The 115,937-nt window shown below is 38.5% G+C and overlaps 11 protein-coding genes and 1 pseudogene across 16 annotated transcripts; 7 read left to right on the top strand and 5 right to left on the bottom strand.

The window, feature by feature from the left end:
• Window positions 1-667: 667 nt before the first annotated feature.
• On the top strand, window positions 668-18,238 carry LOC116305686 (uncharacterized). 2 transcript variants are annotated; one of them, XM_089027422.1, is made up of 10 exons: window positions 668-768; window positions 5,369-9,027; window positions 10,057-10,245; window positions 10,698-10,832; window positions 11,192-11,377; window positions 12,235-12,337; window positions 13,560-13,694; window positions 14,096-14,182; window positions 14,745-14,843; window positions 16,744-18,238. In XM_089027422.1, the coding sequence occupies exons 2-10, from the start codon at window positions 5,418-5,420 to the stop codon at window positions 16,778-16,780; spliced, it is 4,581 nt and encodes a 1,526-aa protein (XP_088883548.1). In that variant the 5' UTR covers window positions 668-768; window positions 5,369-5,417; the 3' UTR covers window positions 16,781-18,238. The 2 variants fall into 2 exon arrangements, with proteins under 2 accessions (XP_088883548.1, XP_088883549.1); XM_089027423.1 differs by having other exon boundaries at window positions 16,567-18,238.
• Window positions 18,239-19,666: 1,428 nt separating this feature from the next.
• Window positions 19,667-32,524, bottom strand: LOC116305690 (uncharacterized). The gene is made up of 16 exons (XM_031715657.2): window positions 32,235-32,524; window positions 31,893-31,929; window positions 30,965-31,036; window positions 30,207-30,315; window positions 29,536-29,599; window positions 28,812-28,905; window positions 28,469-28,528; window positions 27,638-27,680; window positions 27,145-27,218; window positions 26,231-26,413; window positions 25,224-25,774; window positions 24,166-24,578; window positions 22,912-23,184; window positions 21,336-21,523; window positions 20,590-20,789; window positions 19,667-20,104 (listed from the first exon to the last, which is right to left on the bottom strand). The coding sequence occupies exons 1-16, from the start codon at window positions 32,363-32,365 to the stop codon at window positions 19,786-19,788; spliced, it is 2,811 nt and encodes a 936-aa protein (XP_031571517.1). The 5' UTR covers window positions 32,366-32,524; the 3' UTR covers window positions 19,667-19,785.
• Window positions 32,525-32,644: 120 nt separating this feature from the next.
• On the top strand, window positions 32,645-44,066 carry LOC116305683 (uncharacterized). 2 transcript variants are annotated; one of them, XM_089027394.1, is made up of 14 exons: window positions 32,645-32,812; window positions 32,918-32,991; window positions 33,797-34,034; window positions 34,495-34,587; window positions 35,051-35,098; window positions 35,888-36,073; window positions 36,614-36,661; window positions 37,542-37,711; window positions 38,965-39,227; window positions 39,937-40,007; window positions 40,592-40,693; window positions 41,845-41,935; window positions 42,882-43,130; window positions 43,804-44,066. In XM_089027394.1, the coding sequence occupies exons 1-14, from the start codon at window positions 32,747-32,749 to the stop codon at window positions 43,959-43,961; spliced, it is 1,857 nt and encodes a 618-aa protein (XP_088883520.1). In that variant the 5' UTR covers window positions 32,645-32,746; the 3' UTR covers window positions 43,962-44,066. The 2 variants fall into 2 exon arrangements, with proteins under 2 accessions (XP_088883520.1, XP_031571507.2); XM_031715647.2 differs by lacking the exon at window positions 36,614-36,661.
• Window positions 44,067-47,763: 3,697 nt separating this feature from the next.
• Window positions 47,764-52,984, top strand: LOC116305684 (transmembrane emp24 domain-containing protein 7). Its single transcript, XM_031715648.2, has 3 exons — window positions 47,764-48,059; window positions 48,884-49,171; window positions 50,083-52,984. The coding sequence occupies exons 1-3, from the start codon at window positions 47,901-47,903 to the stop codon at window positions 50,263-50,265; spliced, it is 630 nt and encodes a 209-aa protein (XP_031571508.1). The 5' UTR covers window positions 47,764-47,900; the 3' UTR covers window positions 50,266-52,984.
• Window positions 52,985-55,484: 2,500 nt separating this feature from the next.
• On the top strand, window positions 55,485-57,742 carry LOC116305687 (uncharacterized). Its single transcript, XM_089027305.1, has 4 exons — window positions 55,485-55,638; window positions 56,197-56,312; window positions 56,602-56,812; window positions 57,436-57,742. The coding sequence occupies exons 2-4, from the start codon at window positions 56,216-56,218 to the stop codon at window positions 57,608-57,610; spliced, it is 483 nt and encodes a 160-aa protein (XP_088883431.1). The 5' UTR covers window positions 55,485-55,638; window positions 56,197-56,215; the 3' UTR covers window positions 57,611-57,742.
• A 2,202-nt stretch (window positions 57,743-59,944) lies between these two features.
• On the bottom strand, window positions 59,945-67,542 carry LOC148912598 (uncharacterized). Its single transcript, XM_089027304.1, has 2 exons — window positions 61,779-67,542; window positions 59,945-61,561 (listed from the first exon to the last, which is right to left on the bottom strand). Exon 1 carries the CDS (start codon window positions 67,540-67,542, stop codon window positions 66,073-66,075), a length of 1,470 nt encoding a protein of 489 aa, XP_088883430.1. The 3' UTR covers window positions 59,945-61,561; window positions 61,779-66,072.
• A 10,874-nt stretch (window positions 67,543-78,416) lies between these two features.
• LOC116305688 (uncharacterized) lies at window positions 78,417-85,414 on the bottom strand. Its single transcript, XM_031715655.2, has 2 exons — window positions 85,167-85,414; window positions 78,417-82,326 (listed from the first exon to the last, which is right to left on the bottom strand). The coding sequence occupies exon 2, from the start codon at window positions 82,302-82,304 to the stop codon at window positions 78,432-78,434; it is 3,873 nt and encodes a 1,290-aa protein (XP_031571515.2). The 5' UTR covers window positions 82,305-82,326; window positions 85,167-85,414; the 3' UTR covers window positions 78,417-78,431.
• Window positions 85,415-85,750: 336 nt separating this feature from the next.
• On the top strand, window positions 85,751-88,879 carry LOC116305680 (uncharacterized). The gene is made up of 2 exons (XM_031715643.2): window positions 85,751-85,883; window positions 86,825-88,879. The coding sequence occupies exons 1-2, from the start codon at window positions 85,776-85,778 to the stop codon at window positions 87,725-87,727; spliced, it is 1,011 nt and encodes a 336-aa protein (XP_031571503.1). The 5' UTR covers window positions 85,751-85,775; the 3' UTR covers window positions 87,728-88,879.
• Window positions 88,880-89,173: 294 nt separating this feature from the next.
• On the top strand, window positions 89,174-90,922 carry LOC116305685 (uncharacterized). Its single transcript, XM_089027219.1, has 2 exons — window positions 89,174-89,769; window positions 90,010-90,922. Exons 1-2 carry the CDS (start codon window positions 89,174-89,176, stop codon window positions 90,920-90,922), a joined length of 1,509 nt encoding a protein of 502 aa, XP_088883345.1.
• A 795-nt stretch (window positions 90,923-91,717) lies between these two features.
• On the bottom strand, window positions 91,718-110,449 carry LOC116305679 (patched domain-containing protein 3). 3 transcript variants are annotated; one of them, XM_089027297.1, is made up of 7 exons: window positions 110,338-110,449; window positions 107,246-109,439; window positions 103,496-103,730; window positions 102,530-102,606; window positions 97,192-97,383; window positions 94,916-97,077; window positions 91,718-93,486 (listed from the first exon to the last, which is right to left on the bottom strand). In XM_089027297.1, exons 4-7 carry the CDS (start codon window positions 102,559-102,561, stop codon window positions 93,179-93,181), a joined length of 2,694 nt encoding a protein of 897 aa, XP_088883423.1. In that variant the 5' UTR covers window positions 102,562-102,606; window positions 103,496-103,730; window positions 107,246-109,439; window positions 110,338-110,449; the 3' UTR covers window positions 91,718-93,178. The 3 variants fall into 3 exon arrangements, with proteins under 3 accessions (XP_088883423.1, XP_031571502.2, XP_088883424.1); XM_031715642.2 differs by lacking the exon at window positions 103,496-103,730; XM_089027298.1 differs by lacking the exons at window positions 103,496-103,730; window positions 107,246-109,439; window positions 110,338-110,449 and adding an exon at window positions 106,168-106,648.
• LOC148912597 (uncharacterized) lies at window positions 98,491-100,979 on the top strand (annotated as a pseudogene). Its single transcript, XR_016119301.1, has 7 exons — window positions 98,491-98,718; window positions 99,041-99,143; window positions 99,213-99,437; window positions 99,556-99,605; window positions 99,815-99,896; window positions 100,283-100,452; window positions 100,686-100,979. The product of XR_016119301.1 is annotated as an uncharacterized LOC148912597 (transcript).
• Window positions 110,450-113,207: 2,758 nt separating the features above from the next.
• Window positions 113,208-115,783, bottom strand: LOC148912596 (uncharacterized). The gene is made up of 2 exons (XM_089027218.1): window positions 114,623-115,783; window positions 113,208-114,515 (listed from the first exon to the last, which is right to left on the bottom strand). The coding sequence occupies exons 1-2, from the start codon at window positions 115,781-115,783 to the stop codon at window positions 113,328-113,330; spliced, it is 2,349 nt and encodes a 782-aa protein (XP_088883344.1). The 3' UTR covers window positions 113,208-113,327.
• Between the last annotated feature and the right edge of the window lie 154 nt (window positions 115,784-115,937).

Raw genomic sequence — 115,937 nt, 5'->3', positions numbered from 1 at the left:
AAAAAAAAAGAATAGAAAAGGAAACTAAAGCTATCCAGAAAGCAAATACATCAAACAAACACTAAAACGACAACAACAAAAAACAATAACAAGAAACTTAAAAAAAACTAAAACAAACAAATATCAAATAAACAAACAAGACGAAAAATAACGAGGAGTAAAAAAAAATCAAAAACAAAAACAAAACAAAGCAAAAACAGCAAAATGATAAAGAGCATAAACTATTTGTGTCTCTTGAAGACAGTCAAAAACTAACTCTTATTTATGGGTTCCCTGTGGTAATAGGATTTTTAATAATAACTTTAGTGTTTTGATAAGTTAGGTTATGTTCTCTTCTTTTTAAAAGTTTACTGCCATAACTTAACAACTACTTTAACTCCCGAAAGCCATAGCGCACTACTAGTACATAGTCACCCACAGTAATCAGTTCCGCTAGCGTGACAATATCAGCTTCAACACCCTCCTCCTGGGGAATTAAAACTGAGTTTAAATTTTACTTACCCAAAAATATTTGACTGGGAAATTTTTCAGAATTTAAAAGAAAATAAAAAGATATTGAGAAGTTTGCTTATCTTTATCGTGCGAATAAGTCGAGACAATTTTTTTCTTTGCGTGAGGAAAGAAACCAAACCAATTTTTGACTGTGGGGGGAGGTGTAATAGCGACATGATGCTGCTTGTGTGTTTCCACGCTTTCACATGTAAATAATTTCTCTCCCAAGATTAACTGTTTTTACTGAAAGACCAACCTTGGAATTCATTTTTAGAGGTAAGATATGATTATTTAACTCATATTGATACAATCTATTATTTTTTTAAAGTCAATTTGACGTGATTTTAGTGTTTTATCGCAAATGTTCACCCCTTCGTCGCTTCTTAACATTTTCATTCATCGTTTGTTTTCATTAGTTTTTATCCTTTTTCGACACATAATTTACGATTAAGTGTTCTGACTCTTGCTATAGAGAAACAACTATCGTTTACTATCATTTTCCTGGTAAATGTGTTGTATTTTTGAGTTGTTTATGGTCAAAAATCGCCTCTCATTCTCTTGTTTTGATGGCAACCATTTTGGACAACTACTCGTATAGACTGACATTGATAAATCTCCTTTGTATTTCGCTTTTATAAATTTTTATTTTTATTAAATTGACATTTGTTCACTGTACTCGATACCATTTTAAATAACATTTCAGTATTTCTAAATGATTTTGAATTCTTATAAATTATCTAATATAAACAACACGATCTATATTAATTTTCAAAAACTATTCAACTTTCCACAAACAGAGGTTCTTAGTCGATTTTCTCTTGATGAAAATATTAAACACAGTTTTTGACTTCCTGGGAAGGCTGAGTCTTGTAGTCAACAACAAAGGACAAAAAATTCAATGGAAATTCTAAGGTTTTGGAGGTGGATCCGGATATATAGTCTTTCAAATTTATAAGCTAATTCTGAATCAAAATGTATCTGATCGTATGATAATTGTAGAGTGTGTTAACTGCCTCATTAACTTACAAGGGTGATCTCAATAACTTCTCTCCATGTAGCCTTAGCTTTGAATATCTTTACTAAATTAAAAAGCACTAGCTGATAGAGAGAGGGATTGAGGAAGTGTACAAGTTAAACTGATTTTAACCTGCCTTGAATGGAGCTGTCATCGCATGACAGCTAGGAAGATGGGTCTTAATTCTTTTGCATACAGATCTATGAATACAAATTTTGTCACAAGACATTTATGTGATACTACAATATGCCACATAAAAAATTATAAATTAACGCCTATACTTATTTATCATTGATCGATTTAATATCTTGATTATATATGATTGAGCTTATTCCCTCCCGATACATACAGCATTTATATCAATTGCTGGCTATGTAATGTAGGAATGCATTTACTTCCTCATGCATGCATGTTATGTACCCCATCAGTAAAGCTAACTGTCAGTGTTTTCATTGTCTTCAGAATTTGTTAGTTAGTTGGTTGTTAGTTACTTTAAAATAAATATAAAATAAATAAAATAAAATGTCTTTATTAGAAATTACTACCAAACGAACGTTTGAGTTTACATTGAAATTAAAAAAAAGTGAACTTAACTAAATAAAATTGTACAAGCATCTATTTATAAAACAGCATTTAAAATGCTTAGTTCTAATTCTTGGGAGAATAAAATCATGTCCTCTCTTGCATAGCTTAATGATATTTAGTTAGAATTACTTTGATGATCTAAATGTGATTGCTTGTAGGGGTGTTATAGTGATATCGAATACTATTTCATAAAAATCATAATATATTGTTGATTTGATTTCTAGTCTAGAAACTTCCAATCAGACTTGTAATTATTATAGAGCTATTAGGTATTGTATCTCACAGATCCACATAAAAGAGCTCCTGTTGAGCAGTGATCAGTGTGAAAATAAGTTATACACATTTATGCTCCATGCAATTATATGGTATATATTTAAGCTAGCTACCGAAGAATGCTATGTGGGTGGCTGATATGCAGATTACTGTACAAGAAACATTTGATACTACAGGAATTTTAATTTTTATACTATATTTATGTACAGTTATAACAATTTTATTATTATTTCTTAATTGCGTAAAACAAACTTAATTTATTCGCATCAGTGAGTGTGAAAGGAGATATTGAGGTTAGCACTATCATGAACATCTCCTAGGATCAAATTAGAATCTAGTAGTTAGTTTTTGTGGAGGGAGGAAAACCGGAGAACCCAGAGAAAAACCCTCAAAGCACAGGAGAGAACAAACAATCAAGTAACTCAAATCACATACAACATCGAGCTCGTCGGAAATCCAACCTGCTACACCACCCATGCTTGACCCTCAATAATATATGCATGATATATTTTTTAAAATTTATTATAATAACCTTTTTAAAAATTCTTACCACTTAACAAGCACGCGTGCTGTGTGCTGTTGTAAAGGTCGCTGGGATAGGTAGAACACGTTAAAAGTGTTTGCATAGTGGAGTGCTTCTCGGCAATTCTTGAATGTTCTGCCAGTCTCCAAGTGCTTAATAACTCCACACAGCACAGTAAGCATTTTATTCCTGTCATAAAATACAAGGCTACATGCCTACTGTGTGCTCTCATAAAGCAAGCACTCCCAACCAATAAGACTGCTAGATTTATAACAGTTATTTTATAAATTGCAATTCTTACATAGAAACCTCGTAATTTTGTTTTCTTTTTCCTCTGACCCGCACCCCCTGGGAATTACCGATTTCCTCCAATGGTTGGTATGGATAAATCTAAGTACTGTTTGAAATATTAAATCTTGCTTATTTATTATCATCAAATATATAAACTGCCAAAGGTGATATGGAAATGGTTTTGTTGAATACAAAGAACATTGAATCAGTGTTCTTGATGAGCTATTATTGAATGACCCATGCAAGGCTTATTGAATTAGGTCGTATGTGTAGTATAGCTGATATATTATACTGCCTGAGCATATATTCATGTCTACTCTCGCCTTGTGGACACCCTGATATTACGGACACCTTGCTATTGCGGACAGGACAAAAATCTCCAGCAAAAATACCTGAAAAAGAAATGACCTCTATTAGACACCAAGTGATGGTACCGAGGGTTCTGCTGTAGCGAGAGTTGACATAATATTTCAAGGCCTCCAAAACGGACTGGATGAGATTTCAAGGCCGCGCAATTATAAGTTCTAGTTTGAGGAGCAGCCGAGGACTGGAACTAATTGCAAGGACTTGAAATCCCGTCCAGTCCGATTTGGAGTCTTTGAAATGACTTCTCATACTCTTTAATAATTCGGGAAGTTGTTTCATGAACTGAATTAATTTTGATCCAGTCCAAGGACTTGAACAAAATTAATTCAGTCCTTTCACAGGACTTTGACTAGGTTTGAAGTAACATCATGTGACCCAAAAAATAGCCCATTGATTGGCTGGTTTCATCATCAGAATCTAATTTCAAATAAAACTGAGTAGGCAAACATAACACCCATGGATGTCAATATTGATTATCAAAATAATCCACAACAAATTAGGAGAAATTAATTATATTAATTGTATATATTGATTATTAATTAAGTGGATGACAATAGAAACAAATCGTGCAGAAAATTTATGTACAGACTACTTTAGCGTGAAATGATATTTGGTAAAATATTTATTTAGTTTATTTCGTTTTGAACTTATGAAATCATGGACCTCCTTAATACTTTACAAAACTATTTTGAATGTACTCAATTAACAGAAAAAACACGTAAGGAATATCATCTGAAAAAGAGTAAACTTTCAATAGGAAAATTCTGTGGTCACAGAAACCTGATAGTTCTGTAATTTATGTCTGAAAACTATTGTGTTATTGAAACATTTGAAAAGGAGTAATTTTTCAATAGGAAAATTAATTTAGGTCTTTTCAGAATTACTGTGGTCACAGAAACCTGATAGTTTTGTTATTTATCTCTGAAAATTATTCTGCTCGCTTTTCTTCCTTGATTTAAGAATATTTTGCAAAAGTTTTCCAATTTTGAATCAGTCTCAACACTAAGGTCCATGTTCTTGACAAGAATAAGAAGCAGAAATACAAGTCATTCCAGCTATTCGTAGATCTTGGAATGACCTATATCTTCTATCGCTTTTCGCTATTATCGTTTTTATCGTTCTATTGTCTATCGCCTTTGGCGATGACAACGTTTTTTTGGAATAGGTGTCTATCCACCTGGGTTAAATAAGAGGTTGTTTTGTTTCAGGCTTCAATGAAACTTTATTATAATTACCTGACGTAACGCAGATGCATCCATCTATCACACGCTGACAGTTTAATCACTTGAATTCATTATTTTTAATTATGGAGTTAACTATTTCATTAGAATTTGTGATAAAACGTTTCTGTTTCTACGGTAACTGTGAGTTGTATTCTCGATTTTTGATTTAATTTTTTTGATTTTGATCTTTTTCGAGCTAAATGTTGTCTTTGAATATTTTATTTTTTCCCCATATTTTTGTTTTTTGATTTTTTTTTCCATTTTTCTTTTTTCTTCCTTTTTTTTCAGTAACAGAGATAGCAGACTTGTAACTAAACTAACGCCAGAACAATAGAATGTTTTTGCATTGCAAGACGGATTTCATAAAAAAATAAATGAAAATATAAAAAATAAATAAATAAATGAACTTCGTTTCGCCTTGCAACACCTTTCTGTTTGCACCTGTAAAAATGGCTAAAAACATTCGTATATTTATATTGTTTTAAAGGAAAGATGATAGACTAAAGTATTCGACGTTTAGACGACCCCGGGTCACCATTCCTAACAACATTATTATCGATTCATAGGGTTTGAAAGCCATTATTCCTATTATTCCTGTAGATATACTTCAATTTGAGGGAATGCAGAAAGAAATGACAGAAGAACTGGCATGATGGAGCAAGAACAACCCGAAGCTAATGCTTCTAACTCATTAAGCGACTTACTTCATGAAGAACAAAGACCCCTTGGTTTTGACTCTGAGCTACTTGGTGGGGAAGTCGATGCTGGACCGCAAGTTTCTTCTCACGAACAAATGAATCAAGAGCTATTAATTCAATTTGATGAGGACAAAACAGACACTCGTGGCATTTTACAACCTCAAAGGGTTAGCACTGGTGCAGAAGGATACCCAGACGACGAACATCATCAAGTGAAAGGGAACAGTTATCTTGATCAAAAAAGTGGCACTGCTGCAGATAGTGAAGAAAGGAAGCCCCAGAGTGTCATAATTGATTATGACGATGGTTTTGGCGCATATACTGCTACTCCTGCGGCTGTCGTTAATGATGATGATGATGATGATAATGATGAACATAAGAATCGTTATGTTTTAGATCCTCAAGAGCTCAGCATCCATGTTGGTTCCGAAGCAGACGTCGGATTTGATGTACTTGGTAATCGCTACTTTCCTCAGTCACAAAATAATGAAGAAGAGTCTCAGCAAGAGCCACCTGAGCTGTTGTTTGGACCGGACGAAGGAACTGATTATATGCGTCACGCTGAACCCTCTCCGCCAGAGGCTGATTTAGATATTGAGGGAGAAGCTCCTGAACTACAGTTTGAACCAGACGTTGATGCAGCAGAGGCTGACTTAGAAACTGCAAAGGAATCTAATGAATTGCAGTTTGAACCAGACTTTGCAGGTCATGGTAGTGATGACGACTCAGATCTTTACAATCGTCAATCTCAACCTTTTGCACCAGAGGATGACTTAGAAACTGCTCAAGATTCTCCTGAATTGCAGTTTGAACCAGACGATGCTTCAGGTAACGATAGGGATGGCGATCAAAACCATCGCTACATTCCTCATTCGCAACCTTTTGCACCAGAGGATGAATTAGAAACAGGCCAGGATTCTCCTGAACTACAGTTTGAACCAGACGTTGCTGCACCAGAGGATGACTTAGAAACTGCCCAAGATTCTCCTGAATTGCAGTTTGAACCAGAGGACGATGAAAACCAATACATTCATCAGTCTCAACCGTCAGCACCGGAAGCCGACTTGGATGCTCAGTTTTTTGTACAGCATTCGGATGAACGTGATGATGATGTAAGTGCTGCTGCTGCTGCTGCTGCTGCAGCTGATGATGATAATGATGATAATGATGAGGGTAATCAGCATGTTCCTGAGTCACAGCGCGTTGCTCATGATGCGGAACACGACCCCTCTGAAATGCAGTTTCAACCAGAAGATGAAAAGATTGATGACTACTACTTCACACAGTCTCAGAACAATGCCCAAGACGTCGACCAAGATACTGCTGCGCTGCACTTTGAACACGAAGAAGCAGTTGATTATAGAGATGAATATGATGATGAATATGATGATGAAAATCCTTACGCATCTCAGTCACATGATGCGAATGTCGAGGAGGTAACTCCTGAAATGCAATTCCAACCAGATTTTGCAATTTATGCAGCTGCATCGCATGATAATGATGATGATGACGACGATGATGATGACGATGATGATGGAAGTCACTACACTTCTCAGCTACACAATGCTGCTCAAGCGAGTGTCGAAGACGTTACTCCTGAACTGAATTCCCAACCGGATGATGATGATAATGATGATGGAAGTCACTACACTTCTCAGCTACACAATGCTGCTCAAGCGAGTGTCGAAGACGTTACTCCTGAACTGAATTCCCAACCGGATGATGATGATAATGATGATGGAAGTCACTACACTTCTCAGCTACACAATGCTGCTCAAGCGGATGTCGAGGAAGTTACTCCCGAACTGCATTCCCAACCAGATGATTCTATTTATGATGCTTCATCGCATGATAATGATTATTACTATGATGATGATCATGATCATGAAGAAGATTTTGATCGCCAAACTCATCAGATACATAATGTTGCTCAAGGGAATGTCGAGGAAGAATCTCCCGAATACAACCAACAACAGAGATCTTATTATGAAGAAGAATACGATGATGATGATGATGATGATGATCGTGTCATCATCGGCAGAAGTGCAGTTGAAGCTGATCATGAAGCCATCCATAATGAAGATTACCCTAGAGTTCTTATCAAGGGGATATTGTCCGAAAGTGACGAACAGTACGCTGAGAACGCATACGAAGAAGAGAATGAAGAAGAGGAGGACGACACTGATGTTGCTATTGATATTCGTGACAACACCAATGTCGAGGACCAGTTTATTGAATTTGAGGATACTTCGTTCGTTGAGTCTGCTGTAGGCGGTGTTATGGACGATTCTGGACTGAATGATGAAAAACATGGACTACGGGACGATAGGGTAGATGATGAACTTAGAGCAGCAGGGGAAGCAGATGATGTTGGTGTGAAGGGTGGTGGTCAAGGGGCAGCAGTGGCAAAAACAAACAGAGTGAGATTCGCAGACGAAGAAGACGAGCATCAGGGATCAACAGGGGAAACAGTAGTTGGAGCCGATGATGATGGTGATAATGATGGTGTTCAAAGACCAAAAGTGGCATCCACAAGTAGAGTGAGATTTGCAGACGAACGAGACCCTGGTGACAAATATCCGCCCCCTTCTGGTGATGCCAATGGTGACGACTACCACATAGTTCCTGGTTCTTCAAACCAACCATCGTACGACGTCTATGATCACAATAACACAGAAAAATCCCTTGATATGCTTCTTCTTGAAGAAGTCTGCGAAGAAGCCGCAAGCATGACTATCAAAGAAGCTCTCGTACATTCCTTGAAGCCTAACGTCAGGGCAGGCCTTTCCACGGCACACTTAAAACTCTCCGAGTCCGAAGTTTTGGTTCTCGAAGAATACTGTGAGGATTTTGTCGGTGGACTTATCAAGGATCTCCTCAAAAGAAGCTCATTGATGGAGCTTTCAAATAAGACCAAACAGACTGTGGTTAAGGCATCAGTGATTAAGGCCACTGCAAAGCATCTGAGCACGATGGAAGTCCAACAATTGAAAATATACTGCGATCATTTTGTTCATAATGTCATTGCAGAGTCAATTATTGATTCTAACATGATAGTAGCGAGACAACAACACCAGGCAGAAGAGATCAAGGAGCTATTACAAATGTTCCAGAACTCTGAAGAAATGCAGGAATATTTCACGAATTTGACGACGGATATTGTACGAACGGCTTTGCTGAACGTCACAGAGAAAGACGATCTGGAAGAATACAGCCAGGACAAGAAGCAGCCCATTGGATCGAGTGAGTACGAACCGACAGATTTTTCGGAACAGAGAAGCTATCCTGATGAAGGTCTTGAGTTTGAGAACCAAGAAGATGACTTTGATTTTGACAGCAGTCATAGTTTTGGGTTCCCTGTGCACGGCGAAGGATCAGCAGAATATCGAAGATCTAAATCCCAGGACTCTTGGACATCAGAAGACGAGGATGAAATGGGTACCAATGTTGGTGGAGGGAGACAAAGGATGATAGAGAGATCACCTGGGGATAACACGTTTGAATTTGATGAGGAATGGGCTGAGGGTGTCATTGGGAAGATTGAGCCCATGGGAGATGGAGGTAGGTAGACGTTAATAGGCTTAAAGTGTATATGACACGAAAAAATTTTAATGTTAAGAATGTGTAGTTTATTGGCATTAATAAGAATATCACAGTTAAATTTGTTCAAAAACGTATTTCTCTAGAAATTCAAAAAATTTTAGCACGAGTTGTGACGTCATTTTGTTTACAAGTCTCCAGATTTAGTTGCAAATACATGAAATATGTTTGAATATAGAATCTTAATTTCAAGTAGTACACTTTTCAGTTTCCCAACATTGGAAGAGTACTACGTAAGCTATCAAATGAAGCTGACTAAAATATGTCTTTTGTTGTTAATTCGTATGAATTACAATTTATATTTAGTACATTACTACTGAATCTAGAGTACGTGTCAACAAAATGACGTCACAAATTGGGATTAACTTTCGCAAATATCTCAAGAAATAAGCTTTTGAAACAAATTTTGTTACGATATATTTATTATTACTAACAAACTATACATTTTAAATGATGGAATGTTTTCGTGTCATATACACTTTAAATTCATAACCATATTTTGTTGGGTTTTCCACTCGAATTTTTCCCCTTCAAAAAGAAAAACACGAAATTGCACAGGGAGTCCAATTTAGATAAAAGAAAATGGAAAGCCTTAGGAAAATTCCCATGTGGTCTTGCGAGCGCTTCACAGGAAAGTAGTACTGCATTTTTTTCCTTTCCTATTTAGTTATGAAGGACATTATCTTAGCTCAAAATACAAAAAGAAAAGAAGAAACAACACGACACAATTCAAAATACAACGCAACACAACAAAACACAAACACCAACATGACACAAAACAACTAACAAAAAGAATAGAAGAGAGGAAAAAAAAAAAAAAAAAAAAAAAAAAAAAACAAAAAAAAAACAAAGAAAATAAAAAAAAAAAAGAGAGAGAAAAATGATATTAAGGTTGTTCCTTTTCGGAATTAATTATCCCCTTATGCTTTAATCTAAAATAGGTTCCCTATGATAAATTCTAATTCGATCTGTATTACTTGTCTTATCTAGAAAAGCGGCAAAAGATTTTCATGCGAGAGTTGGAATTTGATGACCGAGCTAACGTCGGGGGGACTGAGCTCCTCGCCCCAGTCTTCTTGGCTGTGGCCGAAGACAATGAAGATGACACTGAGTTTGAAGGTCTGCGAAGAAAAACCCAGTCAATCGAGGATTTGTGTGATCTTATCGAAGAAGAAATGGGTATGGGATACCTGTGTCAAAGCCTCAAATTCTGTTGTTGTTTTTTTTTGCCATTGCTGTATTTCTTGCTGCTGTTGTTATTGCTGTTGTTGTTGCCGTTGTTGTTGCTGTTGTTGTTGCTGCTGCTGTTGCTGCTGATGCTTTTGTGGTTGCTGCTGTTGTTATTGCTGCTGTTGTTGTTGCTGCTGCTGCTGTTGTTTTTGTCGTTCCTGTTGTTGCTGCTGTTGCTGTTGTTGCTCATGTTGTTGCTGCTGATGCTGTTTCGGTGCTGTTGTTGCTAGTAATGCTGTTGTTGTTGCTGTTGTTCCTGTTGTCGTAGTTGTTTCAGACTTCTGTTCTTGTGTCTCATCGAAGTTCATTTTTTTAATTATTATTATTGACTTTTATAACGCCATGGTTTTTGCTCTTAAAAACTCGAATGTCTAAATATAAAGTTTTTGTTTCTGTTTAAGAACCCCCGAGAAAAAGAGCCAGCAGTCTCACCCAACCCAAGAAAAAGCCTCGTAAGAAGCCGCGACCCAACTCATTCCGCGAACAGATGGAGGAACTAAAGAGAGAAGCAATCAACGAAAACATACCAAATGCTGGTAAGAAGTCCAGAAGATCACAGTCTTTCGTTTCGTTTTGTTTGTTTGGTTTTTTTTTCTTTCTTTCTTTATTTGCTTACTGTAAAGAAAGCTTTTTAAACTGTGGCGTATTTAAAAAACAAAAATACCAAACTCTGAGCGTTGTAGTAGCCTTATTGGGCTCGATCTACGGCGGACGAAGGGGAGCATCTTTGTCTTTTTCAATTCCATTTGACGCCTTTCTTTTCTCTTGGTTTCGCTATCAATAGGGCGCGTCGAAGCTAGAGACCCCCAAATTGGTCGCCATATTTGAATTCGGATTATAGGGGGATTTTTTTTTCTCTATTTACAATTATTTTTCTCATTTCATTTTCATATAGAACCTGAGGAAGAATACCCGACCACATCCTCTGAGTTGCCCAGTAGCCCCAAAACAGAAGAGGAACACCCATTTAACGCATACGACGACGATCGATACCGCTGGCACACAATTCGCGTTAACAACCGTGAAAAAGTTTTGGACTTAAAACTTCTTGAACCCTATATGAAAGTCATTACACACGGAGGTGAGATTAGAAAATTTACTGAATTTACTTAAAAAGGCGACAAAAGGAATCTGCTGTAATTGAAAATTTAAGTCGCCATAATATTACCATCAGTAATACCTCAATGGACCTTAATGAAAGAAAAGAAAATATTTGTACACAATCGAGGCTAAGGCTGAGCAAAGGCGAACTCGAAATGGGAGTATTGATCTCTTTACCTTAGCGCAAAGGTAGACCCACTAGTATCCCAGAATACGTTGCGAGTGAGATATAACTTTTTGAATATTTAAAACAGCGAAAATTAATATTCTCGAAATTAAAAAAATCATTGTACTTGAGTAGAGTGTATGTCATACTTTATTATTATTATTTTTTTAAATATATATTTAAACATATTTGACTAAACATTTGCCCCAAAAGTGTAAAGCTTAACAAGGGGGCTCACATCCATATTATTTACAGTACAAAGAAAGAAAATTAAACTAGCAAAAGCGAAATAATGAAAACAGGAAATGAAAAAAAAAAATCTCTGGTGAATAAAAAACGGTTTTTAGCTAATATGTACTTTTGTACTTCAAGTCTAAGTCTCTACAGCCATATAAAAACCAACTAAGTTTTTGCATTTTTGAAGAAACATTTTGCCACAAACTACCACAAATCAATGCAGCTTTTAGCGATATATATTTCTAAATTATCCAAGAGATTTAAAGACACTTATCAAAATACTGGAATACTTGTTGAGTAATTTCAGGTTCAGTACATATCCTACAACTGGCTATCGTATATAAAAATATTCACACAATCCGCTGGAAGCCAAAGAAATGGGAGTATTTTATTTATTAGAAAAGTTTAACTGTTTTATTTATTTTTTGTTTAAGGTGTCCACATGCCATCAAGAGCTGTTATCGTTGTCATAGCAGCGTGTTATCTTCCAGACAAGACAAAGAAGAATTATAATTTCTTGATGGAGCAACTTTTTTTGTGAGTAGAATGATAAGAAACGCATTACTCACAACCAATTGCTTACTATCAATCACGTAAATTTTTGGAGTTGACTGGGGGCAAACAAGCGGTTGGCTGGGGGGCAACTAGCGGATGCTAAGTCAAAACATATCAAAATAAGTCCTCAAACTATTGTATTTGACTATTTTCACGACATCAAACCAGAAAATAAGAGATCAAAACAACCTCCAGGATTCTACAAGCCATCAAAAAAGAGCTATTACCGGAAGTGACGTCTATTTATAGAGACCTATACGTTTATTTATTTATTTATTTATTCATCAACAATATTTATACCGAGGTGCCCAGTTCAGCAAAGCCGGTTTGAATGGGGCTCTGTTTAAATTAAACTTACAGACAATTTCCTTTCATATTCATTAAAACAACGAAACAGACTAGCTATAATACTACTCTACACTAGCCTTATCTACACCCTACTGATTTTGATAACTTGATGGCTCTAACTATGACCAAGTCCAAACTTATGTACTATAACGTTTCCCTCTTGATAGCTTACCTCCACGCTAGCATTTTCATAGCGTCCACACTGATACGATCGGAAAGGATGCGATATCATCGCAGATCTGCGCATGCGAAAAACAGCCAGTGTGAATGATGTCATCATTTTCGAAAGCCTGCGGTTTTTTCCTGTCCATACTAATGCGATAGGCCTTCGTTTTCAAATGTCTCCACTCTCGGGAGAGTTTTACGACGAATGCATGTCTTTTCGGTCGTTTTAGTGTGGAAGCAAGAAAAAACGCATAGTAAAAGTATGTGTTTTCTCAAACGAAAACGTATTAGCGTGGACGGGGTCTAGCTCACACTCATATGACACTCGATCCCACAAGTACACGTAAACGCATGCAGCCTTTTAAATATCCAAGATATTTCACAAACTTCTAGAAAATCCCAGTGACACAATGCCAATCTATATACCTTGTCACAATTCCGCTACAGAGGTTTTGCACCATCACTTGACGGCAGCCATGTTAAAATGGCAGGAACAGTACAGTCGTTTTACTTGAGAAAGAAGTCCATTTCCGAGAGCAAAGGGATCTTATTGTTCGGCATCTAACCACAGGCAGCCCAAGTTATATTTTGGGTGGGGGCACGTGATTGTGCAAAATCTCTATTATTGTGAGCCGACCAAGCTTGAGATCATCTGAAAAGAAGCTTATAGTGCTTTATTTTGGTTTAACAGTTATTTAATAAGCACTCTGGAGCTCCTTGCTACAACAGACGAGTACTTCCTGGTGTATTTTAATGGTGGTACTACACAGGGTAATCAGCCAGCCTTGCCCTGGATGAAGCGATTCTACCAGCACATCGAGGGAGGGTGAGTCACGCAATCTTTTTCATGTCACACATTCTTTTTTGTCACGCAATCTTTCGAGGGAGTCACGGGATTTCCTTTACTTACAGCCATTTTCAATCACACGCGCCGCTCTAGCGATGGTTTCTGTCGGGACGAAGAAGCTTTTGGTGGACGTCAATCAAGATGTTTCCATGACATTTTATAGGCACGTGCCCTTATAGCTTTGTGTTTTCCGGCAATGTTATGGGAACGCCTTGTGATTGACGTCCACCAAAACCTTCTTCTTCGCGACAGAAACAATCGCTAGAGGGCGCGTTTGATTTAGAATGGCTGTAACGCGTAAGCATTTTTGTAACGCAAAAAAACATTTCATTTATGCAGCGATACCAATATCGATACTAATAATCACTAATATTAATCAGGTTAAAGAAGAATATGATCAACATGTATATTGTTCACCCCAACTTTTGGCTCAAGACTGTGGTCAGATTCGCTAAAGCCTTCGTTGGGTAAGTATCTCGTAGCTGACAAGAAAGTCTATATATTATCAGGAAATGCTTAGACTTTCCTTTAAAACCTAATGCAGCCTTCTTAAAATTATCTTGAATGCGAAGCTAACATGGAAATACAAAAGAAAAAGAAATGTCACAAATTCCCTCGAGAAAAAGTGTGATTTTTTAAAATATATTTCCATGTTAGCCTCGGTAGCCACGAAAATTTTAAGAAGGGTGCATTAGGCTTTAAGGTTCCTTAATCACATGAAAAAACTAAACCATTTATTGACCATATGGCCATTGTTAGTGCGCTGCAACTATTTTCAAGAAGGTCAAAGGACAAAGACGTGGCAGCCATGGGCTTTTCTAAGGCCCCGTCCACGCTAATGACTCTTCGCTACTGTATACGATGCGTCTTGGCCTTGCCAATGCGTCCTCACAAAAAACGATCGAAACACTGAGCATTTTTAGCGAGAACGCACTGATACGTTTGAAAACGCTCTCAAGAGTGGAGATTTTGAAAACAGATGCCTCTCGTACTAAAATAAGTTACTAACATTTGTTTTCTTGATTGAAGAACGAATTTCTGGAGTAAGTTACAGTTTATCAAATCACTGGACGAACTCTCAACGAAGATTCCTGTCGAGTTTATATATGTCCCCGATGAAGTCATAAGGTAAATAGAGCTAGTTAATTAATGTTATTTTATACTAATTGCAGTGTATAAGAAACACGATAATAGTCCCCTTCACGGTTCCCTGCGCCATCTTGAAAGGAAGCCGTGCCTTTGAATCGAAGCGAGACGAACGGTGAGCTTGCAATGAAAGAGACATATGAATAATTGTCCAAGGTGTTAAAAAAGGTCTTTTTCATTGCAAGCTGACCGTTCGTCTCGCTTCAATTCAAAGGCACGGCTACCTTTCAAGATGGCGCAGGGAACCGTGAAGGGGACTATTCCCTTGAATTTTGTATATTTGAAATCCATATTTCATTATATTCGAGGGCATTTCCTTATAAGAAAGGAAAATACGATATTGTCTTTCAGCATTTTAAATATACACGATGCAACATCCGGTAACATTGAAATGGCTTCCCATTATCTTCCAGTAATTCATCCAATCACAACGCTTAGTACGGTTACGGTTAGGGTAAGATACGCTAGATCAGTTTTCGTATGACAGTGAAAAGCTCATAACTAGTGCCGTAAGCGTGCTCTGCCGTGACCGTGATGTTTTCTTGGATGATCTTTTTCTCGCGCAATGTGATTGGTCTGGCAGTGCCGTGACCTTGACGTGACCGTGTCCGCGCCGTATTTATGCCGTATTCCGGGTATTTGATTGGAAGGAGAGTAAATTCTCGCGCAATATCCCTTGCCGTGTTTGTGCTGCAAACTTTTCATAGTCAATGGAATTTGCCGTACCGTTTCCCACTTATACGAAAACAGCTCTGTTACAACGGCTAGTTTTGTGTTGTGAGTAAGTATGACATGGAGATGATGGCATTGATCAATAGTGATCGACATGACGGGGAAATGATGACAAAATTCGTTGTTTTGGTTTTGTTGATGTTACTGTTTTCGTTGATGATGATAATGATGATGATGGTGATGACAACGGCAACGATGGCGATGACGATAACGATGATGATGAATATGATGATGATGATGATGATGATAAATAGGCTTACCATAAACCACGAAACGAAACGAAACGAAACGAAACGACACAATAAAATGCGAAACGAGGATTTCGCATTTTACAGATCTGTAAAATGCGAAACCGTCATTTCGCATTTTACAGATCTGTAAAATGCGAAACGACAGACTGTAAAATGCGAAATGTATATTCAGTTTAAAATATATAAATAGATGAAAGTGAAACTGGATATAAACTTAACGATTGTGTTACCTGAGGCTTTGCGATCCCATGTTTAACTGTCCCATGTTTTACTTTGAATGTCTGTGGGAAGAACAATGTAAACTTTCGTTTACAGTTTAACTCAGTTCAACTCGTGTTGTTGTGGCGCCATTTTGAATGCACAGGGACCCCAATCGAATCATAAGATATGACACCAGAGAAAAAAATTTAGCGCCAAAGGTTTTACTTTTGAACTTATTTCAATGAGGTAAGAGAAGTATGGCGTTTAAAATTCTTTGAAGCGTTTTCCTTATGTTTTGCCGTCGAGTTATAACAGTCTGGTGCGTCTGGTGCTGAATAACAGCTGTACTAGAAAAATGTCATTAGCAAGAATATCACTTTGAGTATCAATTTTGACTTAACCACATGTTTATGTTAGTTATGCATAGTTTGTGCTGCATGCTTTTCTGAGAGAAAAAAACTAGAAATAAATTGAATCCTTTTCTCGCTTTTCTCTTTGTGGGCCTCCTTTGTGGTGTGAAGAATACTATGAAGAATACGATGACGACAACATGACGTCGACGATGACGAAGACGATGACTACAATGACACTGATGATGACGATTGAAGTTTCTGTCGCCGAATATGGTGTTCCGGGCTTGAAGTACATAGAACGTTTCAAAAAGAAAAAAACTTTACCGGGCATTATTCGTATTCTAGGTGTGATCCCAAGTATAAGCGAGTGCACAATCTATGAAAGGAAGAATTCTGGCAAGGCAAGTGTTGTACTAGAATTGGTATGGTGCTGACCAAAAGGAATGAAGGCACTCGGGACAGGGCTATTTAAATTGTGAATTAAAAACGTACCGAAATTTGTTGCCAGTATACTTAGGCCTAGGGCAAACGTTGAACTTTCCATGCACCGAACTCATTAAAAACAATGGATATCAGGTGATAATGAGGCGGCATTCTTTGATGTAATTAAGTTCGGTGCATGGAAAGTTTGACGTTTGCCCTAGGCCTTAGATGCTTTGATCTACTTGCCAAGGATAAAATGAGTGTATAAAGCTGACATTTATGTAACAATTCTAATTTAAATTTTTCGTTAAGCAGACATACGAAAACAGGCTAGGTTACCTTTCAAAATGGCCTTCATTATTTAAGTATTTAATTAAGCTTAACTTTCAAAAGTTTTATTTTAAAATGTGCTCAAGCTAGTTATCTCAATTAAGGTGCGAAAAACATGATAATTTAAATTTGGAGTATTTGATATCTAGGATATTATTTAAGATACGCGGATTAATCAAAACGTGTTGTAAAAGTTACTTAAGAGCTCCATTCTTCTTGGTCGGCGTCGTTTCTTTTTGCTGACCAAGAGGAACGAGGGCTCCGGGTACGAATTCTTTACTTAACAGTTCTAGAAGAACTTGAACGTGGATCTTTTTAGATAAATATTATTTAAAATGTAGAAACTGTATTTGAATATAGGGGAAAATTCGTGAAAATTGTAAGTAGGTAGTTAAGTAGAATTAGCCTAAATTTGAACTTGCAACAGGAAGCCCACTAAATAGATTTGCTTTCGGTGGCTTCCAGAAAGCACTCGATCACAGTAGCTGCTCTCAAGCGAAACTCTCCTGTTTGATAAAGGAGAGTAGCAACTTGGTTGCTCTCGATCCCAGAACCCTGACCTTTTTTATTTCGCATGCTCTAGAAAAAGGATCGTAGGCCATGCGTCGGTCACATAAATCACGCACTACAGGTAGCCCACCCAACAAACAATCGAGAAATCCCTAAGCTATCAGAAACGCAAAGCAATGCATAGCCCTACCCACTGGGATGACCGCCGGTTGTGTCAAAAGCGAGAACCCTTACCGCTTCCGCTACGCGATAGCAATCTCCTTACCAGAGCCGCTATTTCTTTCTGCGCATGCTTCACGAAATATAAATTTTCAAGCGTGCCTACGACAGCAAGAAACGACAGCTCTAGGGACGAAACAAGATTGAAGCGACAGTAGCACCCGTGTTAATTCCAGCCTTTAGCTTTGTAAATATGCGCTTTTTATTTTAACTGTTGTATCTATTTTTAAATAATGTGGTTAAATCTGATATTTTTGAGAGCTCTGATAAATGTAAAGTAAATATTTGGCAAAATATAGATATTTATATTATTTATATTTAGTTTAAATGAAATAAAGTAATTGTTGATAATCTTTTACTCACTTGTCTCATAATGGTGTTTGTTATAATAAGACCTTCGAGAACTGCACAGACACACGGACAGACAGACAAACATGGACAGACAAAAAGTTAGCAAGGCCAGCAAATGAAAAAAAAAACTGAGACGGAAAATCAGACAGACAGGCAAAGAAAAACAGATAGACAAATAGGCAAACAAATAGGCATATTGTCATACAAACAGACAGATTGACATACAAACATACAGATTGACATACAAACAGACAGATTTTCATACAAACAGACAGATTTTCATACAAACAGACAGATTGTCATACAAACAGATTGTCATACAAAGAGATTGTCATACAAACAGACAGATTGACATACAAACAGACAGATTGAAATACAGTCATACAGATTGTCATACATACAAACAGATTGTCATACAAAGAGATTGTCATACAAACAGACAGATTGTCATACAAACAGACAGATTGACATACAAACAGACAGATTGACATACAAACAGACAGATTGTCATACAAACAGACAGATTGACATACAAAGAGCCAGATTGACATACAAACAGACAGATTGACATACAATCATACAGATTGTCATATAAACAGACAGATTGTCATACAAACAGACAGATTGACATGCAAACAGACAGATTGACATGCAAACAGACAGATTGACATACAAACAGACAGATTGTCATACAAACAGATTGTCATACAAACAGATTGACATACAAACAGATTGTCATACAAACAGACAGATTGACATACAAACAGACAGATTGTCATATAAAAAGACAGATTGACAGGCAAACAGACAGATTGACATGCAAACAGACAGATTGTCATACAAACAGATTGTCATACAAAGAGATTGTCATACAAACAGACAGATTGTCATACAAACAGACAGATTGACATACAAACAGACAGATTGACATACAAACAGACAGATTGACATGCAAACAGACAGATTGACATACAAACAGACAGATTGTCATACAAACAGACAGATTGACATACAAACAGACAGATTGACATGCAAACAGACAGATTGACATACAAACAGACAGATTGACATGCAAACAGACAGATTGACATACAAACAGACAGATTGACATACAAACACTAATGGGATTTACAACGACTCCAGGGCGCATGGTCGACGAAAAGCCTAACAGGTCCTAACAGCTATGTTTTACAACCCCTTTAATACTGCCACCAATAGTAGAAAAACAGACAGGAAAAGAAAGTATAAAACAGTTTGACAGGAAAGAAAATCGGTCATTTCAATTAATTTTCGCCGGTGCGCGCGCGTTTCGCCCATACGATCATTTCATCCACGCAAACCCATCCCGTGCAAGTAAGTCAGTTTCGAGATCTATGTCATGAAAATAATATTTAATATTAAGATTGACAAATTACAAAAGTTCATCATTCTAGTTACAAAAAAAGTTGTATTTACATTGTTTCATTTTGATTGCCCTTTTACTTTTTTACTTTTTATTTTTTACCATCTTATCGCATAATTTGATTTTCACTTTTGATATCACAGCATATTATACTACTCTTTTATGCTCAGTCTACCACTTACACTAGACAGCATGCCACATCCATCATCAACACCATCTAAATTTTCTTCTTTTATACTACTTTGTGTCCCATCTTTTTTCCCATCCATTTTCCCATCCGCTTTCCCATCCATCTCTTCCCTTAATATTTTCTCCCCTTCTCGTTTCCTTTTCTCCGCCTCCTCTTCTTCCTCGTCGATGTGTAGCTGTTTTCGCCACTGGTCCTTGATGACTGTCATCAGTTCTTTATTCATGCGCGCACCGTAACCTTCCGGAGGCTCGTAGCTTGCTGTAGCTAATAGAATCTCCTGTCTGGGAAAAAAAAAACATTTATTGATTCAAAAGAACTAGTTACAACGCTTCTTAATCACACGCGTGAAATCGTTTAATTTGCCATCAAGACGAAGTAAGTTTTGGTGGACGTCAATCAAGGCGTTTTCATGACATTCCATAGGCACGTGCTCTTAAAAGCTTTGTGTTTTCCGACAATGCTGGGAAACACTTCGATTGGCGAATGTGTCGAATTCTTTTTTTTCACGATTTCGCGCGTGTGATTGAGAAGTGCTGTAAAATGCATGGCTGTATAAAATGATCTCTGGTTGAAATGACATGACGGGCAGTATTGGCCCTTCACTGAAGGCTTGTATTGAGATTCTAAAGACAAAAATGTGGTTTAACATAGTTTGATCCCATTTCAGCATTTTTACACCTGACTCATATATGCAATAAAACCCAAAGAAAAAATGGATTTCCACCTGCTAACATAACTACCATTTAATTAAATATATTTTACTCACCTTAATGAAGGTCGTGTTGGAGCGCGCTTCGGTGGAGATCCTGTAACTTTAGCCACACGTGATTTGGGCCTTAACGTCATCTCCGGTAAATCGATTATAGGTGGTAACTGGGGTAACATAGTAGAGGCTAGACCGGCTGCTATGTGAGATATTAGCATGCTAGGATAGGCCCGGGATCCCTTGTCCATCTCCACTTCTACCTGGAAAATAACGTAAAATCATTTAAGTGTTCAAAAGAATTATTTCTAGCTTCCCTGCAAACTAAACATTCCTTTTGTATGCATCCTGTCTTAGAGTCTGAGGATGAGGATTTGCATGTGAAGAAGCACATAAATAGAAAACATGGAATTTAGGACAACTTTCTTCCGTCCCTCCCTCCCTTCGTCACTAGCATAACAGAGAAAAGCCATGCAACAGGGAGGATAAACAAAGTGAAAGACGCTGCTATTTTATATGATGAATTCCTGAGCCCTGGGGTGCTTACTATTTAAACCAATACATGTGGTTGAAACTTTGAATTCCAACATATGTGGTACACGCGTCTACAGGAAGAACCCAAAAGAGCGGGAAAAGTGGATTACCTCAATCGGAAGAAAAAAACGTTGTCCGAAACTTTCCGATAGGAATGACACAAATATTTGCTCTTCCAACCGGAATTTCCGGTTTTTCCGGGTAAACGAAAAGCGCCCCTGAATACTCCTTCCCAGTCTCTTTTTTTAAGTGCGTGTGTCGGAGGAGTAACCCACCTGTGCAAGTTTCAACGCTTCCAAAACTCTCATATCTTTTTCCGTCGAGTGATGTCTCATTAACAAGTTCCAGGCCGTTGAACACATCCCGTCTTTAATACTATCGCCATAGGAATGACGGCTCACTCGAACCAGGCCCTGCACGGCCGCGAATCTTATGCGCCAGCTCCAGTCTTTGTTTGCGGAAACTAAAACAGTACACAATAATATGAACAATCTATTCAAGGGAGCACATTAAAATTTTGTTTGTGTAAGGAAAGGTATTGTTCTTGGTTGATCTATCTAGCGCGCGCAATCCATCATGTGACAGGCGTTCCTCGTAGTGTTTTGGTTTCGGCCGATCCGAATGGCTTACGATCGTGTAAGGAAGGGAGAAAAAATTCGTCGGTTTTCGGAGTAAATTCGCTAGCCCGACTAAAGCAAGGAACGCCTGCCATAAAGTGTTGCGCGCGCACGTAAACAAGCACTACAAGGAACGCCTGTCATATCTTAGATTACGTGCGATAAAATCGAAGATAAACCAACATAATCAAAATTTTAACGTGCTCCCTTGATCTATTGAGATAATTGGGATACTATGCCCACTATGATTGGTCAAAAACCATGTTTTATGAGTATCAAAACACGCTATCGTCATTAAAGCGCGCGCGAGTATTGCAACTGTCAGATTTTAATCTATCGCGCTCGCCCATTGGTCAGTTTGAATAAGACGGCACGTAGGGAGAATTTACTTATACTTTGCTTTTTTCGATCTTTTCGCGCGTTTGTTATTTTATAAAACAAATGAAAAACAGTTTTCCGTGTTTGATACTTTGATCAAAACACTTGGGATGTTGGGAGAACAGCAACGCGTCTTGGTTTCCTACGCTCCTCTTATGTTCTCTCAACATCCCGCGTGTTTTGATTAGAGTATCAAACACGGAAAAATGTTTTTGATCTGTTAAATTAAGATTGTTTTTCGCCCATGTTCAGATAAATTGTTTCCTGCTTTTGGTATATTTAGGGAAGGGAGGGGAGTGTGATTTATTGAGGTTAGGGAAATACCCCCCCCCCCCTTCTCTTACCGTGGGAAGTCCTGTAGCACCTGTTACATAAACAAGTGAGATTCAAGATCACGAATATAGTATTCCCACCATTTTTGATTAACAATTCTGTTTTCTATGAGCCCGCACGAGTAAAAGTTGTTTGACGTCAAGGTGACAAGGTGACTCCTTTCAATACATCGGTTCGCTGGTCAAACACAAAGCATTCAACCTAGGCTGCAAGATTTTAACTCACGGAACACGTCGTGACAGGGCTGGATTATGTACAATTCTTTGGGTTTTGATTGGAGGTGGAAATTCATTGTACATTGCTGGACTGATGGGTGTCCTTTGGTGCGCCATCATAGACCCTTTCTGAGATAGCGAACATGGTGCATTGTGGTCTAGCTTCATGCCTTATATGGTATTGCTTGTACCGAATCTAGGCCACGATTTATCCTGTTTATCGAACTCTGAAAAGGCCTATGGCTTGTTGACGATCAAAAAATGCAACAACAAAAACAAACAAACAAACAAACAAAAAAACAGCCTACCTTTAGTTTCTGGAAGTTTAAACTTCAACATGTCGGCGAGTCCGAGTCCACTAGCTTGTACTGTTCCCTTTTTGCCCAGAACCTTTGGTTTCTTATAAGCCTCGCTTCCAAGCAGAGCAACTTTTTGAACGAGAGAAGAATTACCATGGAGACAGACTGACGTCATTGCTTCGGTGTAAAGATATACTAGTTCCCAGGGCCATCCGTAGGCGCCAATCATATCGTTCATGAGGGAAGTTCCGGTTTTGGTGATGCTTGGACCTTCGGATTTATCTTTACGAATTAAAATGAAAAACCGAAATCAAAAGTTTAACCTAAGTAAAAATCCACATAAAAAGTCAAAATAATATGAGATTAAGATAGTTAAGAGAGCATAGAGTGCTCGTACTACAGTGACCACAGTAAATCCGTGAAACACTAATTACTAAATAGTACAAAATAGTGCTAGTTAAACAATAGAAAACAATGGAATTTGCATGAAATTGTACTATTTAGTATTATTAAGTTTCACGGATTTACTGTTGTCACTCTAAACCCGTAAAAATAATACTAAGTTTTAGCACTAAATAGTGATAGCTAAACGAAAGAAAACAAAGGATTCTGTATGAAATAGTACTAATTAGTACTAATTATTGTGAACGGGTTTAGTGCGTGCAATCTATAATCAAAATAACATTGGATAGAATCAAATGCCAAAAGTCAAAGTCGAAATCAAAAGACGTGTAGTTTTAGCACTAAATAGTGATAGCTAAACGAAAGAAAACAAAGGATTCTGTATGAAATAGTACTAATTAGTACTAAATATTGTGAACGGGTTTAGTGCGTGCACTCTATAATCAAAATAATATAGGATAGAATCAAATGCCAAAGTCAAAGTCGAAATCAAAAGACGTGTAGTCGAAAGTCATAATGTAAATCAAATTTAAAGTCTAAGTCTAAACTCAATTCAAAAGTCAAAGTCAAAACCGAAATTGGTATCAAGTTAAAGTAAAAATCAAAAGACATGTGGACTAAAGTCAGAATCCAAAGTCAAAATTAAAATCAAAGTCAAAATGGAAATTAAAGTTAAAGTCGAAGTAAATTCGAAATCAAAAGTCAAACGTGAAAGTCAAAGTCAAAATTAAAGAAACGAAATACATGATAAACGGTTGAATAATGTCATAACTATGCCCTATGCTTTTATAAGATGGGTATGGATGATTCGCAAAATGTTAAAGTAAAAAACAAGCTTATTTCGTTGAATTTATAACTCACCATCATCCACTAGAGGAATAGTAACTGTACTACCCGCTGTCTGCCCACTGTATAGACTTCCTTTGGTAAGTTCTCGCTCCAAAGGCTCCCCTGGTTTTGGAGTACCGGAATGAGGTTTTACTTCAGTGTCACTCGTCCCAGGCTCCTCAGTTTGGAAGCGAACGCCCGTACCTAGTCTCTCCTTAGAGGAGTTTCGCTTGGTAACCTTTTCTTTTGGTTTACGAGTTTCTTCTTCTTCAGATGAAGAGCTACCATTCTCAAACTGAAATGATTTGTAAGACGACCTGAATTGTTTGCTTGATGCACGGCGTGGCATTTTCCCGCCTTTTCGACGCGTCTGGCCTTCGCTTTCGATGCTGCTGACGTCAGCGAAGCTGGCTTCGGATGAGGATTCGTGTTTCTCGTCACGTGACCTAAAAGGATTAAGATTTAGGATAAGATCACATTTGTTTGAAGGATTATCAAAAGTTTATATGTATAAATGGTTTCCCAATGGCCTTTACGATGAAGGTGGCACTTTAGTGGAATAACTGTAAGCGCAGCGTATGGTTTTTTTTCTTTTTCTACAATGCTATGATTGAAAAGAAAGACAGCCAGTGGATCAAGCATATATTACAAATATGGCTCGGAAAAGTAGGGGGTGGAAATCCACTAACAAGGCTAACAATAGCTCATTAAAGACAACGCCGTTAACACGTGCTTGGGTCTTGCGCGTAAACAGATAGCAAAGCTTTCAGGATCTTGATGCCATTTTAAGAACGCATTCGTTAAGCTTCTTTTTTTTGGAGAAAACATGCCCCGAAACGAAGGGTGGCGAACAATTTTTTTAAAAATTCTTCTGCACTGACTTGCGACTGACTAGCCTCTCATACATGTGAAAACGCTTTTATGTTTCCACGTGAACACGAGGCTAGTCACGAGTCGCTGGTCAGTGCAGAACAATAGTTATTCAAATTGGTCTTCATATTCCGATTTGGTGTATATTATGACGTTGTTGAGCATTATGACACATTAGGGATATCAATAACTAATAGTAATAATAATTAATAACTAGTTACCTTAGGCTTTCTGTTTCTATGGATTCAGGTGGTTGTTTTCTCTCATTTTTTTCAATATGGCTAAGATTTGCGAACTCCCGCAAGCCTCGAACAAAACTCGGTGTTTGCCCCACAGACAAATAGTCTGATCCCGCGGGAAGCCCATCATTGATAATCTCCTCCTCCTGGTGAAGAGCATGCGCAGATGGATCTCCAATAAAGCCTGAATGGCAATGTTCACATAGGTTTAGGTGCCGCGCATGAATTTCAGCGAGGGCTGCTGGACGAGGGAACGCGCCCGCTGCTAAGCTTTGAAAGGTTTGGAGAGCAGAAAGGTTGGTTGAGCAGGTATGGGCAAGGATGGAAAATGCGCACGAAACGTCCAACCAGGACTCAGCAGCCATGCCTGTTCCGCATACCGAAAGCCCATCAAGTGCTTGCTTGAGCCCAATCCCCTTATGCATGGTACAGCGCCACACGTCCAATATGTGCCACAGGGTGGCCGAGACATCATGGATACTTTCTACAGATGTGTGTGTTCGCATGGCAGTTGGGGAATGACTGTGTTGCTCCTAAGGGAGAAAAAAATATATTAGTAAAAGCCGTACTTGTTTGTGGCCCTTGTCCCATGGTCGAATTGGAATTTAAAGAAGATTTTTGTGGGGGGAGAAAAACCGGAGAACCTTGAGAAAAACCCCCGAAGCACAGGAGTGAACCAACAAGCAACTCTACTCACATACAACACTGAGTTCAGTGGTATTGCATTGATGAGAAGCGAGCGCTTTCACCTTTGAGCCATCCATGCTACCACCCCCACCCCCACCCCCCCCCCAAAAAGGTCAATTCTTTTGTGTGTGTTGGGATTTGGTGGGAGGAGGGGTGGGGGTGGAGAATTAATTACAATGAACGCACGCAGTTCAACTTGTTTAAGCTGAAGGCTTCCAAGCGTATTATACTTATAACATACGACTACAACATGCTGATTATTTCTGAAATCCTTTGAAAAAATCAACCACGTTTTTTCTCACCTCTTCAGCGATTTTCTCCATATAGGGATACCCAATGAAGCTTTCCTTACTGGCTTTGGAATTGACGTGCGGTATTTCCCCACTATTGGACCCCCCCGGAAATGAACGGCTCGGTTCAATGGTGGTTGGGCTTGTTGCGCATTGTTCTTGTGGGACTGGTACTCCTTTACATATTAAATAGCCCTGTTAAAAACAAGAGCAAGAAATGAAGTACTCTAAATCAACGCGTATGAGAGCGGTATACCTGTAGTTCTTATCGGATAAACTATAGGTGTGATTGGCTTAACAGGTGTTTTCAGTCATTACCGCTATGTAACCGTGACGTGTTGTTGTTCGTTGATACACCCTACTTGTCAAATTTACTTCTATAGAAAGTTATTACTCTTCTTCTTGTTTTACGAGTATATCACTTAAATAGTCGACCTTTGGCCGATGGCTAAAAAAACTGAAATTAGGCGAAGGGAAAACTGGAGAACTCGAATAAAAACACTCCCCTCCAAGAGAAAACTGTATTCATGTTTGTTGGCAGGTCCAGAGATCGAGCCCACGACCGAAAGCAGAGAGAGGCAGCGTGCAATAGAAGCGCACACTGTGACTGTGACTGAAAAAAGTCGGTGCGTATGCATGCCCTGCTGCGACTGTGATGTTTTCTGAAATTTGGATTGCGTTTTTCTTTTTCTCGCGCAATGTGATTGGCAATGGTGTGGCAGTGCCGTGTCGTTGGCGTGTCCTTGACCACGCCGTGTTCATGCCGTGTTTCGGGTATTTGATTGGATGGAGAGTAAATTATCGTACAGTTTGAATGAGCTGGCGTATGCCTTGCCTTGTCACGGCCGTGTTCGTACCGTGAGCTTTTCACGGTCACACGAAAACTGCTCTAGCACAATGCTATAAACGTTAATGAAGAAACTCACCACTTCATTCATGAATCGTAGAGCAAGGAGCGAGCCAGGGAATGATCTGTAGACATACTGCTGCTCAGAAAGACCTGAAGGAATGATAATAAAAAACTCTTCAATCTTCAATATTACACCAATGACCACGCAAGTGATTGCAAACAAACAAACACAGGCAGCCCAAGCAGTGAAAGTAAGTAATGCATGATATTTGTAAACTGATAAAGTATTCATTGTCAAAAAGGGGCTCAATCATTGTAACTTACGCAGTAATGCAACATAGGCAACCCAAGAAGTAAAAGTAAGTAATGCATGATATTTATGAACTTATAAAGTATTCATAAGGGCAGCAAAGTGTTAATACGCTGCAATGAGGTTTAAGGTGAAAAGGACACGTTCTTGACATGCGTGAACCATTACCTGATATAATATAATATATGTAGATGAAAGCCAGGAATTTAAATGTCAAATTGAAAGCTGTTAATCGTCGCTCATACTTCAATTTATTTACCTGCTAAATAGATGAGTAGGGCCTGTTTCTCCTTCATGTATCCCTGGGGAAAGTATATTCAAATGTTGAAAAAAATGAGATTCAAAAATGAAGAGGAAAACACAGAAAAACGTTTGACACAGGAGAGAACCAATCAACAACTACAAACTATATCTCTAGTCTAGCTATTAGCAATGCATTCTGGGACTGTTCGCTCAATTAAGTATCCCTAGACAAAAGACGTCATGGTTTGTTTCGGTGTTATTTAACTGAGTAGACTTTCCCACTGCACTGCTGTGACAGACTAGCGATAGTCTGTGCGTATTGTGTGAGACGGAATTTTTCCAGACTCGTACCCAGTCGTCACTCAAGCTTTTTTAATGCGCGCGGTGGCTTCCTTCCTTCCCTTGATGCACCGCGAACTCACTAAATTTTTCCCATCAACCACAGCATGAGAACAGTAAGAAAGAAAAGCGACTGGGTACGAGTCCGTTATTTTTCGCAAAATATGCGACCTCGCGTTGCAAATAACGTCGCGCAAAAACTCCCATTTCACAGTGCTCACAGTTCTGGCCCGGGGGGGGGGGGGGGGGGGGGGGAGGCCGGAGTTCTGGAGCTGATCATTTCAGTGTAATCTACTTCATAATTAAGTGTTTTCACTATTGTATAATCATTCTGCACAACATATATATTTTTCATTCAAGACTGAAGGCCCTGTTACCCGTTGCAACGTCTGGCTGAAACGTGTATGCGACGGCGTTGCGAGACAAGTTTCACGGGGGTGTTAAGGCGTGATTACACAGAGGAATTTTCTCTACAACTTGTCTCACAACGGCCTTTTTTTCTATTTACCTGTGTTAAACTATTATTGAGGTAGAAGTAATAGAGTCTGACAAACACGACATGACCCATCTGAAAGGGAAAAATCATAAAAGCTTTAATCATGCAATTCAGCTGTTTTCACCTTTTTGGTGCTAGCCATGATGTGGTTAATAGTGTTGCATTGTGTTATGGTCACCAACAAGTTCGCACATTCTTCTCCGATTTACGTATGAATCTGCTGACTTTTTAACAAGTTAGTTATTTACTTGGTTATTTACCACGCCACTTCCTGCGTGCTTTATTACTGAACAGAGCACGGAAAAAGCTCTTTTATTTGTTAAAGCAAGAGAATGGTTGCAAGTCATCAACGTACCTTGATAAGCTTCAATTCACCAGTTCTTAGACATGGTTGATTGACACCAATCTTTCTGAGCCAGTGCAGAGCAGTCATAGCCAGGAAGAACAAACTAGAATGAAGAGAATAATATATAAAAAGATTGAAGATGGTTGATACTTTGTTACTATATGATCCTGTGAGCAGAAATCTTACATAAAGCATGTGTAATAGAAAATTAATTGAACCAAGCTAATATTTAGCAGAAAAGAGGGTGGGTTTAGTGTTCACCACATTTGTTCTGTGTTCTCAGTGTGCGTGAGTGAGTGAGTGAGTGTGAAAGAGTGAGTGAGTGTGAAAAAGTGAGTGAGTGTGAAAGAGTGAGTGAGTGTGAAAAAGTGAGTGAGTGTGAAAGAGTGAGTGAGTGTGAAAAAGTGAGTGAGTGTGAAAGAGTGAGTGAGTTTGAAAGAGTGAGTAATGATAATTTTAGAATAAGATATTTTTAGATTTCAAATTATATATAATAATTTATTTAGCTACATTTATATTATAGATTTTTTATATCATATTTTATCTATTTTATTTTATGCATGGCCCCACAAGCTTTTAGCTTTAAATGTTATCATGTCTAAATAAGGGTATTCTATTCTATTTATTCTATTCTATTCTAAAAGAGAGTAAATGAATGGATGGACTGACGGATGAACGGACAAGAAATAGAAACAATATATATATACCATCAATAAATGATCAAAACATTTACCTTGGAATATGGGATTGTAATAAAGGTGCCTGATTGAGAGAAGTGATGAGAACTTCCAGTGATTCTAAAAGGAAAAAAGAAGAAATACAGTAAATATAATGCATATACTTGTACATTTATGAGATGTTTATATCACAGTACGCAGACATGAATGCATGTTTTAATATTTAAGGAACATATAAAACGTGTGCACATGCCTCTGTACTGTGACGTAAACATGATGGGAGCTGTAGAGCACGAGAGAAGCAAGCTTAGGAACATGAGGCGTAGCCAAGTGTTTCTCTTTTTCTTCTCGACGAGTCAGTCTACAGCTCCCAGAGTGTTTATATCTCAGTACAGAGACAAAGCAGTCATTTTATGTTCCTTAAATATGAAACATGCATGCATGTCTCTGTACTGTGATATAAACATCTCATAAATGTATTAGAGGGGTGGTAGGGTATTAATTTTTTGTATATCTTTTTAATTTATCTAATTCTATATGGAAAATTGGATAATGTATGAAATATTTTTGTACAATATTTTGCTCAAGCATATCTCTGTCCTCTGATATAATTATAGTTTAACATGATAGCCAGCCAATAAGCGAGTGCATTACATTTCAAATATCTTATAATAATCCCTAATTTTATACATTTCAAAAACGGGATGAAATCCCTTACAAGTAGTACCTTCTTGCAATTCTTTGTTGTTTAGTTGTGCTAGTAAAGAAAGTTCAGCCCAGGCCTTGGGAAGACTGACATGGTCTCCTTCTCCACCTTCTCTGAGACCAACCCGTCGCTATGGAAACATGTAGGGCAAAGTAAATATTATAAAAATAAAATATATACATTTTGTCCTTGGCTCTTACTCATGTCCAGTTGCCATGGAAACCAGTTGCAATGCTAAACAGGCAAAATGTAAGATTTTCAAAAATTAATCATTAAATAAAATATCGCCAATCTTATACATCCATGGTAGTAATTGTGTAATGTACTTAGTCTGGTAACCTGAGATAATAGTCCCCTTCACAGATCCATGTGCCATCTTGAAAGGTAGCCCTGCCTTTGCATCGAAGTGAGACGAATGGTGAGCAGAGACGTGTGAATAATTGTCCAAGGTGTTAAAAAAGGTCTCTATCATTGCAAGGTCACCGTTCGTCTTGCTTGGATGCAAAGGCATGGCTACCTTTCAAGATGGCGCATGGAACTGTGCAAGAGACTTTTACCAACCAGTTGCAAAGGCAACACACAAAAATTAAAGTGATATTATTTCGTAAAATGCTAATTCCGATGTTGAGTAAAAAACTGTTTCAGGTTAGTATGTTTGCAGTCCACAAGGGGACATATTCTCAAGATTGCATCAATTTTGTGTTCTAAATCAGTCCACGATGCAATGCAATGCCAACCTGAACAATTGGGTTTTTTTTCTCAACCTCAAAATGGCTTACCTTGACTCTTGCAAGCATTTTGGTAGCAAATGGTAAAAGATTTTCCTGGCCATCAAGACTGCTATCATTAAACTGTTTGGTAGAAAAATTAAATAAACAACTGCTAACCTCATACTGTAAGGGTGCTTCTTATCTAATCAATAGCACATTAGTGGAATCATTATAATGGTGAAGTAGATACCGGGGGAAGTGGGGGGGGGGGGGGGGGGGGTAGTCTTGCCCATTTAGGGTATGGATGTGCCGCTGAGCCCTCTGAACCCTGACCCTGTTCCAGAGTAAAATCGCTGAAATTCATACCCTGTTCCAGAGCAAGATTGCTGAAAACCATACCCTTTTCCGGTAGTGCGAAAATAGATACCCTGTTTCAGAGAGGAGAGAGCGTGATTTCATATACCCTGTTCCAGAGAGGAGAGAGCGTGATTTCATATACCCTGTTCCAGAATAGAATTGCTAAAAACTATACCCTGTTTGGCGGCACGTACCCGTATAACGAATATAGGGCAGTACCCCCCCCCCCCCCCCCCCAGGAGTAGATATTGGTTGCCATCAGTCAAGGAGCCGTCGTGCCTTTGAGAACTTGGATCAAAACACACCTAGGTTTAGCTACCCATGGTGTGATTTTGAATTCATAGTGTTTATAAAATTAATAATTCTCAGGTTCTGATTGGTTGGTAGCATGTGCTTTATGAGAGCACACAGCACCTGGGTGCACTTTTGATTGCATAATTCCTATCCAAAATAACGGTTATTGTAATTTGTGTTTTATAATGTGTGCAGTTATAAAGCACTTGGGGACTGTCAGAACACGAAACTTTGTTGGGCGTTTACGGTTTGGCGCACGGCACTGTAACTGCATTGGTGGCTCAAAATCACAATGAGCTATGATAATATATATATATACATATTTTTTAATTCATTAGGGTGTTACCTTGGCAATAAAGTTCTCAGTGATTTCATAATGGCGCCTGTCATAAGCAGATTAAGAAATAATATTATAGTAATGATCATAGATCTTCTAAGAACACAATACTAGAAATTAATTGAAGAATTTGAACAATTTGGGCATTTGATTATAGGAAAATAAAACAAACACTACTCCTTTATATGGCTATTTAGCTAAGATTATAATTTAATCAAAAACATTAAAAAAGCGGATGAACTAATAAATAGCTTGAGCTCATTAAGAAAATAACAATGTTGCCATGCTGCCATGCCGATCTAAAGATCTAGAAACATATTCTCAAACTGTTTAGTAATTTACAATACATACCTCCTTCTAGAGTAGGTACCAGGAGGGACAGAGGTCTTCGATTTATTTTCTAACCGATTTTCCAGGAGTATTCGTTGACTGTGTGAAATGATTCCAAACTTGTGTTCCACTTTATACTTTTCTATAGGCATTGTAAAACCTTAACGAATAACGAATAAAATATCTTACAAAAGACACATATACGACTCCTTAGACGATAACCATAGACTTAAGATGATAAATTTTAGTATGGAGTAAAATGAAGAAGATAATTCGTGCTAAAAATTTGAGCTTCAAATGTTCTAAACAAGTTTTCCGCCATTTTATTCGTCGTCATGGAAACAGCTTCTATGGACGAGAAAGACTGAGGCGAGGACAGTTCGCAGGGGCTTCTGGGTAAAGCCCGACAAGCCGTCCCAGATCCCGCGCGGTCTGAGCGGACGCCATCTTGGTTTTGCAAATCAATAAGAGAGTTTTTTAGATCTTTTTTATCGGGTTTCTCATTGTTTACTTCTTAATTCGTATCTTTAGAAATGTCTTTTCAACCGGGGGATCTCATTTGGGCGAAAATGAGGGGCTATCCTCACTGGCCTGCTCGAGTAAGTTTACAAGTTGACAAGACTTGCTCTGATTTTCAATCAAAATTTCTGGAAAGTTTTTCAAATCTTTGTGATTTTTAAACTATCTTATTTATTTCATTGCAGATTGATCTTCCAGCTGCTAATGAAAAGATTCCAGCTAAGAAATATCCTATCTTCTTTTACGGAACACATGAGACGTAAGTATATCTATAAACAACAAGAACTAGGATCTGACAAAAGCTGATGTGCTTGTATATTTCAATTATGTTGACAGCAGCTCCTTTTTCTAATTTCCAGTTTTTTCCATGTATATCATAGTGTATTTTGATTTCAGCTCTGCTTTAGATATGTAGTATGATTAAGTTATTTTTGAATTACAAATGTGTTTGCTTGGGCCTCCTGTGGATGCCCAGAGTTGAAAATGAACTTTATTTAACAAGTAACAGAAGTTTTTTGTGTACTCCATTTAACAAATGAAACAGCTTTTTCCTTGGTCCGTTCAGTAATAAAGCAAGCAGGAAGTGGCATATGCAAAAAGAAGTGTAAGGAGAAGCACGAGCTGAGGCGAGTGCTTATCACATTTCTTGATTGCTTACAGCACTTCCTGATCATGAGTGCTTTAATACTGAACAGACCATGGAAAAAGCTGTTTTATTCATTTTATTATATAGTTATAAATTTTATTTCAGTATTGAATTTATTTGAGCAAAAAGAAAGACGCATGCGCATGTGCAGGTCCATGAAATCCTTCAAAAACCCTTGGATTACTGATACAAATTCAACGGTGCTTATTGAAAAGCTCTTGTAAAAAAAATTTAAAAAGTCCTAAATATACTCCTTGAAAATGAAAACCCAAATCCGCTGGCTCATTTTTCAGCCCCGTTCTGTCATGCTTGTCTCAAATTTTAACAAAGGAAGCCCAAGTAAATGCAGTCATGTGTCCAGCTAATTTGATAACCTTGATTTACAATGTACCCCTCTTCCCCTATTTCTTTGATCTAGAGCTATAATGCAGGCAAAGGATTTATTTGATTACGAGAAACACAAAGACAAATATTCCAAACCATCAACCAGAAAGTTTTTCAGTGAAGCACTGGAGGAGATAGTGGAGGACCCTAAGGTCCGATACGGTCTGCGTGGGGTGCCTGTGGAATCTGAATCTGAGGAGAGCTCTGGGTCTGAGGATGAGGAAAATGAAGAGGAAGAAGAAAAAGAAGATACCAGTAATAATCAGAAACCGGTATATATAGATAGATTTTTAATAATTAATGGATACAGTACAGCCCAGAAACATGTGAAAATTTATCATGATTTTTGCACGAGCAGATCGCAATCTGCTAGCACTTTGTACGCACCTTTCCTTATTGTTGATCACGAGCACTGTGTGCTCGCAAGCATAATACGAGCAAATCTTGAGTGAACTTTTCTCTTCCACAAAAATCTGTTCCACAAAGATTCTGTTTGGTTCTATCTTCAAGTTTTTAGCCGGATCGAGCTGTTTGTTTGGTCGATTTGGACAAACAGACAAAGAAGTAGAAGATATGCTAGTGCGATGCTATGCTATGTGTAGTTATACTATGTGTAAGCTTGAGCACAATAAAGTACTGTCTTTGCACTCACTCAGGCACAACGTGCCTTCTCTGAATGCTCAATAAAGTTTGCCTAATCACGATATCTTGTATCTGGATCTTCATATGTAGGTACAAGGCAAGCGTAGAATAAGCACAGAAAATAAAACACCAGCAAAGAAAAAAGCAAAGACAAGTAAAACAGAGGAATCGGACAATGAAGAGGTATTTATCACTTCCATTTTTGGTGGAAGAGAGGGGAAGCACTAGGGTTTTCAACTAATGTTTGACATAACAGAAAAAATTTGTGAAGCATTATTATATTTCCTTCATCAATGTTTACAAAATACATCTCTTTGACTTAAAAAAAATTAGTTAAGCCTCCGTTGAACATTGAAACTTTTATATGGCACGCCAAACCGGACAAAAATACTTGTATCTTGTACTTGATACATTTTTGCCCGGTTTGGCGTGCCATACTTTTAGCTGAAACTTGTTTGCAAAGGCGTTGCAAGACAATTTTCACGTTGGTGTTACTTGGCACAATTTCATCCTGAAAATTGTTTGTGACACAAGTTTTGGTTGCACGAGTAGAAAAATGTCTTGCATGAACAATACTCAATTACAGAACTGGCTGGGATTAAAATAAGCTAATTTTTTTATTTACGAAGGAATTTAATTTTCTCAGCCTGTAGACTCAGATGAAGCAGAAGAAAGCTCCGAATCAGAAGGAGAGGTAATTAAACATTAAATTACAATATTCATTTACTTCTATTCTCATAAATATGCAAACTCGCTAGCAGTGAACAGCATGCTGATATATATATTTTTTTGCTGTCAATCAAAACTAATCAGCCCTTACCTTTCATATTTTGACTGACAGCAGAAAAAAATCAACCTACAGTGTGCAGCTGAGGGAATTTTAATTATTTTTTAACTGCAAAACATAATATTATTTATATGCTAAATTTTAGTTCAATCCAACAATCAATTTTGGTTTGATCTGTGCATCAGTCATATGCTGTACTGGCTTTGATCAGCCCACTGACTTGATGTTGTTTCAGGGTTAGATCTGTAAGATAGCTGTGCCCTGACTTAGATCAGCCCAGAGGTTGTTTTAGGGTTTTATTTGTGAGTGAGCGTGCCCTGACTTAGATTAGCCCAGAGATTGTTTCAGGGTTCAATGTGTGAGTTAGCCGTGCCCTGACTTTGATTAGCCCAGAGGTTGTTTCAGGGTTATATCTGTGAGTTAGCCATGCCCTGACTTAGATCAGCCCAGAGGTTGTTTCATGCAGTTATATCTGTGAGTTAGCATTGCCCTGATTAAGATCAACCAAGAGGTTGTTTCAGGGTTTCATTTGTTAGTAAGCCCTGACTTAGATTAGCCCAGACCCAGAAGTCGTTTCAGGGTTTAACAAAATTGTGTTTTTTTTCTTTTTGATGACATCATGAATACTTAAATCCTATAATTAAGTCATTACTCTAGCTATATACAGTACACATATGTATTCATGTCAATCAACAGGAGTATGTACCCGAACCCAAAAGCAAAAAGAAAAAGGAAACACAGCCCAAAACTAAAGCCACAAAAAGTAAAGGCAAACCTACCCCCAAGAAATCCAAGAAAATGATAAGTAGTGACGAAAGCAGTGACGATGATGAAGATGAAAAAGACGACGAGGACTCAAGTAAAAAAGTAGAAAAATCTAAGGTATTTCCTCACATTATTCTTTAGCCCTTTCCTTTTTTCACTCCCTTCTCCCTCCCCCTCCTCCTCCTCCAACCCCCCCCCCCCCCCCCCAACAAAAAAATCAAAGCAAAATGAGAGCAGTGAGGATGATTAAGATGAGAAAGATAATGAGGGATCAATTTATAGTATTAGTAAAAATGTAAAAAAGGAGAAAAACCTATTACATAAACTAAATGTATGTTACAAGACAATTAACGTACAAACATATTTACATTGGATTGCTGGCAATAAAAATATATCAATAAACTAATATTATATTATAATAATATCAACGATCGCCGCCAGCAATCATTATGCTATAGCTTTTTCTCCATTCACCCCCCCTTAGAACCAAGAAAAGAAACCATAAGGTTCAAAATACAGAAATCAGCTTATTGGCTTATTGTCTTCTTAGTAAGATATCTTTGTTTATTGTTGTTTTCCTTGGCACTGCCCCTGGTGTGAAGGTATATGTACAATACCCTTTCCTACTTTTATGCATATTAATTTGTTATTTTAAAGAAATCCGATTCTGAAGATAGTTTGTCATCAGAAGAGGAAAAGAAAAGTGTACGTTTTATAAATGATTCTTCATACTTTGGGATATTGGGAACCCTGTGGAACAATCGGTTTTATTTATTTTTATTTGAGAGTTTGCCTGCAGGCTTGTGCCCTTCGAGATACATTGCTGCACCAATATCCAACCCCATTAAATTAAATGAACTATTCACTTCGTGTGAGTGTTTGTTAGTTTATATTTCCTGCTGCTAATCAAGTAGTGTCTAATACACACACTTTTGTCATGGTTTAGCCTTTTTCCAGGTAACTTTATTTTTCGTACTGTTGGGAACCCTATGGATTAAACAGAAGTGATGAGGTTACATTCACAAAAAAAGTTTTCAAACCGTGTATTTTGAAGATGTTTATCAAATATTCAACAATAAAGCAAAACAAAACAACAGCTGAGATACTTCAGTAAGCATTACATGGCTAATTTAATGCAAAAATATCTTCACATATTTTCTCTTATGTCATGCTGTGTCTAACCTTTGGAGCTTAAATTGGTAATATTTCCATTCCTGCAGCATGCATCTGCATTTTCATTCTTGGCATAAAATTAATGCCCTTTTTGGGGGGTATTTGGAACTAATGACTCCCCTTCAATACTACGGATTTCATTGAAGTGTGGCACACATTGAAAAATTCGTCTGCAAATTTGCCTATGAGACGCTGTGACTCCGCCCACTTGGAGGCGTGATTTTGTCGGCAAATTTGCAGACGAATTTTTTAATGCGTGCCACACTTCAATGAAGTCCGTAGTAAATCCTGACTAGACTGGTTGACCACAGGGAACCCAGTCATCACCTAATGATCCCAAAACTTAGAACTTCAATAGATGTCAGACTGGCCATGACTATTAATAGTGACATAAGAAAACATTTTCTTGCAGAACAAATCAAGTGAGGAGAAAAATGAATTAAAACCAAAGCAGTCGTCATCAGACAGAAAGACTAAACAGAAGGATGAAGAAAATGACAGCAGCGAAGAAACAGATGAAGACAAAAAGAGAAAGAAAGAAGAAATGGAAAGAAGAAAACAGGAAAAACTGGAAAAGAGAAAGTAAGATCATATACTTAAGTAGTTATAATAATAACAATTACCACCAAGCCCCCACCCACCCCACCCCTGTCTAGCTGAGCGGTGAATTTTGTTTTAGCCAATCACAGCACATTTAGCTGTTTTGCAGACAACCATGATTCCCAGGCTTCTGTAACCCAACTTTTGAGTTTTTTCTTTTTTTCTTTTGACTCTAATATAATACACACACCCACAAGAAGCAGAAATATATATGGAAAGGAAGAATAAAGCAATTTCACTTTACCGCCATTTGCTTCATTCTTTTAAGCTTTATTTTAGGGCAGGTCATTTTGTCACATCTTGCTTTACTTGCTGCATTCACCACTCAGCTGGATATTCCCTTCCCTTCCCTCCTTGCTTTCTCTCATTCCTTCTTTCCTCTTATTTCCCTTCCAATTCTTTCTCTCCTTTTCTCTGCACTCTTCTTCTCTTCTCTCATTTCTATTCTTCTAATATATTCTCCTCTCCTCTCTCCTTATACATTCTAATCTCTTCTCTTTTTCCTCTTTTGATTCTTTATTTTTTATCACTATTTTAGCTTTTTAGCACATTGCATCATATATTTAATAATGTATTTCGTGCTATATAAATATGAAAATTATTGAATTATTAATATGTATTTACAAGGATAGAAAGATGTCTCTATAAAAGGTTTTCAAAATAAAACGTTTTCGACTGTGAAAGTCATCTTCAGTATGATGTTAGTTTGAATATACAACAATTTAAGTAGTTCATGAAATCCCAGAGGGATAAAGGCTGGCGATAAAACATTGGACTTGTTTGTTTGAGCTGAGCGGTTGTCATGCAATCAAGAGCCCTTCAATTATTCTTCTTTTGAATAAGGATGTTTCTTTGTGAAGAATAAATTATGTGTACAAATGGTTTGGATGACTCGATAGATGACATGCTGGTTGTGAAATAAGTAAGGGATTCTCATGTTCTGACTTACAAACTTCAAAGTTTCTCATTGTCTCACCAATGTATGTTTCTCCACATGAACATTCAGCTTTATGGATGACAGATGATTGATGTTTATTGGAGTTTTAGTTTGAAGAGGCTCTTGATTTTCCTAGTTTGCCAGAGGATAATGAAACTAAACTTTATAAATTTTTTTAAGAAACGTCGGCTATTAAATTATTGCTATTATTATTATTTTCTTTCTTCCATTCTTCCTTTTATTTTGCTGCCTATTTCTCATATTTTCAATTTAATTTTGATCAAATGCAATCTTTCAGGGAGGAATTGAAAGAGAAGAAAAGAAAGGAAAAACTCGAACAGAAGGCAAAACAGAAAGAAAAGGAGAAGCAGGAAAAAGAAAAGGAAAGAGAACGGAAACTAAAAGAAAAGGAAAAGGAGAAAATAAAACGAGAAGAAAGGGCTTTAAGAGAAAAAGAAAAGGCTAGAATGGAAAGGGAAAAGGAAAAGGAACGCAGGGAAAAGGAAAAGCAGAAAGAAAGAGAAAAACTTGAATGGCAGAAACATAAAGAGCGCTTAAAAAGTAAGTCCCAATTCCTTCTGATTGTTATTTTCTTTAGCTTTTCTTGACTATTCTCACTGCATACATAGTTGGCATGTCACGTAGGAATTTAGCAACCCCCCATTTATGGACATGGGAGTTTGCGCAGTGCAGGTGTAATGCTTTGCGACCCTCCATATGTAAGCACCACACCCAAATACTTGAATCATTCCTTTGGAAGCTGCCTAAGGAGAGAGTAGAAGATTTACCCCACCCACCTCCCCTGGTGGCGGTTGACGGCACATCGCATGCTTTTCACATGCTCATTGCCGGCATGCAGTCGCAGTCACCTTCCATTTCTTAATTGCCGTGACTCGGTAATGAGTACGCAGTGAGGATAAAATACTAGTAACCTTTGTTAGAAATCTGGGTTTTTTTAATTTCATTTCTGATTTAATTTTTTTTTTTTTACAACGAAGTACTAGCATCCGAAATGTCAGTATTTTCATCTTTTCATGGTGTATAATTTAACTTTTTATCATTGCTGTTTCATTAGAAACACCGACACAGCTCACATTTTAGTCTAGTTTTTAGCTAGTTATATCTTCTGATTTAAAATTAAATTATTGATTCTAGATTCCAAATCTCCACAACAAAAACGGCAAAATGTAACATGCACCCCAAGAATAAGAATATCATGAATAATTATTAATGATTATTACTTCATCCTTTTATTTTTGTTTTATTTCAGATCCGACTATTTATGACACTTTAGAATTATGTAATCAAGACCTAAGACTTTCATTAACAGTGGAAGCTCCGGTAAGTTTATCTGGTTCACGCCTCTCTAGTTTACAATTGAAGTAGTGATTTAAATGTGAATCGATATTCAATCATAATCCTTTTGTCTAAAACATTTCATAGGACATGGATATTAAACAATTCTTCACCTTTCAAAATATGATAACATTATGAGTTCACCCTCAATCCATATATCTATACATCCATCCACCCATCCATCCATCCCTCTTTCCCTCGCTCCCGCCCCTCACTCCCTCCCCCCTCCCTCCCTCCCTACCTAGCTCTACCCGTCCCTCATCCATCTCCTCATTCATCCATCCCTCATCCATTTCCTCATCCATCTCCTCATCCATCTCCTTATCCATCCACCCATCCATTCATCCATCCACCAATTCATCAATCCATTTTTTCATGTCTCTCTCTATTTATATCTGTGTGTTCACTCATGATTATAGTATTCATTCATTTGTTTGATTCTTTTATTTATTCCTTCATTCATTCAATCATAGCCGGCTCCCTTCAGTGGTTCCTTTGACACAATAAATGGTATTAATTAAGTAAAACTATTATTAAAATAGTCTTCTTTTTTTTAATCTGTGTTGTAGGATATACAAAAATGTTTGAATACTTTAAACAAGATCAATGACATGCAAATCAGCCCAGACGTCATTAAGAAATCTCCTGCTATTGTTCAAACAATAAAAAGGGTAAGTTAACACTACTGTAAAAGTGCAAAGCTGCAAATGATTTTTTTCTACATCTGATATTCAGCCAGTCTTGTCGGAAAAAAAGCTTCTTTCAAATACTGCAAGCAAGAAAGAATGCTATGATTGAGCCCGCTCCAATTCTGTCAGGTGAATCCACTGAAACAACATGGCAGCCGCTATGTGTCGCACTGTTGCTGTCCTTTCCATCGATTGGATTCACTTTTCACTCAATTTCTGACCCTGGCAGGATATACGCGTACTTAAAAGTTCTGCTTCAGGTTTTGCAATCTAGAGTGAACTTATTTATTTGTAATGTTCCACATTCTAACAGAAGAGTCCGACCAAACTAAACATTTACCAGTCAAAACTCTTAATTTACCATACAAATGTCCCATGTCTGGCACTATTTTGCAGGCTTGACAGTGCAATAATCAATTAGTTTCATCTCATTGGTGACAAGCAATTTCTTGCACGGTTTTTCAATGTGTGAATGTTACATATAGGGTTGCATATTGCATAAGGCACAATATGTTTGACGCTTTCACTATAGTATTTCCCACTCTCCTTTCCCTCTCTTTTCTTCTCCTCCTTTTTCCATCTTTCTCAACACAGGGTTGGTGCTACTCCTTAAACTCCTTGAATTTAATTCATGTTTTTAAGGGCGCTTAAAAAGGTCTTGAATTTCATGATTTTAGCAAAACTCCTTGAAAACTCCTTGAATTTTTGCTTTGATCATAACTTGCATGGTTCTGAAATAGATCTAGTCAGAAAGATTGAAAAATCTGAAAGTTGGCCATGTGCAACCAACGTGTAAACCATGGCATATTTAGCTGAACATACTCCTTGAAAATTTATTCTTGGGTCCTTGTATACTCCTTGAATAGTCCTCGAGTTTTAAGTGGTTACCTCAGCACGAACCCTGTCAACATTTCTTTCCTTCAATCCCATTATCTTCAACTTCCCTCCTCTCACATCATTTTATGAAAACTTCGTTTTACCATTAGAGTAGATGTTTTGAATACTTGAATGGTGAAATTAATAGGAAGTAAGACTTTAAATTTTCACTATTTTCACTTAATTTATGATTTGTCTAGTAAATAAATCACTTTTAGTAGCAAATGAAATTAAATTATTTTCTTGACTTTTTCTAGATACGTAACTACAAACAAAGCAATAAAGTCAAAGAACGAGCTTCAGAAGTTTACACTAAATTAAAATCCCTCTTCATAGTCACAGGTGCTGGTAAGTATACATGCACTATAATTCTTAAATTCTTATTGGCTCTTTATTTAATGAATGAGGGAAGCACACTAAATAAAAACCTTCAAATGTTTTGATAACCTAAAACAATCTCTGGGCTGATCAAAGTCAGGGCATGGCTAACTCACAGATTGAACCCTGGAACAACCTCTGGGCTGATCTAAGACAGGGCACGGCTAACTCACAGATAGAACCCTGAAACAACCTCTGGACTGAACAAGGTCATGGCATTGCTAACTCATAGATTGAACCCTGAAACAATCTCTGGGCTGATCTAAGTCAAGGCATGGCTAACTCACATATTGAACCCTGAAACAACCTCTGGGCTGATCTAAGTCAGGGCATGACTAACTCACAGATCAAACCCTGAAACAACTTCTGGACTGATCTAAGTCAGGGCACGGCTAACTCACAGATCGAACCCTGAAACAACCTCTGGACTGAACAAGGTCATGGCATTGCTAACTCATAGTAGATTGAACCCTGAAACAACCTCTGGGCTGATCTAAGTCAAGGCATGGCTAACTCACAGATTGAACCCTGAAACAACCTCTAGGCTGATTTAAGTCAGGGCATGGCTAACTCACAGATCCAACCCTTAAACAACCTCTGGGCTGATCTACGTCAGGGCATGGCTAACTCACAGATTGAACCCTGAAACAACCTCAAGGCTGATCTAAGTCAGGGGATGGCTAACTCACAGATAGAACCCTAGTTTTCTTTTTTTCATTTTGGTTGTCTAGTTTTTTTGTTGTTTTTTTGTTGGTTTTTGTTTTTGTTTTTGTTTTTTTGTGCTTTCCGACTATAATAAAATCCATGGTTCCTGGTTTTAAATAAAAAGATGACAAATGAATGTATATTATGTTAATTTTTTAGCATTTTTTAACCCAGTGATGTACTAAATACATTATTTTTAATCCATTTTTAGATGTCCCTGTCACTCCCACTACAAAAACCACATCTAACCCCTTCACACCAGCTGAACAAAAAAACTTAGCAAACTCTTCAAAACCTCCAGTTATGACAGAAGAAAGAGTAGATGGTAAAGTAGCTCCTGCATCTGGGGTTAGACCTGTGGAAGAATCCACAGAACCAACCTTGGCTGAGGCTAAAGCTGTACATGATAAGGAGAATGTATTACTTGATCACAAAACACAAAATGGCGCACATAGCGTAGGTAAGTGTTGTGGTCTGAAATGGGGAAACATTCACAACCAAACTAAATTGGTCTATTGGTTGAAACTTAGTTGAAGTTTCTGAATATTTCAGTCCGACCCCATGGAGTTGCATAACTACTGTACTTGCAGTAGTGAGTAGCGGTAACATGTACCTTACAGCATTACATGGAATTTTTGCGACACATTAATTACGCAATTTTAGAGGTCGCGAATTTGAGACACGTTATTTCCACGATTTTGCAACAAGAAAAAAACTCCTTTCTAAGTCACTTAACAAATTTTGCGATTTCATAGGATGTGGCTTTTAATTAACTAAAGTAACAATAATAACGAGAAATAGTTTGGGCTCATTAGACATGTTCAGTTTTGGTACTAATCACTCTGTTTTTGGCCTTAATTATCAAGTAACAAACAACAACAAGAAGAAAAAGTTTGTGCTTTTTTTTTCATGTCTAATTATTAAATTTGATATTTATTTAAATAATATCACATTATGTGGTCACTTAATTTTCACGTCATTATCTTTCTTTTTTATTTTTTGCGTCACTTTAATTTCACGATATTTTGGTTCTAACCATTGGGTCTTGACAATAGTACGTGCATATTAGACAAACATACTTGTACCACAACTATCATTATAAATATCCTTATTTGTCTTGCTTAATGTTACAGAAAACAGCATTCCAAGCCATGCACAAGATCTCGGCACCACACCCATGGAGGACACCCAAAGTTATAACGAAAAAACTTTACCAGCTGAAATGCCTAGAAATGATGACCAGACAGAGATCTTGACACCATGCGATATGGAAATCTCTAGTCCTATATAAAACTATTCCATATTACAACATTCTCTTTGAGTAATGCAGAGTTCAAAAAAAATTATCCATACCCCCACCATAGAGGGAATTTGCAAAAGGATCAACCCCCTCCCTCCCCCCCCCCCACCCCCCCCCCCCCCCAGTTAACCCTAGGAACTTCCATTTTTTTTCACACAAACTATAATTTTTTTCTTTCTCTGATCCCCCCCTCCCTCCAGAATTTCCGAATCTCTTCATGGGTGGGGTATAGGTATTTTCTGGAACTACACAATGACGTTAAAAGAGCATGCATACTCCTTTTAACCAAGCAATAATTTTAGCTAATAGATTTACTCGGAGTGTGTGTGTCAACCTCTTTTGACTACCAGGTTGTGGAAGTAACTCTTAAAGAGGCTTTTGCAGCCATGGCACAATAATAGAGGTTTTGCACTATCACTTGACAGCAGCCATGTTAGATCTCAGGAACAATGCATTCGTTTTACATAAAAAAGAATTCATTTCCCAAGAGCAAAAGAATTTTATTGTTCTGACATCTATCTACAGGCATCCCAAGCTGCATTATGGGTGTGGGCATAGTTAATGGAGCAGAATTTTCTACCAAAATATATTGCCATGGTCACAGTTAGTCAGACACTTACGAAACCAATTGTTTTTGGACCCTGCACATCACACACTGACATTTCACTTTATTAGCTTTGAATACAAAAGATCAAGGAAGAGTAATAACCATTTCGAATTTGTATTATACCACTGACAGTGACTGTTTTCCTTAAGACCGGTTTAGACGGTATGATTTTCACCTACAACTATAGTATACAACACGCTTGCGTCTGTCGTAGGCGAGTTGTAGGCTTGCTTTACACGCTATGACTCGAGTTGAAGGATGGAGCGAGTGTGTACGATAGTTGTCGGCAAAAAGGCATACCGTCTAAACCAGCCTTTATAGAGACTCATTTACTCAGGGTTCAGGGTTAGCCTTGTATCAGCATCAGAATATTGATAACAAATACCAATTAATGTTATGCACAACTTTGACATGCAAATTTTTCAAAATTCCACGGACCTTCACTGAAACGCAATGAATATTCTACCCAAAATCAACTTAGGCTATCTCTGAGTAACAAAGAACTTAAAACTGGAGTATTAAGGGTAGAGTGTTAGGTTCATTACGCACCCCTCTCCCATTAAATTCGGTAGTTCAATCGATATGTGCGCATATATAAATGTAGTGTCTAATAGGTAACAGCCCTACAGGGATACCCTTAAGTGCATATTGTTGAAAAAATTTTAGTCCAGAATTATTTCTTTAGGCAATATACTCTTTGCATTAATGGACTAATCATATATGGAATCATATATAGATGCATCCGCAAAGCCTCAAATTGATGCTTTACAACTTGAGCATGGTTTATTAAACATCTTCCATTTTCGTGCACACTACAGAGGATTAGGCTTCAAGTCAAACTAAGAAAACGGTTCGCACCTTAAATATATCTGGAATGTTAAACATTGTGTTCTGATCAATCACATGCGAGAATGAATTGATTTCTAATTAACAGTCACTTGTGATTGGTCAGAACGCGATGTTCAATATTCCAGACATATTTTAGGTGTGAACGGTTTTCTTAGTTTAACTGTAATACTACTTATCTGAATATGATTTAGTACATTTATGCAAGGGTTCTTAATACAATAAATTGAGTCAAATATATTTTTTAAAAATTGATGGGACCTTTTTTATATTGGTCATTTAAAATTACCAGGATATTTTGGAGATCCATGCTTTAACAATGATCCCTACCCCCACCCCCACCATGTTTTTCCCTACAAACAAATTAGCCAATCAAAATGCTTGGTTATAGGCCTTACCTTGGGCATGAAGTTTTCCCATTTGAGACCAGGTGTCAATTCTCATTAGGATATGTAGTTCCAGAAATTATCCATACCCCCCTCCCCACGGAGGAATTTTTTTTCTCCCATGCAAACTCTCGTAATTTTGTATTTTCACTGACCCCACCCCTCTGAAATTTTAAATTCCCCTGTGGGGATCGAGGGTATGGATAATAAATTCTGGAACTTCACAATAAAATTCTTATGGTCTGTTATATGTTTCTTAATTATAAGTGACTTATTAATTAGTCCATACCAATTCTGTACTTTTCATGTCAAATGTTTTTAACAATTCCCTCATTGTCGTACTATGGATATTTAATTTATTTCATTTTTCCTTTACGGCAGTCGGTTATCTTAATACTTTAGTTTATTAAAATAATCTGAAACAATTCCATGTTTTGTGATGTAGTTACAATTAATTACAATTTTTAAAAAATGTTTACAACATTTAAAAATGTCTTGTGAGCTCTTATTCCCCCCCCCCCCTCCCCTCCCCTTCCAAATATTTAGTACTCCACTTTTAATTATTATTAAAAAATAATATTGCAAGTTTCTGTTATGTTATCATGGTCCCAATAATTATAAAATAATAAATATTTTCTAGAATTTTTAAATTCTTTAAAAAAGTTGGAATTATTTTCTTACTTCATATCTGGGCAATAATATAACAGAAATCATTTTGTAACACACCTCTTTAGCTTGGGCGTGATGTTTTCCCATTTCTTTCCCATTACAAAACGTGTGTCATTCTCTTGAACTAGAATACTATTCTTTGTTTGAGTTGTATCAGCCATAATAATTAATACTGTCTTGCTTCTCATGCACAACCATTAAACAAAGAAATGATACTCCATGGAATGACACTGTGATTTAGGGACCGTTCATAATCTATTGGAGGGGGATGGGGGTCAGAGAAATTAGCAAATTTTCCTTTAATTTCTCTGTGCCCCTTGCCCCCTCCCCACCATGATGAAAACAATTTTTTAAGGACCCCCTTTATAACCTATATCCTAGGACTAGTTTGAAAAGTTTACGAGATTGCATTTGTAAAATTAGAGCAAAATTTAAAATGCTACTCTGACGAAAATCGCTCAAACTTGGATTCAGCTGAAACTTCCTAACACTACTCTTTAAAGGTCCAATAATCACTGTATGAAGTATTTTCTCGATATTCAGGACGAAAGTATGATATTTTTACGATTATTTTTTGGAGTCTGTGACGTCATTAACTCAACATCGAACATCGCTACATACATTTCTTTCATAAGTTTCAGCTGAATCCAAGTTTGAGAAATTTTCGTCAGAGTAGCACTTTAATGCAACGTAAAAACATTGTAACTTTCCAATATAGTGTTATATATTGTGTTTACTGTTATTTACTTTAATTATTTGTTGATTGTTATTCTTTGATTACTTACAACCCTCCAACTTCCCTTGATCATCAGTTATTTCAAGACCCCCTTTTTTAGGCTGATTAAAATTTCAACCCCAACCCCCCCCCCCCCCCCTCCCCTATTTTCTCCATTTTCTCATGATAACTATGATAACTACTTTAAATCAACAATTATAACCTTTAAATATTTAATGTTTATTCGGGTAAAATGTCAATGTATTTTATTATACACGATAGCGAATAAAAAAGTCTGTCTGTCTGTCTGTCTCACCCAGTAATTAAGTTGTATATAATAAATCGTATTGCATAATTAGCAAATAACAATAAAAAAATGATGAAAGTAAGTAAGTTAAGATAGAAAAAGGGATGGATGATTAGAAAAAAGAAAACTAATAGAAGAAAGAAAGCCGAAAGCCCCCGGGACCGAAAGAAAGCCAATAGGTAAAAGGGAAAAAGAACAAGACCGGCTTCCTTACCGTGAAGGTCTGGGTCTATACAGCCCCACAATGCACTTTATCACCGGTAACTTTCTGCCACGTTGATCTGTCGCCGCCATCTTGGATTTCACTCCAACAAACTCTACAAAAAATCGATAAATTTAAATCAACAAAAAACCTTTCCAACTTATTCCACCACTAGTACATATCTCAATCGTATGTACCATGACCTCCTATTGCCAATGTTTAGTTTATTTAGTTTTTCTAGCGCTAAGCTGTGTTTTAGTTAGATGCACTGAGTTAACTTTGGAACTTGAAGACAACGCTAGACAATGTTTTTATGAAGACGTAAAAAAGGGCACTAAAATTACTCTAGAATTCCAGGTAAGTTAATCTATAAATTTTATGATATCCTAGTTTTAGAAGAAATTAAAACCCTAGATATTTTCTTAAAGGCGCTTGGAATATTTGATGTGAAACTTCGACGTCCCTCAGAAAATTTTTTTCAAGCTTTGTATTTTTATTTTTGCTAGTTTTGCTACCTGTTATTAACGTTATAATTACAAATTACAAGACTGTAGATCATCTTATATTTAGTCTCTTTACGATTTTCTTTTTCCTGTAGTGCAGTTCCCAAGCTTTATTTTTCGTACACGTATCAATTGCTATTATGATTAATATTCATTTATTTCGATACCTTGGTTCAAAATTTAAGGAAATAATATATCATTCTCAGTTACAATTCTCAAATAATCTAATAGTTTTAGTTTTACACTAGTGCTTAAAATTAGGAGCAGAAAAAAATAATTTTGTCACTGACATAAAATGATCACTAGATAGTTTTTATGCTCTTATCATTTGCTCCCCTGAGGGTCGACCCCCGGGGTACCCACGGGAACCCAGGGGGAATGGTAGAGTTGTTTTTTTTGTTTTTTTCCCCGCGGAGGGGGGGGGGGGGCATTGTTTAGCTTTGGGAATGGATTGGCTGGAACACAGGGACATACCCATGGGATTTGTTTGACGTTTGGTCAGCAGTTTTTCGCACTACACTATGGTTTTTTCCCGCGATTTTGTGTCATTAAATCCCTGAGCTAGTTGACAGGTAAAATAAAATCAGATTCGTCTTTTCTTCCTTTCTTCTCAATAATGCCATTATGCCAGCATGAAAATTCAACTCATTCTAATCAAACTATTCATGTTTTTTTCAGGTTATTACTGGTGGTAATTACGATGTAGATGTAACCTTATATGACCCTAAAGATAAAGCCCTTTATACTGTACAAAAGAAACAGTACGACAGCCATACAGTTAATGCCGATGAAGATGGAACTTATAAATTCTGCTTTAGCAATGAATTTTCAACATTTACGCACAAGACAGTGTATTTTGACTTCCAAGCTGGAGAAGATCAACCAATGACAAGGTCTATGGGAGAACATCACACGGCGTTGACGCAGATGGAGACAGCTTGTGTTACTATTCATGAGAATCTGAAGGTGATTATAACATAACAACTGTGATGACCTGTCTTAATTGTTTAATCCCAGAAAATAGAATAATCAGGTGCAGTTAGCCATTAGGTACAATTATTCTTGTTCCAATGTTGTCCATTTCAGACCGTGTGTCATTCCCTTGAGAATAATTTCTTTGTTTAACCATTGTACATGAAAAGACACATGAATATGGATGTGATTCAAATGATAAAATAGGTTATACTGTAAGGAATGACACATGGTCTGTAATGAGAGAACATTGCGCCACAATGAATAAAATCTATTGATAATCCGAGTTGATAGAATACACTGATTTGGAATATGGAGATCAATTTAAACATCTATCATTCTACACTGACAAGCAGTTCACTAGCGTTGAGTTCACATTGAGAAAACATAAAATTGTTTTCACATGTATGAGAAGCTAGTCAGTGAAGTCATTCAAATTGATTGCCATAATTCAATTAGATGTAATATAGTTCAGCCTTTTTAAAATTTGCCACTTTACTTTCCTGTCTCACAGATTTTGTAAACTTAGACCATATTTTTACCATAGGAATAGGCCTTTGGCAACAAACAATCGTGCTGATATGTGACTTTGATAACAAATCAATTCAGCTCATGGTCCCTTGGTGAAGGCTCTGCTGGATGACAAACAAACTTTAAACTTCTTTGTATCTTGCAATTGAAAGTATCTGATAATGGGAAAAAAAGGTTTTTTTAAAAAGTTTTTTGATCCAACATTAGTAATCCAGCAAAAAACTTTAAATTAAAAAGTCCACACTTTTTAGCCATCCAGTAACAGTGATGTTTCAATATGTTGCAGAAGGCCTATTAGATGTTCCATCCCCCCTCAAAATGTTATAAATTATTCGCTTGAATATTACTCAATGTACCTTAAATTTATTTTGTAGATTGCTATTGACTATCAGACACACCATCGTCTGCGTGAAACTCAAGGGCGTGACCTCTCGGAAAACCTCAATGAACGAGTACAATGGTGGTCTATTGGAGAATCAGTTCTTATTATCTGTGTTGGCATTCTGCAAGTCTTCTTACTAAGGAACTTCTTTGCTGAGAGAAGGTCCAACATATAAAGAAATGATTGTCAGTTGAACATTAATTAACAGGTGAAGCCATTCAAAATCTTCTGCGTCTGTTCTTTTAAGCACCATCAACTTTGAGCATTCTTGTTTTACCCTTGAATATAAAAGAAGATGGGGAAAAAATTATTATAAAATGAAGGTGTTTATAAGTAACATTGGTGTGACCTGCTGTTCTTTGAGAAATTGTTCAAAGACATCACAAAGTTAAGGAAGAACAGATTTTGTATTTCACTGTGAAAATGTACAGCACAGATCTTTTGTAACATGACTGTGGCAAGTTAAAGCTATATATAGAGGTATATTCTGAGATTTTTTAAGGCACTGAAAATTCCCCCACCCTCCCCTATCTCCATTTTTATTGGCAGTTTTGCTGTCTTTTGTGAGAGAATAGGAAGAGGTAATTAGTTGAGACTAGTGAGGAGTGACCTTCAGAATAAAAAAATATGATATACCCCTGCATAGTATCTTGATCAAACAAACATGTCTGGATTGGCCAAACAAATCTTGTCATTTACTGTGTGACTACACCAACCAAGGCCACCCAGACAAATTTTCATACTAATTAGCCAATCAGGATTGAGTATTTAAACAATAGAATCTGTACAAATTTTCACATTTTTCTCTTTAGGTTAAAGTAATATATCTTTATACAAGTGTGTGTGTGTGATCAGGAGCTAACAAGAACAGTTTAAAACCCAGAATTCACTAATTCATTTGTTATGCAGCATTAATAAATGTGATTTGTGAATTTGATTTAAAATTTGTTTGGGTGGCCTTGGTTGATGTAGTCACACTGTAATGCTATAATGGCAGTACTGTGTGATATACCATTTCACATGAATACCAAATTTAATCTACTAATAACAAACTCTTCCAGGGTCCCATTACCTTTAAGATTAAATCCATTAAATTATAGGGTTCAAGCGTCATTTTTCCATATAAGTATAATTTTAGGCTTGGAAAGAGAGTTTTGCCCACTGTGATTGGTCGAGAGACCTGTGATTCTGAGATGACATTCACAGGTCGTAATCGAAATTGAAATCACCCAACTTAATTCAAGTTAAGAAAACGTTTTTATTTCTGTATTTCATCTTTTCTCTGGTATTCAAGTCTAAAAATTAGTTATACTTGTCATTGGTGTCCATAAGAATATTCACCAAGAATCACTTTGCCTTTTGGCAAATAATTTTTGAATCTTGACATTTTTAACAGTATAATGAAAAAAAAATTAAAATAAAACTTAAGGTTTCATTTGATAGTGGGCCTCTGGAAAAGGCCTTGTTTGATCAACATTTGAATTCTCCCAAACAAATATATACACCTACTTGCAAAGACGTTGTCATAGGATATTAGAACATTAGTAATTTAGCAAGAAAGGAATAAATTAAAAGACAAAAGAAAAAGTTCAGCTTCAGTGATCTTCTTTTGTTTTTTAATATAATTCCTATCCCACTAAATCACTAATGTTCTATTTTCATATGTCAACGTTCTTGCAAGTAGGTGTATATATAAATTGTAGGATTAGATTGGGAGAACTTGGATTTCCATCACCTGGTCTTCCAGCATGAAGCTTAAAATGCAAGCTTAGTCTTTGATACACCAGATTATTTGAAACGTTATGTAGTGATGGATTATGTAAGTCCCAAATGATAATCTTGATGCTACAAATATTAGAATAGACTCTAGTAAAACAAAAGATATGTTTTAATGCATATAAAGAAGATTTTCATGCGATTACAGTAACCTACAGACGTACATCATTTCTAGATTCAGGGATCATGCTTTTTGAGTCTGGTTTCCATATAGATTTTTATTGGTCCTTCTCTTTCTTATTAATTCATATACTTTTTTAATCTTTTTTTTTTTTTTTTCCCACTCCTTTTGTTTCTTTGTCTGTCTGTCTGTTTCATTTTATTTAAAGCTATCTCTGACTTGTGAAATTTACAATTTTTAAAGGGGCATTTGGATGAAAATCAATGAAAATTAGAAATGACTTGAAACTTGATTAAACTTATCTATATGGCCCAGATAGTAACCAAGCAACAGGTTTCCTTCACAGTCAAAAGTGGCGGGAAAAAATTATCAATTTTATTCAGAATCTAAATTGTGAGTAAATGACGTCATTTACTCAACGCTATTGTTCTTTTCGCTTTTAACCCAAAATATCTCAATAGCGAGTGGCTCCCAGGCGAAAATTGTCACTAATCTGATTTTCATAATTATAATTAAGTCATATTACCCTGAAATACTTCAATTATTCGGAATTTCAAAAATTGGGGGTTTTACTTCCAAGTGCCCCTTTGAATAGACGTTTTGGTCTAAATAAAGACCTTCATCAATGTAACTGAAAATGCTTGCACGCGCAATCCTGACTGCAATTTTGGAATGTTTGTTTGTTCTTTTGGTTGGTTGGCTGTCTGTCTGTCTGTTTGTTTGTTCTTTTCTTTGTTTGGTTGGCTGTTTGTCTGTCTGTTTGTTTGTTCTTTTCTTTGTTTGGTCAGGTTTTTTTCCTGCTCCTGTTGATGTTTTGTTTTCCTAATATTTTTACTCTGATCATAAAAATAGTTTAAAAACACAAAAATCTACTCTGGAAGCCAGACTTGAATATCTCTATGAGTTCCTGGAAAACTTCTAGAAAATTGACTTGACTCATTGTCTGATTGAACAAGTAGTTAATAATATTACTAATAAAAAGATATTTAATAACGAGTACCAATACATTTTATGATTTTTTTTTTTTTTAAAGTGAATTTTTGACCTTCCTATAGAGGCCTTGCACCATCACGTGATGGCAGCCACAACAGGAGGGTATTGTCACGAAGGAATACCAATTTGAATAAGAAAGAAAATTAATTCGCCAAGCATTATGGTAGTGGGAATCAAATGACGCCATCATGCCAACATTCTATTCAGGGTCGGATACAGAAATATGGAAGGGGTGGGTCTGAATTGGAAAAAAGACATATAGCGATGTTACCAATAATCTAGATCTGACTTATTTAATTTTTTCTTAGATTCGTTTGGGGATTTAATGTTATGCAGCCGGTTTAATTTTGAGTTCGACTAAAGATTTGAGAAACAATTCATAAATAAAGATAAGACTTAGATGCACCAAAATAAAATAAAAAACAGGCGGGTTCGGTGGTGTCCGGCAGCGAAGTTTCAGCGCGATTTGAGGCCGTTTAGTGGGTTTTTTGAAAATTCGCTCTTCTCTACCTAAATAATTTATTAGGTAGAGAAGAGCAAATTTTGAAAAAAACCCACTAAACGGCCTCAAATCGCGCTGAAACATCGCCAGAAGACTGAACAAAGTAAAAGCAACAACTGCAGCAGGTTTTGATGCAAATTGTTGAGTGAAACATTTTATTTTCATAACTTTATCATAACTCCCATGCATTCTCATATAAACCATACACAGGAACCTTGTTTGGGCTGCCTGTGATCTAAGGACACCCCCTGGATCCGCCCCTGCAACAGTCATTTGACTCCTACTAGAACATGATTCAGTTCCCCAGAGAAAGACTCGGCTGTGCCTCTTCCTGTCATGGCTGCCATCACGTGTTTGTATAAAGCCTCTATACTGTACTATGGTAGGGAAGAAAACGGGTTGATCTTAGAATATTTTTCAATAGGCATTATATTAGACAAGATTTTTTGCCGCGCCACGACAACCACCAGCAGAAATTCATACAGTACAGTCTAGCATTGACTCTAAAACACCAGGGATGGGGAAGCCCCCAATTCTTATGAGGATACCCACACTATAATGTCCACTTTTTGAAAGCGAATTCTTTTCTATGCGTTTTGGCCTTGCGTAAACACTAACAAACTAAGAAAAGGTTGAGTGAAGACGGAGGTCTATCGTTAATGTGGACAGCCGAATTCGAAAATGTAGGGGCCTCATTGTTTTGTTTTGACCTTGAAAATAGAATCCTGCAAAAGGATTGTTCCCAGACCAGAGTCGCCCAGGCGTCACGTCATCCTACCGGAAATTTTTTTATCAGAAAAAAAGTTTGCAGTCAAATTTTTTTATATAAACATAAGTGAAATTGTTGCTTTTGTGAATAATGTCCATAATTCAGAGCTAGAATGAAGGTATCCGTTGTTGAACTTTACATATAGTTTTACTAGTATGATCGTGGACACATTTTGCCTGTTAACTTACATTTCCTTGTAAAAATTTCATGTCAAAAAAATAATGTCTTCAAAAGTTTATTACGTATGATCTTCACAATATTTCGCAGTTTACTGACCATGATTTTTGAATTTAATATCATCTTCATTTTCAGATTAAACAAATTTCCCTACAGCTTGACGCGCACGTGCACCGAAGTTGACAGCTAAACAAGAAAATACAAGAATCTTACCAATTTATAAAATAAACTTTGCATTGGCTATTAATTGGAAATTATGGGATTATGAAAACACACTTGAGTGCAAAGAATAATATTTGCAGTTCAATCAATAAGCATGACAACTTTAAAAATGAACAAAAACGTTTTAGCTTCTGCTGCTTTAAAAGAAGTCGAGTGAGCTTTTTTTGAAGGAAGCATTCATGTTCTAGAAGGGGGAAATGAAGTATTTACACAGCCAAAAAGGGAAGAACACCAGTATTTTTATTCAAACCAAGGTGCTGTCACCGAAGACTTGCAAACAATTGGACGTAGCTTAGGCCCCGTCCACACGTATCCGCAAATTTTGTATCCGCAAATTATTTTTTGCGGATACGAAAATGTTCGCGTCCACACGCAGCGTATTTAAATCGTTTTCACCGTCCACACGTATCGGTTTTCGTAAAATTTGCGGATACGGGGTTTGAAGCTCCTCCCCTCCCTCCCCGTCTCCGCATCCGCCTAGAAGGTAAAATTTGGAGACCTTCTTGATAATTAATTAGAACATTATACTATATATATAAAGGTTTAGAATACATATATAAAGTGAATTTACTTAGGAAAAAAAAAGACATGTTAAAACACGAATTAAAAGTGTCACGCGCTGAAACGATTACAAAGTGAAATGTGTGTGTCATCGAACGTAGTATAAATGCTGAAGCTGAGGGCTGAAGCTCCTCCCCTCCCTCCCCGTCTCCGTATCCGCCTAGAAGGTAAAATTTGGAGACCTTTTTGATAATTAATTAGAACATTATACTATATATATAAAGGTTTAGAATACATATATAAAGTGAATTTACTTAGAAAAAAAAAGACATGTTAAAACACGAATTAAAAGTGTCACGCGCTGAAACGATTACAAAGTGAAATGTGTGTGTCATCGAACGTAGTATAAATGCTCGAGAGGCTTACCAACTAAACCACATCTACTTGGGACTTCGAATACGACAGAACTTTAAGTGCTCCCCGTAAGGTAAGTTTTAAAATATTAATAATGAAGTAAGTAATACAAAAAAAAGTTAAATTAAAAATAGTAAGTTAGTTCTGAATCTATTGTTAAATTCATATACAATGTAGTCAATTTACTGTGAGAGAAAGAAAATCTTGGTGCGTTATTTGCGTGACCCGTGATCGAACTAAAAAAAAATATTTAATAACTCCAAACGACGTTTAAATTTCACAGTAATGGTATAATGCCCACACTGGAGTCGATTCCTAAGCATTACGAGTAAGCACAGCTTGTTGCATTGGGTCTCTTTTTTTTAAGGTTTTTCTTTTGATTCCGCAGAACAACACACTAAATTGTAGTTTAATCTGTGACTTAATCTGCCTAGATGTTGTATCAGGTTCCCTGTGAGTCAGTCAGTAGCCATACCCTAACTTATATCAGCCAGGAGTTTGCTTTAGGGCTCGATCTGTGAGTTAGCCGTGCCCTGTTAGATCAGCCAAGAGGTACCGGTTGTTTCGTTAATTCGGTAAAATTTGAAAACGCACACGACTAACTAGGGTCGCCCGATTATTTACATTGTAGGTCTTACTATAAAAGCACGATGAAGATCATCCTTGTTTCCTGCCTGTTGTTGGCTCTGGCCATTGCTGAAGAGGACGTTCACATGAATGAAGAACTGCTAGAGCAAGTTCCCCAAGGTATTCAGGAAAAAAATGTAGACTTTATGTCGTACGCGTGTGATACTTACGTCTGCAAAATAAATGGTTAATAATCAAATTAAACGAAGTGTCATATTACTCCATCCATTCATTCATCCTTTGATTCCTTTTTTCCCTTCTTTTTTTTTTTTTTTTTTTTTTGATTCTTTTATTTATTCATTTATTCTTTCACTTATATTAGTTCGTATAACTATCCACCCTCCTACTATTGACCGGTCCATCTAACTTTATATTTATCTATTGATTAACGGTTCCTTTTTCATCATAGAGGAGGATTCAGTCAAGAGAGGCTTCAGTTCCTACTATAGGAACTACTATGACGAGATTGCCATGTCTGTCTGTGCCAGCATGCCCATGAGAGGAGGTGGCTATATCTTTCCCGTACGTCGAGCCTGCTCATCGACTAATAAGCAAACCTGCTCCCAGTTGTGCGCAAGCGCAGGAGTGAGAAAGCAGCTGACCGCGGGCTCAAGCAGCTAGTAAGATTTAATTAATGATAATTTTGATTATTATTCCGCCTCCGCCTCCGCTTCCGCCTCCGCCTATGCCTCTCCTATTGGAGGTATAAGCTGGTGGCGTTTGTGGTGTCTCTCCCTCGATTAAAGATTTTCAAGTTTTTTCTTCCGGTTTTCCTACTTTTGCAAAACCCAATAATTTACATTCCAAACCAATAGATTTCTGTGGGTAAGCCATGACTTAACTCTGATCAGCCCAAAGGGGCCACTTGTTCTCAGAGTTCTGTCTTCAGTTTGAGTGCCTTGTTGACTTAAATCAGCCAGAAGGTAATGTTTCAGGGTTTCATCTGCGAGTTATCCATGCCCTGACTTTGATCAGCCCAGAGGTTGTTTCAGGGTTCGATCTGCGAGTTAGCCATGTCCTGACTTAGATCAGCCCAGAGGTTGTTTCAGGGTTTGATCTGTGACATGGTTATTGTTTTTTAATTATTGATACTATATCGGCAACAAAAACGTCACTTTGTACACGATTATTCTTGTACTAATCCTTCCTTATGTCTTTTTTCATACTCTCCATTTCAACTCAATAATTTTATCACTATCTTGCTTATTCATGTGTTAACCAATTTATCCATTCATTTTCCCAGCATATTCGAGTGCCTCGAGTCTCTTCATATCTACAAGGGTCGTCCCCAACTCGCTGCTAACCCAGGCGGCAACACCGATGTGGGTCGTATAGGACTGATCGTCTATCGGTATCACAGCTGTTCCGGCTCCTCTTGTGGACCGAACTACTGCTGCTGTAGAAAGGGCCACCAATAATCAAGACCCACTCTCCCAAACACTGCAAGATGTAAGGTTTCCTAAGTACGGACCACTTCAGATGAGGTTTAGTTAAACTTTATGCTAATAAAATGAAACAAATAAAATAAAGAGATTAGTTTATGGTGTCTATTTCTCGTGTTAAAGTGATTTTACTTTGCCAGTGAAACAAAGTGCATAAATTACCTTTTCGGCGCTAGCTTGATTGTGTTACGGTCACCAAAAAGTTCGGACATCGTTCTCGGATTTCCATACAAATTCACTGAGTTTAATGAGAAAATTTAGGTAGATTTCTTTAGTTAGCTCTCTTAAGAGCAGTAAAAAAAAGGGTTCAATCAAGCTAGAAAAATGATCATTTACTTGTATTTAGAGAACTAACTCAATATTAACAAGTAAATAGTTCATTTAAAGTCGGTACATTTGTACGATTTATACCCCGTGGCGGCTAGCGCCGAAAAGGTGAATTAACGAGTAACACTCAAAGGAAAAACAAGGGAATTAAAGCATAACAACTTGAAATTTTGAATTTTGGCTGAAAAGTACCTATTTTAATACCTTTCCATTTTGCTACAATTTAGGCGCAGAACCCAATATTTTGCCATGGTAAACTTTGTATTGGCCACAAATAAATAAAAAAATGGGAACAGGGACTGACACTATGTGAGTAATATAGGTATATCCTTGACTGGAGAAATGAATATTTACAGTCAAAATGCCCCTAATGCCTGATTACAGACCAATTTAGAACAAATCCTCTTATTCAGGTCATAAACGCGTTTTTCAAAAAAAATTCGTTTCAAACGAATTCCTTATTTTTTACGGCACGAAAAAGTTGGAAAAATTTTCGTGTCCACCCACTCTCGAAATTTTAGTACCGGTTCGATGAGCCTGAAAAATTGTATAGACTTATACGTCATCGGGGTGATACACCAATTTTTTTGGGTTGTCAAGAGCGCTGTTTTTAAAAGTTTTAAGAAAGAAAAAAATGCCGAAATATTGGGCTTTTACTTATTGTACGAGTGAATCCAATTTGGAAGAATGCGCAAGTCTTTCACTTTTGGAACGTATCACCCCGATGACGTAATCGCACCAGTCCCCCTTACGCGCGGTCCTTATATGATAAGGCGCGTTTTCAAAACTCATTTAAAAATCAGGAATACATCCAATTTCGAAAAAGTTTTGGATTTTCGCATTTTTATGAATATATCTTAAGCTTACATAAGGTCTGTGATTAGGCATTAGGGGCACCTTAATGGAACGAGGAATAAATTTATATTTAATCAATCCCAGGAAGGTTGGCAGAAGCGAAATGAATATAAAGAATTAGTATTTTTACACAAGTGAATATAATAAATCTTGTGCGCTCATTGGTCACAATTTACGTCTTATGCTGCTGTATTCACCTATATTCCTTTGCATATAACACGCAGAGGCTTGTTTGCTTCTTGCAGAGATAAATAGAATTTGAACAAAAAAAGTCTCTCGCCGTTATCTATTAAATTCACTGGTGCAAAAATACCAAAACAATTATTCACCTCAGGCCTCAGGCGAAGTAAATATCGGGAAATATTTACCTTATCGGTCAAAATCGCATCTCGGTAACTATTTCGAATGCCCGATATTCACTTCGCCTTCGGCGAATAATTGTTAAACGACCGATTATTTTATACAGGACGCCTGGAACAGCAGGAGCTTAAGAAATTTCTAATAATAATAATAAAATTCATTTTTTCATTTCAAGATATTTCTCGTAGAATTAGTCGCCGAAGGTGTAGTTAATATCAGGGAATATTCACCGAGACGGGATACTTCGAGCGGCGCGCAGCGAAGTAAATATTCCCCGATAGTTCGACGTCCTTTGAGCATTAACATGACCAGCTGAAGTTTGTTGTAAAATGTGGTCGTAAGGGTGAGTGTAGTTTTGAGAAAGGCTGTTGTTGGTGGTGACTGACATTTCGACAACTGGACTCTGAAGATGACTTCCGCTCAGGTTGTCGAAACGTCAGTCACCACCAACAACAGTCTTTCTCTAGACTACACTCACCTGGACCATTACACTTCACAACAAACTGTCAGTCACCACCAACAACAGTCTTTCTGTAGACTACACTCACCCGGACCATTACACTTAACAACAAACTGTCAGTCACCACCAACAACAGTCTTTCTCAAGACTACACTCACTCGTACTCAGTTCACAACAAACTTCAACACCTGGGTTCAAACCATTTACTCTTTGTTTTCAGCTTAAAAGATGAAATTTAAATCTTGAAGTAAAAATAATAATAACTTGCTGGATATGAAATGTTTTACAATACCCTTAGTGGTCTCAGATTTGTAGTTTAGTGATTAAATTTATTGACTGAAATAAGTTTCTACTCTTCGGGTAAATCAGTTTGTTGGTGCATCCATTCGTTATCATATTATTACTGACTATTTCTAAATTTGATGAATGTAACAGTCCATTTCCTTATTCAAAAAAAGAAGTATCGTTAAACTAAATGATATTACTTTTCTATATATATCAATCTAAGTATAAGTATCATTAATCCTGCCATCTGTTTTCTAAAATTTCTTCGCTGAAGCAAAGAGAGTTCATGATTATTTTACCAGATTGTTCTCAAATGTAAGCTTTTCTTTGCCTAAAGCAAGGACAACTATGCTTTGTTCAATATAAGACTTCAAGTAGCAAAAAGTATTGAATTCTCGCGATGACAAAATTAAGCTTCTTTCATTAACATTATTTACGAAAACAATTACCAAGGAGATTATTGACAAATATTAATTAACTATTTCTCTTTATTCTATAATTTTTTTCTTATATTTTTCTTTTTTTTTTTTTTGGTTATATCATGTGTGTATATTTTCGTACTTTAACAACTATGTTTCATTGTTGCTGATTTACGACTGTCTGATTTAATTCAGCCCTTATGCATGGTTATTTCAGACATCTAGTACCTAAACCCTTTATTTTCTCTTATCATATATAATGTTTGTACTACATGTCCCATACTTGATTTCTTATTCCAAACTCGTACGCATAGCGTAAGGTAAAGAATTTGTGTATGAAGGGACGAACTGCGAGCACCAACTAACTAAGTATTTGTATAGAGGGCGTATATAAGGCATACAAAAGCTCCTAAGGGACTAGGCTAACAATGACGAAAATACTTAGACTGAAACGAGTGAAACAAAAGCTATAGAGCACTTATATAAACAGATCTAGGACAAAGAAAACTACACTACAAACAAACAGTTGTACCACATGCACCTGATTGCTAGTATTTCCTTTCCCTAATTGTATTATGAAAAACGACTGTCTGATTTAATTCAGCCCTTATGGTTATTTCAGACATCTAGTACCTAAACCCTTTCTTTTCTCTTATCATATATAATTTATAATGGATGGTACAAATAAACAGTTGTACCACATGCACCTGATTGCTAGTATTTCCTTTCCTTAATTGTATTATGCAAAACGACTGTCTGATTTAATTTAGCCCTTATGGTTATTTCAGACATCTAATACCTAAACCCTTTATTTTCTCTTATCATATATACTTTGTAATTTTAATTATCAAACTCATGAATAATCCATGAGGAAAACACAACAGAAATCACGACCGTGAAGAGTGTTGTAAATCTGATACAAAACTGTGTTCATTTGCATAAACTTTAAGTTGGATTTTCTTGGCCAAATTCACTTTAATTTTGAAAATTTTAGTGAAACACAAAGGAACTAACCTAGACGTTTGATAAGTCATATACAGTATTCGTGTCCGTGTTGTATCAGATATACAATCACTCGGCTATGCCTCGTGGTTGTATATCTGATACAACACGGCCACTCATACTGTATATATTACTTGTAATGGATGGTACAAATGATCAGTTGTTTTTGTAATGACGAGGCACCTTGAATACATAATTCTCACGAACCAATTCTTACATCTGAAAAAGAATGAACCAAGCTTTAGGTTTACATTGCTTTGAAGAAACTAAAAAAAGATGAGATAGAATCTAATTTGATCATTTTAACCTGCCTGCTTGCCTGCCTGCCTATATGGCGTTCTTTATTAGTTATATTGCTATATATATTATGTTCATAAGTGGTTGGCAAATTTGAATGAGAACAATACCTCATACGATGTGCTCACATCCATCTTACCTTTTAATTCTTTTCCATAGCGTACTTGATCTCTTCTCCTTTCTGATCCCATCCATGAGTGATTACAGCCTTGTAGACTTCCATTACAAGATTTGGAAAATATTCCAGGAAAACAAAGTTTGTCAGTAACCATTTTTTCATAGGGGATGGGCGTCCTTGTGCAGACACGTGCGTGTAAGCATTTCTTATGTAACGTACTAGTTCAACAGTGGAGTGAGTATCATAGCTTCTTGGGTGCTTCCTCATTTCTTTGTCAATGTCAGGCATATGTAAATAACCTGGATGATTCCATTCACCATGTTTGACTATGGTACCAAGCAGCAGTAAGGGGGACTCGCGGTCAATGTCAAAGATATACGGGTTTAACTCGCGGATTTACGAAGACGGGTACAGCAGATTTACGGGATTTCCCGCGGTGTGTCCTTACTGCGTACCGCAAACGGAGGTTAAAATATCTTATAAATATACGATGCACGAATGTAAGAAGTTCGTTAACGACTTTTGCATAATTTGTCTAAGACCTAAAGTTATCGTACCTAAGCCAGAACCCTTTTGGTGTTGTGGTAAGAAAATGCAAATAGAAGACGATACGTCAGCGCAGTGTTACGAATGTGGTAAGAATATTCGTAATGCCGTACCAAATGCTACCAGAGAGCAGTATTACGCCAATGGAGGTCGTAAGAAAACGCCATATAAGAGAATAAAATACTTCAGGGACTGGATGAGTCATATCCAAGGTTTACATCCGATATATTTAAGCGACGAAGTAAAGAAGAAAATCATAGACCATTTAGAAGAGCCAACCCCACAAAGTCTACGGAAAACGTTGAAAAAATTAAAGCTAGGGAAATATTACAAAGCTATTCCCTATCTTTTGTCTGAAATTACCGGTAAGTCTATTCCTGAGGTTTCTGATATGACAAAAGCCGAGTGGATGTTTTGTCGGCTGGATAAGGATATTCCTTATTACCCTGACGTAATTTACGAAATATTTTACAAAATAGACCCCAACCACCCCCTGTTAGGATGGATTCCGAGGCGACAATAACATATTACGTGTTTTTATATTACGCGTAATAATTTGCCAAATAAGGTTATGCAAATAATTCATATTACGCGTAATAATTCACTGAATTTATATTACGCGTAATTTCTAGACTGACGTTCGATATGTAAATAGAATCCCGTCACGATATTTACTGAGCAAGCTTTCTTTGAAGCTCTTCTTTTGCCTCCTGGTAGATCTTTTTGCGAGATTCCTCGGAAAGATCTTTTACGACTGTTTTTTTATTCCTTATGTCCGACTTTAATTTCTCGTATTTGTCTTCTTCGGCCAGAATAAGCGAGAATTCTACGTCGTCTATCTTTCTGTCACGCAAGGCCTTTGAGACAAGATCGGTAATAGTATTTACTTTAGCCCTAGACAGAGCTATTGTCGTGTCATGCTTGGATATTTTCGTGGATAGCTTTTTCATAATACCCGTAGCAACAGCCGAGATAATACCACAAGCTGCCCCAACGCCGGCCAAAGGAACTCCAACGATTATTCCCGGCCCAGTAAGCGAAGTAGCAACGCCAGAGCCCGTTAACACAACAGATATGGATCCTGAAGTTATCGCAATCTTATGTAGCGTACTCCGGGCTCTGGCGTACTTTTTCCTGACCTCTTCGTAGTGTTTTGTCTGCCCTTCCAAGTAAGCCAGGATTAAGTTCGCTTTATTCAGACGAAAGTTTTCAGCGTTTAATTCGTTAGGACCTGTATCCTTAGTGGGAACATCTGGGTACAACTGAGGTGCTGAAGGTATAACATCCATTATATATACTAATGTACGACGCTTTTGGGGATGATATTGAGGAGCAGCCACATCACGACAACCGGGATTATGCCAACTGGAGAGCCTTTAGGAAGATGTTTCCGCATGCAGACCCTAGTAAGTTCGAAAGAAGATCCGATGGGATTTACTTCAACGGCGAAAGAATGTACAGCAATACGGACTTGGAGCCGCATGAGGAGAGGAAAAAGGCACAGCATTTGCCAATAACGAAGGAGGCACCCGTGCATAAAGCGCCCAATTTTCCTAGAAACTTATTGTTAACCAAGGAAGATTATCCATTTTACGACGCTGAAGGTGGTGTAAACGACTTTGAAACGATGGTAACGTTCCTGAAGATTTTAGTGGGTAAGCAATCATTTGACATAGTAGTAAGGAATATCTATGGGGATACGATGTTAAAGCATACGTCGGGTAAAGAGGCCAGGGAATGGTTAGCAGGACCCAATATGCGATATTGGCCGCAGCAGTTAAACTTTGCTGTCTGGGCCGCCACTAAAGGTTGTGGCGTTGCCGCGGATATGTTTCACGTTCCGATCATGCGGTTTCACGTTGCCTTTACGGTAAGGAGGTTGTTGAAGGAGCTTAACGTACCTTTACCGGGAGATAAGGCATTTAATCCAATGAATAATCGATATGACGCCGCAGCCCTAGAAAGGCTAATTAATGAGTTCAAACCACAGCAAAGAGACTTTCGTTATAAGGAGGGTAAGACGCATGGGCTGGGTATAGTTTACGTTTGGGGTGCCAATGGTGAGAAGCCGGCTGACTACGGACATCAGGAATACCCAAGTAATGAGTTAGAGTTCGGTGATATGGGTGGTGATAAGAGCAATAATTCATTAATTACCAGAATCCAATCGAACTACCTCGGCACTTGGGATCCATTCGTGTTAATGAAAGGAAAAGGTTTAAGGAACCTAGCCAGGATTAACCGCAGCATCGAAGCATTCGTGTACTGCATCTTAGGAGCACAGGTAAATACCCGCAGCCCCATCGTTGGATTCCAAGGTGCTTCGCGGGAAACACAAGAAGAATTCCTAACTTTATTTGAGTCTGCAATAATAGAAAATGACATATCCAAGTCGGTGCAGAGATATCAATTAGCGGTGCAGCAGTCTAAAGTGCGACTGGATTATGCTTTGTCGCCTGGTTGTTGGTTAATGCCAAGTAATTTGGTTATTAACACCAATTCCGTTGTGGGTTATAACAACAAGCTGCAGCGAGCTACTAAGGATATGAAGTTTGGGGTGAATGACGTGAACTCTGACATGACCAAGGGCATTACTCACTTCGTAGAGAAACCAAAAAAAGAGGTAGAAAAACCATTAAAAAAGGCGTACGTGCCACCAAAGAAACCTGTAAAGAAGGTTACCGAGGAATATGACCATAACCTACTAAAGGCCGGCTTAGCAGCTGCAAGCATTGGTCTGAGCTATTATATATGGCGATGAACAACCCCTACGTAGCTGGAGTAGATTGTGTCTATACGACTTACACGGGCGAGAAAAAATACACCCAGGCATCTTGGGTTGATGTCACGGGCATGTCCGTGAATTTGAACTACTCGGGAAAGAAGTTGATAATATGCAGCATTTGCATTGGTACGAGCAGCCATGCCAACGTCGGCTTTAGGTTCCTGGATGACAATGGCATACTGCAACCTATGAGAAATAAGACAAACAACAGGGAGCCTGCGCATTTCTCCGTAGAGCCCAACCCCGGCAGCGCCGAAAATCTCTCGGTTTGGACTTTCCACATGGTCGCCGATTGCCATGGGAAGGTAAAGCTGCAAATGCGCGTAGACGATACGGGAAAGGTTACGGTAAATAGCATAGAAAATCAAAGGGATACAGCCTATAATCACAAGACCATTAGCACTCTTACGGTAATGAGTCTATAGTGGATTTCTCACGAAATCCTAATATATATGAACCCACACGCGAAGGAAGATTGGTTTCTACATTTTTTGGAGGAGAAGGACTACTTAGAACAGCATTGGCATGACACCGGGCTGTGGGTGAAGGTTGGGGGCCTGGGATTGATCATGTGTACCATTAGCATTTCGACGGGGTATTCGTGTAATGTCGGGTTTAGGATCGTTGATGAGAATGACCATCCATTACTACCCTACAGAAAAAAAGATAATAATAGGAACCCAGTTCATTTCTCGTCGGAGCCCCCACCAAGAAGCGGAGAAGACTTAACGCCGGTAACTTTTCACATGATAGCCAATTGCCAATATGCGAAGTTACAAGTTCTCCCCAACGACGTTGCCTACCTTCGGATAAATGCCGCCCCGTCAAGAGATTCCCCAACGGATGCCACTTGGAATCACAAGCCCATTAGCACCATGAGCGTGCTGCCGCTAGTTCCGCATTATCAAGGCGGTGCGAATACTATCTTTACTTATCCCCAGTCGAGGACGCCTCGGGCGCCCGACGACGATAAGCCTGATAAGATTAACCCTTCATCTTCTTCAGGAGTACCACTCCAATAGCGACGACCAAGATCCAAATGTTATTCCCCACGAACTTTAACAGTTCGCCGCCGGCCCTAAGTGCCAAGGAAACGACCGAACCCAGCAGCCCAGGAAGACCGGCTGCCATTTTTTTTCCCAAGTCCGTTAGTCCATTGCCTAATTTCTTTACGCCCGCGCCTGTAGCCTTAAGCGCGGATAGGATAACTCCTACTACGCTCGAAATAGCGACCGCAAATGCCAGTGGAACGCCATACTTCAAAAGGGCTCTTTTTACCTTTTCCTTGGTGGTAAGCCCCAGCTCCTTTTCCAGGTTTTCCTTTTGCGCTCGCAATTCCGCAACTCTCTCCTGAAGGGTTTCTGATTCCCTTTGGGCAGCCTCCCTTTCCTCTTCGGTACGAGTTTGGTCCGCAATTACTTCTTGCTGCCGCTCTATTTGCCCCTCCAGGTCTTCGATGGCCTGATCTCTTTGCCGGATTTGTTCCTCCTTAGTATTGATTTCAGCAACTAACTGCCGCCGCTCCACCAAAGAACCCTCTATGGTGGTTTGTAATTTCCTAACTTCCTCCTGACTCATGTTTAGGTCCTGCAGAGCAAGGCGAAAAGCCTGTCGAGCTGTATCCTTTTCATCTAAAGCCTTTTCGGCTTCTCGTTTAATTTGCAGTATGCTTTCGTCTTTACTTTGACCCAGCCGCAACAATTGTTTTTTATAGCTTGACTCCCTTTCCTTTAGCGTCTTTTCTAACGCCGCCGTCGGAGCATGTGATTTCTTAGCCTCCTCCAACTCCCTTTCTGCTTTATCCCGATCACGTAAAGCCTGATCTAAGTGTTTCGTCATTTCTTCCATTCTTACGTCTCGTTGACTAAACTTCTTCTCAGCATTAGCAAGTAGTCGACTTTGCTTTTCGTACGCCGCCTCTTTTTCTTCCAGCGCCTTTTGCAGTTCGATAGCGCGCTTTTCTAGCGCGACCTTTTCATTCAGTGTTTCCAACCTTTCTAACATGCTTCTAGTGGCACGCTGGAAGCCTTTTAATCTTGAGACGTCACCCCTAACGTCACCATTCTCATCAAAGAGGGGTTGTGGTTTCGTCCAGCGGTCTTTGTCAGGAAATCTTAGGTCTTTAACGCTTATGAGGACTTTGTTTCCCTTTTCCGTGAGCTTTACGTCGTCGGCGTCAAAGTTGTCGTAGCGCAGCTCTAGCTCCTGCTTTGCCCACTCTACGGTTTCCCGTGCGGCTGCTTCCGGCTCGCCCATGTTTTGAAGCTCTATGTGCTCACGCGGAAATATGTACTCGCGTGCTTTGGGATGTCTTAGGACCTTTGCAATCCTATCCCTTAGGGAATCGTCGACTTGTTGGGTGGGAAGCAGCGGTTCTTCGTCACCGTCGTTAATGTCAGCCTGACCTTCCTCAGTGGTGGGATCGAAGTCTGGATCCGTTCCTTCTACTTCCATTATATATGATAAGCTCAAAGTTAAATCCCAACGTATTACCTAAGCAGGTTGGCGGGCTGAAAGCAGAACGCACCTTTCACCGGGTCACATTCACACCTTCTAGCGCAAAGCCAGGGGAGACGCTGTACGTAGGCGTGCCCCGCCTAACGGATAACCTAGTATTGGTTCCTGGCACCTTGGCTTTAAGGTTCGACCTAGCGGTACAGTCAAGCCCCACAGATGAAAGGATTATCGTTAACAACGTGGGTCGCAACATCGTTTCTAAGATGAGAATCAAGTTTGCTGGGGAATCCTTGCTGGACTTAAATAGGTACGATCTGTATACCACCTATAAGGATCTATGGTTGACAGCCTTTGACCGCGCGCAAAGGATTAAACAAGGAATTGGTAGTGTTATCCTGCGTAAGGTTCGCACACCTACGAAAACGCAACCTACTGACGGCAGCGGAGAAACCGCAGTGGCAGACGCAAAGCGAATAAAGACCGCCTATGGTAGCAAGTATGTCATACCATTAGACTTTGAAGTGATTACGAATCACGGTGTGTATTACCCAAGACAGTTATCCGAGCTACAGTTTGAAGTAACTTTAGCAGATGCTAATAACATCATTGGTGGGCTAAGCAGTGCACTTACCACAACAACCCCATACTCTATCACTAATCTAGAATTACAGTACGAAACGGTATACAGCGAAGAGCTGGCCCGTAGCGCTGGCATGGAATACAGCTCCGGAAAGGCATTCCTTTACGACCACGTAGTGATGTATAAGACGTTCAGCTTCTTGGATAAGACGGATGAGGTTATCAACCAAAGCATTAACCTCCCCCGAAGAAGTCTCACGGGGTTGATGCTGGTGTTTGCCAAACCCTACGAAGCCGGTAAGCGCGACTCCGAGGCCTTTCACAACCCCAACATTACTAACGTGGGGGTAAATGTCAACGGAGTGCCTAACAAGGTCTACTCCCAGGGAATAAAGCCCGCAGACATTTACAGGGAGGCAATGCGCAAGTTTGGCGACCAAATTAGCCCCGAGGAATTCTTTAAGGATAAATATGCGCTGTGGATTGACATGCGCACGACAAACGACGAAGACCTACATGGGCAAGGTTTACGTCTAGTAAATACGCAGGACGGCATAACATTGGAGATCAAACGCACCAAGAATGCCTCCGCGGGCGACGGTGATAAAATAAACTGCTACGTCTTCGTCGTGTCTGACGCGCAGTTAAGCGTAGAAATGAACCAATTGAAAAGCGTTGCCTATTAATGTTAAAATATTTCTTGAATATACAATGCTTCGCGTATTTGAAAGCAACGGTACGAAACTGCAAGTCGTGCAAGGCGATAAATTGTACTTCAAAGCAAAGGAAGTAGCGGCCGCATTGGGTTACGAGCGCCCAAAAGATGCAATTAAGGTGCACGTTCGCGATAAATACAAGGTAAGGCTTAGCGAACTTAGAATGGAGGTGAATCGCCTCCCTTCCAATTCACACCCACATTCCCTGTATGTGAACGAATCCGGATTGTATCAGTTGATATTCTCCTCGAAGATGGCAAAGGCAGAAGAATTCCAAGATTGGGTCCTCGAAGAAGTCCTACCCGCGTTGAGAAAGACGGGTAAATATGCGATGGACAAACGCTTCGACAGCCCGAATAAATTAGTATTTAAGATCGAAAATGAAGCTGACCTGCATGCAAAGGTAGTCGATTACATGCGTAGGTTTTACCCTGAATTCATCATAGCACCAGGCCTTGGCGAGCTTCAAGATTCTGACAGCAAGCGCATAACATGCTGGCGAAAAGGCTACCAAGCCGGCCAGCCAGACCTTTTAATCCTTAACGCCCACAAGAAATACCGCGGGTTGTGTATTGAGTTGAAAACCCCAAAAGGAAACGGCGTCTTATCCGCGAAGCAATCTAAGAAAATCTCACAGCTTGACGTAAATGGTTACCTAACGATGGTTAGCAACGATTACGACATTATCTGCCGTGCCCTGATGGATTACGCGGATGGCATTCGTATTCCCTGTAAGGGCTGTGTAAAGCGGTTTAAGTCCTACGCCACTTTGAAAACGCACCTAAAGATATTCCATAGGTATAATGAAGCTCAACTTAATTCACTGGCGTGATCTTGTCCACGGTAAAGCATACGAAATAAAAAATTACGTCGTCTTCGAAGACATCGACCGTTTACGGTTAGTCCTCAAAGACTTAGAAGGCAAGGAATATTCCCTTTGGGCGCCGGATTGCGTGCGGTACGTAATTCAGGGCGAGGAATTCACCCACTTACGCAGCTATGGTAAGGTAAATGGCCGATGGAAGTTTGACATTGAAAGAAGAGTCACTCCATCTCCTCTTTGTAGTTAAGCGCCCGCTGCGCTTTAGGATCCGCGGAGCACCAATGCCCCACAAAGGATCCTTCGGAGAATACCCTGTCGCAATGAAGGCAGGCGTATTTTTTACGCGGTTTTGGGGGCGTAATGCAGTCGGCAGGTAGTTCGCAAGTAATACAGTCCATATATTGAAAGGGTAATTAGAATGCCTCCCAGAAAGGCGGCTACCTTTTAAAAAGGGTTCTTATATTTATTAATGTTTCTTCTTTTCTTATTGAGTTCTGCATACCTTCTACAAAAGGGGTCCTTATATTTATTAATGTTTCTTCTTTTCTTCTTAATAAACAATCAAGGAATATTAATAAATATAAGAGCGTGTTTTGAGACTCTTTGCGCAAACCCTGCTTTACTTACGGGCTTTCCTTACCTCCACGTTTTGGGCATGCCAATCATCAAAGCGATCCAAGTACTCCTTAAAACCGCGGGGACGATGCTGCGGGCACAAACACTGCCAGATATGATCATCTCCTTTCCTTAAGCCGCCACACGCGTCACAGGGCGCACTCCAATACTCTGCGTTCTCCCAGCGCGTACCTTCGGCGCGGTCGAACTCCGTAAAGCGTTGGTCTATTTCTTTCTTACGAAGAGTTAACTTCCTTATGGTTTCCGCTGGGCAACATCTCGCAGCGATATCACCATGCTCCTCGCATACGACATCCAAATCATAATTACCACGACATCTATGTTGATGCCACGCGTCGGTTAAGAGCTCCCCGCAGCGCGCACACACATCCTTTAAACACACCCTATTTTCTTGGTGGTATTGCAACATTTGGGGCGTGCTAAAGAGCCGATTGCAATCAGCACAGCGTCTTTCCTTAGACTTCAAACACACCCTTCCTTCCACGTGATATCGCAGCGCCTGTTTGCTGCTAAACTGCCGGCTGCAAGTGCCACAGGTGGTGACGTTATCCACCTCTTTAAAACATACCTTCTTTTTTTGGTGATACTGCAAAGCCTGTTTGCTACTGAACTCCCTGTCGCAATCCTTACACTTCATTATATAATAAGAATTTATTAACCCTTATAAGGGATACTTAATAAAGTCCTGCACGCTTTCTTTTGCCCAACCGGCCATCGTCAAAAGCGCACCAAACCTCTCCGCGCGCTTCAGACCGCACATTTCATCATACAATTCCTGCACGCGCTCCCGCAGCCGATCGATCTCCTCCCTTTGCATTTCTATGGTGTCTCTTTTATCTTTTGCGTCGCCGGCAATCCTTCTTACTGCGTCCACTGGGTCCATCGTATATATAATGGATCCGAACCATATTCCCTGCAATGCTCTGATAGTAGGACCCACCGGCTGCGGCAAAACGCAGTTCGTCGTGGAGCAGCTATTAGGACCCTTTAGATACCGCTTCGACTATATCGTGCTATTATGCCCCACCTACGTGAATAACCGCACCTGGACGGGCATAGGAGTGAAAGATGACGACTTCTTCGTAGATATCTTAGACCCTAATGAGTTATCCAGCCATTTGAAGTTTTGGCACAAGCAATTCCCTAAAGATACACAGACACTCCTCATACTGGACGACATTGCCTACGGGGACGACGTAAAAAGACGCACTTCCGAGCTCGTTAAACTCGCCTTTAGCGGCAGACACGACAATATCAGCGTTTGGTTGCTCTCGCAGCAGCTTACCAGCGTCTCTAAGCCTTTTAGGGAAAACATAGGCTCACTTGTCGTATTTTATACTCCGAGCCGTAGTGATCTGGAAACCATTCTCTCTGACTACGGCGGTGAAATATCCAAGGAACAGTTACACGAATACATGCGGCATTTAAAGACGCACCAACATTCCAAGATGATCTTCTCTTTGAGGTTTCCGTATTCCATTAACATATATGGACATTGAGCAGCTCTTAGATGAAGTCCCCACGCAGTTAGACGAAAGTAACCTCAAGGAACAACTTAACATCCTTGTGTCTTCTGGGAAGTGTAAAGAAATGATAGGCAAGGAACTTACCCATGAGCAGGTTAATAAGTTGTCAGAAGAGGAAGTTAAGAAGTTCCATAAGAGGTACGAGGCTGCCCTTGCAAGTAAGACCACGGACGCCGTAGCAGACTCCGCTATCCGACTTGCAACTAAATTGCTTGGACTTGCGCTGCCCATAGACGACGTGGAGCAACTGCGGAAGGACATAAGCGAGGACTATGTCATCGCCCAAGAACTTAAGATAACCTGCGGGTGGTTGTCTTTGAAGTGCGGTAAGTTAATGGCAGTCGCCTCTGCGGCTTTGCACGTAGCTCAGCATGTCGACTTGAAGGAACTTGCGGGCACCTTTGGAACATCTTGGAAGGACTTCAAGAAGGACAGAGAAGTCGAAAAGGTCTTCCAGGCAGCACTTGCTGAGGTACCTGATCAAGTCGCCTCAAGTACTTAGTTAAGTCGTCCTTAAGTACTTGGTCAGGTCGCGCCCAGGTTATTTCCAAGTCGTCCTTAAGTACTTAGTCAAGTACTTATCAAGTCCTTCAAGTCCTTAGATATAAATGAGTGAACCAGAGTCGAAGGTAGAGCAGCCCCAAGAGGAGCAAAAGATTACCAAGGTTAAATCTCCAGGCAGAGTCGCTGCCGGTAAGAAGCTCGCGGAGATGAATAAAAAGAACAAAGCCAAAAAAGAAGAAAAGGTGGAGGAAAAAGAAGAGGAATCCTTCATTAATCCTGGGTACGTCATTGGCGCGTTAGGAGTTGCTATAGCAGCAGGCAGCCTTTACTTACAATGGCGGGCAACGAAGCCAAAAGTAGAACCACCAACATATCACGCGCCCGTGCAGGAACCGGCTGTTAGAAAAAGTAAGATCCCTGAAATGGAATAACCTTCTCGCTTTGTAATATAATGTCAACCGCGTTATTGAAAACTGTTGAAGAAGCAGCTATTATTACTTCCATCGTTGCGGGTATTGGTTGGGTAGGTAAGAAAGTGCTCAAAGAAGACTTTACTGAAGACCCAAGTAAGAGCTTCGCTAATTTTGCTAAGATGACCGCTGCCGTAGGCGGGGCTATCATGGTAAAGGATTACCTACGGAAGGAAAAGTACCTACCTACGACGTAACTCGTGAAAATCCCTGTGATTTTCTAATATATAATGGCTAGCGTGGTCGCAGGTGGAGTTATTGCAGCTTTAGCATTCACTGGAGCTAATTATGGTGGTCAGTATTTGGATAGATTAGTTAGAGGCGACAAAAGCGGAGATTTGGCCGCCGAGAGGAAGAGACACGACTTAGCGCTGGAGGAATATCAGCGAGACGTGGCAGCTTGGAATGAAAAAAGACAAGCTTACAGGGATTGGTTAGATAAGAATTACCAAGACAAAATGCAAGCGGATAAAAACTTCGAAAATACAGACTACGCCTTTAAACTTTATGCGCAGGCGCACCCCGACTTTAGGTTGAAAAGGCCTCAGTTTAAGGATTACTACCAACCGTCTAAAAAACAAAAAGATAGCGAGTTGGTCTTCGTAGGAGTCGCAGGGCTGGCCGGAGGCGTAGCTTTGGCGTATTTAGTCTAAGCTGCGCTTAGCCTCTAGTGGCGCCTTTGGCGCCTAGAATATAATGATCGTCTTTTTGGAAAGCGACAAGAATAACTTTACCACTTATTTGAATCCCCCCATTAAAGCCCATAAGGTTAGGCTGGTTAGTTGCTCTTTGTACAATTCTTGGTATAATTTAGTCAATGCCTTGGTCACCGTGCATAAAGGCAGCGGCAATTATCAAGGCGTATTGCTGCCCGATGGACATTACACACCAATCACCCTTGCTAAGGAATTAGCAAAACACGGTTATACTCTCACCACGGGGTTGCCGCACGAAATGACCCTCAAACATAACATTACGAACCTTACAGTAACCCTAGGAAAGTTTGAACCATTAGGAACTTTATTAAATGTCTCGAAAAAGGCAATTACCACCACGGCAGTTCCCGTAAGTTGGAAAGTCGCATCCTCTTACGAAGTCTATTGCGACTTGGTCCATAGTTACAACAATGGAGAAAAGTCTTCTCTTATGTCTAAGTTCCTGCCCAAAGGTAATCCATTCGATCTGGTAGAATACACTCCCATTTCTTTAAGCTATGACTTGTCTAATTTGGTAGAAAGCATAAACATCACCATTAAGGTGGACGGAAAGACGGTGGATTTCAACGGACGTAAGATCAATCTTGTCCTATCCTTCGCTTGAATCAAGCGAAGCGCGATTCTATTCATATAATGGGCCGCGTAGAGGACAAACTCAAAAGGATTTACTATGGGCCTGAAGGCTATTGGAAAGGAGCGTCGGCTATTAAGAAACTCGCGACCGCGGCCAGGGTATCAGAAGAAACGGCTAAGAATTGGTTGAAAAAACAAACCCTCTGGCAGGTTTATCTTCCCGTGCCTAAGTACATTCCCAGGCCCAGCTTTACCGTAAATGCCCCCAATGAAGTTCATCAGGCGGATTTGCTCTTCTTACCGCACGACAAGGTAAGAAAAAAGACCTATAGGTACGCTTTGACCGTAGTCGATATCGCAAGCAGATATAAGGACGCCGAACCCATAACCAGCAAGGATTCTGGAGAAGTCGCAGAAGCCCTAGGTAGGATTTATAAGCGCGTTTTGAAATGGCCTAAGCTGCTGCAAGTGGATGCGGGGACAGAGTTCATGGGCGTGGTTACTAAGACCCTGAAAGACCACGACACTAAGATTAGGAGAGCCGAAGCAGAGTACCACAGGGGTCAGAGCATCGTCGAAAGATTTAATAAAACCTTGGCCGAGCGTCTCTTTGGGTACCAGTATTGGAAAGAGCTGGAAGATCCCTCCAAGCGCAACAGGGAATGGACTCAGAGGCTCCCCCAGGTCATCGTGGCTTTGAACAACGAGGCGGCCAGGGCTACGGGAATGAAACCCAGGGATGCCATAAAAAAGAAACACGTGGAACATAAGTCCTACGTCAGAAGTTCGAGGGCGGTCGGACTGAAGGAAAAAAAGCTACCCCGCGACATAGTGGTCAGATACCTCTATCAGCCGGGGGAACTCGAAGGTGGCAGTAAGAGAGCCACGGATCCTAACTGGTCTTTGGAAACGTATGAGATTTCAAAGTCCGTCACCAAGGAAGGGCAACCCGTGTTGTATTACCTAAATGGCCCAAGTCGTGGATTTGTCAAGGAAGAGCTGCTCATAGTCCCCAAAGACTCAGAGTAGTGCTGCTCCACGCGCCCGATTACACTCTAGGCATGTCAGTCTTACGTTACCTCTGCAATGGCCGCGCTTGTTGTTGATACGATCCACGGAGAACTGTTGATCGTCATTCGGGTCAAACCTCCATAGTAGAGGTATGTTACACTTTGCGCAGCGGGCGCCTTTCTTATAGACGTCGTCCACGCATAGGTCAAACTTTATCCCCGCATAGCGGGGATCTTTGCTCTTTTCTTCGTCGTGGCGCTTGTAGCGAAGGAGTTTCTTAGCAATGTTCTCTTTGGCTACGTCTTCTGGGGTGCGGTCGTAACGCATTTGTGGCCCCCAGGCCCTTTTTAACTGTTTGGCATACTCCACACGACTTACGGCGGTGTAGATAAGGTTGCTCCAACACAGCCGCTGGTCTATGACCCATAAGGTTTCTTTTATGGTAAGCCCTTGCGCGCTGTGGACTGTCATACAATAACCTAAGCGCCAATCGGGGTGTGAGGTAATTCTTTCTACTTTTTCTATGGGCACCCAGGCTTTATCGTGAGTTACGGCATTCTGCAGTTGGATGTCGGTGCCTGGCACCCATACGTCTCTTTTTTGCATTCGGGTGTCGTGGGGTTTATAGCAGACGGGCACGGGATATGTAGGGAATCGCTCGCGGTGTATATTCAGCAGGTCTTTCTGTATGCGTGATTGTGCTGCGCGCTTGCTGCTCAACACCAAATCCTTTGGATGCCACGCGTGAAGGAATTCCTCGTATTTCTTTGCTCGTACACGTTTGCGAAGTATCTTGTTTTGTTCGGCATCGCTGCGGCCACGAAGTTCCGCCTTTAGGTTTCTTACTTGATCCTTACTGCGGTAGTCGGTGTTAATTTCTTCTGCATAGTCGACCATTTCTTTCAACCATTCGTGGGGCATCTCTCCGCAAATAGGCGGTGGCTGGCAGGGGTCGCCGGCGAATATCACTTGACATTTCCCGCGTAGGAACTCTACGAACTCCTGCAGGATTTCTAAAGGAACGGTGCAAATCTCATCCCAAAGTATCACCGGGGGTATGTCGTGGATGGCTTCTGGTACCCACTTTTGACCATTCCAGCGGAAGAAGCTGTGGTAGGTCTGCGCGTCGTAACCCATCTCCGTTAATTCTCGTTCCAGACGATGCGTTGGCGTTAACACCTTTATCTTTGGAAAGAGTTTCAAGACACGCGTAGTTTTACCACTGCCTCCCGTTCCGTAAAGGTAAGAGAAGCGTTGGTAAGAGATTGGGTCGGCAACTGAAGGTAAAGGCTCCACAGTGGGCGTTATTGAACCATGTGTGTGTTCCCCGTGGTATTCTACGCGTTCTCTCCAGGCCTTTATTTCTTCGTCTTTGACGCGCCATTGACCGCTCTCTGCAAGTTCGTCCTCTGTATAGAATTCCTGCATCTTTTCTAACACTTCTGGCTTTACATACAAAGAATCCGTGGCTACGCGTGGGATATCCTCTTTGTCAAACCGCAACAGCATTGACAATAGATTAATGTGCGCATATGCTAACATGCTGGCCCGAAGATGGTAATATTGCGGGCGATGATCTTGGTAATAACACAGCGCATTCCATTGCCGTTCCCCTTGGCCTTCTATGAAATAATTCCACTTCTCTACGGACACCATGGTTCCTTGCTCATGCGCGCGTTTTATTAAGAAGCTCAACTCACCGTCGTCTGTTATCAAACGCCGTTGCATGTGTTTTTCTCCTTCCTTAGCGCCCTGTGTGAACTTTCCTATGACAACCCGCGCTGTGGGGTTGTGCTCTGGAAGCCATTGTGTGAAGGCGCTATGGCAAAGTATGGCTTCATGCGCTGTGTATGTGAGGAGTTTACGCTCTTCGAGGAACTTCAGTAGGGGCACAGGGATCCATTCTTTCTCCTGTAGATGTTTCCCGTACCACGCGTAAATTATTGGATGTAAGTCTTCTGCTAACTCCCATGTGGTTAGTCTGACGAATCCTGTTGCTGGTGCGTCGTATTTACAGTCTAACGCGACACGAAAGAATTGTGAGTCGGGATGCCCGTATCTATCGTAATACTCCTTACAATCCCCAAGGCCTTTGAAACTGGCAGGGTAGCAATGTTTCATATCCAGGGATACGTATTGATCTTCGTCGTACTCCATGTTCCACAGACCTCCATGGCCGTGTTCTACACAGGCTTTGGCTATGTCTCCGAATTCTTTTGGGGTGGGTTTCCAGCCGTTTCTTTTCTTTGCGGCCAGGAAGTCCAAACTGCGGGAGCTAAGGACCTCATCTGAAAAGTCCTCACCAAGGGTTTCGCAGGCGCTTTGGATGCGCTGGTGTTCGCTCTCGGGCCGGTAAAGAGTGCCGTCTTGCGTCATGAATTGATTTCCTTCCGAATCCATTAGCCATATGGAATTCTCGTGGATCAAATCTATGAGTGGTGACCCCTTGTAGACCTTTGTCTCCTTCTTTCTTGGAAACCTAAGTTCTCTCCATGCGTGCGCGTTGTGTTGATAGATAACAATAGGCGCTCCCCGGCCTCCATACTTTTTCGTCCCTTCGTAAATGAAACCGTCGGTGATGTCCTTCACGTGTATGCGGCGTTCTAAGGCAGTTTCTAACTTTTTGATGTTTTCGATGGAGCCTCCAGTTTTACGTGTAGAATGCTCCCATTTCCTGATGGCTTCTCTTCTTTTTGGCGTAAGCTTACCACCCCGAGAGGAATCCTCGAAAAACTCCCTAACCAGCTTCCCAACGCAGTTACCAGGATGTCGCATTGGTCGCAACTTCTTAACGTCCGGCTTCTTAATCTCGTATGCACCGTAAATGACCACGGTAACCGGGTAAGCGACCTCGTAGAAGAGCATGTCTATTCCCTCAAGTGCTCCCGGTCGTGTGTGCTTATTCAAAACGAACAGGCTCTGCTTACCAGACGCTCTGATAGGATTACGACCCTTTTCTATTATCCACTCACCGTCTAAGTACTTTACGAATGTCAACTCCAAACGGTAGTCACCGGCCGGCATTCTGTTGATTATCTTTTCAGCCATTTTGTGATTCATAGTTTTGTCTGTCTTTCCCTCCATAAATGTAGCGAAGACAAAGTCAGCGTCTGAGTTATCCATCACCTGATTTCCGAGCCTGCGCACAGTTTTGTTTTGAATGTCGTTGATGGTGGCCATGTATATCTAAGGAATATTTTAACCTCCGTTTGCGGTACCCAACACAGCAGCAGTAAGGACACGGCGCGGGAAATCCCGTAAATCTGCTGTACCCGTCTTCGTAAATCCGCGAGTTAAACCCGTATATCTTTGACATTGACCGCGAGTCCCCCTTACTGCTGCTTACCAAAGCTTGCTTGTAAATCGGTCTCCACGTTAGTCCAAAGGTGAGAAGGCCTTTTGGCACGTGGGCATTCAAATTCTGGTTGGTTGCCAACAGCAGTAAGAAGGTCGGTCTTTTTCTGTTTTGACCAGAAGAAAGGATGACACAATGTTTCAGCTGCAGATGGTCGTCTTGTTCCATCACTAACGAGCATCTTTTTGACTAGATGTGTAGCTTCAGAATTAAGAGAGCCATCCCATCCTTTCATGCTGTTATCAATTATGTTGGCCTCCGTTTCGTTGTTTATTTGAAATAAACTTTTCTTGGTAACATCTGATGGGCCAAATGGATGACTTTTCATTGATAAAATGTAATGTAGAACGAGTCCGCAAGCAAAGATGTCGGATGCCTTAGAATGGTCTTGCAAAGATTTCATCACTTCTGGAGCAATCCAACATCTTGTGCCAGCATTAGTACCATACACTGTGGTAGCGGAACTGTCAACTCGACGGCTAAGGCCAAAGTCAGCGATTTTCAAGCGCAGTTCAGGTTGAGTCTTATAAAGGATGTTGGATGGTTTGAGGTCGCGATGAAGTATCTCTAGATTATGTAGAAAGCGTAGCCCAATTACAACATCTTTGCAATATTTAACACTATTCTCGATTTCCAAGGGGATCGTGTCAAGAAATTCCTCAAGACTTCCCTCCATGAGCTCTAAAACCACGTAAGAAAAATGATTGGCATCGTCTTCGAAATAACAAAGGTAGCGGATCACTTGCTCACAGTCAGCAAGAGATTTGAGATTGGAAATTTCTCTAAGGTCTTCCCTACGACCCATACGAAGTGTTTCAACGCGTTTTATGGCCACTTCTCTCCCATCCTTCTCGTTGATTCCTGCAAAAACAAGACCAAATGAGCCACTTGCCAAAGGTTCTTTGTGGTACCAGAAAGAATCGACATGCTCGCTCTCCTGTCTTCTTGCAACTCTGGCTAATTTATGTTCGTATCTCTCAGAAGCAGACGTCCATGGAATACAAGGAATAATCTCGTTGATATCGATGGGTTTCATCAAAATATCTTTAAGTGGAGGACAATCTTTTGCAATGTCCAAACAGGTCCGACCAGTTTCGTCAGGAATAGAGCAATCTGCGCCATATGAAAGAAGTAGTTTGAGTAGTTTCCAGTGGACAGTTTCTTCGTTTACTTCTGTTTCTACGCTTGGTTTAACCTTTTTGACCAGAGCCTTTCTCAGAAATTTCAATTTCTTATGTTTCCTCGATTTATTGCCCTGGACAATATTCGTACAACAAATATGAAGTGGTAAATCTCTGCCCTGGGCTTTATTCATTAAAGGAATGGGGTTTCTTGCTTTAAGGATTGTTTCCACAAGGATGCTTTTCCAGTGCGCACTTGTGGAAGTATCTTTACAAATAGTCGTCAACAAGGAAGATGCAATTGTGTCTGACTGTAGGTAACCGTCTTCCAGTGCAAATTCGACCAAAGCATTAGCCAAAGTGAACTGTTTTGATTTTATAAGGATTTTCAAAACAGATTCGCCTTTGTTATCGGCCGTCCATAGATCAAAGCCATTGTTCAGAGCTGCTTTCCAGAAATCTTTTGGTTTTTCTGACACATCTGGATAAAAGTAATCAGCTTTCATAAGAAATAATTTGGTCTTTGCAGCATGAAGTAGTGGGGAGCAGCCCAATGCATCTAAGTCATCTGGCCTTGCCCCAGCTTCAAGCAGGAGCTTGACTGCACCCCAGGTGACACCAAGATGTAAAGGCGTTTCCTCTTTTGCATTCCTGTCATTCACTTTTGCCCCACATTGTAAAAAATACTGAAGAATCATTTTCATTATCTCCTCGAATGTCAAATCTCCATCATCATCTGTTTTAGCGTATTCTTGAGGTGAGCTTAGCCGCAGTGTTGCCCAAAGATGAAGAACTCCGTCGAGGTTTGAGTCCCTCTTATGAACCATAACATGTGCATCGTTACATGGTATTAAATTAAGTACTCGGACCATTACTTTCATTAGTTCCTTTGTTGTAAATCGCCTTTCAAAATGGTTATATCCTTGCCCTGAATACGTAGAAGTGGAATGCTGGAAGATATCAAAAATCAAATGAAAGCTTGACTTTTCACTATGCGTAATTTCTTGCATGCTTGAACCACTTGTCAACAAAAACTTGACGACCTCTTCCAGTACTTTAACTCTTGGCTCTTTCTCTGCAACGCCTTTGAGCGTCGGGAATTGCCCACAAAAGCAAAATAAAAGCGGTATCTCGTTTGACCGGTTTTTTCTGTTCCTTATCCCAAAACTTTGCAACTGTTGACATAAGTGCATAACAGTTTCTTTAGACACACCATAAAATGGTAGTCGAGTTGCATAGTGCAGAGCAGTGTTGCCTTCTGAATCGGCACTATTTGGATCAGCACCTAATTTGACTAGCAAGGTAAGAATCTTTGGTAACAAGGAAATGTGAAATTCTCTTAACATTAGAAGAATTTCTTCTAGAATGTTCCTACTACCTTCTTCGGTGATAAACGCCATTAATGTTTCTAAGACTTCACGAAAACGCTGTATATATTTATCTTCATTATCTTGGATAAACTGGTAAACACTATTCAGGATTTTGGAAAACATTACATTCAGTGTCGCTTGGTGAATTGTATCGATTTGTACTCCATTCTCCTTAAAAAGATTTAGAGCTTCAGACATGTGAGATGATATTGAAAATTTATAATAATTAAAAGAATGGTCAAGACATCTTTTTTCGACGAAAAGTGAAAACACATCTTCATTGAAATCGTCTTTTACAAACAAATCTGCTCCTTGGTCAAGAAGGTAACTAGCTAGCGAAAGCGATCGCGATTTTTCTATGGCAAAAAACAATGGCGTTCTTCCATAACTGTCTCTTGCATTCACGGCAGCTCCGGCCTTCGATAATGATGCAGTCGACAAGTCATAATCTTTCTCGACTGCATAAAACAAAGGCGTTTTTCCTCTGCTGTCAAACATATTTACGTTGGATCCCGCTTCAATTAACATATTGACAGTCTCAATATATGAATCACAAATAGCATGAAATAAAGCAGTTTTACCCTCAACGTCCGTTTTGTTGACATCTGCACCTGCGACAATCAGGGCTTCAACTGCACTTCTATTACTCTTGCTAACTGCATAAAACAAAGCCGTTTTACCTTTGTTATCAGTTAATGTGAGGTCGGCAGTTTCAGCCAAAGCCGAAATCACGTTTTTATTATAAGTAGTATTTCCAATGGCATACCTCAAAGGTGTGTTTACATCAAGGCCAGCTTTAACTAAAGCGCGGACCATATTTTCGTTCTTATCCTTGATACCAGGAAACAGAGCAGTGTGTCCGTTGTTATCAGTAATATTAACATTAGCACCGGCCCCAGTCAATGCTTTGCAAATTTCTCCAGTTTCATCTCTGCCAGCATAGAACAAGGCTGTCTCACCCGCTTTATTGAGTGTGTTGACATCGGCGCCAGCATCAATCAACGCACGAACAACCTTTACGTTTCTGTTAATAACAGCAAAAAATAATGCAGTCTGTCCTGCAGAATCGATGATATTAACATCAGCACCAGAGGCGATCAATTTTTGTGCAACCAGTAATCCGTTATCTATTGATTTGTTATAAGCAGCGTAAAACAAGGCCGTTTTGTTTGAATCGTCAGTTATGTTGACATCGACGCCTGCACGAATTATTGCAAGAGCTAACAGTCCGCTATCCTTATCATAGTGGACTGCATCAATCAGAGCGGTTTTCTTGAGAGAACCATTTTGAATTCGGGAGCAAGTAAGTTTAAAAATCTTGTTAAATTGCTCGTCTATAGAAGTACTGTTTTCTGCCATACCAGGTACTGTCTAGCTCATTCTGTAATGCATGAAAGAATGTTAACGTTATTATTACTATTAGATGAATAGTGTCAATCCGTATCAAATGCTAAAATTCCATGTTGATCGAGCTCGCGATCGAGTTAGCCGTCCCCTGACTTTGATCAACCGATGGCATAGGTTGTTTCAGGGTTCGATCTGCGAGTTAGCCATGGCCTGACTGAGATCAGCCCAGGGGTTGTTTCAGGTCAATCTGTGAGATAGTCATGCAATGACTTTGATCAGCCCAGAGGCTATTTCAGGGCTCGAGAAAGTTGAAAAATCAGTGATAGATTGTGGCAATTCTACTTTCTCGTAAAATCCTGAATTTAGAATCTAAAAATCACAATAAAATCAGCTTTTACAATTTATTTTCTTTCTTACTACGTCAATAATCCTACCCTTTTCATAGATTTTAAGAATAAATTCAAATGATTAGAAAAGGTACTTTTTTTCGTTAATTCTAAAGGTAGAAAATTTAGTGTTTTATCTATGAATGGATGTGATGAAATTCCCACCTTTTTTCAAGTTTCACCCTTTGAAGCCGAAAAGCGCGCAGATAAAAAGGTACCTTTTTTGCCGTTTTGCGAGCTGAAAAATGCAAGTACCAAAAGGTACCTTTTTCTATCGAACTAGTCACTGCAGTATTATTAATTAATTTAAATTGAAAAAATCAATGCCAAATGATGCCATCACATGTTTATTTTCCCTTCGAATTCATAAGTACAGCTATGCTTCTTGCTGAAAACCCTCTAGTGACCTCTGGAAAGGATTGTTTATAGGATTGGCTTATTCGTTGGTATGAGTAGTTTGCATAAGAATATATTTTAATTGTTCAAGGTTGGCTTCTAAAACCTCCATGTTTAATTTCAGCTTATACTCGTAGTTTCCTGTCTAACACCAAACGATCGGCCTTATTAAGTTTATAATTAGCAGTAGTCACGCGACTTTTCAGGGGGAAATCATAATTGGAATTGGCATGAAACTGTTAGCCAATGGTAATATTGGTTAGAAATAAACATGTGATGGCGTCATTTGGCTTTGCTTTTTCAATTATTGGAATCAATAATTATGTAGTAAGTGACTAGTGCGTTAGAAAAAAATGCCTTTTGGTACCTGCGTTTTTCAGCTCGCAAAACGGCAAAAAAGGTACCTTTTGATCTGCTTTTCGAATTTCCTTTAAAGGGCGAAACTTGAGAAAAGATAGGAAATTTCATCACATCCATTAATTAGATAAAACACTAAAGTTCCTACCCTTTTTATTGAATAAAAAGGTACCTTTTCTAATCATTTGAATTTATTCTTAAAGTCTATGAAAAGTGTAGGATTGTTGACGTTGTAAAGAAAGAGCAAAATTTGTAAAAGCTGAATTTATCGTGATTTTTAGATTCTAAATTCAGGACTTTACGAGAAAGTAGAATTGCCACAATCTATCACTGATTTTTAATAGCTTGGCTTCAAAGGGTAGTTGAACTTACTCGAGTAGAGTGAGAGCTGAATGTTTCTCTAAGAGAAATGAGCAATACATTGATTGATTGATTGAATAATGATAATAATGATAATAATAATAATGGTTTATTTGAAGCATATCTACAGAGTAGCTCTATGTCTTAAAAATTATTGGAGGAGCCAGTACCCGCAACCCCCACTTCCGAACCGCCGCCCCTGGATGATCATAATTTTCACAATCACTTGTTTTGTAGTTATGAATGAATTCATACGTTTGTTTGCACCTGTTGCAAAAATCGTCGTCTCAGCCGAAGAACAGTCAAGACTGCAAAGTATTTTTCGACAAAATGATAGTATATGGAGTTCGAAAATATCGGAAGGACGAAATACCTTTTCACTATAGAAAATGATGGATAATTTATAAAGGAAATAAACGTTGAGAATGTTAAATGACTAGTGACAAAGATATCAATGATATATTTCCTATATATGGCGCGTTTTCGGGTTCAAAATTAGATAGGTGTAGCTTGTGCCAATTACTTTTGAATTCATATCTTTTTACGGCTTATTACTTACAAAAACATGTTTGTTTCATTCAAATTACCTTTGAAAACATGCAACCTAGAAGACAACTGACTTTTGAAACTGTTGTTGTGTAAATTATTTTTGAATTCATATCTTTCACCACCATGTATTACTTGCAGAAACACGGATTACTTTTGAAACACGTCTTTCGGCATCACTACTTTGAAAACACTGCTCTTTGCAGCATTATTTATCAAAGACCTTCCTTTCACTAAATGACTTTAACAAAACGAATCCGGTTTGTGCCCATTTAATACTATCGAAGCTAACACCTCGCTTACGTCTAATACGACGATCCTTTTCAATTAATTCTTCACATTCCAACATAGCGACTTCCGCTTTGGCTTTCATTCTAACTGCAATTTTGTAGTGAGGATAGATAGTATTTTCGATGATAGGAATATAAAAGAAGTCTATTTTTCGAGCCCAGATCGAGAGGCACGCTGTTACAGAGACGTGGGCAGATCAATTTTAACTCTTACTCGTACTCGTTCTCGATCGTGGTCGAATCTAAAAGTCTCTACTGTCTTCCTTGGTCCCAGTCAATGATTGTTGGCTTTTTCATTCTAATTTCTTCACACTGCTTAAAAGCACTACTGAAATACGAAGGGGTTTCTTGGTGAGACAGCTGGGATTTTTACTTATTGAGTACAAAATCGACAAGACAGCAGATGTTGGAAAATGAAAGCGAAATAAAGTATACATATCTAGCGTTTTTCAGGTTCAATATTTCACATATACCGACTCTTTCGTTTTGGTTATCAATAGTAGGGCTCAAAAATGAATTTTCAAAACAGAAACACTTACCCATCTTGAAGAAGAATGCATTTTTCGAAGCGGAAACAATAAAAAAACATGGATAGCTCTGAAGCAGATGTCCGAGGTCAACTTCCTTCCAACTTTGGTCGGTTCTTACTCGGTTTGGATCTAAGGTCTTTACCTTTTGTACTGTCTGGCAAACTACCATGGACGTTCCAATAAAGCCAACATCTCAAACATTTGGGTATATATTAAGAGCTTTCATAGACGACTTTAGGTCGATTCGAGCTTAGAAATGTAAAGTACACAGGGAGACCGAACGCGGTTGTGGCTCAGTTCCAAGAAATAGGATGTGCCTTTTAAGATGTGATGTTTTTTTGTTTTTTGTTTTCCTTATTTTTTCTTAAATGATTTTGTTTATTTTTTATTTTTTTAAATATGTTTCTTTACTTTACTTTTCTATGTACAAAGCTCCTTGTCGTTTTCCAATGGATGTACAACGCGGGTTACCTGTGCCTTCCATAATAACATGTGGTCCTATTGTGTTTATCCTTACAAAATATTCAAAAGCAAATGTTCGTTGAAGCACGACCTGTACAGTGAAGTGCATATAATACCTACAATTCAGGCCTTTTCGCACGAAATTTATATTAAATTATGACAGAGCAAGTTTTGAGGACCGGCGAGGCGGCTAGGAATCGGCGACTGAAGCGACATCATTCTGATTTAGACGTAAACGGTGGAAAAAGCGACGAAAATGTCAAGGTAAACAAGACTAAATAGATCAAAGTACGCTGACAAAATATCGTTAATTGTGCTTCAAAATTCTATAACATCCTAAAATTTTATCATTCTATGACAGCGATTTAGTTTCCTTTGCCTCTTGGATAATTAAAGGAAAAGTGAAATTTTTTGAGGCAGTAACTAGCTACTACACATACCTATTGAACCAATGTGTTTGGATAACAATCAACACAGGAAGCCCAAAGATTTAAAATTGTTTAAAAAAAGTCATTTTTTTAAAGTTGTAAAATACTGCGTTCCTTGATAGCACAATAATTTACTAGGGAATACTCTCATTTCAACGTCAAAATATTCACACGTAAAACGTAAAACGTAAGAGTAATAACAGCGTTAGAGGGAGAGTAATAGGCGACTTGCACTAAGAGGTCACGTGATCAAATCGGCCATTGTGACTGGCATTCTACAGGATTTTTTAGCTATGCGAGAATGTAAGAAAGATGGCGCGGTTTCGGGTAGTTTTTTTGGTGATAGAAGGTAAGTTAGCGCACTAAATAACGATAAAAATCCCCTTTTCTTGCAAGAAATATATTCTTAGTAGATATCTAAAGTAGATTTGTGCTATTAACTAGCCGGCCAAGAAGAGAAAAAATATGATATTTTTTAAGCTACGATGTGAAGACCTACAAAGTGTTTAGTCTTGTTTTGCCGACTTCATGACCTCAAAACAACATTCTTGAAAAATGCACATTTTTCTTGCAAGAAATATACTTTTAATAGACATTTTAAGTAGATTTTTGCTATTCATTCGCCAGAAAGACGAAAAATATAGTATGTTTTGAGGTCATGTAACCGGCGAAACAAGACTAAATACTTCGGAGGTCTTCACATCGTAGCGAACTGGATACGCAACTGTAAAGTTTATTTGGTTATTATGAGTTTTAACCTTTTTATCTCTGTCGCAGGAATTCCATCAAGAGACGACAGAGGCGAGAAACTCTTTGCTGGGCGTAACATTACAGGCCGTGTCCAGGCCTCTAACGGTTCTGGAATCTTTCACACATTACACAGGAATCCTGTACATTGTTCTTGGCATACTCTTTATACTCGTTCCCGACTATGTTTACCATCTATTGTTAATCAAAATAAACCCCCAAACCACTAGCTATGGCCGACTCGCAGGAAACTACGTAGTAGGAATTGGAGTCTTTTACGTCACTTCCGTTCGCTCCAGTCTCCTTCGTGTTCCGGTCAATCGTATTATTATCGGGATGGTTTTTGGACGCATATTCTTTGTAAACCTATCTTGCCTTGCTATATACTTCAACCATAGCGGACCGTTAGGGCTGGTTGCAAGCGTCATGGCCATGGATACTATTTTAGCAACGATCTCCTACGTCCTTTGGGTCGGAGAAAGAAATGCCGGAATCCTCGCCTCACTTCCTTGGGCATTCAAAAAAGTTTTACAGCTTTGTTCGCCGCAAAACATAACTACATTTCACAAAAGTTCTACTATTGTTAAACTGCTCGGATATGCACAATTTTCCTTAGGAACAGTATTTTTAATAAGACAGGACTTCGTAAAGAATGGCTTGGATCTTGAAGCCTTTGACGAGCACTCAAAGGGTATCCTGTCATTTTCATTTATGTGCTTTGCTGTGATTGGTTGGCTTCATATTTTAGCTGCTTCGGGCGGTGCGTGTTTGTTTAACGTCGTGGCTGTGCTTTATAGAGTTTTCTTCAGCATTCCCTTCAACTATTACTTTTCAAATTCAAACAAAATTGCGCCTAATCTCTCTAAGTGTTTCGTTGGTTTTGATGTTTTTGCAGCTCTTATCATAGCACTTGTCCTTTTCGTCGAGAAATAAAACTTATGTCTTATGATTAACGTCGACATTTGCCGCAGAAGAATTTCATTGTAAAATTGAATGTCGTGACATGTTTTATCCCTTATATTTACTCTCTTGCGGGCTTCCTTTTGCAAACGGACCGCGAGACGACTGAGTACAAAAAACGAAATGTTTGTGTTTCGTCGTCTCCAGACCCCTATAGAGAGGTTATAGAGAGATGCTTGCTGTTGAAGCTACTTGCATCCCTTAATTCAGTCACAAAGAAATCGTTTCCGGAGCGGAAGTAATATATAATCAAAACAAACTAAAGAACAAACTAAAGCTCTTTTTTTTGAGACAAGCTTCCTGTGGATGCCCTCCTCTTTTGGTGTGTCTTTCTAGCACGAAATCTAGGTTAATTAATTAAGAAACTAAAATATATCTCACCAAAATGTAAAACGGAAAAAGTAGATTAATACTCTAATGCAGGAGGGAGGCGGGGTTAGCCATCTCTAGGCAAATCGCTGGAACAGTGTTATTTCCATTCCATTGACGTCACGTTTCAGCTCTCTTATATTTTCCAATAGTTATAACGACAATAGAATACAACAGATTTTAGAGCATTGCATCAACTGAGTGCTATGCAGGTTCACTCGTCAAACAAACTTGATCCTCGAAATTACCTTTAAAATTGAAAACAAAAAACAAACAAACAAAGAAAAAAGAAAAATTTTAACATCTCTCTAAGATACATTATACAACTGAATTTTTATTTTGTATTTATAGAACATTAAAGGCCCATTGTCACTTACCGTGATGCACCGCGGTCACAGATGAATTTCGTGGTCCATGAAATTCAAAGATTCATATATTGAATAATAACCTCATTTAATCCTTTCCGACATAGCACTAAGGCACAAAAATGATTCTTTTACATTCTTTTACGGCTTTGGGGGACTATCTAAGAGTTTATTCAAAAGGTTAGAATTGTTTTTTCAGTGGTGACACGATTCAAAATGTAAACAAATTGTGATGCATCACGGTAAGTGGCAATGGGTCTTTAATAGCTGTAAATTTATCATTTATAAAGAAGTTATAGCGCATTCAACGCCCATTCAAAATGAAGGAAACATTGATTTCACCTCTAATCTTACTCTTAACTGATACGTGGTTTGAGAGAACAACAAATCATTAAACTGACAAATTCTTAAAGCAAAATCATCGTTTTATGAAATCTCGTAATATGAATTAACAATTACATCTCTGTCTACCGAAAAATATTACCTAATTAAATAAAAGACGAAATAGTCCAGTTTCGAATTCTCCCGCGCCTCTGCATAACCGCTATATTTCGTACAGCGGGCGCGCTTTTGAATGCGAGGCTCCCACTGTAACATTTGTTTACAAAGAGAATCATCAGCTGTAATATACCGTCGGCATACGAGATTTTAAACAATAATAATTCCCCATAATCACTCGATTTCTATGGAATCTCCGAAAACTTTTTCAGAAATTGATTCTGCATCTCTCGATGATCTGAGAAAGCTAAAAGTGGATGAACTGAAAAAGATTCTCAAAGATCATGGCCAGCTAACTTCTGGGAAAAAAGCAGACCTGGTCATTCGATGCCATGTGCTGCAAGAAAGAGCAAAATCATCCACTCCCACTGCTACTCCAGTTTCAGCAAACGTTCCTCTCGTTACAACAGCATCTTCGAGCCGAGTAGACAACAGAGAGGTGACTTACGGAAGCCTTGCAGCACGCGCCGCTGGTTCTGCTTGGACGAATGATTTGCGCAAGTTACCTCCGTTCGACTTCCTCAAACTTTACGACTACTTGGTTATAAAAACAGCTAAGTATGATCACGCCTCCATTCGCCAAGCTGGCTACAAAAAGCTTAAGGCTTTTCAGTTTTTCAAGGAAGGAAATATAAAAAAACTGGAAGTGGGAGTACGAGACAAACTTACTTACGTTAAAGGGGAAGTTTTGGCTTCCATGAAGCAGGAAAAATATGGTGTCATGATTGTGCTTGACAGCAAAAGCGGCGAAGTTTCACAAGCCGCATGTCAATGCCCGGCAGGGTGAGTTATTTTCTTCAATTGTACTATTTTTAGTTTTTACCCAAGTGAGAAATGTAGTCCTCTCCTTTCTTCCAGTTTTAGCTGAATTTTTTTTTCTTCCGGGGGATAGCATTTCTATTTTTAAGATAAATTTATTCTCCACTTTTATTATACTAATACATTATTTCAACCCGTTAAGATATACTTATAGCAAGATAAAACTATTATTATTTATATACATATTATTTTCCTGATTACCAGGAAAGGGGTTGGTGGCCTGGGTCATTGTAATCATACCGGAGGCTTATTATTTGCAATAGAGGACTTCTGCCACCAAGGATTGAAGGAGCATTCCGAGCCCATTTCTTGTACATCAAAACTTTGCTCTTGGAATACTCCTAGAAACATGAAGGTGGAACCCAAACCAGTTGACAACATTGCAATAACAAAGTATAAGTTTGGAAAATTATCTGCCACAGTTCCCAAGTCAACTAATTATGATCCCAGGGCACCAGCAGATAGGTGTGTCAATCCTGAAAAAGTGGCTGAGCTTTCTACGGCCCTTAGCAACAGCCTTCATAGTAGCAGCTACTTTTTATTTCACAATGTGAAGAGCCAACTGATAACTAACGGTACTAATGGGGTAGAAATAGACAGTATATGTGCAGACATACCCCAAAATGCACCTGATATTAGGGAGGAACCTTTGGACTCTGGTAGTATGCCATTCAATGATAGTTATGACAAATCAATACCTAGATTTAAATCTATGATGGATTTATACACAGAAAAAATTGATGACACTGAAATTGAAAGAGTAGAGCGTATCACAAGAGGGCAACATTCCAATCAGGCGTGGAGAGACCTAAGAAAAGTGAAACTTACAGCATCTAATTTCTACTCTGCAGCTGTCAGGAAAAAGGAGCCAGATGCTCTTTTCTCTATAATGTATCAAGATAGTAATCTCTCAGCCCCATCTCTTAGATTTGGCAGAGAACATGAAGATGATGCTGTTCAGACATACTTTACAATGAAAAGAGCAGATGGGAATCATGCTCTCGAGGTACATGAAGTTGGAACAATTCTATCAAAAGAAGAATCTGGCCTAGGAGTTAGCCTAGATAGGAAGGTTATTGATCCACTTGCAAAGGGCATGAAAACTGGGGGTCTTTAAATTAAATGTCCTTACTCAAAACAAGGGATGTCTGTGGAGGATGCATGCAAGGATAATGCTTTTTTCTTGGGTATCAATGGTAGTGGGCAGCCACAACTAAAAGTTGGTCACAAGTACTATTATCAAGTTCAAGGACAAATGTTTGTATGTAATTTAGAGTGGGTGGATTTTGCCACATGGTGGGTCGTCGAAACGTCACGCGATAAATAAAGTCAGTGAATATCAACAAATTGACCGGCAAACTGATGGATGAAAATACAAAGCAGATTGCACAAGACAACAAAAGAACTACCTAGGAGGCGGATTTAGTTTTAAAAAAACGTTTTAATTTGCAACTTACCTTTTCTTTTGGTCTATTTTCAAACTTAGATGGTGTTTTACTTATATCAACAAGAGCAAGATCGAAAGAATCCCGAAAGAATCCCGAAGCAATCCATCGGGGTCTATGTGACGTCACGTATGGAAACAACACTGTCCTGAAATGGGAGAACCCTTATAGCACTAGATGATGTTATGTATTCAGAAAATCTATTGTATCCTCGTGTCGTTCTATCTATTGTATTAGGTGGGATACATTTAGTCTGTTATGAATACTTTACACCAACTGCTTGCTACGCAGGCTCTCCCGTCCTGAAATGCAAGATCGGAAACAATAGACACGCCCTCTCCCTCCTGCCTTACATTCCGTTTAGGTTTAAGGCTCGAAAAATAAAAACATATGTTTTTGAAAATTTTTATTTTCAAGCTAACATTTTAATTAGACTCCCTGGGACAAAAAGGAGCGATTCAACTTAATTGGTCCACTGGATACGTTTATTATATTACTGATAGAAACATTATCGAAAAATATTACCAGTGAGGAATTACATATTGTAGTCCATACAGTAATGAGCAGTGTTTCTTTTTGCTGGCTTAACCCAATTACATAAAAATTATCAATTTATCTACATAAATTAACACAAACGTTTTTTATGCTCTCCCTCTAACTTCCCCTACTAAAAATAAGTGCTGGTCATGCCGCTTTGCCTGAGCTCGGTTTACTGGGCTAAGTAGACACTGATTAAGGCAGGATTGAACGATAAAGACTATGGGTTAAAAATCCAAAACTGGTTTATTAAGTCAATAAGTTCAATCAATCAATTACAATACTTTCAATCTCTAAATGTTAACATCTGGCCCACCAAAGGTGAGGGCTGGGAGGGAAAAAGCTACCAGTTGATGGTTTGGATGTTCGAGGCAACTGTGCTCCCAAGGGTACATCACGTGAACGAGGCCGGTAAACATAAAAGGGGGGCCTTGTTCAAGTGATGTATGTCCGCTGACCATAAACACGTGACTGCTATCACATATCAATGAATGGCAACCATATAGCCATAATTATTATAACGCATTGATTATATTATAAAAACATGAACAAATGGAAGTTAGAGGGTGCATAAAAATCCTATTCGCTAGTAAATATTCCATCTTGATTTTCTTTACATACGAGGTTTCGAACTATTTCATACGTTTAAATACGTAAATTGACAATCAAAAGTTTTAAAATTCCTAAAATCAAAACTTTTTTGCAAAATAAAAAGCGTTATCATTCAAATTATTCTTTCCGTCGTTTTGATTGGCAACTACCTACAAATGATATTCTGCTCATGCGCATAATGATGCAAAGGCTGTTTTTCTGCAAATAATAGTCTGCATATGCGCGGTAACGTTGAATTTGTCAACATGGCTCGCTTCCCGGTGACTTGGTATGTTCGATAGACAGAAAAAACAACCAAAGCACAAAAAAGAATGCGGAAAAATTATTTCAAAATAACGTGATTTGTTAGAGTCTCGCAAGCAATTGTTTGTCTCTGCCTTCATTATCTGCAAGTAAGCGCTCGCCTACCACTAAAATTCGCGATTTTTTTAAATTTTCAAACGTTGAAACATTTGAAAAATATTCGCATTTTTTTCTAAATTAAAGACATAAAAAAGGTTTGATTATTTTGTTTCCATGAACAATAAGTGCTTATCTTTCAGAAATATGGATTATGAAGCAAGTGCATACTTGGGTACGTTATATTACGGCCATTTCACGGCTGAGGATAAGAACTGGATCGAGTTGGCATTGCAGTGCATTCTGGGACTGAATTAGAGAGCATATTTTAAAGATGGCGTCTATTTTATCCCCTAAAACAGTCCCACAATGCACTGCAATGCCAATTCGACCCAGCCTTTTTCTCAATCTCGGAATTTCTGGATGCATGAATCTGGTAACTAGGCTGTATTCTGTTCAGTCGTTACCACTGGGTTGTCATATGACGCGACGACGTTATTGTTTTTACGTGGTTGCTGGGTAACGCCAGCTGACTCTGTTGACTCAGCCAAATCAGGTTCGATCTTGTTTGCAACGTCACTTGTTTTGAATGAAGAACCGCGGCAGAATATGGTGAGGTAGACAGGAAGAAAGCAAAGACCATGAAGAAGACCAAGCAACACGATACCCAAAAACATCTTGAAAAAGATTCTGATGAGTTCTGACGAGGCGAAGGCCAACATGATCATTCCAATGAAAGTAGTTGTCCCTACAGGAAAAGGGCAAACGTGAACAATATTTAATGGTTGAATTTAAGTTTTAATTTTTACTTTAGAAAACATAGTTTTCTATAGTTTTCGGCTAAGAAGCGCAATTTTCATCTTTCCTTTAACTTGTGGTTAGAAAATAAATTCTGATTGGCCAAAAAAACAACAGAACATTCCTGGAACATTTCTAGGTGCCCACGGTTTTTCGATCCGCACAGTAACAGCGCGAGTGCACGTGCATAAAAGTCATAACCAAAAGTTAATAAAATTTTAAAAAATTAACTGAAGCTATGATGATAAAAATGAAAGCGATATTTCTAGCGTAAAACAAATTACAGCGTAACGTTCTCTAGGGAAAAAAATTCCACTACAAATCAAAACAAAAACAAAACAAAGAGCAAGATCGCTGAATTAAAGCATGAATAGATGCAGCCATTCTCGATCACACGCGCCGCTCTAGCGATTGTTTCTGTCCTTATAGCTTTGTGTTTTCCGACAATGTTATGGAAACGCTTCGTGATTGACGTCCACCAAAACCTTCTTCGTCGCGAGAGAAAAAATCGGTAGAGGGAGCGTGTGATTGTGAATGGCTGTAACCAAAATAATCTATTGGCCATATAATTTGAAAATTCATAGAAATCTTCGCTTAGAAATTCTCGCTATTTTCTCGCTAGAAATCCTATTTAACGAATTACTACGAATTACTGCAGTTGAGCATGCATAGACATTGACGTCTTTCACGTGATCTACTACTACAAGTATCCCAGTAAACGGGACTTTCCAATAACTGGGTTAGCACAGGTAATTCGGTAAAAATTTATGTATAAATCTATGCTTTCCTAAGTCAAAAGAACTCTGTTAATGAATGAGCATGACAATATATTTTGGGTTGACATGATGGCAGAAATGTTTGATCTCGTACCTACTTGAGTTCCATAATCCATTGCCATGCTTGTTTGTATAAACTAATTACGATTTTGAGACGACAATACCGAATATATTTTCTCCCAACGCCGTCAATATTTGGTGGTACTGTCGTCTCAAAATCGCAATAAGTTTTGCATTGCGATTCTAAAGAATTTAACACACAAAAAAGGGGGAAAAAGACCGATTTTCGTCCTCCTTACGAGCACGCGCTATGGCGCAAACAACAAGCATAAAAATTGGACGCGCGCGCTCAAGCTTTCCTTTTCGTCGCGCGTTAGCCAATCATAAACCTTAATTTTGAAACGACAATACCATAAAATATTGTCGTCTCAAAAATATAAGAGACTATTAAGTTAATCGCGATACTTAACAGTATATTAGAAACGCAAATGATAGGCTTAATAGCTTGAAAACAAACAAAAAACTTACACCTCCTATATTACATGGATTGGTTATCAATGTAAAACGATTATCAATAAAGGGTGTTTTTGTGGAGTATCTTACCTCCCATCAGCACACTTGCACCTAAAGTCCTCAAGGCGTCTATCACTCTCTCCTCGGCGCTTTTCTTGGATGACATCACATACGCATGCGCAATATGCGCACTATAGTCCACAGCGAATCCAATGGCCATAACCAGAATAATCATGGACACTCCATGTAGTGATATGTTCCAGATGTACATCAGCCCAAACAGCTCGAACACCAACGCTACGAACCCAAAGAACACCATGATAGTCACACTAAAATTTACCAGGAAAGGGTAAGTAATCAGTAATATAGCAATAGACGCGATCACCAAATTAATTATTGTTGCTTTTAATATTCTTGTATACTGTTCAAAGAAAATAAACGACTTGGAGATTGCATACGCTGGAAGCAGCGAGCCGTTTTGCAGGTCTTCTCGAAGCGTTACCATGGCATTTCGCTGACCAATCGAATTCAAGGATTTTTTCATGTAGCAAAGAATACAAGACGCTCTGACTGTTCGTTTATCGTCCGATAATCGTAGATCTTCTCTGAAATGAGCAAATGATGAGATGTTTAGGAATGTTCTTAGTGTTGTCATAAAATGTTTTCCTTCTAGACTCAAACCTCTTTTCTTCGAGAATGCAGCAAGTGTTTCCATCCAAGACAAAGTTGTTTTTTCATAGAACGAGTTCTGTGAAGCTATCCTTGACAAGTGTATGATTTCGTTCTGTGTTTCTGGGCTGGTGTAGTTGACTTCTGTATCAAGTATGATACTCACTTCTATCGTCAGTGGGAAATATCGTTCCTGAGCGTTTGTAAATAGCATGTACGGCGAGCCATCTTTAGCCAACAATCTGGTATCAAACTCTTCATTGGTTTTCAAGGCCCCAAATATACCACTTCCAAAAAGCCCCAATGAAATGAGCACCACGATGCACTTAACCTCAGTTCTCATCAGTATTTTGGCCCATGCTTTCAATAACTTGCTAGAGGTCTGGGTACGAGGCTCGTCCCACGCTGGCGCACCTTCTTTTGGAGGAGGAACACGACAGACTGGAAAGCAGTCTCGACGTCCTGCTTTCACTCTACGAACACCAAACGTCATCATGGCAACAAAGAACGTAATAATCATCAAATATGCAAAGAATATCGCCATGGCAGCATACAAACAGAAATATTGTATAACGGGCAGGTCAGACCACGTGCTTACAGCAAAAGCCACAAGGTCTGTCATGGTTGTCATGGTGATAGTTGCTCCAGAGTTCGCCATAACAACTTTAACTGTATCAGTCACACTTAATTGTGGTCCAATGCGGTCCAGTTCATCTATGATAACAAACATATCATCGATTCCAATACCAACAACTAAAAACGGTAAAGCTCCAACTACACTTGTGAATGGTGTTTGGGCAAACATGGAAAACCCGAATCCCGCGAGAATCCCGAGAAGAACAGCACATATACCGATGGTAGCAAGTAGCATGTGTCCTGTCAAAGGGTTTCTAAACTTTCCCAGCATAAAACAAGCGAACGAGAATAACAACATGTAATTTATACCGATAAACGCAACGTCACTTGTTGCACTTTCTTGTATGGCATCATCTAGGCTTCTTTGCACATTGACGTATACCTTCACACATGACAGAGCATCTCCCAACTTTTCTATGTTCTCAACCACATTTTTTTCCCAGTTTGTAATCTTTTCCTCTTCCGGTTCTGTTTTACCGTCTTTCATAAAATAAAGCACCTGTAGAGCATCAATCTTCGACATCTCTCCAGACACACCATCAATGTCCAGTCCACCAAACATTATTCTCATGTTGTACCAAAATGGACGTCCATTACGCATCATTAACCCTTTATTTCTGAAAGCTTCTTCAAACTTCCGTGTAGCATTGGAGAAAAGCGACTGGTTGAACTGCAGTAAGTCTAAAGGGTTCAAGAAGAGACAGAAAGAAGGCGAGTTATTGGTGGATGGTTGAGAAAGACATAGTTCTTGATAAGGTTTAGTGTTAATGATTTCATGATGTACAGCTAGTACGTCAAGGAGACAAGCTTTGCTCAGCACATATTGACCAGGCTCTTTGGGTTCAAATATAACAGTTTCTATCCTGCTTTCCATGGGAAAGTTTATCTTGGCTTTGTCCATGTCTTTCATGGCGCGACTGTCCCGAGGGATGAAAAGCTTTTCCACTCTACAAAAATTACAGAATAGAGTTAAAAATTCATTCAGTCAGACAAAGACTCACAGGAACAGGTTTCAGTGGCTTCAGGGAAGCTCTATTTAGAAAGCAGTTTTTCAAATTTACCTGTTTTCTGCATTCATCCAGTAGAAGCCCACTGAACAAAGTCCAACAAAACCGAAACTGACAGCAAGAGTCAAGCATGGATGGCGGGAGAAGACTGTTCCAAGTACACCAAAACACCTTGATATTATGTTGATGTACATGGTACTGAAGGTTACCCATAAGGAGTGTGGTGAGCATCGACACGTCTTGGACCTAAAACAACAAGAACATCTAACTGACTTAGCCTATGGCCAAGACTGCAACACAGGGAGCCCGAGCTATAACTAGGTTGATGTACGAAATACTGAAGGTATTTAACACATAACGAAGTTTAAATCTTCAGGTTAAAAGAACAAGAACTGGATTGATTTAGGATATCACCACCTTACACTAGTTAATATTAAAAATCAATGTTATATTTAGATCTCATTAACCGAGCGGGAGGTCTGTACGGGATAATCTTGACTGAGGTCTGTACCCGACCGAGGTCAAGATTATCCCGTACAGACCGACCAAGCTCGGTTGATAAGAGTTTTATTATATGAACACTATTCATTGAAAAGGACAAAATGTTTTCGCCGTAAGATTAATATGCGATCGGACCGGTTAATACCGGAGAATCTAGACCAGTCCGCGATGCGATCTATCCAATCAGATTGCTCGATTTGCTAGTGTCCAGGCTCTAAGATTCACGGTCATATAATAAATGTCTCTTATCAATTGTCACTGTAATTAGATACTTAGTAATCTGAGATAATCTTCCAGACTTAGAATAAAGGAGTTTTGGTCATGAAGTGCGAGAGTGCTTAGTAAAGAACTCACAATATTGTTACATGGTGTCATAAAGTGTTTCTCTAACGTAGCAAACAAGTTACGAGCAAGTATGGCCTTGAATATCCAATGGGCAGTGCCCAGAGAAATAAACTTCGACAAACATGTCAGCGAAAACTATCCCAAGTTCGAAGAACATTGGTCACTCTTTGAAAAGACAGAGCTCAAGCTTAATACCCAAGACCAGAAGAGAAATACTCTCACTTCCTTCTTTGCCTCCTTGAAAAAGGACGAGAAATATACAAGACATTACACCTATATCTGCACCCTATTCACACAATCTAAATGGCTAATACCCAGCTAAACTAAATTTAGATCAATGGGTCGAAGCCGTCTTAAATGATCATCTAAGTCATCTGAGCAACTAATTACATATTCACATACAATTCGACCAATCAAATCTTTTCACTGGTGAATCTTGGTATATCTAAGGACGCCATTTAGATTTAACAACAATAACACAGTAATCTATGAAGATTGAAGCTTAAAATGCGTCGATTAAAACCCGTTTCATTGAAAGTCAAGAATGTTGGGCGCGATGGAAAAAAGACAACGGTATTTATTCCACTGAGAGTTGATCCTGGAAAGCCGGAGTCTCAAAAGGACAATCGAAATCAAGAAAGCAGCGAGGATACAGCAGAACAAATTAAAGGCAAAACATCCCTCTCGACGATCTTTATAACCAAGCATCTGAATTTAAAACACAACATCAAAAACGTATTTTGAGCATTTCTGATAACTGGGATAAAGTACGAGAGAATTTATTAAGTTCTTATATAAAAGAACAGCAACTGCCAGAAAATGTGCGGTGCGTAAACTGCGTCGATGCTATCGCTACGACACGATGTGAATACTGTGGCCCTCACCAGTTCTTTTGTGCGAGATGTGCAAAATCACTACACTGCAACAGAAACAAATTTCATGTACTTGAGCAATGGAAGGCATGTCCTTAAATTAAATTTGTGATAGATTCCATTGAGAATTCATTTAGTTAGTTGAACGATATTATAATTAGCCACTTTCTTTTCGTTCTTGACAGGAGGGAGTATTTGTTCCGCTATATCCGGATGAATCAGTTGTTGGCTATGGCCATACCTGCGATACAATGACAACTAAGCTGTTTAGACTCTTGGATGCCTCAGGTAATCTATAAAATATATTTATTTATTATTGGGACACCTATTAATTTCTGTAAATACTATGCATTTCAGGAAATCATCACCTAAAGTATGTTGAAGTTTGTGACTGTGAGCCACAAGCAGACGATATCACTGTTGAAATGTCAGTTTTGGCCAGGATCACCAGCCAATCCCACTACAGGATTTAGCTTCAAACTAATGGAACTTGCTGAGAAGGTCTTCCTTCATTGTCAAGTGTCCCTATTAAACTTCTCAGAAGTCATTTCAGAACTGAATCCTCAACTGCAACCAACACATGTAGGTTTTATATGGTACCACCCTTTGTGTCAAAGTATTTTATAAAATCTTGGGTCAATAATAAATGGTGATAGTTTATTTTGTTTTTTAATTATGGTTTAACTTATATGTATTTTAGGTGAATTCAATTTATAATATACTGAATTCAGATTGCTTTGAAGAATTCAGGTATGTGTATATAAAATGTTTAGAGTAATCAAACTTGCCATGCAAAATATTGCCTTCCATTAATACGTATGTCCAAAAAGTAAAGGCTTGAAATGAAAGTTCTACTCTACATTAAACTGATATTTTCTTTCAATTAACATTCACTTATTGACTTGCTGAACTATTTTATCGAAGTAACAATATTAAACTGTTTTTTTGTCCACATGTAGGCACTTCATGTATGAATACAGGCATTTGACAAAGTATGTTAAAGACCTCTACAATGGCGCATTGTGTCCTTTATGTCCAACGGTACAACTATTTTCGTATTATAACTATCATAAATATCATGATTCTATTAGTTGGAATTAAGTGCATACCTATATGTCTTATTCAGGATAGCATTATGGCAGAATAGCCTTTTTCAAAGTGAGTGGGGAGGGGCATATGCATTGCAGCTGTACGGAGGGAGCATTGCGTGACGACCGACACTAAAAACGGATGCGAGGGAGACTGATAGCCACGTGACCATGGCCATAATAAGCCTAGCAATGAACTAACCAATGAAAGAACTTCCCCCAGCCACCCATATTTACCATCCCTGGGCAAGCACTTGCATGCACAATTTTTCTATTTCTTCAAATGAATATATACTGTTAGATTCCTTTTTTTTTTACTCTTCTTCGTTTTTTCAACAGGATGGGAGTGTTCTCATTGAAAGCATGGATGGGTGTTTTGGACTTTGCAGGAAAAAGGAGAAGGGACATCATTTAGGAACACCAAAACATGGAACACTACTATTTGCAGATCAGGATGATGTTTATAACTTTGTCAACAGCTATGGTAAAGCTGGGCAGACATGGAACAGGTAAAAACCTCTCCGATCTACTTCAGATTATTCATGCATGGCCATGTATTTTTTTGTTGTAGCCCACTAAGCCAGACAAATTTTCCACTCTTTCTGTTACATTCAGAGAAAAAATTACATCTCTTTGCTGTTAAAATTGACATGTTTAATGACTTTTTATTATGCACACTCCAACGTCACTCCATTGAAAGGGCATTTATATATGACTGTTTTTTATTCCTTATTTTTTACAGAACTGTAGTAAATTCCATGCCGGAGAGGTTCTAACTGCTTTGAGATCCAAGGGGAAAAACAAGCTCTTTGATGAGAAAGGTGTCTTCGGCCGAGTATGCCGACACGATTTTCATAAAGGATTTCATAACATAAAGCATGGTGAAAGGTAAGAAGCTGTAACTTAATAATTAATATCAAGGATTAGGCCGTTCATTTTTTCACAGATGTAAAATAACGGAATACCAAATTATCATAAATATATGGCATTGCCAAGCAATGTATGATTCTTCATGTCAATGAATTCTCTATAGTCTGTCGGTATATAATTATTTTTTGAGTATGAAAGGAAATGTATTCCATCAGAAGCTGCAGGTTCTATGCCTTCATGCATACTGTATCAAACCTGGACTTTGTCTCTTCTAGTCCACAGACAACGCGGAGATTTGATTGGTCGAATTGTATATGAATATGTAATTAGTTGCTCAGATGACTTAGATGATCATTTTTAGACGGCTTCGACCCATTGATCTAAATTTAGTTTAGCTGGGTATTAGCCATTTAGATCGTGTGAATAGGGTGCCTATATCGCCTGATAAAAAAGGAAAAAGGACGAGAAATATACAAGACATTACACCTATATCGCCTGATGAAAGAACTAACGACAAAGGAGAAACTCTTAGAGTCTAAGTCTGGAAGACTATATCTAAGTTTAAGTGTCTAATTACAGCGTATCAGTCAATATAGTTGCAAAATCATCAGAGCGTTAATCTAAATTGCCTTTTATGGTCACCAATTGTCTAGATCTTTTAAAACTAAAGAGAGAATCGCTGGGCCAACTAGTTATGAACCAATCAGAGCTTTCGTAATTAATGAGGCGGGAAGTTTGAATTTCCGAAAGTTGAGTTCGGTTCGTCGTTGCTTTATTACTAAGATTGACACCGCGGGGATGGGAGAGGATTATTGTCAGGCGACTAAAATTACTCGTCGGTGGGAGGGACTTTAACTCCATGATCATTTGAGTGAATTGCCTTTTATGGTCACCAATTGTCTAGATCTTTTAAAACTAAAGAGAGAATCGCTGGGCCAACTAGTTATGAACCAATCAGAGCTTTCGTAATTAATGAGGCGGGATGTTTGAATTTCCGAAAGTTGAGTTCGGTTCGTCGTTGCTTTATTACTAAGATTGACACCGCGGGGATGGGAGAGGATTATTGTCAGGCGACTAAAATTACTCGTCGGTGGGAGGGACTTTAACTCCATGATCATTTGAGTGATTCTTAGATCCAGTAGCAGTAAACTCATACTCGAATACGGTGTCTTATAGTCTATTCGTTGCCAAAAAAACTATAAACGTGTAACATGCCCCACGACTTTGACGGCAACAATGTCTCGCAACGCAAAAATTGCTGCAAAACATCAAAAAGTTTGAACTTTTCTCTGCAATATTTTCGAAATAGGCCTTTCCCGAATTCGCTTGACTGATCACGAAACAATGGTTTCAAGTCGAGGTTAACTTGATGAATCAAAGAATCAAGTTCTGTCTCGACTTCAAACCATTGTTTCGTGGAATTGGCATAACACTCGAGAAGTGTCGAGAAGCAATCCGCTACGCGTCGTGCTCCTCCTAACACTTCTCTCGTGTTCTACCAGTCCCTGCGTGCTTTATAACTGCACACAGCACGCGCGTGCGTTTTCTATTGCTTCAAAAACGTACTCCTGATACAAGTGCAATATGTTTCCCACTTCCAAATGTTTTGTAACCTAAAACGTAGACGATTACATTTAATTCTAATTTGTCAAAAGACGGGCAACCAAAATTTGACATACACCTCAAAATTCTTGTTAATTTATTGTAAGGAAGTACCTTTCTTGACTCTTTGTTTTTTCTTCCTCCATAATTTCAGCAACACAGTCGGAAAACTGGATCCAAAGTCTTTTTTCCTAAGAAAAAATGTAACTTAGGTAATATAAAGTAGCACAATGCTAAATATCATCTTCAAGCCAGATGCCTTTCATTCCATTTATTGTTGTGTTTTTATAAAACACAACAATTTTAAAAATTATTTTATGCTCGCGCGCAAAGAACGAAGTTTAACAAATTACAGTTTATTTCAATTTCGCTTTTAAAACTAAGAAACCAGGTCGATCAGAATGCGTTTGGGAGTTGCATACCAAACACGTAGGCAATACGCCAGCATGTATGTGGGAGTTACACACCGAGAACGGAGGCAATAACCATTTACATTCCGAGGGCCGTAAATTTAACTAACGTATTCATGCGTGAGAAGATTTTCAAACACAAAATAGTCCCTGTTGATTTTTTCTGATCACACAGATTGTTAGGCAATCTTTCCAAGCATCAGGATTTTGAGGTTTAAAGTTTACAAACTAGATTTTGAATGATTTTTTAAAAGCAATTTTATTCGAGGGGTACGATGAGAGTTTCATCCCTTGTCTGTATATTTTACAGGTAGCTTATAACGCTATCCAATTAACGGAACACAAAAATATATCCCTCCGTGCGAGAATCTGAACCAAATATTCAAGTTCGAGCAAGTATGATCATAAAAATGAGCTTAAATTTGTGTTGTTGAGAGATGTTATCATATAAAGACTCAAGCATGCTTTCACTTTAAAAAGCTAAAAAATATTCAAAAACATTTACAAACGGCAATTTTCTGACAAACAAATTCGTCATTTTGTATTTTGCATTGCCTTTTGCATTATTTTCTATTTGTCTCAGTTGTTCTTGTCAAGTTTAACTGAATGTAAACTTTGTCTAGCCTCGTGTTGTAAAAGACGTAATTAAGTAAGCTTATTTTATGCTCACCTTAACCAGTTTTCAAGTCTGTTTTTCGGTCTTGATTTGCCCTAAATCTCCAGATTTTCGATTTCAATGAAAGACATCCGAGGTAAATTTCACTAAACTTGATATTGTATTGGACTATCTGTAGTTATCTTTCTTTTTTTTCTTTTTAAAGTAAAACTTTGGAAAACTTTGTCCGAAGAATCTTCCAAGAACAAAACTAGTCCCTGGGGGTGGTGGTGAGTTGTCTACAAAATTCCTAAGTGGAAGGGTATACTCGCGTAAAAAAAAAAAAACCACACAAAAAAACAAACAAAACAATGTAGTGCATTTCGATTCGATTTCACTGCATGGTTATTATCATGGGAGAAACTATCTTCATCTCGAACATAAAATAATTGAAGATATTTTCCCCGATCTTATTTTCACCTTTCAGTTTCATTCAAATTGTTCTCCCTGTGACTTCCGTATTGGGAGCTCCGCTTTTAGGCAGTGCCTAAATATACAGTCAATTCAAAAAACGTTGTCGTCGACCTGCTCAAGCCTACGCGACTGGACCGAAAGGAATATGGGTAGAAATCACTGAAGCGATTAAATATTCGTTCTGAATAAATTGTTCCCGCTAGTAATAAGATAATAATGGCGAGATAATCCATCAAATGCATGTCTTTGGGTTTAGGGAAAGAAAAACAAAGTAGTTATGATTCAGTTCACAATTCCGAAAATATGAAGGCATTAAAAAAAAAGTCTCCTTCAACACTTCCCGCTCGCCTACAAAGTTGGTGCTGTAAACCAGGCATAACTAGTCAGATAAAATTATGGAGTCAACTTGGCTTCAATGATTGCTACCCAGAGTTCCTTTCGGTCCAGTCGCGTAGGCTTGAGTTGGTCGACGACAACATTTTTTGAATTGACTGTATACATTAATACCTTTCAGGGCATTGTGACGCATTTTGCGGGCAACAAGGGAAGAAAAAGTAGAAAAAAAGAAAGAAAAAGAAAAAGTAGAGGCCTAGAATATAATTATATCCAGGCAATAAGATGAGGGAAAACTATCAAATGTTAGTCGTTAGCTTGGCTTTGTTTTTTTTTGTTTTTCGCTTGCTGGCGTATTTGCATCTCGAGAGTTGCTCACAAAATCACTGAAGCAAAAAGGACAGCAGTATAATTAGTTTTATATTTCAATATAGGAAGCCTCTGTTGTTATGTCCACGATATGACTGCTATTCCTGGCCGTGTCATATAGTTCCCTCTTACAGAATTTTTAAAATTTTTCCTTAAGTTTTCGAAATTAAAACATAAACTAAAGCCATATACAAAATTTGAAAAATTTCACCGCAGAGTTTTTGTTTTATTTCAGTTTGAATATTAAAATTTTTGAAGACAATTTTTTTTTCCTTTTCAAGTTGTACGTCATCGGACCTAGCAGAGCGCGCGCGAACCCTTTCGAGCCTCTTTAACGACGGTGCCTACTATTGTCCACGCGCACACATACTGCGCATCTACATTCGCGGAATTTCAAAATCTATTACTCGAATTGCACGAAACAAAACGCTTATTTTCAATGAAAGTTAAACAGAAAACGATCTTAAATAACCCAGGCTTGTTAAAGAGATAATTTGCTAAGGTTTAAGTATTATTGACAAAGAATCATAAGGTTTTTTGGGCAAGTTTCAGTGAAAAAATGACAGACTCATAGTTCTAAAAAACCAAATCCTTTCAATAATAAAGCTTTTTACCGTTTGTTTAGATTTAATCCTATAAAACTTGAATAAAAACAAACAAGAAATACATATGAAATTGATAATTTACCATTTATTAATATCTAGGTGTGTAATTATAGTTTTGAAAATCTTTTTTTGGTCGCTAAATACTTTCATCATGAAAGTCTTTTAATTTGGAGTTCTCAATCTAAAAAATCATCTTATTACGTACCAAATATTTCAGAAATTCCTTTCTGCTGTTAAGTAAAAAGTCAATAGTAGCTTCACTTCAAACCCAATAGTCTTCCTGGAACTATAAAGCTTATAAATATCGAGTTTTTCTCTGTGTTTTTTGCTTGCATGGCAGGAAGCAGCATGTTTAGCTTGACGTGCAAACGCGCCGAAAACAGAGTTTGTCACGCCGTTTTGTATGCTGTGTAACGCTTGTCACGCATTCAGCATAATATTTATCCCTAATAATGTTCTTTAAAAATTCGTATCTCTTAAAAACGCCTGGATACCCCTATTTTTTCTTCGTTTAAATGATAGAGTAAATGCTAAATTAGCCTCGTGAAATGAAATTTATAAAAAATAATTGGTTTTGAAAAGAATATGGACACAATCTTTATGTACCTACTGATCGAAAATAGGGAGCACGAAGCTAAAAAATTATATATATTATAGCCAGCTATTAAAGTAATGGTAGAATTGGGTATATTTTAGTAAAGAAACAAAGTGTCAGTCATTTAGGACGATTTAAATTAGAAATTTCTCAAAATCTTTTGAAAAAAATTTTTTTTCCTGGTGTTAGTAAAATCATGACGTCATCACTTTTTAACGATCTTTAAGCCTTATTATTTCTTTTAAATGCATGGTGACCCCTACTTTTCTAACCAGAATTTGACAACCCTTTGATAGGTTGAAATAATTCACATAGTCATTTAAAAAATTATTGATTCTCAATTAGTAGGCACCGTCCTTAAGATGACTTACCCACTAGCTGTAATGCTTTCCTTTCAATATATTTCTGTTGTATCTTTATCGGTGGTTTTGTGTGAGATTCTTTTTTTTTTTTTTTTTTTTTTTTTTTTTTTTTTTTTTTTTGTCGGTAATTTTTACTCTCTCCTTCGATCTCTAGCCTTCGTGGAGCTAATATTGCTATAGTATGACAGCAAGTAAACCCGGAAAGCCAAAGACCATAAACCGCAGATCACAATGAACAGGAAAAAATGACGTAAGACGTTACTATGGCAACATCAGAACCCTTGGTATGCGAGCAAAAATTTCATTTAAAATATCATAACTCAGTAACCAAAGACTGAATTTTTTTAAAATCCGGAATATTTAAACTTTGTATCGTAATCTTCTTTTTTACGAGAAAAGAAAAAATTTTGTAAAAGGGAATTAATCGTAAAAATCAATAAAATTTGTTTGAAATTGTTGCCTCTTACACAATTTTTAAAAATCGTCCATAAGTTTTCGAAAACACAAAATAAAGCCCTTTACAAGATTTAAAAAGATATTCATCGCAGAGGTTTTGTTTTATTTCAGTTTAAATATTGAAATATTAAAATATCAAATATCAAATATCAAATATCAAATATCAAATATCAAATATCAAATATCAAATATCAAATATCAAATATCAAATATCAAATATCAAATATCAAATATCAAATATCAAATATCAAATATCAAATATCAAATATCAAATATCAAATATCAAATATCAAATATCAAATATCAAATATCAAATATCAAATATCAAATATCAAATATCAAATATCAAATATCAAATATCAAATATCAAATATCAAATATCAAATATCAAATATCAAATATCAAATATCAAATATCAAATATCAAATATCAAATATCAAATATCAAATATCAAATATCAAATATCAAATATCAAATATCAAATATCAAATATCAAATATCAAATATCAAATATCAAATATCAAATATCAAATATCAAAATTTTTGAAGACAATTTATTTCTTTTTCAAGTTGTACGTCATCGGACCTAGAGCGCGCGCCAACCCTTTCGAGCCTCTTTAAGATGACTTACCCACTAGCTGTAATGCTTTCCTTTCAATATATCTCTGTTGTATCTTTATCGGTGGTTTTGTGTGAGATTTTTTTTTTGCCGGTAAGTTTTGTCTCTAGTCTTCGATCTCTAGCCTTCGTGGTGCTCGACTTTAAGTCTGGTTTATACGGTATGTCAACCAGCGCAATTTCCTTGTTCTGACCCCCACTTTGTTTGTAAGGTTGTATGTAATAGACTGTGATTGGTTGCTAGACTAATTTATTCTTACAATCGTTCTTATTGGTCTGTGAAGTTGCATCCCGAAGTCGTGGTATATGAGGGAATATTTTGGTAGTCGCGTGTAAATATTTTGACAAATCAATAGATTTTTCTGGCTTATGTTGAATATTGGATATTCCATTCTATGGATGTAGTCTTATTGTTTTTTGTTTTTTGTTGAATTTAATTTCCAGAGGCGTTGGTTTTACTTACATAGAAGGAGAGTAAGATGTATTGACTTTTTTCACCGTTGAATATTCCTAGTAGGTCAATTTGTTTGATTCACACACATGGGCCGGCCACTAGAATCAAAACAAAATTTTGACTCCATACCAAACGACTCAAAATGACGTCATTCGTAATATCCTTGGGGCAAAAATTGCCTAAGACCCATTTCGAAGTTAATTCATCGATAAAAAGCTTTGCGGATTTCACTGATTTACCTATTAAGTCGTGGATGCTATTGATGGCCCGCATGTAATAATGAAAGTCCGAATCGAAATTGCACCACATTATTTTAGTAGATACCAACAACCTGATGTATTTCTCAATTTTGCTTGTGGTTTGTCTGATAGCGTGCGTGACGAACAATTAATTGATATTGTTGAGGCGAAGTACTTGATTCTGAAGTGGGAGCAGAACAAGGAGACATGCTACAATCATTGCCATAATTAGTTGGCACGCTTGACAGATTTCAGTATTAAGAGGGTACTTCGCAAATACTACCTAGGACGAAACCCCCCTCCCCCCGTACAATGTTGGGGTTCCTGCAAGTTGGCAGAGGGTTTGTGAGTCTGATCAGGGGTACCAACTTTCGTTCAGGGAACGACAACATTGTACAGGGGGGAGGGGGAGAGCACGACAGAGGAAAGCCATTTTCTGTATTAGCCAAAATGTGCCATCGTGCCAAGTATTTTGGCAATGATTGTAGCTATTAATCATACAGTGAATATCAATGGGAGTGAAAAAAGCCCCCTACCTTCTTAGCGATAGCACCTACTCACTCTGGTTGGCTAATGAAAACATTTCCCGAAGTCACACGGGACCAAGACGAAATTCGGTTTAACGAACGCTTTTGGTATTCTTAAAAATCGATAGGGTATTCTTCAGAAGCGTTTTGACAGCAATATACAGTTTGCTATACGCTTTTGGTATTCTTAAAAATCGATAGGGTAGTCTTCAGAAGCGTTTTGACAGCAATATACAGTTTGCTATACGCTTTTGGTATTCTTAAAAATCGATAGGGTAGTCTTCAGAAGCGTTTTGACAGCAATACAGTTTGCTATACGCTTTTGGTATTCTTAAAAATCGATAGGGTAGTCTTCAGAAGCGTTTTGACATCAGTATACAGTTTGCTATAAAAAACGCTGTAGCATGTGCAGTATTATACAATCTTTGCCTCAGAAACGGTGATAACTGGGACGACGAAGGTGATGATGATCATTGCCCTAGCCGCAGCGAACAACTACGTGATTCGTGATGGGGATAGATGCTATAAGGGATGTTCTAAAAGAGTTTCATTATAAGTTTTTACTCAATTCAATATAGACCAGTTCTTAATCATGTTACTGATTGGAGCGAAATAAAGCACGTCGACATATTCAAATTAGTTACTTTTTGCGGTTTTCAGTTCCCCTGCTAAAATGTTCATTGTATTCACTTGCTGCTCTTGCATCTTTGCTTAACGGTTCATGAAAGTATTTTTTCATGTCGCTTCGCTGTTGCTCAAGAGCAGACCGATGATTAGCATTTTTCTTTCTTCTTCGCAATCTGGCTCTTTGTCTGTTCTCTTTTCTCGTTGTCCTTGATTCAGCAGCATTTGTTTCGCTGTTTTCTTCTATTTTATTGTCGGTGGAATTAGAACTAGTTGGTGTGAAATGTGATCGTCCGGGTGAGTGTAGTCTTGAGAAAGTCTGTTGTTGGTGGTGACTGACGTTTCCCAAACCTAAGCGGACGCCTTTAGAGTCCAGTGAGAAAATGAGACACAGGTATTTATATGGCATTTATATACTCTTATTAGAACTGGAATTGCCTGGTTGTACCTCAGCTAGATGTGGAAGCGTGACCGCGTTAAAAATGAAAATAAATTAAAGCAGACGAAGAAGAAGAAAATAGAAAAAATAGAAGAGGAAGAAAAGGAAGATCGACATTCCTTGATTTCAAAGCTCACTAGAACAGCAAAGTTTTAAGACCAAATACACTAGCCACGCTTTATTGGGTAGATAAGTGTTTGCCTGTGCGGAACTTCAACTGCGTCAATTTTGATGACGTGAGCCGAACCATAACTAGCTAGATTTAGCCAAGCAAACAAAATGGGGCCAATTTCTGATTATATAAACTCAATTTCAAAATCACGGTTAGGTTCAAAAAACACAGAATATGCTCAGAAGCCGAGACCGAAATGGTACAAGGGGGAAAAAAATTTCATATATCTTATATATCTTATAAATTCCAAGCTTTAGACGAGGTTTGAACCCGAACGACTTCCTGTGAGTACTGGTATTGATTCTGCCTGTCAGCGACCATTTCATTCATATTAAGTAGGACTCTAAAGACGCTTGTTGCGTGAAGGTTTTATTCGAATAGACTAATGAGTTAAGGGAAGTGAGAAATATAGATAGTAAGAGCGCAATACATAAAATGATACTACTGGTTTGTATATATAATGACAGGTACAGATGATGTTATTTACTGGTTCTTCATTGGGACTGAAGATAACGGACTCCCAGTTATAACTGGTGTATGATTGCAAATAAAATGCCAGCAAAATCTTGTAATTTATCATTTCATGTCTGTTGATTGCTAACCAGACGCATCGTGTAGCTTCTCCAGGCACTAGAGTTTATGTTACCCACCTGTATTTTTTCCACTTGTAAACCCGCAAGTTATTAAATCTATTCAGTACTAGAGCTACCCTTCGTCCTTGTAAACAGAGACGGCTAAACACGTACTTGTTAAACCTCCCTCCCTGGCACAAAACGTGCCTTCTCAATATCACACAGCGCCGTGGAGCAGAACAAATACGACAAAGCCTATGTATTATGCAAAAAGTATCAAAACCCCTTAATATTTAGCAAGAATACAGGTCGCTGGCGGAAATAAGTCCTTCAAAAGGTCAAGGTAAGTTCAGGCATCAGTACACCCAGTACGTGTTAAGTCAAAATGTTACATAACGATTGCTCTACCTCTTAATCAATATACCTTGCACCCTTGAAAACCTCCCCCGCCCCCGCCCCCCCCCTAAACAAATAAATAAATAAATAAAATAAAAAGATACGAATGTCATCTAACTCGATTAGGGTAGCACGGTTGGCGTGCGCTGCTAGCGCTACATGTTTATCACAGCGTTTTGAGTTTCGACTAAAAAACATATGATGTGAGCTGAGTTTGTGTCGTTATCTCATTTGCCAAGAGGGTTTTTCTCAGGGTGTCTTGGTTTTCTTCTCTCCATAAAAATCAACATATTAGTTGAGTGGCGTATGTTGTAAATAGTGAATGTAGTGGTTTTTATTCATAAACTAATAACTTAATTACACATGGTAACGATATTTTCACATGTGAAAATAGCAATTTTTCGAAAAGGAGAAATATAGGTATTTTATGGATAATTATATGATAAATAGAGAATAATACATGGTCGCGCGGAGATATGGAAGTTATCTTCAAGTGTTCAATTTGATGTCTCACGAGTGAGGGCAGCGAACGAGTGAGATATCAAATTTGAATACGAGAAGGTAACTTCCATATCTCCAAGCGGCCATGTATTTTTCTGTTTATTATGATATATATTTAGGCACTGCCTAAAAGCGGAGCTCCCGATACTAAAGTCACAGGTAGCCCAATTTGAATGAATCAGAAAGGTAAAAATTAGCCAGCGTCACATCCGGAATTTTCTTCGTATATACGGTATTTACGAAGAAAATTCCGGATGTGACGCAGGCTAGGTAAAAATAAGATCGGGAAAAAAATAATTTGTATTTAAGATGAAGATACTGACTCCCATAATAAAATCCATGCAGTGAAATCGAATCGAAACGCACTACATTGTTTTCTTTGCGCGAGTATACTCTCCCACTAAGGATTTTTTTACACAACTCACCACCTCCCCCAGGGGCTAGTTTTGTTCTTGGAAAATTCTTCGACAAAGTTTTCCATGGCCGACATTATTAAGCTTTGAATTCCTGGTTAATTTTACTTTAAAAATGAAAGATAACTACAGACAATCCAACGCAATATCAGGTTTAGTGAAATTTAACTTGGATGTCTTTCATTGAAATCGAAATTTCGAAGTTTTCCTAACTTTTTATGGACAAATGAACACGGCATATGAAGACAGACTAGAAAACTGCTTAAGAAAATGTGAGCAAAACAAAAGCTCAGTACTTTTATTTCTTTTACATGACAATGTTAGGTTATGCATATCAAGAGTTTAGGTTTTTATATAAGAAGCTATTTTTACCGCAATGAAATTAAGAAAATAAATGATTTAATAGGAAATTGGCTGGAGATCATATAAACTGTCACCAAATGTGTCATCAGGTAAAAAATAGTTTTCTGATCCTAATTCTTCATTAAAATATTTTTATTCTTTAACTACTTTTCGATAAGCTTGAAAACTTAAGCTGTAAATACTAGATTTTGAGATTCGATTTAAAGTCGATTTTTTTTTAACTGTTTTGATGGGCGAGAAAAATACGGAAATCACGAACGACCGAAAAGTTTTCGAAAAACAAAGTTTACATTCAGTAACACTTGTGGAAAAACAACTGAGACAAAATAGAAAATAATGCAAAATGCAGTGCAAAATGCAGTGCAAAATGCAAAATGACTAATTTCTTTGTCAGAAAATTGGCATTTGTAAATGTTTAAAAAAATATTTTTTAGCTTTTTAAAGTGAAAGATTGACAAGGTCTTTATATAATAACATCTCTCAACAACACAAATTTGTTAGCTCTTTTGTATAATCATACTAGCTCGAACAGCTTAATAAACAGTTGAATATTTGGTGTAATTTCATATTCATTCGATATTTAAATGAATTATCTGTAAAAAGATATAAAATTATTGAATGAAAGTCTTCTTTGTTTTGCCGATGGGACCCCGCGACAGGAGGCGAACAAAGCGCTGCATTTTTCTTGAACGAAAAACATACGATAGTTGGTTAAAAACAACCGAATTGTTAAAGATTTACAAATTTAAATAAAGGACAAGCATTTGTTGTAATATAACTTCGTGTTATATTTCATCCAGCAACAAAATAAATTAAGCTTATCTATAGAAATATCAAAAGTTTGAGAGAAAGTCCTTTGATTTGTCGATTCGTCGAGAAAAATACAAAATAATGCCGAAATCAGTAAATTGAAAAATTAAACGAGACTTACCTAAGTCGAAGTTGGATTGAGAATCTACCGTAGCATTTGCAGGAATGAGGAGGTCACGTGAGATAGCAAGCATTGAGTATCCGAGCTCAGTCTTTAAAGCGATTTTGGGGGACTTTGAAAATAAATATTCTATGTGTAGAGTATCATGGGCAACAGTATAGGGCTTGGGTGGGATGTGACCTCCTCATTCCTGCAAATGCTACGGTAGAATCTCAATCCAACTTCGACTTAGGTAAGTCTCGTTTAATTTTTCAATTCTACCTCGCATTTGCATACAATCGAAGGTCACGTGAGATTTTAAAGCTCAAAGGCTCCCAAAATCAACCACACATAGCCCAAGCAGCAACATGTATAAATTGTATTTTTTGTTCCACTAGAACATACATAGGTCATAACCCAAAGCCTAGAAAGCTAGAGTATGATATACTAAATCTAGACTGAATCTCAGAGAATAATAAAGTCAGTTATTTGGTTAAAACTGCTTCAGCAAATTTGTTCTCTCTATAGATTGGTCTGTCATAAAACTTTGCAAACACTGAGTCTGATCTCCACCCAGCAGTGGTCATTATGTCCTGAATGGGGACATCTGCTGCTTTAGCTGCTGAAGTAGATGCTGATCTTGTGCTGTGGCTTTTAAAGATATCAGTGTTTATGCCAGCTGCCTTCATTGTCTGTTTTAACCATCTAGATATAGTGCCTTTAGATGCTGGGCCATGAGGCTCTGCATGACAAATCAGAAGTTGTCTGGTATTCTTACGAATGGCAGCTGTTCTTGTGATATATGCATTTAGCAGAGTCACAATACAAAGTCTTTTGTCTGAACTGTAACGTTTAAATACGATGGGATGCAGATGGCGGTTCTTTCCACCTCTTGCACTTGTCTGTTTAAGGCATGAGGTGATTCTGAAAGAGTATTCATCAGGCTTTACTGTCATGCTATCAAGAGATAACTTTTGTAGTGTTTGAGTTCTCTGAGCAGATATTAGTGCCATTATCATTACCGTTTTCAATGTTAGGAGCTTTAGAGATAAATCTTCAACAACTGGAAAATCCTTTAAAAAGGTGAGTACTTGTTGTGGGTCCCAGGTCTCTAAGTATCTCGGTAATGCAGGTTTTATATTGAACAAACCTGACATGAACCTGGAGACTAGAGGGTCGCTTCCTACTTTCACACCATCTACTGTAATGAAGGTGGAAGGTGCACTTCTTGCTGTTCCTACAGCACTGTAGCTCATCCTCTTAGAGAGCTGAGTCAGGAAGTCTAGGACCTGTTGTAGTTCAGGGTGTAACTGGTTAACATTGTTATCTTTGCAGAACTGAACCCAAGATGAAATGTAAGTCTGGTATTGTTTATGAGTTCCCTCTCTCCATGATTTCAATATAATGTCAAGAGGTTCACCAAATACTCCTTGGCTGGTCAAGGCAGACTTGACACAAGACAGCCAATGAGTTTTAGTTTCGGATACAGAGGGTGCACTTCCTTTGGGCTGTAAGGTAGTGTTAATGTTTGGCTGTGGTTGTTTATCTTGACAGGCTGATCCTGCATCATTTGAAGTAAGCGTGGGTACCAGAACTGTGTTTCCCACTGTGGGACCACCAAGATTGCCATAACTTTGCTTAGTTGTATGTACTGAAGGACTTTCCCTATCAGGCTAAAAGGGGGAAAACAATATATCAGTTGATATTTTGCCCAGTCAACAGTAAAGGCATCAATGGCTATTGCCCCTGGGTCAGGCTTCCAGGCAATATATTTTTCAACCTTATAATTCAATCTGGAAGCAAACATATCCACTTCAGGCATTCCCCACTTAGCTGCCAGGCTCTGAAAGCAAACTAAGTCAAGAGACCATTCGGTATTGCTATGGAAATCTCGGCTAGCTCTGTCCGCCTCTATGTTGAGTTTGCCTGGCAAATGGGATATGGATAATGTTAATTCTCTTTCTCTACACCAAAGAATAATTTCCCTTGTAATTTTATTGCACTGAAGGGAATGTGTACCTCCCATATGCTGAAGGTATGATACTGCTGTAGTATTGTCACACAGTATTTTAATGGCCTTTGCCCGCAGGTGTCCACAGAGTGCTTTGAGTGACAGAAAGATTGCTTTGTTTTCTAGGTAATTAATGTGATGGTTTGCTTCTTCAGCTGACCATCTGCCCCTTGCTAATAACTTAGAACCCTCAATTATGCCACCCCATCCCTTTAGGGAACTATCAGTTTTGAGAGTTATGGTAGGTGGCTGTAAGATTACAGGATTGGGACAGTGGTCAATATCTGAAATCCACCATCTCAAATCCTCCCTGGCAAGGGGTGAGATGGTCATATCACCATCTAGGTTCCAGCCATTAGACTTTAAGGCAATCGTCTTGTCATTCTCTAGGGATCTGTAGAATAAAGGTCCATAATAGACACCTGGGACGGAAGCCACCATAAGTCCCACTACTGAGGCAACCTCTCTTATGGGTACACGCCCCTTATGACTCAACAGAGCTTTGCATGCAATTTTAATTTTCTTTGCTTTTTCTGGGACCATGGAGACTTGCATGTTGATTGAATTTATGATAAAACCCAAAAATTGAACCTCTTGGGTAGGGTTTGTTACTGACTTAGTATCATGAACAGTGAAGCCCAGGGATGTGAGCAAGCACATTGTCTCTCTTATTTGTGTTTTGAGTACCTCAGATGAGTCAGCAAGTAGCAGGATATCATCAATGTACCCTACTAACTGGTGACCTTTTGATCTAAGTGATGCATAAACTGGTTTCATTAATTTAGTGAACACTCTTGGTGCACTTGATAACCCATTGGGCAGACAGGTGAACTCATAAACTGAGTTTCTGAACACAAATCTGAGGAACTTTCTATGTTTCTGGGCTACAGATACTGAATAATATGCATCCTTGAGATCACGTACTGCCATCCAAGACCCTTGTCTTCATAACTGGGTAGCAGATTGTAAGGATTCCATCTTGAAATGATGGTAGGTAACATGCTCATTGAGCTTTTTTAGATTTAGGATGAGTCTGTGAGATCCATCCTTCTTTGGTCTTGTAAAGATTGTTGAGATGAATTCA

This window comes from Actinia tenebrosa, unplaced genomic scaffold (genome assembly GCF_029948245.1).
Source record: "Actinia tenebrosa isolate PJP-AT-01 unplaced genomic scaffold, QUT_ActTen_1.0 PGA_scaffold11__36_contigs__length_13525064, whole genome shotgun sequence".
NCBI lineage: Eukaryota > Metazoa > Cnidaria > Anthozoa > Actiniaria > Actiniidae > Actinia > Actinia tenebrosa.
The sequence above is the reverse complement of the archived record's forward strand: the minus strand, read 5'-3'. Positions and strand labels throughout refer to the sequence as shown.

Bases quoted from the DNA above. Each gene is read 5' to 3' on its own strand.
- LOC116305686 (XM_089027422.1), top strand. From the start codon at position 5,418: ATGATGGAGCAAGAACAACCCGAAGCTAATGCTTCTAACTCATTAAGC. The intron at 10,246-10,697 runs GTATGGGATACC...TTTCTGTTTAAG, and splicing joins TCTTATCGAAGAAGAAATGG to AACCCCCGAGAAAAAGAGCC. The intron at 13,695-14,095 runs GTGAGTCACGCA...AATATTAATCAG, and splicing joins TACCAGCACATCGAGGGAGG to GTTAAAGAAGAATATGATCA.
- LOC116305690 (XM_031715657.2), bottom strand. From the start codon at position 32,365: ATGCCTATAGAAAAGTATAAAGTGGAACACAAGTTTGGAATCATTTCA. The intron at 31,037-31,892 runs GTAACACCCTAA...TCTACCAAACAG, and splicing joins CTGAGAACTTTATTGCCAAG to TTTAATGATAGCAGTCTTGA. The intron at 27,219-27,637 runs GTAAATAAATTG...TCATTCCTTCAG, and splicing joins CCTACTCATCTATTTAGCAG to GTCTTTCTGAGCAGCAGTAT.
- LOC116305683 (XM_089027394.1), top strand. From the start codon at position 32,747: ATGTCTTTTCAACCGGGGGATCTCATTTGGGCGAAAATGAGGGGCTAT. The intron at 34,588-35,050 runs GTATTTATCACT...TAATTTTCTCAG, and splicing joins AGGAATCGGACAATGAAGAG to CCTGTAGACTCAGATGAAGC. The intron at 40,008-40,591 runs GTAAGTTTATCT...TCTGTGTTGTAG, and splicing joins CATTAACAGTGGAAGCTCCG to GATATACAAAAATGTTTGAA.
- LOC116305684 (XM_031715648.2), top strand. From the start codon at position 47,901: ATGACCTCCTATTGCCAATGTTTAGTTTATTTAGTTTTTCTAGCGCTA. The intron at 48,060-48,883 runs GTAAGTTAATCT...TGTTTTTTTCAG, and splicing joins AAATTACTCTAGAATTCCAG to GTTATTACTGGTGGTAATTA. The intron at 49,172-50,082 runs GTGATTATAACA...TTTATTTTGTAG, and splicing joins CTATTCATGAGAATCTGAAG to ATTGCTATTGACTATCAGAC.
- LOC116305687 (XM_089027305.1), top strand. From the start codon at position 56,216: ATGAAGATCATCCTTGTTTCCTGCCTGTTGTTGGCTCTGGCCATTGCT. The intron at 56,313-56,601 runs GTATTCAGGAAA...TTTTCATCATAG, and splicing joins GCTAGAGCAAGTTCCCCAAG to AGGAGGATTCAGTCAAGAGA. The intron at 56,813-57,435 runs GTAAGATTTAAT...TCATTTTCCCAG, and splicing joins ACCGCGGGCTCAAGCAGCTA to CATATTCGAGTGCCTCGAGT.
- LOC148912598 (XM_089027304.1), bottom strand. From the start codon at position 67,542: ATGGAAGTAGAAGGAACGGATCCAGACTTCGATCCCACCACTGAGGAA.
- LOC116305688 (XM_031715655.2), bottom strand. From the start codon at position 82,304: ATGGCAGAAAACAGTACTTCTATAGACGAGCAATTTAACAAGATTTTT.
- LOC116305680 (XM_031715643.2), top strand. From the start codon at position 85,776: ATGACAGAGCAAGTTTTGAGGACCGGCGAGGCGGCTAGGAATCGGCGA. The intron at 85,884-86,824 runs GTAAACAAGACT...TCTCTGTCGCAG, and splicing joins AAAGCGACGAAAATGTCAAG to GAATTCCATCAAGAGACGAC.
- LOC116305685 (XM_089027219.1), top strand. From the start codon at position 89,174: ATGGAATCTCCGAAAACTTTTTCAGAAATTGATTCTGCATCTCTCGAT. The intron at 89,770-90,009 runs GTGAGTTATTTT...CCTGATTACCAG, and splicing joins GCATGTCAATGCCCGGCAGG to GAAAGGGGTTGGTGGCCTGG.
- LOC116305679 (XM_089027297.1), bottom strand. From the start codon at position 102,561: ATGGAGGAAGAAAAAACAAAGAGTCAAGAAAG. The intron at 97,384-102,529 runs GTACTTCCTTAC...TTGTTGTTTTAG, and splicing joins AAAACAAAGAGTCAAGAAAG to GTCCAAGACGTGTCGATGCT. The intron at 93,487-94,915 runs GTAAGATACTCC...CTTTTCCTGTAG, and splicing joins TGCAAGTGTGCTGATGGGAG to GGACAACTACTTTCATTGGA.
- LOC148912596 (XM_089027218.1), bottom strand. From the start codon at position 115,783: ATGGCAGTACGTGATCTCAAGGATGCATATTATTCAGTATCTGTAGCC. The intron at 114,516-114,622 runs GTTGAAAAATAT...TCCCCCTTTTAG, and splicing joins CTTCCAGATTGAATTATAAG to CCTGATAGGGAAAGTCCTTC.